The sequence below is a fragment of the Telopea speciosissima genome, chromosome 9 (assembly GCF_018873765.1).
Source record: "Telopea speciosissima isolate NSW1024214 ecotype Mountain lineage chromosome 9, Tspe_v1, whole genome shotgun sequence".
Classification (NCBI taxonomy): Eukaryota; Viridiplantae; Streptophyta; class Magnoliopsida; order Proteales; family Proteaceae; genus Telopea; species Telopea speciosissima.
This window is the reverse complement of record NC_057924.1, coordinates 3,613,501-3,732,870: the sequence shown is the minus strand read 5'-3', so window position 1 is coordinate 3,732,870 and position 119,370 is coordinate 3,613,501. Positions and strand designations below refer to the sequence as shown.

At 39.9% G+C, this 119,370-nt stretch overlaps 11 protein-coding genes and 1 pseudogene across 16 annotated transcripts; 4 read left to right on the top strand and 8 right to left on the bottom strand.

The window, feature by feature from the left end:
• The first annotated feature begins 12,369 nt into the window (after positions 1-12,369).
• LOC122640473 (protein CLMP1-like) lies at positions 12,370-15,083 on the top strand. Its single transcript, XM_043833678.1, has one exon. It carries the CDS (start codon positions 12,444-12,446, stop codon positions 14,796-14,798), a length of 2,355 nt encoding a protein of 784 aa, XP_043689613.1. The 5' UTR covers positions 12,370-12,443; the 3' UTR covers positions 14,799-15,083.
• Positions 15,084-28,141: 13,058 nt separating this feature from the next.
• On the bottom strand, positions 28,142-29,624 carry LOC122640436 (1-aminocyclopropane-1-carboxylate oxidase 3). 3 transcript variants are annotated; one of them, XM_043833632.1, is made up of 4 exons: positions 29,441-29,624; positions 29,022-29,248; positions 28,386-28,848; positions 28,142-28,346 (listed from the first exon to the last, which is right to left on the bottom strand). In XM_043833632.1, exons 1-4 carry the CDS (start codon positions 29,543-29,545, stop codon positions 28,182-28,184), a joined length of 960 nt encoding a protein of 319 aa, XP_043689567.1. In that variant the 5' UTR covers positions 29,546-29,624; the 3' UTR covers positions 28,142-28,181. The 3 variants fall into 3 exon arrangements, with proteins under 3 accessions (XP_043689567.1, XP_043689566.1, XP_043689568.1); XM_043833633.1 differs by having other exon boundaries at positions 28,259-28,339; positions 28,378-28,848; XM_043833631.1 differs by having other exon boundaries at positions 28,142-28,848.
• An 8,160-nt stretch (positions 29,625-37,784) lies between these two features.
• On the bottom strand, positions 37,785-39,915 carry LOC122641059 (L-type lectin-domain containing receptor kinase IV.1-like). The gene has a single exon (XM_043834376.1). The coding sequence runs from the start codon at positions 39,906-39,908 to the stop codon at positions 37,893-37,895; it is 2,016 nt and encodes a 671-aa protein (XP_043690311.1). The 5' UTR covers positions 39,909-39,915; the 3' UTR covers positions 37,785-37,892.
• A 3,340-nt stretch (positions 39,916-43,255) lies between these two features.
• LOC122641058 lies at positions 43,256-45,333 on the bottom strand (annotated as a pseudogene).
• Positions 45,334-46,058: 725 nt separating this feature from the next.
• LOC122640241 lies at positions 46,059-49,482 on the top strand. The gene is made up of 3 exons (XM_043833389.1): positions 46,059-46,926; positions 47,031-48,059; positions 48,143-49,482. The coding sequence occupies exons 1-3, from the start codon at positions 46,059-46,061 to the stop codon at positions 49,480-49,482; spliced, it is 3,237 nt and encodes a 1,078-aa protein (XP_043689324.1).
• A 6,794-nt stretch (positions 49,483-56,276) lies between these two features.
• On the bottom strand, positions 56,277-58,302 carry LOC122640238 (L-type lectin-domain containing receptor kinase IV.1-like). The gene has a single exon (XM_043833385.1). It carries the CDS (start codon positions 58,300-58,302, stop codon positions 56,281-56,283), a length of 2,022 nt encoding a protein of 673 aa, XP_043689320.1. The 3' UTR covers positions 56,277-56,280.
• A 10,251-nt stretch (positions 58,303-68,553) lies between these two features.
• On the bottom strand, positions 68,554-80,698 carry LOC122639685. 3 transcript variants are annotated; one of them, XM_043832578.1, is made up of 4 exons: positions 69,703-69,792; positions 69,495-69,552; positions 69,306-69,336; positions 68,554-69,273 (listed from the first exon to the last, which is right to left on the bottom strand). In XM_043832578.1, exon 4 carries the CDS (start codon positions 69,245-69,247, stop codon positions 68,570-68,572), a length of 678 nt encoding a protein of 225 aa, XP_043688513.1. In that variant the 5' UTR covers positions 69,248-69,273; positions 69,306-69,336; positions 69,495-69,552; positions 69,703-69,792; the 3' UTR covers positions 68,554-68,569. The 3 variants fall into 3 exon arrangements, with proteins under 3 accessions (XP_043688513.1, XP_043688511.1, XP_043688514.1); XM_043832576.1 differs by having other exon boundaries at positions 69,495-69,804; XM_043832579.1 differs by lacking the exons at positions 69,306-69,336; positions 69,495-69,552; positions 69,703-69,792 and adding an exon at positions 80,686-80,698.
• LOC122639684 (plastid-lipid-associated protein, chloroplastic-like) lies at positions 75,000-76,606 on the top strand. The gene is made up of 3 exons (XM_043832575.1): positions 75,000-75,540; positions 75,778-75,973; positions 76,078-76,606. The coding sequence occupies exons 1-3, from the start codon at positions 75,029-75,031 to the stop codon at positions 76,390-76,392; spliced, it is 1,023 nt and encodes a 340-aa protein (XP_043688510.1). The 5' UTR covers positions 75,000-75,028; the 3' UTR covers positions 76,393-76,606.
• On the bottom strand, positions 78,253-91,006 carry LOC122639683. The gene is made up of 12 exons (XM_043832574.1): positions 90,761-91,006; positions 90,018-90,658; positions 89,463-89,623; positions 86,755-86,815; positions 86,172-86,237; positions 85,622-85,707; positions 84,325-84,391; positions 81,682-81,894; positions 81,481-81,546; positions 81,320-81,399; positions 81,119-81,239; positions 78,253-78,459 (listed from the first exon to the last, which is right to left on the bottom strand). The coding sequence occupies exons 1-11, from the start codon at positions 90,900-90,902 to the stop codon at positions 81,125-81,127; spliced, it is 1,698 nt and encodes a 565-aa protein (XP_043688509.1). The 5' UTR covers positions 90,903-91,006; the 3' UTR covers positions 78,253-78,459; positions 81,119-81,124.
• A 5,651-nt stretch (positions 91,007-96,657) lies between these two features.
• Positions 96,658-98,934, top strand: LOC122640675 (ARM REPEAT PROTEIN INTERACTING WITH ABF2). Its single transcript, XM_043833903.1, has 2 exons — positions 96,658-98,482; positions 98,633-98,934. Exon 1 carries the CDS (start codon positions 96,739-96,741, stop codon positions 98,455-98,457), a length of 1,719 nt encoding a protein of 572 aa, XP_043689838.1. The 5' UTR covers positions 96,658-96,738; the 3' UTR covers positions 98,458-98,482; positions 98,633-98,934.
• Positions 98,935-106,362: 7,428 nt separating this feature from the next.
• LOC122639538 (clathrin coat assembly protein AP180-like) lies at positions 106,363-108,267 on the bottom strand. Its single transcript, XM_043832404.1, has one exon. The coding sequence runs from the start codon at positions 108,228-108,230 to the stop codon at positions 106,431-106,433; it is 1,800 nt and encodes a 599-aa protein (XP_043688339.1). The 5' UTR covers positions 108,231-108,267; the 3' UTR covers positions 106,363-106,430.
• Positions 108,268-114,669: 6,402 nt separating this feature from the next.
• Positions 114,670-116,730, bottom strand: LOC122641020 (glucan endo-1,3-beta-glucosidase 12-like). Of its 2 annotated transcripts, none has more exons than XM_043834332.1 (3): positions 116,617-116,724; positions 115,198-116,526; positions 114,670-114,720 (listed from the first exon to the last, which is right to left on the bottom strand). In XM_043834332.1, exons 1-3 carry the CDS (start codon positions 116,708-116,710, stop codon positions 114,683-114,685), a joined length of 1,461 nt encoding a protein of 486 aa, XP_043690267.1. In that variant the 5' UTR covers positions 116,711-116,724; the 3' UTR covers positions 114,670-114,682. The 2 variants fall into 2 exon arrangements, with proteins under 2 accessions (XP_043690267.1, XP_043690266.1); XM_043834331.1 differs by lacking the exon at positions 114,670-114,720 and adding an exon at positions 115,058-115,088 and having other exon boundaries at positions 115,138-116,526; positions 116,617-116,730.
• Positions 116,731-119,370: the final 2,640 nt, after the last annotated feature.

Genomic DNA, 119,370 nt, shown 5'->3' with positions numbered 1-119,370 from the left:
CCAGCACCAAACCCAGTCCCACTACCATAGCTAAGAAAACCTGTAAAACCATATGCTACAATACTTGCAATTCAAACTCAACCAGCAACCAGCAACCAAAGCTCACCAATACTCTCTGTTCCTTACTCCCACAATTGTCGGCCTGCTCCCTTTCCCAACCCAACCAGACCTCCCCCCAGCCTTGGGTCTCGCTCAATCACCGGTCCAACCAACATTCCCCATCCAAAACTTTCAAACATTGTGTAGAGATAATATACTACCCGCCAAAAGATTAACCACTGAGCTTCAAACCATTGAGCACAGAGCAAACATCCCCACATCTGTTACTCTGAGGGTCCTTACCCTTTCACAACCCAACACACAACCTTTACCCCAACAATCAGGCAAGGCCAAGCACAAAGTGAAGAGAGCCAAAAGGAACCACAACGAGGTTGTAGCAGAGACGAAGGCGGAAGTTAACATCCAAGATGATCTGCATTTTTTAGAACATGGACCCATGGTGGCTGGGGGAAATCAACCCCATGGGTTATCATAAAAATCTTGAGTTTGAATTGTCAAGGGTTGGGGAGACCCTTGACGATTCGATCTTTACTAAATCTCTCCAAGCAGAATAATCCAGATATTTTCTTCTTGATGGAGACGAGATGTGCCACAAATAAGTTGAATAAGATATGTAGAAAGCTCAAAGGAATCTCCCTGTTCATGGTGGATCCCATAAAAAAAAAAAGAAGAATATCTCACCTTAATTTGCCTTGGCACCAATGTCCTTAGGAATTAGGCTTAGATATACGCTCTCTCATTTGTCCGATCGAAAATTGGATTTCATTTATCATATTGTGGCTAAATCAGACCGGCAAACCTCATTTATCATATTGTGGTCAAATTAGACCAGTAAACCTTTTGCCCAAAAGTTTCGAGGGTACTTTTTTGTAGGGTACTTTTGCCTTATAAATAAGATATTGCATCTGCTCTCAAAGCCCTCTGTTATAAAGAATTCCCCCAAATCCCTATGTTATAAAGAATTCCTCAAATCTCAAAGCTCAAAGCTTGAAGCTCTACTGTTATGGCGATGACGACGTTCCACTAGAGTCTGAAGCAAGTCTTTCGATCATCGATGTGTTTACTCTGGGTCGTCGGTTCTGATATTCCAGAACTCGATCCCCGAAACCACAATTCCCGTCGATCTATGTTTCGAACGGAAAAGTGTTTGGGAGTTGTAAGCGTAGTTTTACTTTTCCCTTATTTCAATATGGTGTTATTTTAGTTTTAAGTGTAATGTTTGTTATTACAGTTGGTATCTCAGTTATAGCTGCTATTTTGGGCATAGTCGAAAGAATTACGGTCACTTGGGAGTGTCCCAGTAACGAGAATGAAGTTACCATGCAAATCTGGAATGATTAGATTACGAAGAACACTTCGGTGGCAGTTAGAGAATACGAGAACCTGATTGATGTGGATTTGGTGAACTAGATATTGTAAGTACGTTCAAAACGTTAGAATATTAATATCATATGAAAAATACAAAAAATAATGAGTATAATCTTAAAAGATTTTAATATTCTAACGTTTTGAACGTGAGAACATTTATAGTTCAAAACGTTAGAATATTAATATCATATGAAAAATACAAAAAGTAATGAGTATTAATATTATTATTCTAACATTTTAAATTATAAATGTTCTCACATTTTGAACGTACTTACAAAACGTGAGAACATTTATAGTTCAAAACGTTCAAATATTAATATCATATAAAAAATATAAAATATTCATTATTTTTTGTATTTTTTATATGATATTAATATTCTAACGTTTTGAACTATAAATGTTCTCACGTTTTGAACGTACTTACAATATATATATTTTTAAATATTGTAAGTACATTCAAAACATGAGAACATTTATAATTCAAAACGTTAGAATAATAATATTAATATCTTTTAAGATTATACTCATTATTTTTTGTATTTTTTATATGATATTAATATTCTAATGTTTTGAATTATAAATGTTCTTACGTTTTGAACGTACTCATAATTATGAGTACGTTCAAAACGTAAGAACATTTATAGTTCAAAACATTAGAATATTAATATATTTTAAGATTATACTCATTATTTTTTATATTTTTCATATGTTATTAATATTCTAATATTTTGAACTATATTGTAAGTACGTTCAAAACGTAAGAACATTTATAGTTTCAAACGTTAGAATATTAATATCATGTTGTAATTACGTTCAAAATGTGAGAACATTTATAGTTCAAAACGTTAGAATATTAATATCATATGAAAAATATAAAAAATAGTGAGTATAATCTTACAAGATATTAACCTCAGAAATTATGATTAGATATACATTCTCTCATTTGTCCGGTCGAAAATTGGATTTTGTTTATCATATTGTGGTCAAATCAGACCAACAAACCTTTTACCCAAAAGAAAATCAAATTTTTTAAGGATATTTTTTTAGAAGGTACTTTTGCCTATAAATAAGATGTTGCGTCTGCTCCTAAAGTTTTCTGTTATAAAGAACCCCCAAATCATTTTGTTATAAAGAATTCCTCAAAGCTCAAAGCTCTGCAGCTATGGTGATGATGACGTTCTACTAGAGTCTGAAGCAAGTCTTTCGATCATCAGCGCGTTTACTCCTGATCGTCGATTCTGGTATTCTAGAACTCGATCCCCGAAGCCACAGTCCCTGCCAATCTATATTCAGAACGAAAAAGTGTTTGGGAGTCGTAAGTGTAGTTCTACTTTTTCTTTATTTCCAAATGTTGTTATTTTAGTTTTAAGTGTAATGTTTGTTATTGCGGTTGGTATCCCAGTTATAACTGCTACTCCAAGTATGGTCGAAAGAATTACGGTCACTTGGGACTGTCTCAGTAATGAAAATGAAGTTACCATGCAAATCTAGAATGATGAGATCACAAAAAATACTTCGGTGACAGGTTGAGAAGACGAGAATCTGATTGATGTGGATTTGGTGAACTAAATATTATTAGTATGTTCAAAACGTGAGAATAGTTATAAACTTATAGTTCAAAACGTTAGAATATTAATATCATATGAAAAATACAAAAAATAATAATATAATCTTAAAAAATATTAATATTATAACGTTTTGAACTATAAATATTCTCAAATTTTAAACATACTTACAAAACGTGAGAACATATATAGTTCAAACGTTAGAATATTATTGTCATATGAACAATACAAAAGTAATGAGTATAATCTTAAAAGATATTAATATTAATATTCTAACATTTTGAATTATAAATGTTCCCACGTTTTGTAAGTACTTTTAATATTTAAACGTTTTGAACGTACTTGTAAAAAAATGTTGTTAGTACGTTTAAAACGTTAGAATATTAATATTTTGTAAGATTATACTCATTATTTTTTGTATTTTTCATATGATATTATATTCTAACATTTTGAACTATACATGTTCTCACGTTTTGAATATACTTACAATATTTTTTTAAACTTTACATGTTTTCAAAAATAAATTCCTCTTTTCTTTCATCTAGCTACAATACTACCTTAGTTTCTCTCCTAAATTTTACAACCCGTTTGAAGATATGTTGGGTAGAATTTTGGTTTAGATTTTCATATTTAAAAGAATAATTTAAATCTTTAAAAACACATGACATACAATATATATCAAGTAGACATAATGCTTTAACAATTTAGAATGGCAGAGAATAAAAATATGACAAACAGAACACAAAAAATATAGCATCGTTATATATCACAGAAAAAGACACTGCATTTGGAACTGATGTATACTTAGATAGTGTTAATCATGAAGAAGGATACTGAAGATCGTATGCAAAGAAGATGGGAAAAGAAGTTGCCTTGTACATGTGGTGAGAAAGAAAATCACAGCCTCACCAAGTATTTTATAGTATAGATTAATTCATGAATTTTAGAAAAAGAAAAAAAAGGCTTAGTAAAACAAACAGTAAGAGTGAAGTATGAATAATGGAAGGGCTTACCATCCATCCTTGTCAGTTTGTCCTTTGTAAGAAAATGACATAAAATCTTCATCAATCAATCAAGGATGTTGGGTCTGTTAAATATTGTAAGTAAGTTCAAAACGTGAGAATTTATAATTTAAAATGTTATAATATTTATATTAATATCTTTTAAGATTATACTCATTATGTTTTGTATTTTTCATATAAAATTAATATTCTAATGTTTGAAACTACAAATGTTTTTACGTTTTGAACGTACTTACAATATAATTCAAAATGTTAAAATATTAATATTATATTGTAAGTACATTTAAAACGTAAAAACATTTATAGTTTCAAATATTAGAATATTAATTTCATATGAAAAATACAAAACGTAATGAGTATAATCTTAAAAGATATTAATATTAATATTTTAACGTTTTGAATTATAAATGTTCTCAGGTTTTGAACGTACTTACAATATTTAATAGATCCAACATCCTTGATTGATTGATGAAGATTTTATGTATTTCCTTACAAAGGACAAACTGACAAGGATGGATGATAAGCCATTCCATTATTCATACTTTACTCTTATTATTTATTTTACCAAGCCTTTTCTTTCTTCTTTTTTTTTGTTTCTAAAATTCATGAATTAATCTATACTATAAAATACTTGGTGGGACTATTGTTTTCTTTTTTTTTGCTAGAAGATTAGCAAGTATGTATTGATGGTATTAAGAAAGGTACAAAAAGAAAAGAAATTCAGATGCTCAAACTCAAAAGCGTCATCAGTCAATTACAAACATAAAAGTTCTGGCATGATACCCTCACTACATATCAGAAGAATCGATAGTATGGTCTACCTAGAGGTTCCCAAGAAGTCGCATGGGCAATGAAGTTTGGAGAGTCGTTCCACTTCTCTAAAATTTTAAGGTTAGCTGCTCGATTTGCAAGAGCATCCGCTGGGACATTACCATCCCTGTAACAGTGGGTTTTCATTCTCACCACATGTACAAGGCAACTTCTTTTCCTATTTTCTTTGCATATGATCTTTAGTATCATTTTTCATGATTGACACTATCTAAGTATACATCAGTACCAAATGCAGTGTCTTTTTCTGTGTTATATAACGATGCTACATTTTATGTGTTCTGTTTGTCATGTTTTTATTCTTTATCATTCTAAATTGTTAAAGCATTATGTCTACTTGATATATATTGTATGTCATGTGTTTTTAAATATTTAAATTATTTTTTTAAATATGAAAATATAAACTAAAATTCTTCCTAACATATTTTTAGACGGACTGTAAGATTTAGGAGAGAAATTAAGGTGGTGTTGCAGCTAGATGAAAGAAATGAGGAATTTATCTTTGAAAACATGTAAAGTTTCAAAAATATTGTAAGTAAGTTCAAAACGTGAGAACATTTATAGTTCAAAACATTAAAATATAATATTATATGAAAATTACAAAAAGTAAAGATTATAATCTTAAAAAATATTAATATTCTAACTTTTTGAACGTACTTACAATATTTTTTTACAAGTACATTCAAAACATTTAAATATTAAAAGTACGTTCAGTGAGAACATTTATAGTTCAAAATGTTAAAAGATTAATATTAATATCTTTAAAGATTATACTCATTATTTTTTTTTATTTTTCATATGATATTAATATTCTAACGCTTTGGTGCGTTTACTCTCGGTTGTCGATTCTGATATTCCAGAACTCGATCTCCGAAGCCACAGTCCCTATTAATCTATATTCCGAACGAAAAAGTGTTTGGGAGTCATAAGTGTAATTCTACTTTTACCTTATTTCAATTTGTTGTTATTTTTGTTTTAAGTGTAATGTTTGTTATTGCAATTGGTATCCCAGTTGTAGCTGCTACTCTAAGCATGATCGGAAGAATTACAACCACTTGATAGTGTCCCAGTGACGAGAATGAAGTTACCAGACAAATCTGAAATGATGAGATCACGAAGAATACTTCGATGACAGTTAGAGAAGATGAGAACCTGATTGAATATTAATAAACGTTTATAGTTCAAAACGTTAGAATATTAATATCTTTTAAGATTATATTCATTATTTTTTATATTTTTTTTATATAATATTAATATTCTAACATTTAGACTATAAATACTCTTATGTTTTGAACGTATTTATAATATATTTCAAAATGCTAGAATATTAATATCATATTGTAAGTACGTTCAAAATATAAGAACATTTCTAGTTCAAAATGTTAAAATATTAATATCATATGAAAAATACAAAAAAGTAATGAATATAATCTTAAAAGATAATTTTTTAACGTTTTGAACTATAAATATTCTCACGTTTTGAACGTCCTTACAATAATTTAAAAAAAATATATTATAAGCATGTTTAAAACATAAGAACATTTATAGTTCAAAACGTTAGAATATTAATATCATATGAAAAATACGTTAAAAAATTATTGTAAGTACGTTCAAAACGTGAGAACATTTATAGTTCAAAATGTTAGAATATTAAAATCTTTTAAAGTTATACTCATTACTTTTTGTAATTTTTTGTGATATTAATATTCTAACATTTTAAACTGTAAATGTTCTCATGTTTTGAACATACTTACAATATTTAAGACGAGAATCTGATTGATGTGGATTTGGTGAACTACAATTACAGTAAAGTGAATGTGAACAACAACAAATTCCACGTAATAACCAAATCGGGAGAGGGCTTAATCCATCTTATGTTGAACAAGAAGGATTAACCGATTAGGTATTTGGGTGTTTAATCTCGGTAGTTGGGTTTTTGTTGTGTTCTTACTTCTTAGTTTAAGGGTTTGATCTTATTAGGTATTTTCTGCAGAGTGGTTGTTAATGGTTTCTTCTATATTCTTCGTTGTCCTACATTAGTTTCAATAGTTGGTTGTTAATAGTTTGTTCTTCGTTTTCTTATATTAATTTTAATAGATCTCATATCGATTTTGATTGCCATGGAATTACCTTTGCGAGCATTTCTTTTTTTCTTTCTGCGGGTGATGTATTGGGGCAGCAGGGCGTCGGACGGAAGCCCTGAGGAGCCCGATCCCCACCCTCCCTCTCCGAATGATCTCATATTTTGTGCATATGGACCTTGATTTTACTCGGATCGAAATCCTATCCATATTGGCTACTGTTAGAGCCATCTAGAGTGCTGCAAATTTATAGTTTCGAAGCCACAACTCGAAATGAACAAAAGCTAAAGAACCGTGTGGCTGCCGATATATCCAGTACCATCGGTGACCAAAATGGTTTTTACCATGGCCGAAAGTTGAAATATTGAATACTAAGATTTGAGCATGGAGAGAGGTAAATTTAGTTGTAAGGGAACCAGAGATTTCGAGTCGATTCTAGAGCACAGAAGATTGGCATTACATTTCACGATGTTAGTGGAATAACGCTGACAGTGAGGGCTGGTCTGGAGTCATGGGTGAGAGTTGGGAGGGTGACGGTTCAGGACATTAGAGGTCAGGCAGAGTTTTGGGTGAGATTTGGGGAAGATGAGGGCATTTTGGTCTTTCCAAAATGGAAGAGAATATCTACAAGGGCATTGTGGTAATTATGAATAAATACTACAACACATTCTTCATCCGATGATCTTAATAAAATTGATCATTATTTCTACAAAAAAAAAAAAACCCGAGTTAAAATTAAATAAACCCTTTGAAATTTTATATATAGGGCAAAGGCTAAATCTAGGCATCAACCGGGCTAGGTGGTCAAGCCCAAACCAAGGTCTAAGAGGGAAACATAATCCAAGCCCAAACCTATTTATCTACAACAAGCCAACTTCTGCAATAAGATGCAAAGTTACTTCTCTAATTAAATTTTTTTTTTAAAGCCAAAGGGGAGGGAAGATGTGAACTAGGAGGCTTGAACCCAAGACCTCCTGGTAGCAACGAGCTTTCACTAAGTAAAACTTTTACAAAGGAAGAATCAAAGAAATGGCGGATGAGGCTTAGATGTATCTAGAGCCATGGAGTCGGTTAGACGGAAAGGCAGTGATGGTGACTGGCGATTCTTCTGGTCTGTCTCTCTCTCTCTCGTCACTGCATCCCAAACTGTATATATCAATATGGTGTTAGATGTATCATTTGAATTTTGATTGGAGTACAGAAGTTCGACATTAGATCGGGTAGTGAAACTTTTGCCTACAAGTTGTTTGTTAAAATGTTTAACTAGCCTTTTGTTTGCAATTTGTACCTTCTCGATCTTATATACCATATTGAATGTATATAACACTTAGTAGTAATGGCTATTAATCCATAAAATAATATTACCACTGAGCCTGAATGATGATGAGTGTTTATCAAACCTGATTTTGAAGGAGTTGGCTTTGATTTCATGACTACAAGTCTACAACTATCTTTATTTTGGTTAGTAGGTACTTTGTTCAGTTGTTCCCTTAATGGAGGAATGCATGTTTCCCAGTTTAATTTTATATTTAAGGTGGTTACTCACCCTCTTATACTCTACATGCTGTGACGGTTTTCAATTTTTAAAAAGAGCAATCATTTGATCATATGGTAGGTATGTAAGGAGGGAGCAAGCTTGGTTTCCTAGTAAGGTTGGAACATCTGCAGAACAAAATTACTAGAGTGATCATGTCATAGCATAAGATTGCCAATGCAACCGTTCAAATTTTTATATTTTTATTTGTGATGTATTAATGTCTATGATTTTAACCGAAGGGATTTCATAAATGACGTGTGTTTGATGAAATGTTTGTGTATTGTACATTCAAGAATAATGCATTTTAAATTAACATTTATCCGAACAATGTTCTCATTCTCAGTTAACAATGCATTCTATATTATAAGAAGGGAGAATGTGCATTTTTAGCATACCAAAGACAACCTTAACCAGGAGGAGCGACAGATATTGTTCGGGGATATACTGGACAAGCTCTCATAGACAATGAAAATATTACATAAGACAAAGTTAATGATCTCACTCATGAATGAAGTTACAGTGATCTCTCAACAGTTAATCAAGAAGGTATATTTGATCCACATTAGTCAATTACCCATCTCTTAGACCATTGCTTCCCCTTCTATTAAAGATCATGCCATTTCTTGCTACCCAGATCTGTTAACATATAATGAAGCATATTCCGGTGATGTAATGGTACGGATTTTTTGAGCCCACATTAAGCGAAGTCCCCCAGCTCTTGGTCCAAATATGGAGATTTGGTTCATTCACATGGGGACCACAAATGAAACACAACTAACTTGCAAACCATACTGGGCAGGCAAATGGGTATCCAAGTAAAATTTGATAAACAGTTTCAACAAGATATTAAAATGGCAGTTCAATTGGATTTTTGTTTGTTGTAAGGCTTACCACAAACCAAACTGTTGCACTATTTTTTGCCGTAGTTTTACATTAAGATCCCATTTCCCCTTGCTGCCAGCCTTGTAGCAACAGGTGTAGCACCAAAATTTCATCCGTTAATGAGAATATGGATTGCTGATTTAACGGATAGCTAACCATTCTGATAATTGCTAGTGAAGAATTAGCCGGCGTAGAATCATCATCACGGATTTTGCCTCTTTCGGATGAATAAAGGAATCTATCAGACATTCAGACCCACGTTCCATTTTCCTATTGATTTAGCTATGAAATCCGATACCTTTTCAAGTTACAATATTAACGATGAGGTTAATGAAGTTAGAATCCAAACAATGTGGCAATCAATCTGTCGCCCCATATTTTTTCATTAATTCTAAAGTTACTATTTAATCTGCATGCACCTTCCTCCCTTCCAGCCTTCCTCCCTTCCAGTGAGCTTTGACTAGCCCAAGAGAAGAAAAGTGTCCCAACAAAGGGTTATCATGGCCTGGGTACCAATACTTGATCCCTGGTCCCCAAAGGAAAACATAGATTTGACCATGGAACAAAAACTCGATCGAAACCTATCGAAACCACCGAGTTAACTCGGATTCCCAGGTTTTCGAGACGACTTGAAGCAGGATTTTATAAAATCCCTAGATTCGATCAGGTTTCGATAGTTTCGATCATATTTTGGTGGTTTCGACACATATGCCTATCGAAATTAGGGGAAACTTGGCTCGAAACTAGGACAGACAGGTATTTATGCTAGAAACCAGGATAGACACTTAGTTATGCCTAATATCATTTAAGTAAATGTTTTTGTATTTCATTTACTTAAGATATTATTCATAAATAAGCAAATACCCCCTATTTGAATCCAATAAAAATAATTAAAAAAATCAAATTCCAAAAGAAAAAAAGTCAACCCCTTAGTTCAAGAACAAAAACTGAATTTTCTACAGTAGGTGCAATTTTCAACTTTCTAATGTTGGGGTTTTTCTCAAATCTAAAAATTCCATAAATCTTAATATGGTAAATATTACTAAAAACCAAAAGTGCAGTAAAATATTCATTTGTTTTGATGTCCAATTTTTTTTTTTTCATTCAAATCGATTTTGACAGTATTCATGCACACCAAATTAAGTTTGATCGGTACATAACTCCTTCAATATAAATCAGATTTAAGCAATCTTGGATTTATTGGAAAGCTATCAAAACAAAGCTTTCTAATAAATCCAAGATTGCTTAAATCTCATTTATATTGAAGAATTATGTTTCGGTCAAACCTTATTTGCTACCATGTCCAAGAATAACATACAGTATCAAACTTGGATCAAAACCACAAGTAATATTTTTAGTGTTCTTTATGTAAAACTAATGCATTGATTGAGTTTAAAATGTCAAAAATAGGCAGCACAACAAGAATCAGGGCAAAAAAACAATTTCTGGGCCTCAAAACCAAGGTTGGAGTCAGCTTGGAGAAAGTCTCAAGTTTTGACCGTGATATGGTCGAAATTGAGAAGAACTCGTTTTCTGATTGGTCGAAACCCGAGTTTTAGAACTTTGGATTTGACCATTGAGGCAACTAGAGGTTTCTGTAAAAAAAAGCCCATAACGTGATAGGTTGACTCCATAAGCGCCATGCTACTTTTGAAAGAAGATCGGAGTTGTGGACAGATAAATCTCTAAAGCCCAACGATAACCCTCTATGTTATAATCGACACTTTCATACCCTCTATGTTATAATCGACACTTTCATACCCCAATAGATCCTTGAATTTATTCCTCCCCCCTCCCCCACAACACACACACACACACACACACACATACAAAAATAAAAAAAAACCTTGGATGAAAGTTTTCGAATATGTGTGTATAGAGATTGGAAATGTAAAGTGAGAACTTCTGAAGTATTATGGGTGAATGTCATGGATGACCTTTTCAGTTAGATGGCTTGCTCGCACGACAATAGAACTATAGACTTCTTTTTTTTTTTAATGAAAGTGTAATCACACAAACCACACACCAATCCCAAAAGGAATAGAACTACAGACTTGATTTAAGCTTGCATCCATCATTCAAGTTAATATCATAAAATAATAAGAGGCATAGCTGCACAGTGTATGCCATCGGCTCAGAGAACCTTTTTCATTGAGTTTATAACTAAGGTTATGATTGGCTAGTTATTTTTATAATCAAGAATTATAGTGTTGCTGTTGAGATTTCCCTTCCACGATCTGATCCAATCCTGCACACAATAGAACTAAAGGGCAGAATGGGAGAGTGCCCCATAATGGGTTTCGGGGGAGGACTCTTTGATCCTAGGGTTTTAAGTTTGGCCCTATCAGCCCGAGCCTGTCTTGACCTGCCTTGAACCCGAACAAGGCTTGGACTGGTTTTTTCAACGCTGAGGGCAAGTTAAGGTTGAAATTTTCAAGCCTTGTGGTAGAGTCAGGTTGGGGCCAGGGTTGAGGCCTCGGGCTAAGCCCAGCCCAGCCCAGCCCTCTGTTAGGCTATGCTTTACAATTTTTCGTGTCAATTATTAATTTTTGCTTTTTTAAAATACACAAAAAAAAAAAGAGTCATTTGGTTGAATTGTTGTTCGTTTTCAGATCTGAGGCAACATTTCTAGGGCTTTAAGACCGATCTCGGAGATGGATTCGACCCCGATTCCGAGTTTAAAATCCGAAGCACCGATTCTAGGGTTTTGATGGTGGGGCCGTGGGGGAGAACCGGAGAAGCAGCAGACCTAGTCCCAAGTCCAAACATCTACCAGGGGTTTGGACTAAAACTGAAAGCTGCTATCTGATAACTATGTTGGGAAAGAGAAGTATCTGGAAGAACACAACACTTGGATCTGTTTGCTTTGTAGGGTTACGAACATTTGGGGGCGCCATAATATCATCGCCATTTTTGTCCAGAATTCCCTCATTAGTACCTCGCACAGTCGCACTCCTCTCTATCTTCAACGGGGCATTAATACCTATCTTTTCTCCATTCCAGTCTTGTGGAACCAGACCAATCCATAATCTATAGGTTCGTAAATTCCCACGAATCTATCGTCGATTGTTTATGGAATTATTTTCTGTTTAGGAGAGAGATGGGGAAGTCGGGAGGGAGGAAGAAGAAGGGTGGTAACGGTGGTGGGAATGGTAACACAGTCACGGGTGATCCCCCTGTATCAGCTGCTAATGGAGTGGTTGATTTGGATTCCTCAATCTTCTTGAAACGAGCCCACGAGCTCAAAGAAATAGGGAACAAACGATTCCAGGCCAAAGACTATGCGGGTGCTTTCGAACAGTACGACAACGCTATTCGCCTCACTCCCAAGTCCCACCCGGACCGTGCCGTCTTCCTCAGCAACCGTGCTGCTTGCCTGATGCAAATGAAGCCCATCGATTACGAAACTGTCATCGCCGATTGCTCTCTTGCTCTGCAGGTCCAGCCCCGATTCGGCCGAGCCCTCCTCCGTCGTGCCAGGGCTTTCGAGGGTCTTGGTAAGTACGAAATGGCGATGCAGGATGTGCAGTCCCTTTTGGCTTCTGATCCCAATCACCGAGACGCTTTGGAGATTGCCCGTCGCTTGCGGGTTGCGCTCGGGCCTCGCCAGGAAGCCCAGCAGGATCTCCAGAGCCGACCTTCTCCTGCTGCCCTCGGCGCTTCTGCTGTTCGTGGTGCTCCAATTGCCGGCCTCGGCCCTTGCTTGCCGGCCCGGCCGGCTCCTAAGAAGGCTACAGCATTGGGGGTGGGAGCGGCGACGTCGCCTGGTAACGAAGCTGAGAAGGCCCAGCTCCTCGTTGCTGAAGATGGTGCCGAGCTGAAAACTCAGCAGCCGAAATCTATTTTGAAGCCTTCGAAAGCTTCTTCCGAATCCGCTCCTGATTCGATTAAGGATAACACAAAGGTTCAGTCTTCTACTTCTTCACCATCCTCATTGTCATTGCCCGTTAATAGGCAGGCCTCAGAATCGGTTGCCATCCGATGGAGGCCATTAAAACTCGTCTATGACCATGATATCAGGCTTGCCCAGATGCCTGCCAATTGCAATTTCAGAATGTTGAGGGAGGTTGTGGGTTCACGGTTTCCGTCCTCCAAATCAGTTCTGATCAAGTACAAGGACGCTGATGGTGATTTGGTGACCATCACCTGTACTGGTGAACTTAGGTTAGCAGAGTCTTCTGTGGATATCCTTCCACCGAAGGAAAGTGAAACAGAGAAAGCCAATGGTTTGGGGATGCTGAGGTTGCATATTGTCGAGGTGAATCCTGAGCAGGAACCACAGCTCATGGAAGAAGAGGAAGAGAAGCCCGTGGAGAACGAGGTGGCCAAGGGAGATGATACTGGATCGCGTTCTTCAGCTGGTGATTCTGTGGTGGAAGTTGTGGATAATGAGATTGTAAACACTGAGCAAGAAGCTCTGAAGGAGAAGTCGGGAGTTGCGGATGATACCGAATGCAAAGAGGTTGAGATAGATGATTGGTTATTTGAGTTTGCCCAGTTGTTCCGGACCCATGTGGGTGTCGACCCCGATGCCCATGTTGACTTACATGAGCTCGGGATGGAGCTCTGTTCCGAGGCTCTTGAGGAAACAGTGACAAGCGAGGAGGCTCAAAGCCTCTTTGACATGGCTGCTTCTAAGTTCCAAGAAGTAGCTGCTCTGGCTTTCTTCAACTGGGGGAACGTTCACATGTGTGCAGCAAGAAAGCGGATACCTTTGGATGATTCAGCAGCAAAGGAGTTGATGGCCGCCCAGCTTCAATCAGCATATGACTGGGTACGTGAAAAATATTCTTTAGCTGGGCAGAAATATGAAGAGGCTCTCCGGATCAAACCAGACTTCTATGAGGGGTTACTTGCATTGGGACAACAACATTTTGAGACTGCGAAGCTTCACTGGTCCTTTGCTTTAGCAAATAAGACTGATCTTGCATGTTGGGATTCTACAGAGACAATCAAGCTATTTGATAATGCTGAAGAGAAGATGAAGGCTGCAACTGAAATGTGGGAGAAGTTAGAGGAACAGAGGGCTATTGAGCTGAAAGACCCAAGTGCCAACAAAAAGGATGACCTCTTGAAAAGAAGGAAGAAGCAAGGATCAAATGTTGATGGTGGGCCATCTGGGAATGGGGGTACTGGGGAGGTTTCTGCAGATGAAGCAGCAGAACAAGCTACTGTGATGAGATCTCAGATACATCTCTTTTGGGGCAACATGCTTTTTGAGCGGTCTCAGGTTGAGTTTAAACTTGGTTTTGATGGCTGGAAGAAGAATCTGGATACAGCTGTAGAAAGGTTTAAGCTTGCCGGGGCTTCTGAAGCTGATATTTCAGTGGTGCTAAAGAACCATGCATCTAATGCTGATGGGGTCGAAGGAGAGGACAAAAAGGTATCAAACCCAAGTACCAATGCCAGTACTGAATCAGATTGTAAGGATGGGGCCAAGCATATAGAAACATGACTTGAAATGAGGTGTGCAGCCTGCTTGATGGTTTCAAAGGATTGCCTCCATGTTTGTTCCTTAACTTACCATATTTCCATGGCTTCGAAATGGAGAAAGAAAGGGATGATCACCTTTTTGCAGTTTTTAGTTACTTGTGTTGATGGGGTTCTTATTTTAATTTCTTCTTATGAAGTAGAGGAATTGGGTGTCAACAGGACACAGGTGTGTTTTTACTCAAAAGATTTTGGACTTGAGTACTTCACAATGGATTTTAACACTTCAAGTGCTCTAAGATTTGTTTGCGATGTTGATGCTTTTTATTATTTATTTTACATTATATTTTAGTTTTTATTTCTATATTTTTCTGACCTCCATGTGCTTATGATCTGATTTAATTCCATCTTGAAGTGTAAAGATGTTTATTTATGAAGCTTCATGTCCCTTTTGTGACTTTGCACTCCTTATTGGTTTTTTTTTATTTTATAACAAGCCTTTCAATAATATGTTTCCTTTAATTGGATTGGTTCTTCAACTGTGGGAGTATCATCATCAAAACTCACTGTTTATGCATTTTATATGTTTCAACATAAGTTTTGTATGGAGCAAGTGAGCAACCCACTGGGAAAAGCAAATGCCTGGGGTACTATTATTGTAATGTAAATTAAATAGTGCTTGTAGTTTCCTCAAGAGACATGGAAACTGGTATAATGCTAACTAATCTTAGGCTGATCACAGCTTCCAAGAGAAATAAAATAAATAAATTGATGAAAGAGAAGGGGAGAACACGAGCAACAAGTATGTTAGGTTTGATTGTGAAGGACAATTAGAAAGTTTATCTCATTCCTATGTAACAAAAGGGGAAAATTTCTCTAAGTCTTTGGGATGAAAAAGTAGTTTAAATGGAGAAAGTATTGAAAGTCTTTCTGGAGAAATGCAGACCTACTTATACTTATCTTCCCCCATTGGAGGGCATCCCCTCTACTTTCTGTATATCGTTTTTTTTTTTTTTTGGGGGGGGGGGGGGAGAAGGTAAGTGAAGATTCATAGCTAAGATTAATTAACCAAACCGTAATTTAAGGATTTAATCAACGTAACTTGCTTAATCACCATATGAATCTTTCATGCCTTGATGGGATTGATTTGTCTCTACTCCATGGTCTTGGGCATGTGATGGATTAGATTTGGCTTTGATATCAATTTGGCACAAAATATAGGTGATCAATGAACCCTAGGTTAACAAGAGGTCTTAAGGGAAGTAAAAGAAAGGTCTAAATAGTTGAGATAGAAGGAGAACGTAGGTGTAAGGAATTTTAGTTGTCTAGTTTCTGAGTGTGACTCCGGAGTTTCTCCATTTCTTTAGGTTTCTATTGTTTCAAGAAACTCTTTTTACAGGAGTTGTCTCAAAAACAGAAAGGTAATTTTTGAATGACTTGTATGCATGGTTCAAAATCTCGCGATATTTCGCCGAAATATCGCTTAATTTCGTATATCTCGAGCTTACGAGATGCGAAATCAGGTCGAAATGAAAAAATACCATATTTCGTCGATATCTCGTGAGATATCGTGAGATATCGACGATATCTCGTGAGATATCGACAATATCTCGATATCTCGTGAGATATCGACGAAATATGGTATTTTGGCTTAAAGTGTCACGTGAAGGGGGCTTTAATACAATATTTCGCAAATTTCGGTCCATATTTCGACCGAGAGCTGCATTTGCTAAGGAATTTCAGTCTTTGCCTATTCTTCCACTCTTCCAAGCTCTCATCCAACACTCTAGCCATTGTTCAAGCACATTGTTGTCGGATTTTCGCGGTAAACTCATCGGAGGGTCATCTAAGCTCATCATCCAAGCTTTTTCCACTATTTAAGGTAAATTCTATTCCTCTAAAACTATTTTTTTGAAAAGACTATGTACAAATTTTGTTGGATGGTGATGATATTAATATATGTTAGACACCGGAGGCCGATCTATAGCCTCACAAGTCGAAATTTTTTTCCATATGTATTTTTTTTTTTTTTTCTGGTTTTAAAATTCATTTTCCTACAATTAAAATAGGAAATAATTAGGGGTAATATGACTTAGATGGTAATGAATTAAATATATGTTAGACACCAATGGCCGATCTACGGCTTCACGGTGTCGGATTTATTTTTCTGCTCTTAAATAATTATTTTAATTTTCGCACATACCACTCCATTGGCATCGGATTATGGTGCATCACAACCTTACGATGGATATAGATATGGATCATCATCATATGGGAGCTTTAGTGGGGTAGGGGACTATGACTACCCCCACCCCAGGGACATACTGATCATCTTTTGTAAATAACATCTTTGCATACCCTAGCGGACCTAACTACCAACCTCACCACCATACATGCGCCAATGCCATCGCCTCTGCGCCGGCGCCAACATCATATCACAAGGATCATCTTCTTCACGGATCGGATCGATTGGTAACCCTAGTTTATATCCTAGGATAGGTTACCTACAGATGTTGATGATTCCATTTACGTGACACTTGTGGATGACTACACTCGTTTCTTCTCCGATTCCATACCGTGGTCCACATATGTCCTTCAAACAGAGAGCAATGGACGTCGACTCCAATGAGGCATGAGTGGGATTGATCCAGGAGGCACAAAGAACTACTATTAGCGCTTTAGCACTTGTAATTTGTAACTTAAGTTGTGATTTCATTGATCTATGAACTTGTGAGTTGTGACTTCATGAGTTGCGAGTCTTGTGACTTACTAACTTTGACACTTAGTGTATTGCCTTTAAGGCTTTAAGCGAGTTATTGAATATTATGGAGTTTATGAGAATCATGGCACTCATCAATGTGTATTGGCTTTAACTTGATATGTGATGAAGTTAAATACTATTATTAAATATTAACCGCCTAATCTATGTGTATTTAACTATTTATACATTAGGTCGGCGACCGTATGTCAATCAAGGGTGCAAGCCCAAAACACCAATTTGAATTCACATTTTTACAATTTTATGGTTTAAATGTGTTTATTAAGCTTAAATAAGGCTGTCCATGAAGTTTCGGCCTAGATATGGCCAAAAACCCCGAGATGGACCCCGAAATATTGCAGAAAAAATGCAATATTTCGGTCATATTTCGCGATATCTCGGATATTTCGGATATCTCGGTAGGCCCGAGATACCGATATATCGCGAGATATAGTACTATGCTTGTATGTAAGAAAAACTATTTACTAAAGTGAGTGGATTTTATGTTCCTAGTTCTGCCACATGGCAAATCAGATGGGGCTGAAATTTTGTGGATAAGTAAATCCCAAGGTCCCATGCTCACTTGTCTAGTTTCAGCTCAAGCAAAGTTGGCATGTAGTAAATTAAAGCTTTGAAAGATCTAGAACAATCGAGAGAGTGCACAGTTGCACGCAAATGTTTGGACCACTGAAAGGATGCATGCAATGCATACGAGGGTATATGGGAGTCTGAAATTTGACTCACCCTCATGGTCAGAATTGCCACATCGCCCTGCCGTGTGGCACAACTGGGTGTACTGGTCCAAAGATAATACATCCATAAATCCTTTTGCTTCTATTGAAATTCAATACAAAATTTGGTAACGAATTAATTTTTGGATGCTACTTTTTTGGAAAAAGAATGGTTTTATTGCTACCCACAGAGGACATCAACCCCATCATGTGGCTAGATTCTCTTCCTCAGTCCCTCCTGTTCAAATATGATTATTTGCCATAAATGATAAAAACTTCACAAGACGACAAAGAAATACAATCCTATAAATGAAATGATGAAGAAATACAAAACTACATTTATAACCACGTGTTCATTTTCGGGGAATATTTTTTTCACGAAATAAATGGTGGTAGCCATACTGATATGGAAGATCCCCACAACAGAAACCAATTCAGTTTATGTTTGAATAACATTTAGCTGAAATTTGAAGAATTAGTTGTCATGGTGAAAGATTGTTTGGGCAAGATTCAATATTATCAAAGAGAGGAAATCAATTCAGTTCAGGTTTTAAAATATGGGTACTTGCTGCTTCTTATTCTTATTATTGTTGCCTCTTATGTGGAAGTATAATCCTTAAATCTTAACATTATAGGTTGAGGCATTCACAGTCATGTTTTCCACAAACAAAAAATCACAGAACATGAAAAGTTGGAGAACATGTACTTTATACACTTCTAAACCAATATTATCCAAAAACTTATCAAAGTAATTGAAACTTTAATAGTCACACTCCCATGCACACTAAAATCAATAAGACAAGAACAATGTGAGAGCTAAAACAAGACTTTAAGAATTATGGAAAGAAATCTAGAAGCATAAATGTATTTTTCCAGGGCTTATATATCACCCAACTAAAAAAAAAGGATTTTTATTTTTTTTTTTTTTTTTTGGGGGGGGGGGAGATCCACAAAGAAATGAATGGTTGCTACTATATAGCCATTCCCATTTACATTCCTGTGTTCCCATAACTCCAAACCCCTGACTTATTATATGGTTGTCCAAATTTCCCAACAAAAGGCCAGCCACAATATCCTGCATAGTACTTGCCTATTCTCAAATAGGCCCCTAACCTCCAAGATTGCCAAGCATTTGCACCATACTTCCTTGTGAAGTTAGAACGAAGGAGAAGGTGTTGGGCCCTTTGTCAAATGTTTGATCAACTGTAAAGGTCTTTCCATTGTTGCATTCCACAAGGATATAGTTGTGGTGCCTGAACCCTCCACAAATGGAGAATCTGAGGAGCGATTTAGAAGATAATCCGCTGTCTTTGTTTACGTTTATGTTCTTTCGTGTTATTGATTTTCTGTATTATACATCTTCTATTCTAATCAATTGTTCCACCATTCTATCTCCTAGTTGTTTAGATTTCATTTGAACTGGGATGTTCCAGTTCTTATTTCATTTTTCTGCCATTAATCTCATAGCTGTGGCTCTTTATTGCCCATTGTCAATTGTGGATGGTAAACATGATGTAGATGAGTTGGCACTTTGGCAAGTTAGATGGAGCACTCTTAATTGGGTTAATCTTTTTACCTTTTGAGAGGAATGAATGCTTAATAAATTATTTTCTCTAGTTTTGTTTTAAATTTGTTCACAGAAACATGTAATTTGCCATGTATTTTCTGGTTAAATGATTTTTAATTTTGAATTTGTTTAATATATCAGCTATGATGTATTTTGTGATAACTATTTTCTTTTCATTCTTGTTAAGTATTTCCTTTTGTCTCTGATTTCATTTCTTGTTCATACAAGTGGCATTTGAAGTGTATGTACATACATATTTATTTATCTATTTATTAGAGAAATGTTGTGTGTGATGCTCACACTCCAGCGAAGTGGAACCCCCACTGCAGCCTCACATCATTCCATATTACCTTGGGATTTAAAAACATTGGGTCAGATCCACTTTCATGTTCTCTGTTCCCTCGTTTTAGTTTTGTTGTCATTTGGATTTTTGCCTCTACCCCATACCACCTTTCCCTTATTAACCTTCCACTCCTAGCTGAATGGCATTAGTCTGGCCTGATAATTGCAATTGTTATATGGAGACCAGAATTCTACTCTCCCTATTTTGATATTCATTTAATGCTTTTACTATATCTGGATTTGCTCTCTCTAATTCACGGCTTGGCCTCAATTCTCTTACTAAGAGTTTTGAAAATGAAATACTAGTTGAACAGTACTTTAATATCTACATGTCATCTGGCATCGAAAAAATAAAGTTAAACAAGGTATGACAGACCCACCTTGAAATCATCATCAGTTACAATGCCAAATTTGTGTTTTAGGAAATTTTTCAATGGAGTTGCCTATTATTGTACTGGATACATGCCTTAATGCGCAGAAGTGTAGGAGGAGGGAACCTATGTACCCTAAGATAAGGTAGTGGAGATTAAAAGGGGAGTCCCTAAGGACATTTACTGATAATGTGGTCAAACAAGGGTTGCTAGGCCCCTAGAGAGACTTGGTGGTAGAACGATGAAGTTCAAGTAGCCATAAACACCAAGAAAGATTCTTTTAAGATATGTCAAAGGACTAAAGAAACAGAGGATAAAAAGAGGTATATTGATACCATAAACGAAGCTAGGAAGATTGTGAGGATGGCTAGAGCGAAGAAATATGAGGATTTCTATGTCAACCTAAACACAAAAGAAGGGGAAGAAGCTATATATAAGATAGTTAAGATGAGAGAAAGGAAGAGTAGAGATTTTGATCAGGTGAGGTGTATCAAGGATGATGATCGAAGAGTGTTGGTAAGAGATGAGACATTGTGAATAGATGGGATGAGTATATTTGTAACCTTACTAAATGGAGACAGGTCGAGAAGAAATGACCCGAACAATTACATTATTCAAACAAGACACCACATGTCATAAATATGTACGAAAGGTTAGTGTGGTGGAAATTAAAGAAGTTTCAAGAAAGATGAAAGCAGGCAAGACACCAGGCCCAGATGAGATTACAATAGAAGTGTGGTAAACCCTTGGAGGTTGTGGGGTATATTAATTAATCAATCTGTTTAACAGGATTATGAACACAAAGAAGATGCCAGATGAAATGGAGGAGAAGCATTGTAGTTCTGATCTACAAAAATAAAGGTGATAGCCAAGTTGTAAAAACTATAAAAACATAAAGCTAATGAGTCACATTATGAAACTTTGGGAGAAGGTTATTAAAGCTTGTTTGAGATGAGAGACTCATATCTTGGTGAACCAATTTGGCTTTATGTTAGTTAGATCCACGATAGAAGCTATCTACTTATTGAAGAGGCTCATGGAAAGCTATAGAGATAGCAAGAAGGATCTCCATATGGTCTTTATTGACTTGGAAAAAGCCTATGACTAAGTCCCTAGAGATTTAATCCGGCATGTTCTAGTGAAGAGAGAGGTGTCGAGTAACTATGTGGATGTAATTAAAGATATGTATGAGGGCATGGTGACTAGTGTGCAATCTGTGGGAGGTCAGGGCAAGGAATTCCCAATTATGATTGGGTTACATCAAGAATCAGCCTTAAGCCCTTATCTATTTGTGCTTATCATGGACGACCTAACCAAGAGTATTCAAGACGAAGTCCCATAGTGTATGCTCTTCGCCGATAATATCGTTTTGGTGGATGAGACAAAAGCAGAGATTAACGCTACGTTAAAGCTATGGAGATCAACCTTGGAAACAAGAGGCTTTAAGATTAGTAGAACGAAGACGGAGTTTATGATGTGTAATTTTAGTCATACTTTGATGGATACCGATGTTGTGCGAATTGAGGAAAGAGAGATACCGCAAAGTGACTATTTTAGATATCTGGGTTCAATCATAAATAAAAAAAGTGACAGAGAGGATGATGTTTCACAGAAAATTAAAGTGGGATGGATGAAGTGGAGATGCATCGAAGTGTTGTGTTACCAACGTATTCCTTTAAAGCTTAAATGAAAGTTCTATAAGACTGTTGTACGACTGGCTATGATGTATGGGGCTGAATGTTGGGCAGTAAAATAGTGTCATATTGAGAAGCTATGTGTAGCAGAGGCGAGGATGTTAAGATGGATGTGCGGAAAAACTAGTTAGGATAAAGTAAGAAATGATGGGATTAAGGCTGACGAGCTCCAAGAGAGTCGTTTGAGGTGGTATGGTCATGTCCAATGGAGGCCTAGGGACGCCTCAGTAAGGAGGAGTGATATGATCTCAATTGAAGGAGCTAAAAGAACTAGAGGTAGGCCTGAAATGACCATAGGAGAAGTTGTGAGGAAGGACATGCATAGTCTAGGTCTTATTCCAAGTATGACCACGTATAGAGCCTATTGGAGAGCAAGGATCCATGTAGCGAACCCCATTTAGCTGATATTCTCTTGACATGCTAGGCTGTGCTTCTTTCTTCTTACTTTCATCTTTTTTTTTAGTTTCCATCTTTCATTTGTCGTTTTCCATTTTTCATTTCTCATCTCTTTTCCCATCTCTTCATTCCCCCTTTTTGTTTAGACCTCAGTTTTCCCTACCTTGTTTTGTTTAGTTGACCCCATTAAGTTGGGATAAGGCTGAGTTTGTTGTTGTTGTTGTAGTTGCCTACCAGTGAATGGTGCCGATCCCTTTTATTAGAGTTCCTATACCAATCAGTAGAGGCGATATGGTAGTTCCCTCCAATCCACATCCATTTCTGGTTCCTAAACGTCCCTATTAATGCTTCCTATTCCTGGTTAGGCGTCATCGAAGGCTCTTGAAATGAAAATTTCAAATTGCATAGGAATAGAAGAAGAGTGTTGTTATGCATAACTGTATTAGAATGAAAATGAACATTATAACAACTCAGTAGTTCAAATCCGATGATGCTTTTCTTTTCTGTATGCTGCGGATTTGAGGCCGTAGTTCAAGTCAGTGTTAGAGGAGAGGTCGGTAAGCCTCCTAGCCAATCCGGACATCTGTTGCTCAATAAATCATCTCAAACTAAAAAAATTTGAACCTTGTTAGGCAGGAATCGGAGGATAGTCTACTAGACGCATCAGCTGCAGGAGGGGCCAAAAGTGGTCACAACCACAAAAAACAGAAAGAGACTTCACTGATTTGTTGTGGGGGAAATGCTGAGGTTTTGGCTCTTTGCAGAAGAAAGTTAGAATATCTGATTAATTGTTACCTCTTAACCTTGGCAACAGAAGAGATTCTTGCAGAGCTTGAAACAGTCCTCAAGTGTGAGAGGGTGAGGAAGAAATTGATGGATCCTCTGAATGGTTTACCTGCTGCTGAGTGCTGCAAAACCATGTTGCAAGGTTTAAACCTCAACTTAATCTGTGGATCAAAATCTTTGACCCAAAATTTGCGAATTATGTGAATCCTGAAGTGGCTAATTCAAAATATTCAATAAACTCTTTATCCTTAGTCTTTGTAATGAATGTTTGTGGCTAATGGGTTTGAGTTCATTTAATTTGATTTGGTTTCTTCATTGGATACTAATCCAAAGAATTTGCAGCAACCTAAGTGGAGAAATTGATGTGATCTAGTAAAGATCTTTCTCTGCAAATAGCTGGTGTATCAAATAATTACTTAATTTCTTTATTACCTTAAGTATGGTTCACATTTTTCATCAGCAAGGGTGAGAAATAGGATCTCATTAATTCATGTTGTTAGAATCAATTGTACATTTCCTCCAAATGTCAGTATTGATGCTCCTGAACTGACCTGTCTTTCAAATACAGCTCTGGGCACATTTTGATTTAGAGATATGCATGATTATTGAATCCTCTTGGATCCAGAGGTAAATTATTGCCTCTTTAGCCCTGAAATTAGTATTTTTAGGTGGATAAGGTCAACTGTATAAACGATGTGAAATCTGTTTCCGGAGAAGTTGTCAGGCACCCATAATAACAAGTTTCACGTGTAAGAGTACTGAATCCCATTGTACAAGTTGGGTGGGACTCATTTCTTTAATGCACTAGTAATTGATGTGGAAATTTTACTGGGCATGCACATTTATCGGTTAAATATGCAACAAGGTAACTTCTTAATACAGAATGGTCTTTTAAGTAAGAGGGGGGGGGGCAGGAATGTATTTTTAGAGGTCTTTCTGAGGGGGGGGGGGGGGTGGGGGAGTAAAACAAACAATGATTTCTGCAAGTTTTGAAGGGAATCACTTTAGAGTGGTCCAATTCAAAGTTATTTCATTCATTGGGATGATTTATTAATTTAGGAGACATTTTTTAGATGAAATTGCTGATACTAGAAAGTCTACCTAAATTCTGCTAGTTGGTCTTTCTGGAGGGATTTTTGCTCTCGTACTTGTAGACTCTTTACTGTTACAGAAACACTTTCTTTTTTTTCCTCTTTATAGTGTGTGCTGGTGATTTTAGATTGTTTTTTGTTACACAAATTGGGATGTGGTTTTGTTGGTAATGTAGTCCAGGATAAGTAACTCTCTTGTTGCATAGAATTCATGTGGATTTTTTTTTATTGGGTCTTTTCCTTCAAACAGAACAGAAGCTGTCCACTAAATGTTGACAGTAGTCAGGTGGAGCTTCCACATTCGATATCCATGCAGCCATTAGATTTGTTTTGTGAACTTTGAAGGTTTTTTTTTTTGTTGTGATCTGGTATTCTTTTTTGCTTTGCTTATTTACTTTCCTCTGGGATTCTCTGGCACTTATTTTGAGCAAGCTATCCCAGTTGTGCATCACCTGAATTTTTTTTCTTTAAATTTCCTTAATTTGACAGGATTCTGATTCCTGAGGTTTAATCCATTTATCATTTTCATGCTTTTATTGTTTATATTTACCAAATCCATATTTAGGATTATAAGATTGATTGTTTTCCTGAGCTTGTTTTGTGTTTGTAACTAGTGGATTTGTATCCAATGGATGATAGTGATTGCTGATAATGTCTGTATGATTCTTCATGCTTATAAGGTATGGTGGGGCTTTATTGTTATTGGTGTCCTGATGTTGTATTTGCCGTTGCTGATAGTGTAGTTGCTTACATCGTGGTATTTGTAATGGGAAAATCTGTTTCTAACCAAACCGGTTACATCAGACTCTTGTAACCTCTTTTTTTGTGCCTTCGTCCACATTACTTGCAATCTCTCTTTTACTGACGTTATTTGTGTAATTTTCTTGCTCTTCTGTTCCCCTACTCCCCTCTCATTTTTTGGACCCTTTGCAACTGACCTCCCCTGTTTCCAGCTATCTCTGAGCCCTCCCTCTCCAGCCGCTGCCACCCCTTCTGAGCAATGGTGCCATCCTCCAATTATAGTGGATGGATTATGAAGTGATTGAAGCCAGCTTAGCAGGGAGAAGAAGCAATTGACAGCTCGGTCGATGGTTCACAACAGCTGGTGGTGGGAGAGAGAGACTTCTCTTAGTCTTACGGTTATCCGGGGATATATTCAGTAACAGTGGATTGAGAGAGAGACTGTTCTTCTCTTAGTCTTACGGTTATCCCGGGATATATTCGGTAACAATGGATTACAAACTACAGAAGGTGACTGCGTGGGGTATCTGAAACAAATTCTGCTAGCGACCATTAGGAGCAAGAGAAAGGAAACTCATTTCTGGAACAGCGGTATCGACAGCGACCACGGCCAGCTGGCCTCCCACCATGACAATGACAAACCCCTGTCCTTTCTCCATTTTGAGTTGTTGGATTGGCTTCTTTGCTCGTACCGTGAAGAAATTTACATCGGTAAGAATGCAAAGATCATTAACGATGGTAGTTGCAGGAGAAGAGAAGGGAGAAAGGAACGGAGGGAGAAATTGAAATCACCCGAAGTCTATGTGGGAAGGAATCTGTGCCCTCATACAAGAAATATTGTATTGCTTGTAATAATTTAGAAAAGGAATTATGTGTGGGATATGCAGCAGACAGAGTGATGGCCTTAGACTGAGATTTAGTGTTGGCTTTGGCCCCAATGGACTCTGCATATGAAGCAGAAACAGAGCAAAACAGAAACCATTCCAAGATTGCAAAACAGAAGTTGCAGAGTAGAGTTCAGTTCTGTTCCCCTGCCATTGATCCTCCCGACGAAAACTGGTCTGCCACTGGTCTGTTAATAATGAACAAGAGTAACGTTCAGTTCTGCTCTGCTGCTGCAATGAGGACGATGAGCATCACCTCCCTCGTCTAGGTCTGTCCCTACTTAGTCTTCCCCTTTTTTCCTGAATCGCCCTACATGACCACAAAGAAGACAACGAGATTGGCTTGGGGTTATAAATTTTAATTGGGAAATTACATTGGCTTAACCAAATGGTGCCATATGCAATTCCAATGGTTTTGACTCTTTTTTCAGGATTTCAGGGCCCTCGCCTCCTCCATGGCCTTTGTATCCCTTACCTGATTCATCACCTCGTGCTCTTCCAACACCTCTCTTAGGCTCTGGTTACTCCTCGAGCTCCTGCTCACCAGAAACAGGTGAGACACGATTGATTTCTTCTGCTGCCCTGTTAGATGGATGTGATATCCGTCTCCAGTATAAAATAGCTAGAAACAACATAAAATTAAGTTCAGAGTTGGAGATGGCATCTTTTAGTGTACCACACCCCCCGGGCGGAATGCCTCTTTGATCTCAACGGCCAATTCTGCAGAGATAACCATTCCACTATTCGACCAGGAAGAAGCAGTAAAACCCAAGGAGAAGGGCCATGTCATTGTATGGAGGGCAAAAAAGTTCAGTTACAAATTCTGTTTTGTAACCTGCATTGCATGGTTACAAAAGAACCTTTTTTTTATTTTATAAAGTATGGTAATGTTTTTCTTTTTTCGGGAGTGAAACTGTCTGGTAATGTTTAAATATTGATTATTTAAGGAGCGGTATCTCACATTAATCACTATGAGGATTCAATGGATATTGTTTGCGAGTGGTATCTCAGATTAATGGCTATGAAGGTTCAATGGATTTTGTTTGTGAGTGATGAGAATGGATTGTGCCTATGAAGGGTTATCAGCTCTTTCGGGTTGAGCGGGCTTGGGATGGCTTGAGAACCAGGGTTTCAAGAATTTGGGATCGGAATTGGCTTAGGCAGATCTCGATTCTGGCTGATCCGAGTCACTTGATCCAAGTATAGAAAAACCATAAAAAGGGCATCAAAACACCGTTTCCGAGGTCGATCCAAACCGATCCAAGTCAGATTCTGATCTAATACTGGAGACCGGGTTCGGATCCCAATTCCATGTTTTTAAACTCTGTTGAGAGCTTCTCATTGCCGAGTACCCTTTTAAGTCCAACACAAAATTCATGTTCACATGGGTCATGTTACAATTGGGTATGGAGATAAACACCCAAACTTGGTCATCGTTTGATGGATTTCAAGCCAAATATCGTTTTTACCTTTTTGTGGGTCTACTCTACACCCAAGTAGAAACCCATGAAAAGCTCTCTACCAAAAGAAGAAAGAAAAGAAGAGATCAAAGCAAGAAAAAGATCTTAACAAAACGAAGCATGATTTCTGTAATTATTTTTCTTCTTAATAATCTTTAACTACAAGTATAAGGGGTATTGCAAAGACTAAACACATGAAGAATAGTAAATACGTCCATGAAGTAGACGACCACAACGAGAGAGAAAGAGAAAAACTCATACGAATTTTTATCACCTGTGGTTCCCCTACCCGGTACGGTTCCCTAGTGCCTCTAATAAAAAGGGGGTGGATCCCACCCGAACAGTGTGTTCGATCAGGGGGTGAAATGGTCATGTCAGGCCCCTATGAGAGGAACTGCACAACCGTACTGATCAACGAACCTCAGGGGATACACAACAGTACAACACAATTAACAAATCCACTAAAACTTAGGTTTAGACTATTATAGACTTGAACAAACACCTAACTTCAATTCCATATATTTTTTTTTTTAAAGTGTAGTCTCTGTAAGTAAAAATCATGAATGCATTTGGCAGTAGCAGTGTTCTTAAACGGTGGCAATGGCATCCCCCAAGCTGATGGTTGGTGGCATGGTCTTCATAGCCTCAAACCTGGGTTCCTTGGCCTGGAATTTGAGCCCTGCGTAAAGCTTCATGTAGTCCTCGAACACGAACTTGGGGTACTCAACCTGACTTTGTTGTTCCTCTGCATCTGCATTCACTGCTGCCTGATCTTCCTTACGCTTGGTCACCAATGAAGGTGCTGGGTATATCACAGCATCACTCCCTGGGTTGTAGAACGATGCGATCGACATCCTATTGCCATCCGTTTGAGCAATCACTCTGTGCAGCACACTCTTGTATTTCCCATTCGTAATTACCTCGAGCTGGTCACCGAGGTTGACAACAATGGAATGGCGCATTGGAGGGACATCAATCCATTGGCCGTCCTTGAGAAGCTGGAGGCCACTGACCTTGTCGTCCTGGAAGAGCAGAATGATGCCGCCAGCATCTGTGTGGGCTCGCAGGCCCTTAATTAGCTCTGGCTTAGGGCAGGGCGGGTAGTTGCTGACCTTGGTCCCAAAACTTGGGCCCTTGGATCCATAGAAGGCTTTCTTCAAATACCCTTTCTCCAATCCCAGGTTCTCACATAGAAGGTCTAGCAGTTGCTCTGCCATTTTCTCCAATCCCACCACAAATTCCTTCATCGTCTTCCTGCAAATCAATTCAATTCAGTATTTACTAACAAATTCAATTTGTCTTCTTCAAGAACTGATACTGACATGAACCGTCCGCAACTTGTACAGTGTGTGAAGTGTGACCCCTGTTTTTGAGGAATGAGATGAACAAAAGGAATCTGTATGAGGGTTTTTGTCTTTATAAAGTACCTGTAATCGTCATCAAGATCGGGGATTTCGGATATGTTGGAGGTAGGGAGGTGGCGCACGTAGAAGGTGCTCTCCCAGTCCATGTCGTTAATCTCTGAGTCCACACCTTGGAGGGCCTTGCTTGCCACCAACTCCTTGAACCTCTGCTCCATACACTTCTTGTAATGCTCCTTCGTCATCTTCTCTATCTTGTCCATCAGCTCATGTGTTATCCCATGATTCATCAGCTACATTTACAAATGAATTCACACAAACACACACACACACATCAGACCTCATTAGATACAGAATGAGATTGTATGAGAAAATATACTAAAATAGTGAGAATTTGTGAGAGTCATATGGTTATGGGTCTGGCTATCTTGTACAGTATAAAGTCATGTTAAACCATGAAAGAGAGGACTGAGCAATTCACATACCTCAAAGAAGCCCCAGTTCTCACAAGCATCCTTAATAGACTCCATTGTAGCTCCTCTCTCCTCACCATTCAGCTTCTCCATGTTAATAACCGGAAACGATTCCATCTCTCTCTGTCTTTCTCTGTCTCTCTGCCTCTGCTTCTTTCTCTGTTTTTCTCCTTACAAACTCTTTCTTTCTTTATTTGCGAATGCCTAGGAAGGGCCATTTGGTTGCAATTTATAGGCATTTTTCTACGTTCAATAGTGAGAAAGTTTAGGGGGCTGGGGAGAAGTGGGGTCACCAGTCACCCACCAGTCACCAGTGATTAGTCTCCATTTTTTTACCAATCACATCCGTCCAAAGAAACGTAAAAAATAATAGGAAAAAGAGACTAGTGGAGCACGTATTTGGCCAACGGGGCTGGCGGGCTCTGGACCATCTTCACTTTTCACACACACAATAGAGAGACTCAAAGAGATGGTCTGGTGACTCTGGAGTCTGGTTCATCTCTCTTAATTAGAGTCTTTGGGTCTCTAGCGAGGTGTGGGGCCTGGGCTGGACCATCTTGATGGGTGGAGTCTTCCTTGCTTTTTTGACGAGAAACCAGTCATCACTCATCGTCTGTGTGGCTGCTTCATTCAACCTTTTAAAAGTCTTATCTTTCAAAGCTTTGAGATTTATAAGTTATAACGCAACACCCACGAAGCTACCTCCAACTATAGCAATAGAATATTATTTTGTCTTCATCACTTCTCCGGCTGTACAGTAAGTTAGATGAGATCATTTTCAACTCTTCTGATTTTACTCAATTTGAAAATCTTGGACCACAAGGAGAAACTCGTAACCCAGTTGGAATAAGTTTAACAAAATCCAATCTCTTAATAGTAACAACAAGAAAAAGTCCACTGTCCACAGGCGCCTCTTTAGAACGAAGTGTCCAAGAATCTCCCTCGCTGGACTCTAGTGGATCAATCTGGGTTTTATTAAACCGGATCAGATCAACTGATTCTGGCCGATTCGATTGGAATCGTCTGAGGCCGATCCCAATTTCTTCTGATTAGACTCAGGCTAATTCAGGCTGATTCCAATCTGATGGATTCCTGGTTTTTAACAATTTTGTTTGAATTATTGACTCCGCAATTATAGGGTCATTGAGTGTTTTTTTATTGGCCTTGTTTCTGGTATAGGATAGGTGGCCGACTAGAATGGTTAGGATTGAAGGCAACTATGCAAGGGGGTCATTATAAGGGCCTGTTTGTTTGGCCGAAAAAATTGGGATGGGAAAAAAGGGGTCATCACATGGGCAATTTTTGGGTTCTTTTTGAAGATTATGTTTTGGGAAAAGAGTGAGTTGAAGCAGCACTACCATGGTTTTAAGTATCGGTATCATATCGCTCGTATTGAGCAATACATATCGGTTTTGCTAGTCACCGATATTGATACTGCATTGGTAGTACGGTATGGACAAGGGGTAAATTGGTCAGAAAACTTATTTTTTAAGAAATTTTAAAGGTAATTTTGTCCGATTACAACTGATCCAGGCCGATATGATATCGATATCGTATCGATTTTACGTGCTGCTGATACCCGTTCCAATACCGTGCACTAAAATCATGAGCGCTACCCCTCACAACCTTGAAATTCAAATGCTTTTGTGGGACTATAAAAAGTAATGATGTGAGAATCAAATTGAAACCATTTATTAAAATTGAATCAGATAATTTAAATAGGAATCGATTCTAGTTTAAAAAATGAAATCATTTAGGTTCATAAAATGATTTGGTTGAATTTTGAAGCGACAAATCGACTGTTTCAAGCCGCATAAAAATTGTTAAATTGAGTATTTTGTGAACCAAATGTTCTCGTTTAAAACTGAACCAAACCATTTAATAAACCATTAAGGACTGTTTATGAACTTATTATATCTTCCTCTCATCTTTGTCTTGTGTCTTCGAGTTCTAGAGTCACAAAATAATATTAAAACCATTTACTGAAACTTAAATCATTATCGAAAAACTAAAAGCGTTTGATAAATGGTTTCGGTTTGTCAAATTAGAACCGTTTAATAACAATTCAATTTCAGTTTCTACCTACTACACTTTGAAGCGAATTGAACCGACATGTTTAAACCGAAACCATACCGTTTAACACCCTTAACAAAAAGGATGGATTGAAGGGGTTTTTTCTTAACCATCTTGCATTGGATAGGAAAGGAAATTATACAGTACTGGAATTGGTATTGAGGTTGAAATCGGTTTAAAATGACCTGCCCTGAAAAAACCCGAATCGAATCACCCTTTGCCCATCAGATCCCAATTCCTTAAACCGTGGCGAAAACAAAGGCAAAAGTTCTTATGCTTACAAAGCGAATTTTGATCCTTTGGCCCCTTTAGAGTTTGGCCCTTCCCCTTTAGGTAAAGGGAGACACTTGACCCTTCAATCCTTCCCTTTCTTAGATTTTTGACTGTTTAGAATCACATGCAATGTCTCGAAATAAAGGTTAGACAATAGTCTCTGTGAGCCTTCTTTAGTAATGATTTCTCCCAAGTCACAGATAAAAAATGATCTTGGTAGTCAAAAACAGGTCTGAGAATTAATTTATTAACCGTTTCTTTGTCATGGTTTCGTTTGAGGTTTAAAATGATATATTGTTAGGGAGAAGTGTCTATTAACTAGTGTTGTAGTCTATGCCTATTCACATATTTTTTTTGGGTGTGAAAAAGATGGTATGGTCCCAGCACCAATGTGAGGGCCAATGAGGGAACGCGTAGAGGCATTGAAGAGGGGATTTCATTTTATCTATTTGATTACATGATCCCAACATGAGTGCGGGAGCCAATGAGGGGATGCGTAGGGGATTTCATTTTGTCTGCTTGATCACATGGTCCCAACACTAATGAGGGGACAGGTAGGGGAATTGAATAGAAGATTTCATTTTGTAGGGTGGGGTTGGTCATTATTTCAAGGAAGGCTGTGTTTGGCTGCAAATTGGACGCAACCAGATAATGTTCTTTTTTCTTTTTATTTATTTATTTTTTTTTTTGAAGAGAAAAAAAAAAAAGTTTTATTTTTCTGTGAGACGACGTAGACTATCTCGCTTGCTCAGAGAATTAGAGAACCTTCTCCCTATTGTTGAATTCATGTCGGAATGGAGGAGGGTCAGGAAGGTAGCAAAGTTGGACTCAAAGTAGGCTGCTAGAAATGTATAGTTATCAATTATTAATATTGTCAAATGAAAGATAAATAAAAGTTGAATATTTTGGAGGGAACCTAAACGACAATCAAAATAAAGAAAATATGGAGAAGCCATCATAAGAAAAAAAAATGGTAATCAAATAATGGTAAATTAAAATGATTTCTAATAAGAGTTGGTGGAGAAGATTTATATCATCTCTCATAATTAAATCATATGCTTAAACGTGTATAATATAGGAAAACAAGCAGCCAATGAGGAAAGTGGGGGAGCTTATATCCTTGAAGAAGAATTGTTTTAGTTAGTTTTCATGTGAAAAATGTCTTCATCACAAGTCTGTTCATCAAGAAGAAGAAGAAGAATCATTTATGTCATGGAATTAATTTCTTCTAACCTGATTATACACAAATAAGGAGAGGTAGGTTTAACATTAATATTGGGTTATGGATATTATTAATTAATTTGTGTCTCTAAATTTTTTTTGGGTTGAAATTTGTGTCTCTAAATGAGTGGATGTAATGGGGATGTGGGTACTAGCTAGGAAGAAAAACCCATGTTCTAAATGGAAAACCCATTTCATATATATCTGGACCTACATCCCATGTGACTTTGAACCAAAAACTTGTGGAGGTCATGGATCCCATCCCTCTCTCTCTCATCTTCTAAACGAAAACGCCATTTCATGATATCTGAGGAACATATGCCAGGTACTGTGAACAAGAAACTTGTGGAGCTTATGGATCCCATATCTTTTGCTCTTTCTCTCTCTCTCTCTCTCTCTCTTTCTGTGTGTGTGTATAACAATTAGGGCTGCAATCGGGTCGGGCTGACCCTAATTGGCCCTGATCATGGGAAGGGTGAAGAAAATGCATGAGCTGGAATGGGCCGAGAAGAAAATTATATATCAATTTTACGTAAAATGACGCTATAATAAAATATATTATATCAATTATTATCTTCATATATAATATATTATATAATAAAATGTCGATGACGTTTAAAGTATAATTTAAAACAGGGTTGGGTCGGACCGGGCCAGGCTTAGCCCGAGGCCTTAATCCTAGCCCAACCCGACCCTAACTCAGAGCTAGAAATTTCCAGCCCTGACCCGCTCTCAGGGCCAAAAATCTCAGTTCGGACCCTGTTCAGGCTCAGGATGGGCTAGGGCGGGTTCGGGCCGATAGGGCCAAACTTGCACCCAATAAAGCTTGAAAATTATACGATATGGTATTGACGTATTGTGTATTTGAAATACTTAAGAAAGCTTTAAGTCCAATGTCTGAGCTGGCTTCTTAGATAGAGAAATACGTGGAAGTTACAGGTTCATATAAAACCCCTCGTGGTCTGGTACTAATATGGTCCACTGGTCCAATTCTATAGGTTTTGTAATAACTTCAGTCACAGTCTTCTGTGAATCATTCTCTATTTTCTCGAAAAGTTTGTGACCGATTTTTGAAAATGAGCAACGAAAAGAGATTGATTGACGTGAGAGTGAATAATAATCAATAGTTCTTAAGCAAGAAGAGATCGATACCAAATTGCATTGAAAGAGTAGTACGTACTTGTGTTTGGTGGCCCTAAAGATCATCGGATGAACAGTAAATTGTGAAAATGGAAACAGAGAAAAGTATAATAGGTGAGAGACCTGTACATGGAATCTCAAAGGCTATTTGGGAAGAGGGGGAGCATATGACCCCTACTCGTGCGTGGGGCTAATGAGAACTAATGTGGAAGCATTTTGGGGGATAGGATTTTCGTTTTTCATAGGGATGGGACAGTCATTTCACCCCCACTGTCTTTGAGCGTGAGTAGTACACTCCACCATAGAGAACTTTTGTCCTTTAGAAAATATTAAAACCTAAGGGGTATTTGTGAACCCAAAGGGGAAGAGGATTACTCCAAGTTGACGGCTGCAATTGGGGGCAGTAGAAACAATTCTGCAACCTAAGTTGTAGCAAAAAATTTTTCCATCCTGCACAACTGAGTGCACTGTAGTTATATTGAGTCTTAATCATGGTTTCAAATTTCAGTATCGATTGTATCAACCGGTTTTACTTTCAATTTTAACAAATTTACCTTTACTAAGAACCGTTACACCAATATAGGATCAACCAGGTCTTCACCAATATCAATACGATCAATCCGATACCAATATTTAAAACCATGATCTTAATAGGGATCACAAATATTGCTTCTGATTAATGTCATACAAAGGGATTGGGATTAAACTGAACAATACAACAAGGACAATATTTATTTTTCCCCAGAGTATGGTTGCTTGTTGTAATTAAACTTTTTATAGCTCATTTATTAGTTAGTAATGCTTGTATTAAAATAGTTCAAGATTTGGCAGAATCAGAAATAATAAAGAAGGACGCATCTTGTCATAACCTAAGCGGTTAAACTATTCTCTGATTGACCCATTGTCTCATACCCAAAAGTTCATTAAGTCAGAAAGAAAAACGGTTTTTAAATAACTTAGAGAGTGACTTCTCAAGAGCTAACATTGCCATATACTTTTTTTTTAGATGCAAAGTTTTATACGTTTTTTCAAGTACACATGAAATAAAAGAAAGGATAAAAGTTGTGTACAACACCAACTCAAAAATGAAATTATACATCGCCTCATATATCATTGTTCATGTGAGAGAGTTAATATATATATATATATGTCATAGATGCATTTTCCCTTATTATCATATTCCAAATTAGATTCCTATTCGTCTGAAACTGCACTTGGGCAGTGTAGAGAACCCTCTCCCTAAAAGGATTTAGTCTTCTTTGACGGAAGAAGTGTGTTATATTATTGGGCAAAAAAAAAAAAAAAAATTGTTACAAAATTTTTTTAATCAACTTTGTTCGTAACAAGATTTTCTCAACAAAAAAAGTGAAATTAAATTAAGGGGGAGCGGTCTTTATGGGAGAATGCAAGTATCACGTATGCTTAGCAACCAATGAGAACACACACTGGCATCTCAGGGGTGAAATTTCTGCCTTTCTTGGGGGTTGGAGGGAAATTTCACCCCCAACCCCACCCCACCCCACCCCACCCCAAACCCAAAACCCAAAGGAACATTTTCCCTTTAAATTAATTGTCAAAAGCCCAAAGTTAGGTTTGTTCTTGCAAACCTTTCCACGCCATTCCATTATGGGTTTGATTTCACAACTTGGTATGTATCGAAGAACACCTAAATTTCAAGTTCTTATTTTCTTCAAGAGAAACACGGCTTCAGGACTTCAGTTTTTATTGTATGATGCATCCCCCCACTCCCACTCGAGATTTTAAGGGTCCGAGTCCGAAGAGATCTTTTTATGTCATGCCTATCTTTTATGGTACGTAGCCTGCTAAAATTAGTTGCAAGGGTCGTGTCTGAGGAGGACATGAGCTTGCACCTCAGTTGACTGTAAACTTAAAAGGGAATGTCGTTGACTTTGAAATGGAAAACTATATATATCATTGCCTTGTCAAGATTTGCTTTCTCTTGCCTCCTTTCTCTTCTCCTCATGGGCTGCTGCTCTTCTTCTTGTTCGTCCATTCACACATCTTGTCAATCCCATCTGATTCCTTAAATTATGAAAGATGTGAGGTCTTCTTTCTGAGTTCGGATTTGCTACCCACATGAGACGGGTGATGACAGATCTGAACACTCCATGGGATGTGGGTCTCACACTCCCCACCCATCCCCTTGTTTCTCTTCAGGTTGAGCATCTTAATTTCATTTAGGAGATCATGTCGTAATTGCTGATCTAACGCTCAAAACCATCCATCTTTAGTTGATTTTTCTTTGGTTCTGAAATAATTAGTTAGGTGGCTTAACAATGCTTGTGTACATTTTTCCTTGTATTGTTGGAATATTACTATTCTTTCGGGACAGGTTTAATTTCCTTCAGTCATCCCTTGATCGAGGCATACAGATGGTATCCATAGGGTATCGGGGAACAATAAAAGGGCATTATCGATCCTGTACAATACAGAGTAGACATTTATAACCCTAGATGGGCATACTTTTCAGTGCAAGAAAACTTTCCCCTAAGTCTTTTATATATAATTACCAATACCCTTTCTCAGATGCCTTACCATGACTTAGATATAAATCCTTCTTAATTAATTAAGACTCGAAATGCAGAAATTTCTTTTGAAGGCTCTTCCACAGAGCAGTGTGTGTTGATGCTCTCAAAATTCTCCTCCCTCAGAGAGTGTTTTCTTTTGCTAATGTAAATGTTTCTTGATTGAGGCTTGAAAATATCAAAGATGGTTCAATTTGTGAGATGAAAATCCAGCCCAGGCCCTGTTAGGCTCAGGATGGCTTGGGCTGGTTCAGGAATGGAAATTCTTTCATATGTGAGAACGGATTTTTATCCTCTCAGGTGTGGTGCACTGCCGAGTTCACCTCACTTAAGCATCCAACCGTCTACCTAACACTTGAGAGGACAAAAAGACGTCATTGCCCATGTTTTTATGGTTGGATACTTAAGTGAGGTGCACTGGGTAGTGCATCATACTTGAGAGGATAAAAATCCATGTGAGAACTGCAATAAGCTGTATCATATAGTACAGTTGTTGAACATTTTTTAATGTATGTTGATGGAAATTTATCCTGTCAAGTTCACACTTAAGAATCCAACCGTCCACCCAACACTTGGAAGGATAAAAAGATGCCACTGCCCATGTTTTTACTGTTGGATTCTATGTTGATATGTAATCCAGAGCCCATAATCCACTATGGGTATATATAATATCATATCTCAGCTGGTAAAGCCGATTGACGTGTTTTGTTTGGATCAAGGTATTAGTTTTGTATCCGCCATATTAATATCATGTATATATTGCTCATGCAATAAGCTGTATCATTCGTTTCCAACACATACCTAGTGTTAAATTCCTCGTGTCGTGTGTGTGATTATTGGCTTGTTTCTTCAACACATACCAACATCACAATCCATCTTTCTTGAGGAAGTGAAGCAAGTGTTACAGAAAGGGTGTACCTAGTGCACCAGGCTCCCGCCGCCTGGGAGGGTTATAATGTAAGCAACCTTAACCTCTGTTTTCTCAAAGCAGCTGTTTCCATATTCAAACTGTGACCACTTGATCACAATGGAGCAACCTCACCGGTGCACCAAAGCTTGCTCTCAAAGAAGCAACTGTTACTAATTGATCCTTATGTTCTTGATGGTTCTATAAGATAAACATTATTGGAAGAGGATCAGAACCAAAGCGGGGCTGGTATTTACAGTTAAAAAAAATTGACTACATCAAAACCCAATAGGGTAGGCGAGAATCAACGTCCTCCAGAGAGTGTCCATTCTGAAACAGACGATGATGGAGTCACCAAAAAATCATCAAAGCTTCGGCCATCTACAAATTTTAAACCACTATCACTCAGAGTAAGAGATGAAAGATCTGTTAGAGGAAGTTCTCCCTCCAAATACTGCACGACTTGTCGCATTGTTGGCCTTGCTGTAGGAACCCCATTAGAGCAAAGCAATCCAAGCTTCAACACCAGTTCCATTTCCCCCTCTACATAATTTATTCCCAATTTTGGATCCACTGTGTCAAGAATTGCCCCTTTGCTCCAGCATGAAAATACCCAATCCACCAACACCACATCCTGATCTGCTGATGCTCTTGGATTTATTGGCCTCCTTCCACAAGCAACTTCCAACATAAAAGCCCCGAATGCAAACACGTCTGTGCTCGTGTTGGGCTTGCCGGTTCTTGAAAATTCTGGTGCAAGATAACCCAAAGTTCCAACTACATGTGTTGTTTGAGGTTCAGTTCCATGGTCATACAATCTCGCAAGTCCAAAATCTCCTAATCTTCCATTGAATTCCCTGTCCAATAGAACATTACTGGACTTGACATCTCTGTGAACCACAACCTGCTCCCAACCTTCGTGTAGATAAAACAGAGCAGATGCTACACCTCGAATAATTTGAAACCTCTGACTCCAATTCAGCACCGGCATAGATGGATTGAATAGGAACTTGTCTAGACTTCCGTTGGGCATGCATTCATAAACCAAAAGGAATTCTCCTTTACGCCGGCAATAACCCAAGAGCGTTACTAGGTTTCGATGCCGTAGTTGACCGACGGTAACGATCTCAGCAACAAATTCCCTCATCCCTTGTGTCGATTCATGAGAGATTTTCTTCACTGCAACTTCGATTTTGGAAGTGGGTAATACCCCTCTATACACCCTACCAAAGCCACCAATACCCAGCAGCTCCTTGTGTTTAAACCCCTTAGTGGCCACGTATAAATCTTTATACTTGAACCTATGAGGCCCAAAATCGAGTTCCCATTCTTCATGCACTTCTGCAAAATTTCTCTTCCTTTTAATTATAATTTGGATACCAAAGATGGTCGCCAACACTAAAGCAGCAGCAATTATTGGAAGTACTATGATCAGAATAGGAAGTTTCTGGTTGGTTCGACGTTGTCCTTGTCGAGGAAGCTTGGGAAGTTGGTCGAGATTGAGTTCTTCTGTTTGCCCGTTCAGCTTGAAGCTCCACCCCAACACATAGTGAGATGAGGAAACGTGTCCAGTACAGGATGAGAAACCGAGGAACATGGAGTCCTTCATGACCGGAGAAAGATCGAGAGAAATAGACAAGAGGGGAAGAGCCGGTTTAGAAACATGGATTGGAGCTAATGTGACGTTGAGATGCTTGTGTACACCATCGTAATCAATCCAGACTTGCATGGATTCGCCACTGATGAGGCTTAGGTTCTTGGATTGACCGTCTTTATGGAAATAGGAGGGCGGAGCAGAAGCAACAGATACCAATCCATTGATATCGATACCAACGTGGTTGTCGTTTATATCATTGAACACCAAACTCTGTGCGGTGTCGAGCTCGACTGCGAATATATGATTTTCTGATTTGTTAAGGTTGGAGTCAGAGAAGAGGCCAAGATATTGGCTTGCTTGAACATCAGATGGGAGACCTCTTGTGGGTCCGATGAAAAAGGCCATTCCGTGACCGCCCAATGGGGTGAACTCGGGTACTATGTCAAAGACAAAAGTGGTAGAGAAGGAGAGAGCAACCGCGCCATCTGGTGAGGATGGGTCGAGGAAGTGAATCGGATTAACGTAGAAGGCATGGCCCTGCTGCTGTCGCGTATTGACCTTGGTCAGCATGAGGAGGCCATTAGATGTGATATTGGCTGTACCGTCCAACTGCAAGTCTGCACCTCCAAAACCATTGTAGATGAAACCAACTTCTTCTCCTTGCGAGGCTACCCCAATTCTTGCGAGGAGGAACAAAACCGTAAGCTTGAAAACAGAAAACATGGTATCCGGAATATGGAACTCCCTAATTTCTAAACCCCCCCTTAATTCAAACCTTTTCACATCTGCCTCCTTAACATTGCCTCTTCGAGGTCCTTTAAAATAGTAGTTGCATGAAGCACCATGGTCTCAAGTCAACCTTGGAACAAAGTTGGTGACCCGGTCTACCACTAAACCCACGCTCACGCTCACATAAATGACTGGTCTTGGCCTTTAAGGTACCAATACTTGATCATCCCTGGTGCCAAAACGAGAAAATCTAGATTTTGACAATTAAGGAAAGGTAAAGTGAAATGACTGGTCAGCCATGGAAACCACAACTAATTACATTAAGAAGAAGTGACAGCATTCAGTGGACGTGCAATCAATCAAATAGGTCTTTGACACGAGTCCGATGCGTAGAATCAGTGACGATACAACTACTATGAGGAAGCTACAGGTCCATATATGATTCCTCCGGTTCATGGTCTACTAAAAAAATATAGTCCACTGGTCCAATTCTTATTCGTAACTTCAGTTAGTCTTCTGTAAAGGGGTCATCACTCCTTATTCCATACGTTCTCGCAAAATTTGAGACCGATTTCTGAAAACGAGTGACAAGGAATATATTGCCGTGCGCCACTTTGGTAAACGAGTGACAACAAATATATTGCCGTGCGCCACTTTGGTCTGACTTTTAATAGACAAGGGAAAGCTGGTAGAACAAAAGAAACTAAGGTGACCTGGGGGTTGGTGGGACTGGGAACAAGAAAGGAGAGATTTCTTAAGAAAGAAGGGAGATTACTTGGTGGGCCTACCATGGTTCTAAGGAAAAGTTTCAACTTTGTATTTTTTTCCACAAAGACATACCACATATAACTATGATGGAACCCAAGCCCATCTCAGTTTAATATCTCAAGCCTTATTGTAGCCCAAAATCAAGTGGATGTAAGACTCCAGGACTTACCGGCAAAGATTTGGCCTGGAAAAGGCCGGTTTAGTTTGTCCCACCCTCAGGTCCTGCCCTTGTTTGCTGGGCTCCGGCTTACTTTCTCCAACCCATACTCGTTGGCTAGAAAATCAAAGGCCCATACTATTTATCATGTATATAGATGTGATTAAAAAAATAAAAACCCATTTATCCGAACTAACAAGTAAAACTATAAGAGTGTAATTGGTGATCTATTTCAATCACATCGTCCACTATGTATAAGTTTTCTATTGATTGTTCAATAGATCATTCTCCCAACTTTTGATAGTTTGGCATTTTTTATTGAGTTCATGTTTTGTTTATTTTTTCACTAGCAATTCAAACTTATTTTAGAATTGGGCATCATACCCTTCTCTTTTAAAATTTTATGAGTATGCCAAACTAGGTGACGGCCTGGAGACTAAACTGAACTACAATGATAGAAAAAACATGTCTAATGGAGAGAGTTCCAGATTCAAGCATGACAAAACATAAAAAAGGTAAGTCCTTCCATTAAAATAGCTCATTTGGGATCTCTGTTTCTGTTTATAATACTCCCCTAATAAACACTAAGATTGGTTTTTTCTTCATCCGTTACCGTCTCTTGGGAGCCAAAATTATCACAAAAACTAATTCTCTTAAGGAATAAAACAGCAAGAATTAGAGAGATTGAGAATCGCATAGATAGAAAGAGAAAAGAGTTCTTAAGGAATAAAACAGCAAAAATTAGAGAGATTGAGAATCGCATAGATAGAAAGAGAAAAGAGGAAATCTCAAACCTGATTTCTAGCAGAACCGCCGGCTATGGGGAAGGTTGGTTTCTGCAGGACCAGTCAAGTTCACCGTTGCAAACTTGTAAGAGAAATGTGTGAGTCAAACTTATACAATGTTGGATTGTGATAGACCCATCAAACCAAATGATTCTGCTTCCTAGGTGTTTCCCCCAAATTTTTTCGGTTTGGAAACCGTTGCTGGATGAGGAAACTATTCCATAAAGTGAATTGAATCAAAGCGTGGGTTCTACCAGTACCTTGGTAATCCAAGGACTTTTCAAAATGCATAGATTGCAATGCCAAAAAGAAGAAGATGAAATCAAATTACTTACTTCATAGAACACATTTGTTGAAGTCATTACAATTCTGTCAAATCTGAAACTGATGAGGCTTACAACTTGGAATTTACACTACCACTATTCTACGACCAAATTGCGAACAACATAGAAACAAATTTGTTGAAGTTTTCATAACTCTCCCAGCCATGAACTGTTGAAGCTTGCAACTTGATGATAATGGATGTCTTTTGAAGCAAGCCAAAAAACATGTTGATGGGTGGAAATCTACATTACACTACTCCTAAGATAAAAGAAACTAACTGATAAAAGAAAAGACTTGTTTGATTTGATTTGTGGATCCCTTCTTTTGTTTTGATTTTTTCCTTTTATAGGCATCCTCAGGTGGTTTCTGTAGTTACCAGGTAGTTTCATAATTACCCACTTCTTTGAGAGGTAGTTTCACAACTACCCACTTCTTTGAGAGCTTTTTGTAACCACTTTGCTGATCGTTTATCCGTCATTAATCGTTTTTTGACCGTTTCTGACCGAACTGACCGTTTTCGATCATTGACTGTTTTTCTAATTGTTTTTGGTCATTGACCGTTTCTGACCGTTTTCGATCATTGACCATTTTCTGTTTGACTGCTTCTGACTGTTTTCAGTCACTGACCGTTTTTCGATCACTTACTAACAAGTCAGTCTTGACATAAGTAGATTTCGGTCTATTTGTCTATTGATCGAAATAGTCTGAAAATAGGGTGTAAAAACTAGGGTAATTGCTTATTTCGTTTTAACTTCAGAATCTGATGTGAAAGGCATATCTAAAGCTGCAATAATTTACAATATCATGAGTTTGGGTAGATGCTCTCTCTCCCCTCTCTCTCTCTCTCTCTCTCACTCTCTCTCTCGCTCCTCTTCCTTTTAGAAGCTTTCTGGTCGAGTTGCATAAGTCGTAAGCAAAGATGGAGAGGTCGAGTTGCAAAGGTCGTCGTTCTTGCTAAGATGAGTTGAGAAGATGAGACAGCCTTTGTGATTTAGGGCTACTCTTACACATTTTATGTTTCAGAGGGCAAATTCCATTATTGCCCCTCGTTAACTTAAGTCGAAAGCTGTTTATCTGAAAATTGGTAGAAATGTTTCTACCAAGTGAGAAACACCAATTTGGTGTTTTGCAAATGTGTACTAAAAGTGTGCCAAGTGCCCGGTTTATTTCAAAAAAAAAAAAAAAAATTAAACCTAACATACCATACAGATTTAGGGCTACTCCTACATATTCTGTTAAAAACAAAAGAAAACCCGGAAAAACACTAAAAACGCTTAAAATGAACGTTACCATACAGAGCCTTGGTGACTACAATAAAATACAATAGGGTTAGAATCAACGTCCTCCGGAGAGTATCCATTCTGAAACAGACGGTGATGGACGCACCACAAACTCATCAAAGCCTTCCCCGTCCACAAGTGTTACACCATTAGCACTCAGACTAAGAGATGATGACAGATCTGGTAGAGGAAGTTCTCCCTCCAAATACTGCATAACTTGTCGCATTGTTGGCCTTTCTGTTGGAACCCAATTGGAGCAAAGCAATCCAAGCCTCAACACCACCTTCATTTCCTTCTCTTCATAATTCATTCTCAATTTTGGATCCACAACCTCAAGAATTGCCCCTCTGCTCCAGCTAGAGAACACCCAATCCACCAACACCACATCCTGATCTGCTGATGCTCTTGGATTTATTGGCCTCCTTCCACAAGCAACCTCTAACATAAAAGTCCCGAATGCAAACACATCTGTGCTAGTGTTGGCTTTGCCGGTTCTTGAAAGTTCAGGTGCAAGATAACCCAGGTGTCCCAGCCACATGTGTTGTTTGAGGTTCAGCTCCATGGCCATACAATCTCGCAAGTCCAAAATCTCCTAATCTTGCATTGAATTCTCCATCCAATAGAATATTACTGGACTTGACATCTCTGTGAACCACTACCTGCTCCCATTCTTCGTGCAGATAAAACAGAGCAGATGCTACTCCTCGAATAATTTGAAACCTCCGACTCCAATTCAGCACCAGCATTGATGGATCGAAGAGGTATTTGTCTAGACTTCCGTTGGGCATGCATTCATAAACCAAAAGTAGTTCTCCTTTACGCCGGCAATACCCCAAAAGCGTTACTAAGTTCCGATGCCGTAGTTGACCCACGGTAACGATCTCAGCAACAAATGCCCTCATCCCCTGTCTTGATTCATTTGAGATTTTCTTCACTGCAACTTCGATTTTGGAGGTGGGTAATACCCCTCTATACACCCTACCAAAGCCGCCAATACCCAGGAGGTCCTTGTGCTTAAAACCCTTAGTGGCCATGTACAGATCTTTATAGTTGAACCTATGAGGCCCATAATCGAGTTCCCATTCTTCAAGCAATTCTGCAAATTTTCTCTTCCTATTTAACATAATAAGGATGCCAAAGATCGTCGCCAACACTAAAGCAGCACCAATTACAGGAAGCCCGATAAATAGAATAAGCGTTTTCTGGTGAAACTGATTGGGTCCTTGTTGGGGGAGCGTGGGAAGTTGGGTAAGATTGAGTTTTTCTGCTGACCCATTCAGCTTGAAGCTCCATCCCAACACATAGTGGGATGCAGAAAGGAGACCAGTCGAGGATGAGAAACCGACGAACATGGGATCCTTCATGACCGGAGTAAGATCGGTAGAAAGAGACAAGAGAGGAAGAGCCGGTTTAGAAACACTGATCGGAGCTAATGTGACATTGAGCTGCTTGTGTATACCATCGTAATCAACCCAGACTTGCATGTAGTCGCCACTGATGAGGCTTAGGTTCTTGCACCGACCGTCCTTGTCGAAATAGGAAGCCGGAGCGGAAGCAACAGACACCAATCCATTGATATCAATACCAACGTGGTTGTCATTGATATCATTGAACAGAAAGTTCTGGAAGATGTCAAGCTCGATTGCCAATATATGATTGTTTGAATTGCTACGGTTGTTGTACTCGGCGAAGAGGCCAAGAAATATTGGAAGAACATCAGATGGGAGACATCTTGTGGGTGCGATGACAAAGGCCATTCCATGGCCGCTGAATTTGAGGTACTCAGGGACTATGGCAAAGACAAAAGTGGTAGAGAAGGAGAGAGCAGCAGCAGCAGCGCCACCTGATGAGGAGGATGAGTCGAGGAAGTGAATCGGGCTACGGTTGAAGAGATGGCCCTTCTGTCGCTTGGTGGCTGCATTGGTAAGCATGAGGATGCCATTGGATGTGATTTTGGCTATGCCGTCCAGCTGCACGTCAGCACCTCCGAATCCATTATAGGTGAAACTAACTTCTCCTCCTCCTCCTGAGGCTGCTGTCCCAATTCTTGTTAAGAAGAACAAAATCGTTAGCTTGATAACGAAAAACATGGCATCCGGATTCTAGAAATCTAATTCCCCCCACCCCCAAACCCCCCACTCCCAACTAATGAAAAAAATTGTCGCTTCTCATTGCGTCTTTCTTGATCCTTTTGAGTTGCAGTAAACCTCCCGCACACAGAATGACTGACCAGCCATGGCGCGCAACCATTCATTCCCTCGTCAAATTAAGAGAGATGTCAGGATAATTGGAAATTACGAGGAAGTGACAGAAATCAATGGTCAGTCAATCAAGCGGCAGTCAAAGTGATGCAGCAACGACTATAGAGGACCAGGTGGAGGCACGCCAGAGCCACCCCAAGCAGCTTCGGCGCTCCAAGAAGGTCCAAGTGAGGCTGTCCAAGCGTTGACACACTGGTGGAGCAGCAGCTCGTCAGCCTTGGATTTCTATTTTATAAAGATATCACCACTTATTATATTCTCCATTATGCTATATTATACTTTCCATTATCTAGACTTTCCATTATCTTATTTCCTAAATTAGTGGATTGCAATCCCCTGGACTCAATGCTATGTAATTCGTCAACTTTGAGATGGAATGGAATTATTGAATTGATTATTGGATTGAAGACCTTGTCTCTCTCATGGAGATAATCTCCATTAACGAACCTTGAAGAGTTCTTATCAAGCCTAGAAGAGCTTACCCCGGTGATCTAGAAGAATCACCCACCTTCTTCTCTGTCGATCCTGCATTATTTGGTATCAAAGCTGACGAGAAGCAAGGTTATTTCATGGCACCGAAGAATCGTGGTGGTCGCACAGCTTGGGTGGAAGATGTACAAGCGCGAGACGACGATGCCCGGGTAGAGGCAGCGTTGCTTCGGTGCCAAGTAACAGAGTTGACCTGCGAGTTGGAGCGATTGCGCACCGCGTCTCAACGCACCAACAACGTCGAGGAGTTCGGCAACGACGTCGAAGAGGCTGATGGCGTTCACTCATCTTCATTTGAAGATCTTCGCCATGTGAGTGGTAGGGGCCGGGGTCCCCGAGCACGATCCTTGCGGCCTTTGCAGCCCCAACCCGAGCGGGAACCGGACTGGAATCGCAAGTTGAAGGGTGATATACTAGATTTCACGGGTAAGGAAACACCTGACGAAGTGGTGGATTGGTTATCTCTCGTCAACGAAGTATTTGAACATTGCGAAGTTCCAGAGAACAAGCGCGTAGGCCTTATAGTGATGCGATTGCGTGGTAAGGCCATTGCGTGGTGGCACCGAGAAAAGCAGACCCGCCACAGTGAAGGGAAGGCTCCTATTACCCAATGGCGTCGATTAGAGGAGAAACTTCGCAAACATTTTCTCCATAATCACTACAAGAGAGAGTTGTATCAGCGATACCAGAACTTACGTCAAGACAACCGCACTGTGGACGAGTATACCAGCGAGTTCAATGAGCTGTTGACTCACAACAACACTGGGGAGTCGGAAGACATGCTGGTTAGTAAATATCTGGGTGGTCTGCAACCCCAAATTCAGAAGGTTCTAGAGGTTCTTGACATCTGGGATCTGGGTGATGCACATCAGCGTGCAACCAAGGTTGAGAAATCGCAACAAAGGAAGCAGCCCTCCACCGCATCCAACCCATGTTTTGCAACCAAGGGTGTGGGTGCCTACAACCCTTTGTTTCGCTCCACAGCAGCGGCCCAAGCCATGTCCAAAACGCCCCAACCTGCTTCAACACCAATGGCTATATAGCCTACTCAGGCAGCACCCCCTCTCTCCCTGCGCAACAACCGTCGTCTACTACCCGGTGCTACGCATGTGGTGAGTTGGGTCACCATGCTACTAACTACCGCGCAGTCAAAAATCGGCTGGCTGGAAAGGGGTTGCTACTGGAGATTGACCCTGATGACTATGGCGATGGCAATGTTGGCGACCATTTTGAGGACCTGCTTTATGACAGCTCAAGGGTTCTCGAAGGGGAGGAAGTGCTCCACGCAGATGTTGGTGAATTCCTAATGATGAGGAAGATTTTTCTCACTCCACGACATGACCAAGGCGATCACTGGCTTCACAACAATATTTTTCATTCGGCTTGCACGGTCGCAGGCAAGGTGTGTCAGTTAATAATTGACTCAGGGTGTTGTGAGAATGTGATTTCAGAGGCAGCAGTCAAGAAGTTGCAGCTAGAGCAGCAAGATCATCCTCACCCCTACAAAATGACATGGCTGAAAAAGGGTATAGAGGTAATAGTATCGAAATGCTGCCTTGTGACGCTTTCCATTGCTTCTACCTATTTTGATAAGATTTGGTGTGACGTTCTCCCTATGGATGCTAGCCATATTATTCTTGGTCGCCCTTGGCAGTTTGACAGTAAGACCTTGCATGATGGTTACAAGAATACTTATTCTTTTATTTATAATGGCAAGAAGATGGTGTTAGCCCCATCCAAGGACCCAATCAAGACTTCAATGGCTGATTTGGGTTCGGCAAATTTACTTACACTGAGAGACCTGCGCAGTGCTATAACTGATGTGGATGTAGTATATGTTTTATTGCATAAATCAGCAGAAGGGAACACTCCCACTATTCCTGACAGGGTGAAACCTCTACTAGCTGAGTTTCATGATGTTTTTCCTACTGACCTACTTATCGGTCTTCCCCCCATGCGGGACATCCAACATCAGATCGATTTGATCCCTGGTGCACCAGTGTCGAATTTACCTCATTACCGGATGAGCTCGGCTGAGCATGCGGAGTTGCACCGCCAGGTACCTGAGTTGATGAGTCGAGGTTTCATTCGTGAAAGCCTTAGCCCGTGTGCGGTGCCTGCCCTGTTAGTGCCTAAAAAAATGGCACTTGGAGAATGTGTGTAGATAGCAGGGCAATCAATAAAATCACTGTCAAGTACCGTTTCCCTATCCCCCGCCTTGACGATCTCCTGGACCAACTCACAGGTGCTACCATTTTTTCGAAGTTGGCTTTAAAGAGTGGGTATCACCAGATCCGGATTCATCTTGGGGATGAGTGGAAGACTGCGTTTAAGACGCGTGATGGTTTATTTGAATGGCTGGTTATGCCCTTCGGGCTATCCAATGCCCCTTCTACATTTATGAGATTTATGACCCAAATCTTGAAGCCATTTTTGGGGCATTTTGCGGTGGTTTATTTTGACGACATACTAATTTTTAGTAAGACAATTGAGCAGCATATGCAGCACCTGACGGCCATTTTATTTGTCTTACGAAAGGAGTGTTTATTTGCAGCAGCCGAGAAGTGTTATTTTATGGTACCCAAAATTTTATTTTTGGGATTTGTTATTTCTGGTGAAGGTATTATGGTAGATGATGCAAAAATTCAGGTGATCAAGGACTGGCCTACGCCCACTTCTATTTTTTATGTTCATAGTTTCCATGGGCTTGAATCTTTTTATCGCCGCTTTATTGCTCATTTTAGTTCTATTGCTGCCCCATTGACTGCTTGCATGAAAAAGGGGGTGTTTGAGTGGACCGATGTAGCCCAACAGAGTTTTGATCTCTTGAAGGAAAAGCTTACTGCAGCCCCATTACTTGCCCTACCGAATTTTGATCTTGTGTTTGAAGTTCATTATGATGCTTCAGGTACAGGTATCGGTGCAGTTCTTAGTCAAGGTGGGCGTCCTGTTGCATTTCTTAGTGAAAAACTCAGTGGTGCTAAGTTGCGCTACAGTACTTATGATCTGGAATTCTATGTTCTTGTGCGCACTCTTGAGCATTGGCGTTCCTACCTGTTGCATCGAGAATTTGTTCTCTACACTGATCACGAAGCATTGAAGCACCTTGCAGGCCAGCACAAGCTCAATTCTAGGCGTGCTAAGTGGGCTGAGTTCCTACAAGAGTTCACCTTCCACATCAAACACAAGGCTGGTTCTCAAAACCAAGTAGCGGAAGCCCTTAGTCGGAAACGCAGCCTCCTTTCCACAATGTGCACGACCACTTTGGGGTTCGATTCTTTTCACGAACTTTATAAAGATGACCTCTATTTCTCCAGATTTGTGGATGAGGCACAGGTTACAGGTGGTACGGTCTATAATTTTGTGGATGGATTTTTATTCAAGGGTACTCGGTTGTGCATACCGGACTGCTCCCTCCGCTTGAACATCATTGCAAATGCTCATAATGAAGGACATTTTGGCCGTGACAAGACCTTGCAGTTGGTGGCGTCACGATATTTTTGACCTAATATGACAAGAGATGTGCAGCGTTTTGTGCAGTGATGCCAGGTGTGCCAGACTTCGAAGGGGCAAGCAACCAATGCCGGTTTGTATTTGCCGTTGCCGATTCCCAAGGCCCCTTGGGAGGACATCTCTATGGATTTTGTGCTTGGTTTACCTCGTTCTCAGCGGGGCATGGATTCGGTGTTTGTTGTGGTTGACCGATTCTCGAAAATGGCCCATTTTATTCCTTGTCGGAAAACAATGGATGCCTCTCGTATTGCAGATCTTTTCTTTCAAGAAGTTTATAAGATTCATGGTTTACCACGCACCATCACATCTGACCGGGATACTAAATTCCTCAGCCATTTCTGGCGGCAATTGTGGAAGCTTATTGGAACATCTCTGCAGTTTAATTCAGTGTTCCACCCCCAAACCCACGGGCAAACGGAGGTTGTTAACCGTTCTTTGGGGAATATCTTGCGTAGTTTGATTGAAGATAATCCACGCTCATGGGAGCATCATTTATCACTGGGCGAATTTACGTTCAACTGTTCTGTCAACCGGTCCACTGAGCTTAGTCCTTTCATGATCGTGTACAGGCGCCAACCTATCACAACATTGGATTTGGTGCCTATTCCATTTCCAGCCAAGCCCCTTGTACAGGTCGAAGAAATAGCGGACCAGCTGCGTCGTATCCATGAAGAAGTGCACCACAAGCTGGAGTCCAACACCGCCGCCTACAAGCAGCATGTTGATATGCGGAGTCGAGAAGTGATCTTCCATCCCGGTGACTATGTATGGGCTTTCCTCCCTCCTGAGCGGCAACCCACAGGCAGCTATGGGAAGCTTAATGATCGCAAGATTGGGCCTTTGGAGGTGCTGGAACGCCTCAACGACAACGCCTACCGCCTGAAGCTTCCATCACATATGGGCACCTACCGTGTTCAATGTGCGCCACTTGACACCCTACTTGGGCGACTCTTCTGATGATGGATCCCCGAATTCGAGGGTGAATTCTTTTCAACCTGGGGGGAATGACGCAGCAACGACTATAGAGGACCAGGTGGAGGCAAGCCAGAGCCACCCCAAGCAGCTTCGGCGCTCCAAGAGGTCCAAGTGAGGCTGTCCAAGCGTTGACACACTAGTGGAGCAGCAGCTCGTCAGCCTTGGTTTCCTATTTTATAAAGATATTACCACTTATTATATTCTCCATTATGCTATATTATACTTTCCATTATAGCTATTACTATATTATACTTTCCATTATCTAGACTTTCCATTATCTTATTTCCTAAATTAGTGGATTGCAATCCCGTGGATTCAATGCTATGTAATTCGTCAACTTTGAGATGGAATGGAATTATGGAACTAGCCAGTTCGAGTTTGGGTAGTACAAAAATAACCAAAACAGTACCCCCACCCTTATTCGGTTGCCGTGGGCGATTCCAAGGATCGACGGTGATGAAGACTCATTCGAATCTTCAGTCTCCATGAAATCCTTTGTCCCCAATTTTGTCCCTGTTCTCTCTCTCTCTTTCTCTCTCTCCATCCCAGTAGAGCTTCTCCCACTCCCTCCGGCAATGGCTGACTCTGGTTCAGGTGTCGGTGCATGTGGAGATTTTGGTGGATCAGATTCAGGTGAAGCAATCTCAAGCACAACCTATTTGTGAGGATCGACAATGAGAGGCAGGGCAGCAGTGGGCGTGCAACAATAAATCCCCATGTTTCTCTTTCTTAAAAGGTGAGGATTTCGTTGGGCAGTGGTGGCATTTGAAGCATTTCGTACCCAAAAGCGCAATGCAGATTGATTTGTTTCTCGGACAATCGAACTGGGGGAGGGACATTGAGAACTCTCAAATAGTTTCTCTCTCCATTTCCATCTTTGCTGAAAACTTAGGTTGGCATCTAGGTTTATTTGTCCGCATAAGTAGCCGATTTTGATTCCAGAACCTGCTAATATTCAGTTTTGTATTTACTTACGTTTCTGGTTTCTCTGTTTCTCACTTTTGGGTTCTCTTTCCTTCTCCTCTTCCCCCTTTACCACTGTTCATATACTTGGTTTTTTGTTCTCATAGACAAAACTCAAATAACCATTTACTTTATATCCGAGGATTCTGGTTATTTCCTGAATCTTCTACATCTAGATTCTTCATTTTCATTTTTATGCATCTGGGTCATCTATTTTCCTTTTTCATTCTTCTATCTTATCGCTATTGGTGTTTGGGTAACCAACTTTGAAGCTCCCAAGTTTTTGAGATTTCCTCGGGTTTGGTCTCTCACGACAGGCATGAAGGGTTCCTTCTACATTTTAACGGACAAAGAAATATTGTAAGAATAGACAAACGATATCGAGTTGACCGGAAAAGAGAGGCAAGAGAAGCAAAGAGGGTTGGACTGAGAATGCGGTTATGAAGACCGACTATTACAATGAGTCTTCATCGTCGTCGATCAATGGAATCACCCACCGGCAACCGGATAACGGTGGGATACTGTTTTGGTTATTTTTGTAATACCCAAACTCCAACGAACTAGTTAGTTCCATTAACATAAACATTGGGTGGTTAAATTTGTAAACCAAAACCCAATGTTAGCTAATCTGGTATGAAAAGTACTCCCGTGGCCTGGCATAAGCTCACCAGCTACACAGGAATCAGAATTGGGTCAAATTGTTCTTTCAGAATTGAACATTGATACGTTAATTACAACATACATGTCACTGATTTTCCACTCAATCAGGATTCATATTTAAGGTTGTGTTTGGTTGAATAGAAATGGATAGAAAATAAATGAAAAGAAGAAAAAAAATCTTTCATAAAAAAGATAAGAAAAGAAAATAACAATTTCGCGTTGTTTGTTTCTTGCCTATTGGTTCTCGCTTCTAACTTTTATCTTTCCGGCTGATTTCAGAATTGGGTCAAATTGTTCTTTCAGAATTGAACATTGATACGTTAATTACAACATACATGTCACTGATTTTCCATTCAATCAGGATTCATATTTAAGGTTGTGTTTGGTTGAATGAAAATGGATAGAAAATAAATGAAAAGAAGAAAAAAATCTTTCATAAAAAAAATAAGAAAAGAAAATAACAATTTTGCGTTGTTTGTTTCTTGCCTATTGGATCTCGCTTCTTTCTTTTATCTTTCCGGCTGATTTCAAATTGGGAAAAATCGCTCTCAACCTAACTTTCCATCCTAAAAGCTACCAAGTAGGGCTTCGCGAATGAAGTTAGAAATATAATATAATGGTCATAGCGTTGGTTTTTGCTCAGACCGACCCGAGGCCGAGTATTTCTATTCTCTCTTCTCGTTCTCTTCCTGTCTGATCTGCTGCCCTCAATATCTCTTCAGGTGCCCATTCCATCAGCCGCGTTCTTATGCTTCTCGCACCGCACTAGCAGTACGGGCATGTTGTTGGGCGGCTTTTTTTATAGGGAGAACTTGAGCTTCTCGTCGGTGATGCCGCCAAGGAGAGCTGCAAACTCCAATTGTAGGATCGAGGTTTCCCTATAAAATAACTCCACCAAATGTATTAGGCATTTGACCACATAGATTATGTAAGATGTGAGAGAGATGGCTTGAACCCAAGACCTTTTGATAGTAAATGATTTTTATATAACACAAACTGCCAAATGTACTATGCATTTATTTATAAATTAATAAAAAAAATTTAAATTAAATACGTCTAGTTGCACTGCACTAAACTCCACAAGGAGTCAAGTCAACTTCGGATACCAATCACTAAACCAACCCCACCCCCACACGCTGGAGAATTGGAAATTACTAAAAGAAAAATTACTAAATCCTCAGTCAATCAAAGCGGTCGTATAAGTCAACATATATGTCTCTTAGTGGACCCATTTCTAATCTCCACAATCAGAATGAGAGAGATAGATAGATTGTTATCACCACCCCTCAGTCCATGCATGACAGGTTTGACATCATCGTGGGGTGAGCCTCTAACTCAAAACAGAATCAATTAATTTAGGGAACAAATGGTTTCACATTTTTAAACCAAAACTGAAACGTTTGGTTAACAAGTTATTGTTTCATGAATGTTTATCCTCTTAGATTTTCTGTCTGGTCAGGTGCTCAGGTTCCTCTCACGGAGAGGTTGAAAAGACGACCTAATGCTATCAAGGTAGTGTGTTCGGACAGGGGATGAGGTCATCATTTCCACCCCTCTTATAAGAGGAACCTGAACACTTGGCCGGACAAGGAACCTGAGAGGAGAACGATTGTCCGGTTCACAATTGACTCCCTTAAGTGTAAGTTAATAGATACATAGACCATCTGGTTCTACCTAAAAAAATTTAATAATAAGAACATATATAGGTTAAAATTAAGTTGCACTTCTCTTATTATTGGAAGAGGATCACAATTCTACCAAAACAAAAAAAAAAGGAAAAAGGAAGAGGATCACAATTAACAACTAAGGGGTATATGAAACGAACTTCTCCTCCTTGCGAGGCTGCTTCAAATCTAGCGAAGAGGAGCAAAACCCGAAGCTTGAAAACGGAAAACATGGGATACGGATCCTGATATCCAAACATAACTCCTCCCTTAAAACTCTCGGTTGCTCCTCCTTTAGTTATCGTCTTCTTTTCCTTTATTTTGCCAGTTACTTGAACTAAACCATTACCACACCCAATTCATCTCACAGCGTCATGGGGAATTGGGGATGTGGAGACTACCTTTAGGTTATGGGGATCACAACCATGGATGGTGTGAGATGGGTTGGGAGTACTTACCTGCAGGGGAGAGGAACCTGATTCAAAGCCCAGGGCTCCAGTCAACGTAGGTAATGAATTGGAGAATCGATTGACCATTCAATCATTAAATCCCACACGCAAAGAAATGACTGGTCAATCAATCAAGGCACCAAAGAATTATGATGAATTTGGGGGCGGCGAGACTAAGCAGACTTAGTCGATGATTTCTCACACTAATCGTCGATTCATTTCACATTGAAAGCGGAGACTTCAATTCGATCCTCCCTCTATCATACAAAGTTTACAAGTTCCCATTATTACCTTGGGAGTGTAACTGATAAGGTCAGAGAGAGAAACTTGTCTTCAAAAGATTGTTTTTTTTTTTTTTTTTTCCATGATAAGAAAAGAAAACATAAAGCAAAGAGGGTTAGACAGCCAACAGTTCAGACCCTGAGCAAGCGTTTCTAGCCATATTTTTAGCTAAAGTTAGACACACCCCATCACCACACATAGGATAAATTACATCTTGAATTCGAGTAGAAATATAAAGGAAGTCTTTAAACAGAAACCATGGTCATGCGCATTTGGTTGGAGATGGAAGAGCATGCGCAATCAGTTTGTGATCAACCTAGACTGCTTTAATCTTCAACCCAATACAGGCAGCACGATCATAACCTCTCCGAAGAGCAAAAAGGGTAGCCACCAATTGTGATGATTGTGGAATAGTTCCTGTAAAAAAAAACTTTAGTGTACCATCAATCAAAAAGAAAAAGGACCATCCAGCTATCTAACCCTCTTCATAAGACTTTTGTTGTTCCATCGTCGATCATTACTCATGGAATTGTGCCATCGGACGTTGGTTAATCGTTTGTCTTCTTCCCACTATTATTTATGGTTTAAGAATATGATAGGAAAAATAATGTTTGCGTATAGGGAATTTTATTCTCACATCCCAACCTGTCCAATCTTTAGATAGGAGGGTATTTAAGACATTTCACTATCTTGCAAAGTAAATTTTTTTGGGGAAATTTTCATGTACCTCCCCTAAGGTATCACCTAATTATGAAAACATCCCTCAATTTTGGGAAATTTTGCATTCCCCCTTAGGTTCTTAAAAGTTAACACATGCCCTTATTCCGTTAGTTCAGGACTAACATTGTTAATATCAAGCGGTAAAGTGACAAAAATGCCCTTTCCAAAAAAAAAAAATGCAACTCATCTTCCTCAAATCATTTTCCCATATTTTTTTTCTATAACTTTCTAATTTTTTACTAATTTTTACATATTTATTACATTAAAAAATAAGAAAAAAACATGATTCGCTTTGAAAAAGTTTGACAAGGCTTAATCATCGAGTTTTCTAAAAGACGAGTTCAGTCTAAAAATCTGGTTTTCCAACTATGTTATACTTGTAAAATGATAAATAAATTATGTATTATAATAAAAATGTGAAAAAGCAAAGGGGGTAAAGAACGTGAAAATGTGTCAGGGGACGCACTGGGGTCGCAGGCTACACGTGATGCTCTCTATTGTCATGGAATGATGAAACAGTTTTGTATTGTATATTGAATATCTTTAATTAAGGAGAGTTTATATAGAGAAATTTTCAACCAAAAATATAGAAAAATTACAATGAGATATCGCTAGTAAAGAGATTGTGATTGTGTGTGCTTAATAGCTTATACAGTTATACGTGTGATACAGATTCCTCTTATAGAGTAGAAACATTACAATTTTTTTTTTTCTGTGATAAATGAACACAAACATTACATGTGATATGGTTGAGAGAAACTGAATATATATAGGTGGACAACCAACCAAATATGGAGCCTCTTGTGAATCACAACTAATGGGTTATGGTATTTAGTGAACATACAATTAATGACTTCAACAAAACCCAATAGGGTGAGTCGCCTCCAATGCCTCACTTGGGGCAGAAATGACCACCCTATCACCTGTCCGAAAACACTGCTCAAGGTGAGGTACACTCTCCAATATTAGAGGAATTGGAGGAATTAGAGGTGCCCGTGAATTGGAGGTGATAATTATTCCCAATTGGGCTTCTACCAAACCAAAAAAAAAAAAACCCCAATAGGGCAGGGCAAGAATCAACGTCCTCCAGAGGGTATCCATTCTGAAACGGACGGTGATAGAGGGATTACAAAATCATCAAAACCTTCGGCAACCACAGGTGTTACGCCATTAGCACTGAGACTAAGAGATGATGAAAGATTTGGTAGAGGAAGTTCTCCCTCCAAATACTGCATAACTTGTCGCATTGTTGGTCTTGCTGTGGGTACCCAATTAGAGCAAAGCAATCCAAGACTCAACACCACCTTCATTTCCTTCTCTTCGTAGTTCAATCCCAATTTTGAATCCACTGCGTCAAGAATTGCCCCTCTGCTCCAGCAATTGAACACCCAATCCACCAACACCACATCCTCATCTGCTGATGCTCTTGGATTTATTGGCCTCCGTCCACAACCAACTTCTAACATAAAAGTCCCGAATGCAAACACGTCTGTGCTCGTGTTGGCCTTGCCGGTTCTTGAAAGTTCGGGTGCAAGAAAACCTAGCGTCCCAGCCACATGTGTTGTTTGAGGTTCAGCTCCATGGCCATACAATCTCGCAAGTCCAAAATCTCCTAATCTTGCATTGAATTCCCCATCCAATAGAACATTACTGGACTTGACGTCTCTGTGAACCACAACCTGTTCCCATTCTTCGTGTAGATAAAACAGAGCAGATGCTACACCTCGAATGATTCGAAACCTCTGACTCCAATTCAGCACCGGCATAGATGGATCGAATAGGAACTTGTCTAGACTTCCGTTTGTCATGCATTCATAAACCAAAAGGAGTTCTCCTTTACGCCACCGGCAATACCCCAAGAGCGTTACTAGATTCCGATGCCGTAGTTTACCGATGCTAACGATCTCAGCAACAAATTCCCTAATCCCCTGTCTGGACTCATGGGAGATTTTCTTGACTGCAACTTCGATTTTGGAGGTGGGTAATACGCCTCTATACACCCTACCAAAGCCGCCAGTTCCCAGCAGCTCCTCTTGCTTAAACCCCTTGGTGGCCACGTAGAGATCTTTATAATTGAACCTATGAGGCCCATAACCAAGTTCCCATTCTTCAAGCACATAAGCAAATTTTCTCTTTCTTTTCACAATAATCAGGATGCCAAAGATTGTAGCCAACAATACTAAAGCAGCGGCAACTACAGGAAGCCCGATAATCAGAATAGACGGTTGTTTCGAGTTAATATGGTAGGATACTTGTCGGCCGGGTAGCGTGGGAAGTTGGTTGAGATTGAGTTCTTCAGCTCGCCCGTTCAGCTTGAAGCTCCATCCCAACACATAGTGGGATGTATTAACGGAACCAGTAGAGGATGACAAACCGACGAACATGGAGTCATTTATGACCGGAGAAAGATCGAGAGACAGAGACAAGAGGGGAAGATCCGGTTTAGAAACGTTGAATGGAGCTAATGTGACGTTGAGATGCTTGTGTACACCATCGTAATCAACCCAGACTTGCATGGATTCGCCACTGATGAGGCTTAGATTTACAAATCGACCGTTAATCTTATCGAAATAGGACGCCGGAGCGGAAGCAACAGATTCCAATCCATTGATATCGATACCAACATGGTTGTCGTTGATATCATTGAATTCTGGGTTCTGTATGGTGTCGAGCTCGACTGCGAATATATGATTGTTTGAATTGCCAACGTTGTTTTCGTTGAAGAGGCCCAAATATTGGCTTGGAAGATTAGTAGATGGGAGGCCACTTGTGGGTGCGATGAAAAAGGCGATCCCGTGACCGCTCAAATCGGACAACTGGGGGATGATGGCAAAGACAAAAGTGGTAGAGAAGGAGAGAGCCTCCGCAGTGGAGCCACCTGATGATGAGGAGGAGGATGGATCGAGGAATTGAATCGGGCTAACATAGAAGGCACGGCCCTGCTGCTGTCTCTGGCCATTGGCCAAGATGAGGAGGCCATTGGAATTGATCTCGGCTATGCCGTTCAGCCCCACGTCAACATGGCTGAATCCATTATAGGTGAAACCAACTTCTCCTCCTCCCGAGGCTGCTTCAATTCTCACAAAGACAAGCAGCATCGTATGCTTGAAGTAAAACAGAAACCCCAGGGCTCCAGTCAACATAGGTACCGAATCAAGGAATTCAGTCGAACAATCAATCACTAAATTATATGCACACAGAAATGACTGGCCAACCACGGCACCAAGAATTAAGATGAATTTTGGGGCCGACGAGTCTTAGCTCAAGTCAACTTATAGGCATCCGAGTCGGAGCCGTTGAGTTGATCTCTAAACCCAACGCACACAGAAAAGAGTGGCAAAATCATTCCGACGTCAGGAAAATTGGAAATTTTTTTTTTTTTTTTCTTGGGATAGAAATTGGAAATTACTGGGAAATGACAGAAATTAATGGTTAGTCCTTTTTTATTATTTATTTGGTAAATAAATTAATGGTTAGTCTCCCATCCTCGTAAGCGTCGAAGTTGGATCATCTACACGTACCAACGGGAGAATGTACATGCGAGAATCAATCATATATTAATTTTGTTTTCATAAAAACCCCTCCTCTTTTTATAAATAGTAAAAATAAGACAAGTGATTGGTTCTCTCATGTGCGTTTACCTCTTGTTACATGCAGAAGAATTGAACTCATAAGCGTCAAGGGGCGGTCGGGTGCAAGGTGCAAGGTGCAAGGTGCGGCGGAGGTAGATGCATTCCAAGCATCAAGATGCACATAGAACGGCTTTCACCGCGAGATTTGAATTCTTTTAAAAAAAATTGTGAATCTTTCACATGATAATTGATTTGAAAGGTATAATATAGACATTTCTCTTAATGGGCCTACTTAAATTTCCTATATAAATAACAATCAGTCATCATTCCCTATCTTCTGAATGAGAGAGGGAGAGATAACCACCACCATCCGCTCAGTCCACGAGAGGGGCAAAAAATTCCTCAGTCAACAAGTAGTGCATGTGACAAGAGATAAAAACTGCCCCACACTTCCTAAAATCAGAAATTTTATGTGGTGCATATATGCACAAGGTCTGGCATCGGGTGAAGCTCTAATTCGTCGCAATGCTCTGGTTGATTCGATATGTCAACGTTGTGGGATACAACTAGATACCAACCATCACATTTTTCTTGGTTGCCCCTTTTGACAGAGTCGTTTGATTTGACAATAATCTTTCTTATATTGCTCCCCAGGATGAAGAACCAAAGGTACACCTATGGATCATCAACAGCAGGGATTCAATTCTATATGAAAATAAGCTTTGAGACAGAGAGACAATGGGGCTATGCTTTTCCTCCGAGAAATGATCAAATATTTAATCAAAAGCAATAATGGACTCCTATCAAAGTGATCTGTGTTGCACAAAGAGCTCATCAGGAATTCTATCAGACTACTACCGTTCCACAATCGTCTCATGTTAAAGCTTTGTGTGCTTCGCATGGATGCTAGACTCCCTCTGTACGTAGCTGGCTTTGTCAAGGTGAACTGCAACGCTGCTCTGATTTCTAAATCATCTAAAGGAGGTATTGGTTTCATTTTTCGGGATCAAACAGGGGCATGCAGCTTGACCATTTCTAAACCAGTGAATTTTCAAAATCCCATTGTAAGAGAGGCTATTGCTATGCGCTCAGCTCTCCTTCATGCTATTTCAAATTGCTTGGACAGAGTGATGATTGAATCCAACAAGGAGCTGATTTCTCTATTGAGCAAACCCTCACAAGATGGCTCCCATTGCCGTCTCCCCTATTGTAGATGATATTAATCTTCTGCTATCCCACTTTGTAGAGCGCCCTTGTCCTTGTTTTCCTAGCACAATACTGCTGACTCTCTAGCCCCAGAAGGTGTTGTACGTTATTAACGTGTAAGACACCATGATCCAATTCCACTCCGTGGTTCCAAAATTTTATTTTACATAATCTACAATAAAATTTCTCTTTACTAAAAAAATAAAAAAAAAAGAGAGAAAACAATCTAAATTTTAATTTTTTCCCTTACAAGGCATTGTGTTTTTTGATAATTTCTCTTTTTTTTTAACTGGTTTTTCGATATTTTTTCTCTAACTATCTAATTTTTTCTAATTTACACATATTTATTGTATTAAAAAATAAGAAAAAACCTGACTCACCTTGACAAGGCTGAGTCACTAGGTTTTCTAAAAGACAAGTCCAATAAAAAAAAACCTGATTTTCCAACTATGGTATACATGTGAATTGATAATATTTATCCTTATTAAAAAAATTGTGAATTATAATAAAAGTGTGAAAAAGCAAAGGGGATAAAGAACGGATTTTAATCCTCTCCGATTCCTAAAGCCATGCAGTACAGTAGTGTTAGGTGGAGATGTCGACACCTGGCATCTCGGACATCCAACGGTCCGAGCTCAACATAAGTCAATGAGCTCGGACCGTTAGATGTCTGAGCTGTCACGTGTCGATATCTCCACCTAGCACTGCCGCACTGCACGTACAACTTTAAGGAATTGGAGAGGATTATTTTCCAAAGAGAACGTGAAAATCCCTAAGGACGCACAGGGGTTGCATGTTGGAAAATAATCATCTCCAATTCCTTAAAGTGTGACAGTGCAGCAGTGCTAAGTGGAGATGTCAACACCTGGCACCTGCCGCATCCAACACTCCATATCAATGAGTTCGGACCGTTGGATGCGACAACTGCCAGGTATCAACATTTCCACCAAGCATTGTCGCAATGCCACACTTTACGAATTGGAGAGGATTGAAATCCACGCTTGTAGTCAATTGTTAGTTCCGTAAATACAAGAAACCTTTGATTGTGATCCTCTTCTAATAATGAGAGGATAAGTTTAATAAATGGCTGCAACTTACTTTTAACATATGATCTGTGGATTAGTGGACATAAGGGTGTCAATTGCAAATGAAACCGTACGTTAAACAGGAATTAATAAATTGTTTACTAACCGGTTCAGTTTTGGTTTGTGAGAGTAAAACCATTTGTTAATTAAACTATTTGATTCGGTTTTGAATTGATAATCCTTCGCTTTAGAACCTATTAAAATCAAAATCCATTAGAATTGGTATACTATTGAGCCAAATATATAATACTAAATCGATTAAAAACACGATTAGTGTTAAGCAAATGAAATCAAAGATATTTGGCTGAAATGGCTTGTCTTGCAGTATATTGAGTATGGCAATACATAAGAATTACAATGGAAAGAAAAGAATGGAAAGGAATATTACAGAGAAGATTACAAGGCTGCTGTCTACACTAAATTAGCTCATATGATTCTGTTATAGATATACACTATAAGATCTATCCTAATCTGGTGAAGATATATATGGTAAGACTCCCCCTCAAGGTGAAGCGTGAAGGTTACAAACGCCCAACTAGGAAGATAGAAAATGAAATTATTCTCGGCCAAGAGACTTAGTGAATAAGTTAGCAATCTGATTTGTACTTGCAATCTTGGTCGACTGTAACAGGCCTTGGTGGAGCTTCTCACGAACAACATGGCAATCGATCTCGGTATGTTTAGTACGTTCATGGAAGACTAGATTGGAGGCAATGTGAAGAGCGGCCTGGTTGTCACAATATAATGGAGTAGGTGTAACAGGGGCGATTCCTAGATTACGCAAGAGGTAGGTGATCCAAGTGAGTTCGCAAGTAGCAGTCGCCATGGTCCTATATTCAGCTTCGACAGAAGAATGAGACACCGTGGTTTGTTTCTTGGTCTTCCAAGAAATTGGACTAGAGCCTAGAAAAATGCAGTAGCCAGTCATGGAGCGACAAGTCATGGGACAAGTTGCCCAATTCGAGTCACAATATGCCGTCAATTGGAGTGGCGTGGTAGATGATAGAAAAATGCCTTGCCCTGGTGTAGCTTTTAGGTAACGTAACAAATGATGACTGACATCTAAATGAGGCTGACGAGGTTGGTGCATGAACTGGATGAGGATATTGACAGTGTGAACAATATCAAGGCGGGTGACAGTAAAGTAAATTAGATTACCAACAAGCCGACGATAAACAGATGGATCATGTAATAAGTCGCCATGAGTGTCGGTGAGACGCAGATTTTGTTCCATCGGTGTATCAGCGGGACGAGTCCTGGTTAAACCACAATCTGTCAATATGTCAAGAACATACTTGCGCTGAGATAAATATAAACCTTTGGAGGAGCGAGCGACCTCAATGCCTAAAAAATATTTCAAGGGGCCAAGATCCTTGATGCGAAAGTGCTGACTCAGAAATGTTTTGACTTCAGTAATCAAAGTTGCATTGTAGCCTGTGATGATGATATCGTTTACATAGAGGACGATAAACACATAATCAGTCCGTCATTGGAGTATAAATAAAGAATGATCAGCCTGAGACTGAGAGAAGCCGAAGTCCAGAAGTACAGTGGAGAACTTAGAAAACTACTGGTGAGAGGCCTGTTTGAGACCATAGAGTGACTTATGAAGCTTACAAACAAGGTTCTCCCCCTTACGACGATATCCAGGGGGTGGAGTCATGTAGACATCCTGATGAGCACATTTATGTGTGAAATCTTAGGGCATAAAGCATATATTTTACCACATTGGACAGAGTTACTCGGTGCTTTCTTGTGCTTTTCAGGATTTAGGTGAATTCTTATGAAATGGAGGAGATGATGCTAAGGAAATGTTTTTAAGTTATTTAGAGGTGTTAATGGCTTGGATGCGTAGCCCATTGAGTCAGCTTCGCAACGGTTCAAACGGCACTTGATTCCGAGTTGAAACGAAGAAGTTATGGCCGTTTTCGTAACGACGCGCGAAAATGGTTTGCAGGGGTTTGTTTATAATTATTGACAGTCGGATGGAGACAAAGTGAAGCGGAAGTTCGGATCCCAGGGGCTTTAATGCAATTATCAGAAGTTACTTTACTGTACCCGAAAGATTCCATTTGGAAGGCTCTGGACAATCCAACTTCAACTTGAGATATCTTGGGCTCCCCAACTCCGAATTGGACGAAATTTGGAGTCTTTATTTTGGATGATTTTTTTAAGCGAGAACACAATGGTGAGGCTATATAAGCCCCCATGCTCCACGTTTTCTGAAGGACATAATAGATATTTTATTTATTTTTGAAGGAATCCTAGTCATCACCCTTACTCTCTCTCTCCTCCAACTTCTCAAGGGCACTTCTGGAATTCTACTTAGGATAGATTTATATTTTCTCATCTATGGAAGGTTGAAAAATCAAAGATGCTTTGATTTTATTACTTGGAGAAGATATCTACAAAAAGGAAAGACATTTAATTGGAAGTTTACTTTTCAGAAATAGAAGGTACCATGTAAGCAATCTCCTCTTTTTCTTTCTATTTTTTTCTTTTTCTTAGGATTCAAGGCATTGTAAAGAGGAAAGAGAAGAGAATATTCTCTTTTCTTAGGGAATATTTCTCCTACACTTCCATCTTCTCTTTTCTCCTCTCTTCCACCTATAAATACCCCCTACCTCTCTTGTAAAAATTGCTCATTCACTTAGTGAAATTTCTTCTCTTCTTCTCCTTCTAATTTGTGATTTTTGGCTTTTTTAAGTTCTAGTTTGCTTTTTTGATTTTCATTTAATGGTTATAATAGGTTTAGTTTATGCTTTAGTTATGCGTTGAAGAGACCAAGATATTTACCTGGAAGAACACCAAGGAGGCCTGCCGTGGGTGCGATGACGAAGGCGATTCCGTGACCTCTCGAATCGTTTTGAAACTCGACGTCTATGCCCAATACAAAAGTGGTAGAGAAGGAGAGAGCAATAGCTGCGGCGGTACCTGATCCAGAAGAAGAAGATTGGTTAAGGAAGTGAATGGGGCTAAAGTTGAAGGCATGACCCCGATGTTGCTCGCCCCCGCCAGTCAGCATGAGGTAGCCATTGTTTGTGAAATCGGCTACGCCGTCCAACTCAATGTAATTGATGTCGGCCGTTTCAAATCCATTATAAATGAAACTTACTGCTTCTCCTCCCGAGGTTACCCCATTAAATCTCGCGAACAGGAGGAACAAAACCATAAGCTTGAAAACGGAAAACATGGCATCCCGAATCGATTCCCTCTAAAGACTGAAAAAAATGACTCTCCACCGCTAGCTCCTCCTTCACATTCCGTCTTTTTGGTCTTTTGGAACTCCCTTAAAGGGGCGCTGTTGTTCTCGCCTGTGCCCCACACACCGGGTGGGCGTAATGATCATCCCCTATTCCTGCGGATCTTTATCACCTCCAGTTGGCTGCCTGGCCCAGTTCCCCAGTTCCTCTAACAAAGGGGGGCTGAAATGACCTCTCTACCTATGCCCAAACACTCTACCCGGGTGGGGTCCACCATCCCCCTATTAGAGGAACTGGGGAACTGGGCCGGTCAGCAAACTGGAGGTGATAATTTTCCTACTCCTGCACACGCTACCCATGCACCTGGCCGGCACAGAATGCGCTGCGGCACAAAAAACATTCTCCTTTAAATTATTAATCATAGATAGTAGTGACAGAAAACCCTCAGGTCAATCATCTAATCGATTATAAACCCCACGCGTACAAAAATGACTGGCCATTTAAGTCAAATTGTCAACCATCCCCCCCGTTTCAATTTTTGTTTTTTCAAGGTAGAAAGTATATTTATTCAGACCGTGTCAAGCACGTAGTTGACATGGTGGCCTTGAGCAATATTGAATTCCCATGTCACATGTGCAAAATGTGGATTCAGATCCTTTACTGTCGAGTTGCCTGGTAGGACAATGCTGCCAAGACACGGTGAGGCGTGCAATGTCCACCTTACATCTGCCAGAGCACCTTACCCAAGTGGGGATAAGGTGGATATTGCACGCCTTACCATGTCTAGGCAGCACAGTCCTACCGGGCAGCTCGACAGTAGAGGGTTCAAATTGGGCCTGCTCGCACAAGGGAGACTAGGAAAATTCGGGTGATAGTGTAGGAGTCCATCAATCATTCCCGCATCCCTTCTTCAACTCTATTCCATGTTTATCTTATTAAGTGATTTCATATGGCAGAGATTCTAGTTCGCATAATATCAAAATCTCTAGTCTTTGAGATTGTGTAAATCTTCCATTTATTTTATTTTTCTTTTTTCCTTATTTCAATGGGATTCAGTCCCTTCTCTATATTTTGCTATAAAACAGTCTCACATGTGATAATAAAAATAGTTCTATTCAGTCTCTCAATTCTGGATTTATTATATCTTCTGCCCCTTCTTCCCTGCAACCCCGCTCCACCCCTATCCGACAGTCCAACCCCCATTATACATACTCCATCCACACCCCTTTTCCCCTCCTCCAAGTACTCCCCTCACCCTTTGAATACACACACAAAACTGACCCCCTCTGTGTGTCAGCCTTCCTTCCTTCTGTGTCGAACAAAATTTGACTTCTTCTCTTCCTTCTCGACGTCACTCGAATCACACAAACTCTCGAAAGAAACTGTAACTCTGGAGATGAGTTCATTCTTCTCCTCAAACGCCACTTGTTATACCTCCAATCCGTCTACGGCCAAAATCATCTCTTGCTTCCTCTGCAGCTCCGATTATTTCTTATTCGATGACCACATTCCCTCCCGCCTTAGACCTGAGCATGGACCAAACTAAACCTGCCCTTTCCACTTTCCAGGCCAAAGTCCTGGAATCGTACATCCACTTGATTTGGGCTACAATATTTGGGCTGATAGATAAAAGTTTATTTGGAGAAGAAAACTATAAACTGCTTTGAACACGTACTCGCTGTCTTAAAGAAGATATTTGCCCCCACACAGTTGAAGCAAATTCACCTTCAGGATTCAACAAAGCACAGAAGAATTAACTTAGAATTCTAGAGAAATTCTGGTTGCAAAGAGAGAGAGAGAGCTCAAAAAACGTTGTGTAGAATGGCTGAATTGCCTTGGTTTATATAGACCCATTGGCACCCATTCATTGAAAACCCAGTCAATGAAACCCTTTCAAAAAAACCCATTCAATGGAACCCATTTATTGGAACCCTTTCAATGGAACCCATTCATTGGAAACCATTCACTGGAATGGTCATGACTATTCCGGGAATAGTCTTGACCATTCAATATCTCTTCTTAATGGGTTTAAAACCCCTTATTACAATCTATCTAACATGGGCTTGTTGGGCCCAACCATTAAGCACGAAAGCGATGGGGGCAGTATTGAAAAGTTAAAATAAGATGTGCCTTGGTTCCATCTTATAGTTACAGACTTACAGGTGGTGTGTCATTTGTCAAATACTCGAAAATTACAAAGGTGACTTTCCAATCATTTCAATCACGGGTTTAAATTTGGCCCTGTTCTCCCCTGAGCTGGATTTATCAACCTGAGGGGCTGGTCAGGGATAGAATTTTTAGGTCTGGGATTAGGATCGGACTGGGCCAAGGTTGAGGTCTCAAGTTGGGCACGGCTCAGCCTGACCCAACGTTAGGTTATGCTTTACAATTTAGTGTATAAATATTACAATTTTTGTTTAGTATCTAATTATCTATTGGTTTACTAAAAAAAATATAATATCTATTGAAGGAAAGTATTTAAAATTTTAAGATTGGACTAAGTTTTTATATCCAAAGAAAAGTCTAATAGTCAATTGAGTATGAAACAAACCAATACTCAATCACATGTTTCTGATTTTTTTTAATGCATAGGATGACAAAATGGAAAAAAGAAAAAAAAAAAAGAGAGGTCAATTAGGATCTCAAAAATAGGATCAGTCAAGGCCAAGCCGGCCCTTGACAAAAATCAGGCCCAACTTGGCCTAGCCCAGCCCAATCAGGGTCAATCAAAACTGGATTAGGCTGAGCTAGGCCTGGCAAGGTTGGGCCTGGGCTGAGATATAACGACATGAGAAGTGAAATTCGATGTTTCCATTTGAACAGTGAATAGGAATCTCAGTAGTCTTTGAAAGATTTGTGAGAAATTTCAAATGTCGCCTAAGTAGGTGATAGCTTTCACGTAGAAATGGGCCTCATGGGCATGAAAAATTGGATGGGTTTACTGAGGTATGGATTCTTAGAATAGATTATGGATTCAGAAAGCATTCTGAAGCTTAGTTCTTCTCTATTCTTCCAATTGATCCAGTTTGTATTAGATGTTGTGTGAAGAGAGAAACTATGGATCACATGTTATTTGAATGCTCCTTTTCAAGGGCAATCGGGTTTGGAAGTTCTCTAACATACTCACCTTCCTCTATCTCAGTTCCGACATTAAAGGATTGGCCAAGTAGTTGGGATGCTTTGTTTCGCAAAGATAAATGTCTGGCCCATGAATCATTGTCTAGAGCCTCCTTCATATCCTGGTATATTTGGCGGGCTAGAAATGACCTGATTTCCAAAACCAAGTCTTGGACGCCTATAGAAGGCATCTCAGTAGCAAAAAAGGCTTATTGTGAATACAACTCAGCATTGGATGTGCCAACAAGGTCTCAAATTGCTTCAACCACATCTCAACCAACATCTAGCCAGGTGTGTTGGGTACCCCCTCCTGTAGTCACATTGAAGGCCAATTGTGAGGCAGCACTAGCAAAAGAGAACTCCAAAGGAGGTTTAGGGGTTGTTCTCAGAGATCATGGAGGTGTTCAGGTGAAAGCTCTGTCAATCCCCCATCATCTCAGTTCTACTCTACAAGAAGAAGCATTGGCGGTACGGTTTGCTCTTACCCAGGCGCTTGAAGATGAACACCTCCGTTCGCAGGTGGAAATGGATAGCAAGGAGCTTCATACCTTCATTCAAGACCCTAACCGTGTGCCCCTCTTTGAAGCTGCAATCACGATTGCCGATGTGAGGCGTATGGCCTCCTCTTTTGAGTCTATTTCTTTTCTTTGTATTCCAAGGGATCTAAACTCTGTTATAGATACCCTGACCCGAAAAGCCCTGTCTATCATGTGTAGGACAGTTTGGCCGCTTACCATTTCATAACTTCATGACTTTTGTCTGAGTAAAACCACTAATTGTACACATGCGTATTATCAGTAATTTCAATCTTTACAAGAAAAAAAAAATGTTTTATAAACCCAGAATCTATTTTGAAAATGCATACCAAACACATACGTAGTTCTGGTTTGCCATTGACACCCTTGATCCAGTCATGCACACATCATTAAGTTAAAGAATTAGTTGCAGCCATTCTTTAACACATTCTTCTTCCAACTGGTAATGGCAATAGAAATTCCTTTATGAGGTTTTGACCAACTAACCACTATTAAATTTGGAATTATTGGATAAGATAATTGAGAGAGAATCAGAGGTAGCAAATGATTTAAAAAATCCTCTCCAATTAGAGTTTATATGTAACACAGCTCATATCCACCAATCATCAAGAAATACAGAATCTTAACATGGAAAGAGAAGAAAGAACTAGAAAATGTCGAGAATCTCGAGAATAGAACGATTACAGAGGGGACAAGAGCCTCGATTCAACCAGAGCTCCCTTGAACAGACTCTGCAAAATGTGTGTCCACATGGGATGAAAGCTGCACCTTTACGCCTCCCCATGCAGACGCAACACATTCCATCAGCTCCCCCTCCTCCTCCTTCTCCTCCTTTCTCGCCTTCTCTCTCTCCGTTGCCTGCAACTCCATCCACACCGTCCCCTTCTTCTTCAAGCAGTCTCATCAGAGAAACCCTCAAGGTCAAGGGTGTACCAGGGACAGTTGTAGTAATATCCGTAATCGCCGGGGGAATCTCCGGAGCAGAGTCGGAAGTGGTCGGCCCTACGTTCCCTCCTTCCAAATCCTGGGCCGCTCGGAGGTGACGCTCTGCTGCCAACGCCGTCGCTAAGTTCATCCCCGACGTCGCCGGCGGATCCTGATCCATGCAACCCGGATCCGGAATCTCTGTTTCCTCCTCCATTTCCATCTCTTGCGCTTGGTCTTGATCTTCCCCTTCTCCCTCCACCTCCTCGTCGTCGCTCTCTCTCACTGCCATATCCGACGCCTTGAAGCTCCACGAGGCCCCACAGCATCCCATCCCCTTAAATCCCAGCCGTTCTCTCAGACTCCTCCATCTGCTCCCACCGCTCTGTACTCCTTCCATCCCTCAGATTCTGACCCACCACTTCCCTCTGTTCGTTGAGTCCTTTTCTGCCTTCTTCTTCTTTTTCTTCTCTTCCCCGTCACTGATACCTGCAAACGCAGAACCATCACTTCACCGATTAAGCTCATTCTTCGTCCTTGGAGACCACCCATGTCTCTCTCAAAAACGAAATAAAATCATAAATAACAAAAGAATAATAAAAGGAGACATTGAAAGCGAAGACAAATTGGATGCCAGGAGGACGTACATGACGGGCTTGGCAATCGAATTGAATGGTGATCGTTCAAGAACAGCAACTCCACAACCTTTTAATTCAAAGAACACAACAAAGAAAAGAAGAAGAAACCCCAAAGTTAAACAGAAGCAGAATCAAACAAACAGAAACCCAAGAAAAATTAAAAATTTCTTGCAAAAGCATAAAGATAGGGTTGAGAGGGAAATGGGTTTTCTCTTACTTTGGAAAGAAAGCCGATTTTATATTCCGATCCCCTTCCCAGCTCCTGTCATTGAGAGTTCAATTGAATGAAACTTTGAAGAAAGAACAAAACAGAGGAAGAAGAAGAAGAAGACGACAGAGGAGGAGAAGGAAGAAAGAAAAAAAAAGGAGAATTTTAAAGAAGGAAAGTGTTTCCTTGAAATCAGAAGCAGTATAAATTCTTTAATTATTTTGTTTTTATTTTTATTTTTTTAAAGTTGAATTGTCTTCTACACTTTTTTTTTTCCTTCTACTGGCTTGTTGAGTTGATTCTCTTCTCTTCGCCAGCCAGAACAAGAAGTCAAAAGTCATCGAGGCCTGGGGCGCGCAACCCAACGTTGAGCCAGTCGCATTAGTGAGAATGTGAGATGATGACACAATGAAAGTTTCCCTGAATGTCAAAAGTACCCTTTCTCCAAAAAGATAATTATCCCAAACTAGAGTGTGGATCGGTTCGGTTCCGATTTTTCACCTTGTTCAGAACCTGGGATCGAAATTGAACTGAATTGGTTCGATTTTATACGATTAGTAGATGATCTCGATAATTTAAATTAAGTGAAAATAATCTGTCGAAACAAATGAAGGTAGAAAGAAAATTACGATCACATAAAGATAGACTCCCACAATATCAAATTTGATACATTTTAACTCATCTTTGCACAACTTAACAAAGAAACCTAAAAGTAAGTAATTTCACACAACTCACAAATAGATACATAATTGTAGGGTTTAGTATAGTTTAAGGTTTGATTAATACGATTTACATTTGTTTGGTTCATTTCTAATCGACTATTTTTTTACTTAAACTGAATCAAATAAAATTTCAACTTTAAAATCAAATTCGAATCTTTTCAATTCAATTCAATTTTGTTTTAAATGGCCATTTTCGATTTTGGTTTTCAATTCCGGATTTGAATTGACACCCTTACCCTGACTATGCCTTGTGAACCGACTCCAGCAAAGGATTTGTGTATGTACCTCTCAGCATGGTTTAAGGTATCAAAAATGATTGGCATCGGTCTCAACTGATATCAATCTGGACCACTTGAATTGGTCTATATCGGATGGAATTGTACATGCTTTTTAATATAAATCGACTTTTATTATTTTTTCACCTTTGGATCGTACCAATAGCTAATATCAATTCGATCAAAATGAATTGATCAATCGATCTCGAGATTACGAACCGATGCCTCTGAGGCAAAGACGAACAACACTTGATTTCCATAAATTTGTCCACGTACGAGTCTAATTAGACTCTTTAATTAGCTAATTTTTTTTTGGCAAAATTTTTCTTCACCTATAGAGAGTTTTTCTACACACGGTGTGAATCCTTTACCCACGAATCTATGGTCATAATAACCTGCCACATGTATGTTAAAGGTACAAAATGTTCTTCATTCTCATCCAAGCGCAACAATGACTATTGGTTGAAGAGATTCTTCTTTTTCACGGGAGAAAGAAAAATCTATTTGAAAAAAAGGTTACAAATTTAATTAGGGCAAAGTTTTTTTCCTTCACCCATTGGTCTTGATGGAATTTTTTGTGTGATGACCTACCATGTGATTTCATCATTACCTCCCCTATTGTCAAAGATTCCAAATACCATTTTTATGTACCATCCAACCATTAGAACTATGGATGAAGGAAAACTTGGTCCATTAATCACCATACCTCACACGAAAAGCCAAAAAAAAAGGGAGAATTTGCACAACTCACCCCATGTGGATGCTGCTATTGCTTCTCTTTCCATTTCTTTTTCTTCTTTTTTCTTTCCTAATGTAAAAGAGCAGAGATTATGTGTTGAAACTAAGGTTCTAAAACTCGGGTTTTGACTAGGTTTCGATCAATTAGAAATCGAGTTCGTCTCAAATTTGATCATATCTCGGTCGAAATCTGAAACTTTCTTTTGGCTAATTCGAACCTTGGTTTCGAAGCCCATAAGTTATTTTTTTGCCCTGATTCTTGTTGTGGTACCTATTTTTCACATTTTCAATCTAATCTATGCATTAGTTTCACATAGAGAACACTAAAAATAATACTTGTGGTTTTGATCCAAGTTTGATATTGTATATTATTCTTGGACATGGTATCAAATAAGGTTTGACCGGAACATTACACCGTCAATATAAATCAGATGTAAGCAATCTTGGATTTATTAGAAAGCTTTGTTTTGACAGTTTTCCAACAAGTCCAAGATTGCTTAAATCTAGTTTATATTAAAGGAGTTATATACCGGTCAAACTTAATTTGGTGTGCGCAAATATTATCAAAATCGCTCTGAATGAAAATATTTTTTTGAACATCAAAACAAATGAATATTTTACCGCACTTTTGGGTTTTAACGATATTTTACCATATTAAGATTTATGAAATTTTTAGATTTTAGAAAAAAACCCAACATTAGAAAATTAAAAATTGCACTTATTGTCGAAAATCCAATATTTGTTCTTGAACTGGGGGTTGACTTTTTGTCTTTTTGGAATTTGAATTTTTAACTATTTTTATTAGATTCAAATAGGGGGTATTTGCTTATTTATGAATAATATCTTAAGTAAATAAAATATAAATACAAAAACATTTACTTAAATGGTATTAGGCATAAATAAGTGTCTGTCCCTTCTGACTTAGTTACTGGCATGCTTAAGTATTTATACTGGTTTTGAGCCAGATTTTTCCCAAGTTTTGATAGGCATAAGTGTCTAAACTTGTGAAATTACCAACATCTTGGTCGAAACTGGTCGAAAGCATTGAATTTCGATCGAAACCTTGAATTTTTTAAAATCACCCTTCAATTCGTCTCGAAAAGCTATGAAATCAAGTTAACTCTGTGGTTTCGACAAGTTTCGATCGAGTTCTTCTTCCATAGTTGAAACAACGAGATATTTACTTAGAATCAATGTTTTAATACCTTAACCCTAGTTTGTGTATAAGAATCAAATGAACCGGCTTAATCATAGTTGGGATTAGTCTTTATCGATTCCAATCCAATCACCATTGTTAAAACCAAAGGGAAGAACAGTTGAACTCTGGACCTTCCACGGACTTACGCTAGACCCAACTGACTAACCGCTTACCACTGAGCTACAAGCTCATCCCCTGGTCAACTCATGATTGAAGCATTGATTCTTGGACTTCACACATCTAGACTGGCAGTGTAAAGAGAAAAAAACACATAACGGAGCCAAATTATACTTACCACATATATAAACCCACGCCATCATTTAGCTCTGCTTATGTACAGACAATAATCAGATTATAGATAGACTGAAAATTATGACAACTTCAATGCAGAAGACATCATTTCTGGAATGTTATTCTCTTCGGGAGAATTATCAATCTCTCAATCAATTTTCAAAGTTATACGCCGTGACTCCCGGATCTTGAATTCGATCCTCCAGCTTCAAATGATCATCATTTTACCCCCCCCTCTCTCTCTCTCTCTCTCCTTAGGGTGGTTGTCCAAGAAGACTTCCCACATACAAACCTAACTTTTTAAATAAAAAAATCTATACGGAAATTTAACTCTCTCATTTGAATGGGTATTATATGGATCTAGATCCTCTATTGCCGAGCTGCCCGATAAGACTGTACTGCCCAGACATGATGAGATGCGTAATGATCGCCTTACCTCCATTCAGGCAAGACGTTCGGGCAGGAGTGAGGCGGTCATTGGGCGCCTTATCGTGTCTCGGTAGTACGATCCTATCGGGCAGCTCAACAATAGAGGATCCAAATTGATATTATATGCATGGTCACCTTGTTAGTAGTGTTCATCCATATCTCTAATTTCTACTTATAAGTTTGAGACTCAAACCATTTTGTAGATCGATAGGAGTTGAGAGAAAAAGGTGAGGAAAAAAATTCTCTTCCCATGTACTAACCTAATGCTAACCTCACAGATTCTGTGATGACATAGTTCAATCATATGCCAGTAAAATATTTGTATCTTCTATCTCTCTTATTTTATGGGTTTCCCATGCCTGGGATTCCTTGTGTTAAGATAGGACAATGAGCAAACCTACAAGTCAATCCCTTGCCTTACCATCAGATGGAGACCTCAATTACCACAAATCCACTCCAAGAGTGGCAGGAGAAGAAAAGGGTAATAGTTTTGTATTCGTGATCTTTCACTATTGTTTTTATAAAATAAATAATAAAAAAATAACCTTGAAAGACAACGCGGTCCTACACCTAGACATGGAGGCCGGAACACAAAATGATCATCCCACCCACCATAAAAGATGGAAATCTCGCTCCTATCAACGTTATTGCATGTTTCACGCTTCTATTGATCTCACGCCACCTTTGAAGTTTGAACTCTCTCCCATAAATAAAATATTGTAAGATTGTTTCTTGGGTTAGGCCTAGATTCTGAATTATCTATGGATACATCAACACTTCACATACGATTTAAGGACGATACATGTTTGTTGTTTATATATATATCCTTTTGTCAGCCCGCTAGACCTATAAATTTGTTAAATGGAAGCATTTGGATTCTCTACGGTCTGGGTTGAACAGTTACCGTGTTGCCACTCAATTTACAATCGTCATGTAGATTTCATGTCAATCCAATGATTGATAAATTGTAGCCTGACATTTTTGAATTTTGAGCAAAATTGAGATCACCTACCAACTATTGAATTGATATAAAATCTACATGACAGCTTAGGAGTTGAGCGCAACACGATGACCGTCAACCCCAAGCCGCAGAGAATCCAAATAATGGGATCCAAATAATGAAAGGCCGTGAGGAATGCCTGTATTTCCAAATCGTCACAACTCATAAGAAAAACGTACAAGGAACCTTCTAGATTTTATGTAGAAAGTGAATGATCACATCAGCCGCGGGTGATTGACAATTTTATCCGATCAATTTCATAGGCAAAGAAGGTATCCCAAGGGGTATTTCAGTAATACAGTAATCCATATCACCATATAATTTGACAGGATGAGCTTCGTGATGATCATCTCATCCGCTGATGATGTAGACACTTGATTAGGATAATAAGTGGCCGTCACCGACCTTATAAGTATCTGCTTCTCCATTCCCTCCACGTGTCACAATACCAGTCGTGGAAGAGATTTTGGCCCTTCCCCACACCAGATTCATGAATCCAATAGTTTTTAGAGTCACGTTATCGGTTTGATGGGGAATTTATTGATCAGTTTCAAGAATATTTCCATCTCCCACAAATTCTTTCTCAAATCTGTAAGCCCTTTCTCTTCTATTTTGCTCACCAATTGCTGCCTTTGGGTGATAAAACCTCCACGAAAGCATTAAAAATTCACAATTCAGAGAAATGGCAGGAGTTTCATCTTTCAATCCCTTCCTTTGCAAGACCCTTTCTTTGTCTGCTTACCCAAAACAGGGTCATCTATGGTTCGGGAAGAAGAATTTGCCCTCCACAGTTACAGTTCATTCTGTAGGGATCCCGTCAGGGAAGGGAATGGAGGTTGAAGGGTCGAGGTTTTCGATCGGCTGGACGAGTCGTGGGTTGAGACCGTTTCTGAGGATTCGGGCGGCGGAGAACGACGACGAGTGGGGTCCTGAAAACGAGGAATGGACTGGGGAAGGGGTTGCAACGGCGTTGGGAGAGGAGGAGGAGGAAGAAGAGAAGCCCAAGGAACCCAGCGAGGTGGATAAGTTGAAGAAGGCTTTGGTGGACTCATTCTATGGCACAGGACGAGGGCTGAGTGCCTCCAGTGAGACGAGGGCCGAGATTGTCGAGCTCATCACGCAGCTTGAGGCCCTCAACCCAACCCCTGCTCCCACCGAAGCTTTGACACTTCTCAATGGCAAATGGATTCTTGCGTAAGTTTATCTCTTTGCCTCTCTCTGTCATGATCCAATCACTCTCACCTGTTTGATTTTAACATTCTTACCAAAGCTTTGACCCTTCTCAATGGCAAATGGATTCTTGCGCAAGTCTATCTCTCTGCTTCTCTCTGTCACGATCCAATCACTCTCATCTGTTTGATTTTAACATTACCAAAGCTTTGACCCTTCTCAATGGCAAATGTTTTTCTTTTTTTCATGGCGGTTGTGCAGGTACACTTCGTTCTCGGGGTTGTTTCCATTGTTCTCGAGAGGAACCCTACCATTAGTGAAGGTAGAGGAAATATCTCAAACCATTGACTCAGATAACTTCACAGTCCAGAACTCAGTCCAGTTCAGTGGACCTTTGGCCACCACTTCTTTCATCACCAATGCCAAATTCGAAATCCGAAGTCCTAAGCGCGTTCAGGTTGGTAATGGTGGCAGTAAAGAACTACTAGATTACACTCTGAAACTAAGACCTCAAATGGGCAATGGGAAAGATTTTTATGTGTCAAAACTTGTGTGTTGCAGATCAAGTTCGAAGAAGGCATCATTGGAACACCCCAGTTAACAGACTCCATTGAGACACCAGAAAGCGTGGATGTTCTGGGGCAGAAGATTGACCTCACCCCCTTTAAAGGCCTGATCACTTCACTTCAAGACACTGCTTCATCTGTGGCGAAGACCATCTCCAGCCAACCACCCTTGAAGATTCCCATCACCAACGACAATGCCCAGTCATGGTTACTCACCACATACCTTGATGATGAACTGCGCATCTCCAGGGGTGATGGTGGAAGTGTGTTTGTACTCATCAAGGAAGGCAGCTCCCTCTTGACCGCCTAAATAAGGGTATTGCTGATTGTAAATTTCTACACTCTCCAGCCTTGTTGGGGGGATTTTCATACCAGTTGTGGATGTGCTTGTGGTATGAAGTAGTATAGTGGAAAAGTGAATAATGCTGGTTCCAAAATACAAGCTTGTAACTATACAAAACCTTTACATTGCTTTTGAATATTGGGTTTAGATCTATACAATCTTGTTGCTGAGTATGACCATGTGGATCCATCTCAGTAGTTCCACAGAAACTAAGAACATTCAATGCTGACGGCAGAAAATGTCTTCACCCTCTACAGAAAAGCAACTGGGAGATGTCCTTAAGATACTCAAGTAAGCCTCTAAAATGGAGGAATGAGCTAGGAGCAGGGGGGTCAAACAGATTTGAACCTTAAAACACAAACAAGAGGACTTCAGGTGACACCCAGTCACCCACCCCCCAGTTTTTCTTTTTTTTTCCTCCCTCAGGGGAAGGTCCAAACGGATGGAAAGGCTCTACATGAAGGGGAAGAGCATGAATGAGCACTTTCATATTGTCAAGTAAACACAGCAAGCTTAATCAAAAACTGAAGAAGAAAATAAATTAAAATAAAGAATATGCTAGCCAAGAAAATACACCACCAGGCAAAATTACAAAGAAGTAAAAACACTCGTTCATCTAAGTTTTGTATAGCATTCATTACAAGCTTCATCCTGTGTACAGAGTACAGCCATCCTCTCAATACATGAAGACATTGAACCCTGTTGAGCCGATAAGAGGTACCATTCAGACCAGCAGTCATTAAAAGTGCCTTCCTATCAACCTTGTTCTTCGATGTTTGGCTTTGGTCAGCTATCAGAAACATTAAACTTTTCTTCCATCTTTGGAAGTAAGATCATTAATTGATTAAGTCCACAATTGAACTCACCTTATTTCACCAAGTGAAAAGTCATTTTAAGTCTGCCAGAATTTGTAGGCAAAAGTTTTGGTAACCTTTTCCTTCCATCTTTGGTGAGTGAAATCCTTCACTAATTAACGAAGTCCATGGCTGAACTCTTGTTATTGCACCAAGTGAATAATCATTTGTCAGTCAATCAGTCAGAGTGGTATGCAAAAATTTCAGGTCTTTCAACATACATGAGAAACTAATGCCAGTACTTGCTACAACACGACCTGCAAATAGAAAGCAAGAAACCATTAGGCTTCACTTACAGCTGAAACTAGAGATTCGATATGCATATGAAGAAATGTTGGCCGCAGACAAGGTGACTCATCATAAATTTCACACTGTTTCTTAAAGATGATTTCCAATCATACTTAGATTTATATCTTCAAATGTTTAAACCCTAATAGACATTAAAGCACCTTAAAAAAACCATTATTAAACACTAGAAACCAATTGCTAGAAGTGTCACAAAATCAACTTCCCAATAATAGTCGGCAAACAGTTTGCAAGAGAGTGATGTTGTAATCATTTCTCACTAGAGGAAAGAAGAATTTAGAATTCCATATGAAAGCCCATTTTACTCCATCCACATCAAAGTCCGTTTTCATACTTTGCTTACAAACTATATTCATTTCCAGGAGGATTTTCAACACCCCAGATATGAACTGTGAACTGAAGTCAAGCAAATTTTAGAGACATATTCAAGTACAGTGGTAGCAGAGAAAATAGCCCCATATCATGTAGAGAAGTCATCTCTTAGTCTAGCACAGATAAGAGTCATCTCCCTCTTTAGCTTAACTTGAATTTAATACAATAAACTGCTCAACCTAGGACTCCGAAATCTTAGATCCTCTACCATGAACAACTGGGTAAGAATAAAACTAACAAGTGATACACACTCTCCTAAACCAGAAATTGGTGGAAGACTGAAATAATCATCAGCTTTTACCAGCAGGAAGTCACTGCTTTCCTAACATTTCTAGCATTAGGTGGGTTCAATAAGATAGTGACAGGATTTTCCTCCAGTTCACTTGCAACTAGACATGATCACAAGCAAAACACAAAATGAATGAGAAATACAACTGGGAAAGATTGTACCTCACAAGAATCCCTTGAATCCCTTACAACAGATTCAACCAATGATTGTTGCCTGATGATGCGAATGAAAAAGAAAGTTCAGAAACTAGGTCCAAATGCCATTACAACAGGAAGCAAAGAATACATCAAAGTTAAAATTGAAACATAAGCATTAAAACATATGTTCAAGCCGAAGTGGAAAATGATCTGATATATGAGTTCCCATAGATACTGTAATGTTCCATCATTATGTATAATGATACATTCTACATTCTTTATCAGTATATGGCAAATGACTTAAGCCCAGGGAAGAATAAAGAGAAAAATGCTAAAACCCAAGAACATGCAGAAAAACTTTTGATGAGGATTCTAGAGGCATAAATGGTAGAAAATCAAAGCAGCAGTCAGTGAACATCTTATGTGGCTACTTACTTCTATTCAATTTAAGTATTCAGCTAGTGGGTAGCACAATAGGTCTGGTTTTCATGTTGCTTGTCGTATCTAGTTAACGGTAGGTCATGGCAGAAGTAAATTAAAAAGACTTAACAGCTGAAGTAGTAATTTAATTTCTCCTTCATTATTTAACAGCAGGTATTTTCAGCGTGGGTGTATTTAGGATATATATTATATTATCTGTATGCTACACGGCCAGCCAGTTTTATGTAATTCAGTATGGTAGATGGATTTCTCTAAAGTCTCAACACTAGGTGAATTCTGGTTTTTCTTCTTCTCTCCTCTTCACTTCTACCTTTACTTGCAGGCGAGTTAAAACCAAATAGACAACAAGACATTTCAGCCACTCAATCTCATTTCATCGAACAACATCTGATCTTTTAAGTGGATCTTGTTCCCAACATAACTACCTGGCTGACAGCCCATCCATCCATAAAACCCTATGCAGTAGCATTTCTTTCTTTAAAATTCTGACATATAGTTGCAGCATAAAAAAAATAAGATTAATTCATCTTCTCTTGACAAGTACATATAGATTTCCCTTTTGTTTGTTTCTTTCAGAGATCAAAATTTACGAAATCCTGATGTCTCATTTTTCTTGAATTTCTTTGCTAAAATCCAAACCTTCAATTAAAAACCAATCATTACCCTCTAGGTAATGTAGTCCTAGATGGAGGACAGATCCACTAGGAGCCAAATATCCAGGACCTGCTGAATGGCTAACTCGATGGGGGCAAATTTGACGTAAAGTAGGGAAATTCTAGGGTTATAATTAGGGGAATGGGGTAACTCTTATTTGATAATAATAGGCAGGCTTTAAGGAGTTTAATAAGCTAGGTTTGGTTAGGTTTAGGTAAGGATTTGACATTTCAGAATTTTAGGGTTAGGGTTTCGGGTTTTAGAATTTAGGCTGAAATTAGGGTTTCTAATGGGAATTTAGGGCAGGGCTTTAGGTCGAGTATAGGGGATAGTGGGAGGGAAGTTCGACACAAGTTTGGGCTGGATTTGATGGTTAGATCAGGCTATGGGAATTTTAGGGCTTGTGGAGCTTTAATGGAGGTGAGGGAATTTAGGATTTTGAAGACTGAATGGACCTGCAGTGAAGGTCGAGTGGAGGGAAGGCTGTGAAGGAGTTATGTTTGAAATTTAAAAGGATTTGGCTGGTGGAAATAGTCTGGACAGAAATTAGATCACTTAGGGTTTTGTAGATCGATTGACAATAATGGAGGGAATGGTATGGCAGATCGGCTGGATTGGGTTAGAGGATGAGAAGAAGGGGATGAAGGAAACTAATTAAATAACCTACTGGTTGAAAAAGGTCTTCAATGGAGGCAGCAGCTCTGTGATACAAGGATAGAACCACCTTCCAGCTGTAGAGGATCCTCCCAGCCGTCACGGCGTAAGGAGTCGATCAGATTCCACCAATCCCTTTCCACCTTGATAGAACCACAAGGATGCACACTCTCAAGGAACAAAGGAGCAGCAATAATGGCAGCCAACAATTCTGTTTTTTTCAAATATTCAACTGTGGGGGAGCCTCCCACGATTTAACTTTATTTATAATAAAGCCAATGGCCAAATCCTAGTACAAATTAAATCCTTCCTTCATAAATCGTGGAAGGGAAAGGCTATAATTAAAAGCTAATAACTTAAAATACTGAAAAGACCTAATTGACCCAACTAACTTAAATTAAAAGATAGCTAAATCACTTAAATTGAACCAATTGGATGCAACCAATTTGAACCGGTTCAATTAAATAACAGAAAAATAAACGAAGTATGGAATGAAAAATACTAGAATGCAAACCTAAACTATGGCTCCCAAACTAAGCCCTAGTGTCAGGACTTCTTCTTCTTCTTCTTCCTACGGATTTGGGCACTGGGTGCTGCATCACTAGGATACCTTTAGCCTCATTGAATGGATATTAGGATAACTTGTCAGGCATGATAACCTAATTGACCTTGTGGGGCCACATATCAACATCATCCTTCAATGAAAATAAGGAACCACAAACTAACATTTGAGATGTTAGATATCCTCAAGAAATACTTACATGTGAACCTCCGGGAGTACAAGAGACATGCTGTCAATATTAATGAGTATACCTTCGCCAAGCTAACCTGAGAGAGAATCCATAAATTCTTGTAAACCACAAATTGGAAAAGAATAGTTCTTTCTTTTCAATTCTCAAGCAACCATTCCTTGAGTTGGTTCATAAGCAACTAAAAATGAAACTGACGTCAAGCCAAACAAAACAATAAAGAAACCTGGTACATACTTCAGACTACTTATATCCTGCTTCCTTCATCAAATGGCGATAACTGCGACCACGTACTATTCTCTGCCACAGGTACTTTCGTAACTGCTGAAAGGACATATTCATCCTTTCCTGGACAAGCCTGCACTCCAGCAAAGTCGAATTTGAACATGGACCATATTAGTTACAGGCCACTTTGGACTAATGTTCAAAATCGCTTACCATCTGACAAGACACCTCTGGATACCTCGAGATACAGGACGAATGAAGGATGGATCTCGCTGTGCATAGAGTAAACCAACCTGAAAGGAGGTTAATTTCAGAAAACATCACATAATCAAGAATCAAGAAAGCAAGCATCATGGATGGAACTAGAGAAGTACCTCCATCATTGCGACTACAGAAGGATCATCCAGGATTTCTAGGCTACAATCAGCCAGATAATTAACCTTCACAAAGGCAAACAGGCAACAAGTGAAACGCACATAAAGTCAACCCCGTATGAACTTTGATTAGGTATTTGAGTTAAAATAAAGACATGAACCTAAGATAAGTTCCATATATTTCTGCCAAAAATAAATTACCCCAAAATCAGCATTCACAAGAGATTGTATGAAATCAGTTAGTTGAATCTTGGCCCACTCTAAACAAAGTGCAGGATTGTCTGTGCGTGGGGGATGTCTCCATGGTGCACCAAAACGCAATCGATCTTTCGAGATCCTTCCATTGTACGCATCAACAGCAAACTTTTGCAGACTAGACAATGCTGATTCCATGGCAGGATTCACCAGAGTCACCTAAATCAGAATGTGAAAGGTTCAGGAAAAGTATTTGTAGTGATTTGAGTGCAAAGATTTACTAGAAAGAAAAGAAAAAGTAAATCAACCCCAGGAACAAAGACAAATACAAGACAAAACCAAAGATGCAGCACTGCATATCCGGATTAGGAAGTAAAATCAGAACATATAGAATACAATACAAGTTCTAACGTAAACATCTCGTTGTATATGATACATGCTAAGCTAATTTCACAATAAAGTATAAAATCCTCGTTAAAGGGACATGGGAGGATCATGATGCATCTGTTCTCATCTCTTAACTCATGGATTCGATCTAGTGGAAGAGTTAACATTCAGGCAAAACAATGCTGTTGAAACATGGTGCAAGAGCACACCAGAAATATGGATGAGAAGCAGGGAGTTAAGTTCCTGGTAATTAGTTTTCATCATTTTTTTAGTAGATACAATATTTACTACTTTCTCTGGGCATGACGGTTACTGTTTTAGTGAACAGTAACTATAGTTTGCAATAAGTCCTACTTTCACTGTTCATAGTAATTTTAAAAATAAATTTACCAATTAATAAAGCATGATTTCACTATTTTAGTAAGTGTGGATTCTTTGAATTAAGAGCTCTCTTTTCAATTTATTTGAACTTTGAGCGATGGCTCCATATGGTATGCAGGAACACATAGCCGACCAAACTCAAAATAATAAGTCATTAAGCAAGAATTGAAGAAAACAGACTGCAGTTCATAATGGAAAATTTCTACCTCATCGTATTTCTCAACATTCCTAACTATAGCTGAAACCTACAACTACTTGCATCCTCCAGACTCTATTGAGAATAGCTATATCATATAGCCAGTCACATCCCAAAAACCCTTTCTTGTAGGTTTCCAAAAAATCAACTACTTGCTCAGGATTTTGAGACCCTATCACACCCCCCCCCCAAAAAAATCAGTTTATTAGCTTCTTTTGATGTTCTTTCACCAATTCACTCCCCTAATCCATACAAAAAAAAAAAAAAAAAAAAAACTGGGGGAGGGGGGGATTACCTTTGCAGTATCCCTGTAGGTTATGGTTGACTCTGCACAAACATAGAGTTTTCCAATGGAAAATGCTACAGAAGGAGAGTTTTCTAATGAAACACTGATAATTTTCACTTGTTTTCCAGCAGAAAACTCTATATTTCTTGACAACCAAACATAGCCATGTTTCCGATCTTGTCTCTGTGATCCCTCCACGTGTAGGTATTGTTCCGATCCGCCTACACATGAGGAGGAGTATTAGAATCCCACATCGGTTCGGAGTGGGATTTCCGTCTCTTTCATATACCTGTGACTCTGTGAGTCCCTCCACCTAAAAGACTAGTCTTTTGGGTTGGACTCTGACAAGCCAAAGGTTATAAACAACCCTACCCCCTCTCGGTGGATAGTGCAGGTGTGAGGTGTTGTTTGGTTGCGTCTCTACATGGTTAGTTGGCGGTGTTGCCTTGATTTTTGACCCTCTAAAACAAGATGTGAGGTGTTGTTTGATTGCATCTCTAAACAGTTAGTTGCATCAGATCTGAGCATAGTTGGCACGGCGGCTAGGCGACCCAAGGCATTGGAGAGGGTCCAAAATCAAGGCGACACCAACTAGGCGACCAAGGCCTCCGCCTAGATGTCCAAAACGCCCCAGTCGACCAAGGCGCTTGGACGCCTAGGCGACTGAATAAATGGTGATGTTAATTACTAAAGGATCTGTAAAGAGGTTGAAATGGCGAATTATTTGCCCTGAGAAAACCCCCCCCCCTCCCCCCCCCTCAAAAAAAAAAAACTCTGTTCAAATTGTTGATAGAAAGCCATTCTCATAGCACTAGATTCAGGGACAGGTCCCATACCCTCCTAAGTAGAGAAAGTAATTCATGGAAAGAGTGTACTGTTGAATCTCCAAATTCAAGCTGTTTAGAGGCAATCATCTACTTAAACACAACCATTTTGTGATGGTCAAACCATAATTTAGGTCAACAGCTCAAAACAGATACGATTCACATCATGCACCACTCCACATTAGTCAACTTAAATATTTAAGGCGAGTTGCTATATAACATATATGACGAGGAATAGAAAATGTCAATCAGAATCTACATCTAAAAAGTAAACTCAAGTAAGAAAATAGAATCAACTATAGACATGGATATGCAAAAAGTCAATCTCTAAGGTGTTCTTAGCTACCACTACCCACTCCATATTAATTGTATTAGGATACATGCATCATTGATTTTCAACTCAATCATTTATATATCTCCAATGCATGCACATCTATTGAAGTGGACACTCAAAATATTAACCATGCAGAAACTCATCAAAGCTACATTTTCAAATAGGTAAGTGATTTCTCAAAAAAAAAAAAAAAACTGCATAAAAGTGATTCCAAAATGAATAAGTTTCAAAGAAGATTTACTTGCAAATATGCAAGGTATGCATCTAGAATATCCTCAAACGTACTCCTGTCGCTATCCTCCATGACCCTGCAAGTAGGAAAAACAAAAGGCTTGAATCTTACAGTATGTACCTTCAAATGTATGTGAAACAGCTTGACTAATAAAAAGATAAACAGCAACTATACATTTCACCCAACACCTTCTATCCCAACAATTCTTCATATTTATAGTTTTAATCTCATTTACTAATAATAAACGGCTACATCTTTTGGGATGGGTGAATGTTGATGATACAAAACAAACCATTGTGGTAGTTTTGGGAAATAGAAATGGACCAGTTTGATCCCTCATAAATTTTAATCCATCAACATCTAAATTTCTGGTGCAAATTATATACAATTAGAACTGGACCTTAGATAAGTAGGAACACATTTAGGTCAGTCATCTGACAAACATCGGGCACCAATTTCCTGCACTTTTTGAAATTCTACTTTGACACCCACCCCCGGTGTTACCCGGTGAGTTCAAATTATGAGCTGCATACATGTATGACACTTTATATAAGCAAATGAGAATGCAAGAAATGAAATCTTTATCACACACAAGTTATAACCTCTGCCATGTACTGGTAAGTGGTAACATAGCCCAACATAAACCCAAAACCTACGACTTCCATCAAAATCCTTCTAACTCTTCTTTTCTTTCTTTCCTTTTTTTTTTGGGGTCAGAACTTGTCCCAAAGATTGATTCCCTAGTAACTTCCAACATGACTAAGCCATCTGCCTCCAAGCGGGCTGGTTTAGAACCATGAGAATGAGATATTAGTAAGGAAGCCATTAGATGCTCATTCCCAATTAGATAAGACTACCGTCAAGGAGGGCAACTCCAACAATATCCAACCAATTAACATGAGATTCTATTCAACTCTTTTAGAATGAGAATTACAAATCAACAAGATTACCACCCTTTATCCCAAATCTGTAGCAAGCTTACTGACTTAAGCACCCATAAACTCTTGGGGAAAAAAAAAGTAAAAACAATGCCAAACAAAGCGGTTAAGGTTCAAGCTATGGAGGTTATGCTTGGTTTTCTTGAACAGGAACTTCACTATAATATCAAGATTGGAAGTTTATACAAACTAAACCTAAATGCATATGGTTGGAAAATGACTATCAATTAATTTCGAACAAAAAGCGCTAGGTATATAACTCGACTTCAGTCTTAATGTTTTCTGTAAGCTAAGATGTCAATATATGAGGATTCTTGCGACTACTACAGTAGAAGCTAATTGCTAGACAAAGGAGGAATACTACTTACTTCTCGTTATAACTGCTCTGTTTGAGCGCATAAAGTTCAGAGAGATGCCGTGGATTAGGTCCAAGTACCTCGGTAATCAGCCGCCACTACAAAATTCAACAAACACAATATCAAAACTTTAAAATTTTTAAGTAAAATGCACAAAACCTATGATCCGTAGGACAATTCCCCCCTTCATAGATTTATCATCTGTCCACAGCTCACAGTGTTGTCTCAGAGAAGTATGCCAACACATGTGCCAACATGAACTTGGGATTGTTTTATTTTAGAATATATTCAGATATATCTCAAGTGCAAATCATCAATGAATGAATGATTGCACCCTCTCTTTTTTTTCTCTTTTTTCCCCCTGGGGAAGAGAGGAGGGAGATTCTCTGTGTTTGATGCTCCACATCAACACATGAAAAAAAAAATGACACTCGTTTCATGTCCACTGATCATAGTAAAGAGAATGTTGGGGACTCCAAACAGAAGCAAATTGAAGGCTAAAAACATATCATTTTGCATACTTCTTAAGAAAGGAATTTACAGAAGCAGAAAAGAACCGCACCTCATATTCAGTGAAGAAATCAGTAACCATATGCATTTTAGCTTCTTGAGGAGTCCAGCCAAAAGTCTTCAGATCAAATTTATAACGAAAGTTAGATGTACGTAGCCATTAAGCAACGGCATGCATTCCAACTGATGACTGTATAAAATTAAGTCATAACTGACAACAGAAACACACAACTACATGCAGAGATAAATATTTAGCAGGCTTTTACCATTTATGAATGCTAAAATTTGGACACAACAACAGGAAGCAGCCACTTTTTTCTATAAAAAGAGCATGCATCAAGTGGCAGAATGGAGGGTCCCAAATAGATATCTCAAATGCCATCAAAGTGCATATGAAACCATCCTTGTCACACAATCTACTATTGATAATGTCAAAAAAGGAGTATAAATCAAATTGACCCACTCAACAAAACTCATGGCATTTAAAGATCTCTGATTTGGAAGCCTGCACCACAGTCCCGGATTGGTGTCAAAGGTCTGTCGGACAGGTTGACATCTCAAATTCTGTCCTAGATATTGTTCTTTATCATCTGAGTAGAAAGCACAGAGAAATTCAAATAATTTAACTAGGATACCTCGCGGGAGATGAATATGTCTGGATACCCAAAATCCATAAAGGCTCGGTATGAATAGTAGCTGGGAAACATGAACAGGTATTAGAGCCAACAGATAATAAAACAGCTTTAGAGCAACAATAGAAAATAAAAGGACTTCTAGAGGTAAGAGTTTTAGGAATTGGTAAAAAAATGGGACGATACACAGGTGGGGGCTATCATCATGAAGCAGTGAATCTTATCAATTGAGTCCTGAAAATGTTCACAAAGGTTAGTGTACGAATTCGCAACTTTTTATGCCCCTAATTTAAATGCATCGGATAATTCAAATGAGTAATTTTTCCTCAAACTTACTTTTCCCATTCAACATTACTATCCAATCCTTAGATGGACAAAATTATAAGTAACATTAGAACAGAACGGCAACAGCAAGGGGGAAACCCCTCATTCGCAACGACTAACAACCTCCGGTGGTGATCATCCCTTCATCCTCAAATATTCACAATGAAGTTGCAGTTTCAGTGTTATTTGATCTTTGAAATCCATCTTATATTTTATATAAAGTTCACATAACAAGGATTACGAGGGACACTGCATTCTCAACAACAAACAGAAACAGAAATATCACATACACTACCACACTTGTCGTCTTTGGGGGTAAAACAACTGCAGCACTTGAGTCATAAAAAATAAAATAAAATAAAAAAAGAGCATCTGTATGATTGCAGCCCCAAAAAAACTGAAACAGATAAAGCTATGCGGACATCATCCTCATCAAATTTTTGTTCAGTCTAAAGAAACCTAAACTGAAGTCTTCAAAATAGCGATCATGGAAATCTGGTTTTGCCTATGCCCAGAAATACATCATCGAACAAAATATTATGGATCCTCTGGAGAAAGAAAAAAAAAACATGTTTTCTCCTCAAAACCTCCTTAAATTCTGTCCCATTAATATTGTGCTATGTCCCAGCAACAGTTGTTAAAAACAGCAGGAGTTGGGGAAGTTCCATCGGCTCGAGTATGGCCATTAGTGCCAGCATTAAGCAACGTTGGGGGGTCTCTCAGGGAAGGAACAACAGCTACCCAATAGCAAAGTTGCAGACCATAACCGGCTCCTCAGTGAAGGGCAAACCCTAGAGGCTTCAGTGCTCTGTGTTGGTTTCAGGGAGAAAAGACCATCCAAAACCCTCCCACTGTATTGGAGGGAAAATGAAATATTTCAAACTGCTTTGGGACTCAAGTGTGAAAAGACAACAAATGCCATCATTTATTGTACAAATCCATAGAACAATGGGGGTGTGATTGACCAACGAACTAACAAAAGCCATCTGCTGGTTGTGAACATAAACCTTTCCCTTATCAATTAATTACACATAAATGCAAAGATGAACAGATCAACCCAAATACACAAGCATCTGCCATTTGATATTCCAAAAGTATGTCACATATAAGGAGAAAGTTTTCCTTCACCCATTGTGAAGGAAATCAAAGGTCATAATTATCCCCCCGCTATTGTATGAAGTCCTCCTTGCCCCTAGGAGCCCCATCCAACGATAAAGAAGGTAGGGAATCTCTTCACCATGGTTGTAGAGAAATTCGGTCCCAAATATAAAAAGAAAAACTGAATTTCGCCTAAGGTCTGAAGGTTTCATGTGCATTTTCAACATTTATCCACTTTCTGCCAGTATAACGCTAAGATACCATCCTCAAGGAAGTACCTAAAGGAACAAATAAGTTCAATTAAGCACCAGCACCATTACAGCCTCATCCCAAATCCTGGCCCAAAATGAACTTTGGTACAGAGGGATTTTGAGCAAAATTGATCCTGGAAAGCCAAGATAACCAGAAACTTGCAGAATAAAAAACATATATGGCTGAAGGATGGATGAATAAAAGGAGACGTCTATTGGGAGGTGAATATACCATAAATCAGAAAAGACTATAAGGAAACGGGAGGATAATGGACTGGGTCAGACAGCCCAGAACTGAACCCCAAGCCTCTTTATTCATGATAGTTCTGTAAGCAATAAAATGTTACTCTGAAATGATTTATTTCAAAGCAATAAAATATGACAGCATGTTTGTATTTTTATATAATTTCTCAAAGGTCAACTGAATATAGTTGATTTAATCAAAGAATACGATTTTAACAACCTATCTATTGGTTTCAATATCAATGTAATTCAAAGAAATGTATGATGTTAGAGTTAGCATTCTCAATGTTTAGAAATTCATACGAACTCTTAGCTTATTAAGAGTGCTTCTATAAATTCATTAGGTGTCCAGAAGATTGCGCCAAGTTGGCTATCACTAAAGGAGTTGCCTTGGTTTCTCCCCTCCCCCCCCCCCCCCCAACCCCTCTTCCAAACAAACTCTTGGAGGGGTGTGATTTGCTCATATGAGCAGCTAATCTGACTCGTTAAAGCCAGGCCAATTGACAGAAACTTGCCAGTTTTAGTATTGATAGAAATGCATAATGAAAGTTAAGCCACTGAACTTCAAAGCCAAATGAATTTCCACTAATCCAGGTGTCTTATTGTGTAGCATTGCCTTCACTTAAAATACACGCTTTCCATTTAAATGTGAACAGCGAGTCAAATTGACCACTGCTTTATTTGGGGATGAAAAAACCACAAATGCTACAACAACTACCAAATAATAAAATATCGACTGTCACATGAACTGGGAGGATCAAATGACCAGAAATACAAATGTCAGACTACACTTACCCATCCGATGTTAAAAGTATGACTGGCAAGCACCTTTCATTCACACCCAATGCTATTAATCTCCAAAGAAGACTGTCATGATACATTGATGCAGACACTGTTGAATCATCAGTTAGGACAGCATTCCGGAGAACATCGATATTGTTTATGACCAGCTTCGGCTGCTCAATATGGTAAGCGTACATTCTATCAGTCAAATGAGCATTATAAACACCAGTATCATGAGCAAGACCAGAGAAGTATAGTCAGTATAATTTAAATGAGCATTAGAATCGCCAACCAAATTAAACTCTTATTGTTTGCTATGGTTTATGTTCCTGGTTTAGTTTCTCTGACGTTGATGCTGATATGTACAGGGGCTGTGTGATTTAGGATGCTGAGTTTGAGTAGCTTTTGTATTCAGGAGTATCCTGTGCTGTATACTGTTTCTGATCATTGCTAATGAAAGTTTTGTTTCCTATCTTCCAAAGAAAAGGGTGGTTCCCGACACTTGGAACTGGTTGAAATAATTGCAAACCAACGTAGCACCATTAAATTTCCAAATTACTTATTTACCTGGAAGTAATCAACCTCAGCAGCGGCGGAGAGGAGTTCCAACAACAAATATGGCCAATCAGTGGAAGAATTGGCCAGAGACCTCGAGAACCCACCAGTACGATTCAAGTGGGCGACTGCATTTGCTCTCCAGCTCTGATGAATTTGAATAACCTCCTTGGCAAGTCGAAGCGACAGCAGAGCTTCTCTGAAATATGAGCTCTCTTCGAGCGTCAAAGCCTTACCCTTCTCATCCAACCCAAGGACCGCATCAATCTCATTGGCTTTTGATCGAGCAGATAGCGCGAATAATGCCCTGGACCATAATACCGATGTAGGAACCTTGTCGTCGATGGTAAGGGAGCCATGAGTGTGGTTTTGGAGAATGCGGCGGAGGGCAGAATTGAGGCTGTGCCATTTATTGAGAGTAGAGAAGACTTGCTGAGAGCCAATGGTACCGAGGCGAACACCCCTTTGGACCATTGATTCCAGGCAGCATTCGAGCTGCGAACGAAGAGAAGGGAGGGTGGGCGGCAGAAAATTGGACCAAGAGGCCCATGGTGAGGATTGATTGCTGTATAGATGATAATGATCTCCTACGGAGGGACCAAAGTCGACGTAGCCGGTGATATGGGGGCCTTTGTTCCAGTCGTCCAGAAGACCTGAAAGAACAAAGTGGATATTTATTCCATAGGTTAAGTTAAGAAGATACAGATATAAAGATGGAAAGATGAACACAAAGAGACTGAAAAAGGAGAGATTACGGTTGAGGATGAGAGTAGTTTTCCCGACGCCTCGAGGGCCGTGAAGAATGAGAGGTTGAGAGACACGGTGGTGCTGGACATGATTGTTCAGCACCGTCTCTAACAACGGCCGCGGGATGATCTTCCATGCCTTCTTAGCCATTATTCTCTTTCTCTTCCGCCGCTCATCAACTTCTCCTTCTTGTCGTCTCGCTGCCTCTGCTTCAATCAATTTTGAACCAGCCAGTAACCACTAACCTCCACTCTCTTCTCACCACCCTAAACCCTGTGCCGGCCATGGAGGCGTGGACACACACTCCGCTCAGATTGTTCTAGGGTGAAACTTGGCCCGGAAATCCAAACCCGAACATAGCCCGCCCGATTGATTTCCCTGGCTTTGGTTGTGAGTTGTGACTTGGCAATTGGGATTGTCACTTATTAGCCCACGGATTGGGGTAGGATTGAGAAATCCCAGCTCCAACCATGTTTCGACCAGGCTGGGCTAGGGTAAAGACTTAAGACCTCAGGTTCAGCCCCGCCTGATCCTACGTTGATTTAATTTTTATTTTTTTTTTCAGTTTTTTTGGGTTGTGACTTGTAGGAAATCTTACCAAAAAAAAAAAAAAAAACTGCGGTGTCACACTTAAGAATCCAACTGTCCACCCAACACTTGAGAGGATAAAAAAGCGCCACTGCCCATGTTTTTGTGGTTGAATTCTTAAGTGTGGTGCACTGCCCAGTGCCGCACTTGAGAGGATGAAAATTCGTGACTTGTAAGTTTTTTTTTTTTTTTTTTTTGGCTGGGGGAGGGGGGGTGTATGTTTAAAGTTGGAAGCCTAATTTAAATTGAGTGTATTTGTTGTATACATGATGATATTAGAAATGCACTTAAGGAGCATGCTCAAAAAGGTGGAATTTCTTGAGAGTGCAACAGTCATTTCGCATGTCCCTATGTTTGCGTTTAGGGACTTCGGGGCAGCACATCACATGCGTCTAGGTAGAGGAACTCTTTCCCATAAGAATATTCTCAACAATGTTATTAGTTAGTTTGAGAAGAAATTATTGGTTAGATCAACAAACTACATTGGAAACACGAGGTGTATGCAAGCCACTATATGTCCTCCCTTTCCCTTGAATGATAAAAGAAGTACTTTGCTTCTCTTATATAAATGTGTCGTAATTCTATTCTTCTAAATGATAATTTTCTATCTTCATTTGCAAGAATACTCATGTGCAACATCTTCCGGGCATGGAAATAAAAATAAAAATTCTAAAAAAAAATGTCAAGTAATAAATAAATAAACAGAAACTATACTTCATGGATCTTTAAATTTCTCTAAGCTCCTCCTATTATGTATAATATAATTCATTCTTACAATAATATTGTCGTATACCAATCGACTAGAATGAGGCAACCAAGATCAAATATAGTAACCCCAATCAGAAGAATATTTTCGTTGTCGTCAATGATAATGTAGGTTCAAACTTCATGTAATAACACAAAAAAACTCATATGATTAATCCATTAGTTTCCCATAAAATCTTTTTTTTTTGGGGTAGAGTATTTCCCTTAAAATCAACTCAAGAGAGAAATGCTTTTAATGCCAAATTGGACTCTACAAGCATTTTAGTATCCTATATGAAATATTAACTTGAAATATCATTAGAAATAAAGAAATTTGAAAGCTAAAACAAGCATAAAATGTTAGTGACTGGTCCCGTGCCATTAAGTGTTGGTTGAGGTATATATTGTATGAGAGAGGAATCGATATGACACCGAAGTGTAGTTTCCCACAACGAGGAAGTGGGAAATCAAACTGTTCAGTAGGGATCAACTGTGGGATGTGAAAGGGTGTGTATAAGAATATGTACACGTTTGTCGTGGCACACTTTTTCTCATATTGTGTACTTTGATATTTCTAAATCTCTATTCAACTTCGGTCGAATACATCTACTTGCCAGGTGGTTCGAACCTTGGACCTAGAGTAGAAGTAAACTACAAGGTCACGTGTTTGATTCTCCCTACTTCTCCCTACTCCCCCCCCCCCCTCAATCTAAGCGTAGCCATCGATTTGGTTTCGATTATTCAAGTTAGGTTCAGTTTGATTCAAGATACACAATGTTAAATCAAAACCGAACCAAGAATAAAAACTTTTTCAAAACTAAAACAAAATCTATTCGATTTGATTCGCTTTCGGTTTCATATTCGGTTTAGGTCCTTTCACCTAACACAATGCACAATCCACCAAAAAATAAATAGAAAGTTCTAGTTTATTGTTTTGGAAAGAATCATGAAAATTATAGTCCAAAGTTTGTTTGTTTTTTTGGTAAAAAATATAGTTCAAAATTAAAGGTGTATACTTAACCACTTGGATTCGTAAGGATGAATATTCCACAAATGTCCCAAATTCATTTGTGAGTTAATGAAGCTTTATGCTTTTATCTTTGAAAACTCAATTGATTATTTGCTTCATCGTATCTGAATAAGTTGTAAGTAGGATTGTTCTACATAACACTTTTGTTTGTGCACCAATGGTTTCGGAATCCTTTTGGTGGCAGTCCACTAGCCCTAACTTTAAACTGCTAATTCAGTGAAGAGTAAATTGAGATTGATTCTAATCAAACAGTTTTACCTTTGAAATCGAAACTGAACCGAACCAAAAAATATTCCTCACTTTAAAACTAAAAGTGAACCAATTCTTCTTCAATTCAGAACGATGGATTTCAATTTTGATTTTGATTCCAATTTGACACCCTTACACCAATTTTTTTTTAATAGTTATAGTCAAAGTTTCATGTGGCACTTACAAGATACAACCTCGACAACTATCTATGACTTTAAATTTTTATTGGCATGAAAGTGGGTCCAGCCACAGCAACGGTTTAGATTCAATATGGGTTCTGGTAAAACCAAAGCTGAACCATACATTAAGGGTGTAACTACTAACTAAAAGGAAAACTATGTAAAGAGAAATATAAAGAAATTCTATTCTAAAAGGAAATGCAGTCAAGATCCTCATAGAATAGCAAAAGAAATCAAAGGTATATGATTGAAAATGCTCTTTGTTGGGCCCACTTTTGTCTTCTGTGTGTGAGAGAGAGACGCCTGACTGAATCTGAAGCTATTGAACACAAATAAAAGATTTGAAGGTTCAAGGAATCTGTTTCATTGTTGAATAGCAATTAGCAACAACAATAATAAATCTAGTAAGTCTATATTCAATAAAAAATCCAGTAAGTCTATTGGCCCATAATGGTGGCTGTCTTAGTTGGGCACGGATGGAAGAGGCCCAGTTTACAGCCCAATGTCGTATTGGTCATGGGCTTTGGTGGCTTTATTTGATCCAATTTGGGTTTTACCTTGGTTGGCTGCCCCTCTATGGCCGAGTAGCATGGTTCGTGATCTCGGTATCGGCTGGATTGGATTGGCCGATATGGATTGGGATCGCCCAAACTCGGGCAAATATGATACTTTTGTCCCTGTTTTCTTAAAAAAAAAACTAATTTTTTTACATTTTCACTTCTGTTCGTACAGTTGGATCGGATTGGTATTGAGATTGGTCTCGTCGGATACCGATCCAATCCAGCCAAAATCGGCCGATCTGATCCGATACCTCAAACCATGCCGAGTATAATCAATTCAAGGTAGAAAAGTAGGCAATATCTCAGAGTTTTTGGGGGGCTTCATTGCTCTTTCTTTTGATGGGATATTGGGCTGCACACTATGGAGTAAGATTGATATGTGGACCAACCAATGCAATAGGGTTGGCCTATGCCAGGCCTATTCAAAATTTTGTGCATGCTATCTCACTTTTCTTTTGTTCTTTTACGTAGGCTCAATTTGGTTGTAAGGGAAATTGAAAGGAATAAAAGTAGAAATTTTCTCAAGTCTAAAATGAAATTTTTTGTTCAATATTTACGCAGCATTATAATTGTATAAGATGCTTAAATTTCTTACTAAATTCAGTAATGATACTTTTAAGATAGAATTTTTATTTTACTTTTCAAATAAAAGGGATTTAAACGCATAATAAAGTGAAATTTAATAACCATATAGAGAATGACTTGGAGTTAGTAAATAGTGACATAACCATTTGCGGGTAATGATAACAAAAGTTTCTTTATTATGCTATGTTTGTATGCAAATTAAAGAAAAGAAAAAACTCAAAAAATAAAAGGTATTTGAAGAGAAAGATAGACACATAAATCAATTATTATATTACCATGAATTGTGATCACACAATGTGGGATTGAGACAATATAGAGTGGAAATAACCAAAAACCCCTCCCTTATTGGACAGATGGTTCTTTCTCTCATATTCGATCGTTCATGAATCCCTTCCCCTTATTTTTTCTTTTATTGACATCCAAATGTAGCCTTAGGTTTGAGAACGTCTCTCCTATCTCAAGACTAGATTCAATAATGTCAGTCAGTCATGACCATGGTTTCAAAAATTGTAAATTGATTGATTTGGATTGAAATCGACAAAAATTGATTCGATTGATTCCAGTCGATTCTACTCTGTTTTCGATTGGACACAAACTTATAATTGCCAATTCGATCCACGATTCCACTTTGTAAAACCTTGGTCATAGTCTCAATCTCAGCGGAGGTCTAAGTAAATGAGAATTGAGAATCACAGATTGCATCTAAATTTTAGAGTGATACAAGTAGGGACTCAAAAAATGGGAATCGATTTTGCCGATTTAGATTGTTGCGGAGCAGGTGATTCATGGAGGTTTTATAGGGTTTACCGTTTAAGGCTGGACTTGATTCAGATCCAAAATGGAATAGAAACAGATCCGTATCGGCTGGACTTAATTTAGATTCGATTTCATATGTTATAAGACCTTAGTCCTTAGATACAGGGGCATCTCTATGTTTATCTCATTTCGGCTCACATGAAATGACATTACTATCCTTCTATTTATGATACTGTTTTATCACAATTCCCCTCTTTTATGCCGACAAGGAAGCACCCCTTCAAAGCCTCTTGGTATAATTAATGGAGGACAGGAAGGTCATTACAGAAAAGACGGATAGCGCGTAACGAACTCGATTATGATGGGCATACTTAATCATCTTCGTCATCATGCAATGACTTCAATGTATGAAGATCCATCATCCATCGTACTACTGTACTACCCTATTGTAAACATCTTTCTACATATGGGACATGTCGCATTTCTTTCTCCCGCATAGGAGTACATTCCTCATGTTATGTGCATATATGGACATATCAACCATATGGCATGACAGTTTGGGGAAACTAATCTCAAACGCCAAATTCGCATTTTGGATATTTCCAGCAACACTTTCGTCGGATCCACAGTTACGGAAAGCTTCTGCCTCTTTAACCGTCGAATAGAGTATGAAAGTCAATTTATTCCGATCTGACGTTGAATATAATGTCTCACTGTCTCCATTGAATCGAATAACTAATTGTCAAATCAAAATTTTATCGTCAACCCCTCTAGGGAAGAACGGAAAAGAAAACATTTAAAAAAAAGAAGGGAAGTGATTGTGGATTGTAGATTCACGTGCTTAGCTACATATCCAATCCAATCCCGCCCTTTGGATCAACCGGATTAGGCGATATTCCTTCAACAACAAATTCAAGTATCCAACACTCTTACTACTCTTATTATTACTCATTTCTTTCTTCCCTTTTTACGCTTCTCATTCCTCTCTTTCCCTTTCTGCTTCTTCCCGCTCTGTCCCAACTCCTAACTCCCTCGGTTAGCTTTACTTCAAGCTTCAAGGAAGAAGACGAAGGATTGTCTCCCTCATTCCCTCTCTGTACCAACACCAGAAACGCTACTCTGTTTTTCTTTCCAACCACGCATCTCACGCAGTGATACACCAAACCCTCCTCTTCTTCCATCTCTGTCTCTCACATAAAAAAACACACACTTCAACGATGGATATGTATCGAACACTTGAGAGCCGCTGAGCAAAATCCAGATTTATCCCGGTACTAGGCCGGGATCCGGCATAAATGCATCCCGCCGCCGATTCAGCGCGGTCGCAGTCACCAACTCAAGTCCTGGAACTAATTAACCATCTTCTTCCTCTCCTCCTACTCTCTTCTCTCACCGTCAAGTCTTTCTTTGGTCGATGGCAGGTTATTCGGACCAAGCTCACCTCTCTCCGTTCCTCCGTTTCTGATATCTCGGATTGCCCCCACTGGTCGGAGAATCCACTCCTCCATGACCTCCTCCCTAACCTCCTGTCAACTCTCCACAAGACAAAGTCCCTCTCCGACCTTTGCCATGACCCTTCCTCCTACACCGGCGGCAAGCTTCTCTTGCAGAGCGACCTAGATATGGCATCCGCTTCCCTCTCTTCCATCCTTCACGACCTCGACTTGCTCCTCAAATCCGGTGTCCTCCGCCAATCGAATGCCATCGTTCTCTCTCAACCCGGTCCCGGCTCCGGCAAAGAGGAGCTAGGTTTTTTCATCCGCGACCTCTTCTCTCGCTTGCAGATCGGAGGCATCGAGTTCAAGAAAAAGGCCCTGGATTCGCTGCTCCAGCTCCTCAGAGAAGATGACAAGGCAACTGTTCTGGTCCCAAAAGAGGGCGATGTTGGTTTCTTGGTCCATTTGCTCGACTCCAGCAATCCATCTCCCTCAGTTCGAGAGCAGGCGGCGCTGGCTGTTTCTCTCCTTGCCACCGCCAGCGATTCATCCAGGAATTGCGTCTTCGAAGAAGGGGGTTTGGGCCCTCTGCTTCGTCTTCTCGAGACGGGGTCTTCGGGTTTGAAGGAGAAGTCCGCGATGGCGGTCGAGGCGATCACCGCCGACCCGGAAAACGCGTGGGCCATCTCTGCATATGGTGGCGTCCCTGTGTTGGTGGAGGCGTGTCGATCGGGATCGCCTGTCACGCAGACGCACGCCGCCGGCGCGATAAAGAATGTTGCCACCGTCGAAGATATTAGGTTAGCGCTGGCGGAGGAAGGCGTGGTGCCGGTTCTGGTCCAGTTATTGGTTTCAGGCACCGGCTCCGCCCAAGAGAAAGCGGCCAATTGCCTTTGGATCCTAGCCTCATCGGGCGAAGATTTTAGGGTTTCCATACTAGATGAAGGAGGACTACAGAGGCTTCTTCAGTTGTTACAGGAATCATCGAGTTCGGATACAATAGAACAAGTCCTGAGAGCGATTTACGCACTCTCGGCTTCGGCTTCGGCTTCAACGGCGAGGATCCTATCATCGTCTTCCCCATTCCTAATGCATCTCTTCGAGCTGATCAAGAACGGAAACCTAATGGTCCAGCAGATATCGGCATCTCTACTGGCTAACTTATCAATAAGCGATGGAAGCAAGCGGGCCATGGCAGGGTGCATGGGTTCACTCGTGAAAATGGTGGAGTTTTCGAAGCCGGCAGGGTTGCAGGATGTAGCGGCACAAGCGCTTGTCTCTTTGCTAACCGTTCGATCCAATCGGAAGGAACTGGCGAGGGACGAGAAGAGTGTGCTGAGGTTGGTTCAGATGTTGGATCCTCAGAACGAATTAGTCTGCAAGAAACTTCCGGTATCGGTAATATCAGCGATCTTGGCCGGCAGCGGCAAGGGAAGCCGGAAGAGGATTGCGGCTGCGGGAGCTTTTCCGTATTTGCAGAAGCTCGCCGACATTGACGTCGCCGGCGCAAGAAAGGCGTTGCAGAGACTCTCCGGTAACCGACTCAAGAACATTTTCATCAGGACTTGGAGGGAATAATGAATAAAGATACTAACCTACAAAGGTAAGCTAAAAGTTTACTTTTCCTGTGATTATCTTAACCGTCCGATCTGTTAAGATACAATTTAAAAGATTGGATGATTAGGTAGGACTGTTTGTAGTTAGGTTTATGATTTTTTTTGTTTGTTTGTTTCTGTGTGGTAATTTTCTACAGGGACTCGTTTGGATTGGATTTCTAACCGTCGAGAAATCTACTTCTCCCAGACAAGAAAGTGAGAAACAAAAACACATTTCGAATACTCCAAGATTTTTAACATTAATTTATTGTCGTCTAGGAAACAAGAACTAAAAAAAAAAAAAGGAAGAAAAAGAATGTCTCCAGTCTTTTTTCATAGGGAGAAGAGAATAAGGGTTTCTAGTTGTTAGTATTTTCTCTATGGTATATAAAAGTGACAAAATAGAAGCATGGATGCGGTTTTTTAAGGAGTATCCTCTTTCTTAACTTCTATATATATATATAGAAATATATATTTTTTTATAAGAAATTTATTGTTTGACTTGTGAGGATGAAGGTGCAAGAACTTGAATTTTTTTTTTTAATTTAAGGTTTGTTTGATGATGTACATGGGTGAGGAATCTCTACATTATCTGTAACTGTAAGGAGATATTTCTCTTTTTTTTTTTCTTTTTTTTTAAAATTTGTTGCTGATTGATTTTGTGAATGAGAGTTGAGAGTTTTTATGTGTTTTCTATCAATTTGGTGTGATACTTCGATGTATAAACAAAAATCTAGTGGATCTCCATTCTCTGGTTCTTTAATTTTATTCTCTTTTGTTTCTTGGTAATGAAATTATGGAGAGTGGCACTAATCACTATTAAGAATTAAGAAAAGGAAATGTGATGATTGAAGAGTGACATTATAATTTTTTGATGTGAAAGTTACTGAATCAATCTTCAATGGAACCAATAATAAGGAATGGGTGATGTACCACATAACCCACACCACCACATAGATACTTCATACTTAGGCTCCAAGTTATAGTTGAAGGAGAAAAGCTCTTAAGTTTCTTATGCCTTTTTCTGGCTTACTCCAAAGATGGAGTGATGGGCACACTGAGTTCTCTTGTTTATATTGTTTGTTCCTTGGGCACTAACATCTTCTGAAAAAGAAGTTAGAGAGCTGAAGTCCACCCTTTCAAGAATCTGGCTGGATTCAGCTCAGCCGATTCTTGTATGGAAACTAGGGTTAGGGTCATGGTTTTAGGTATCGGTATTGGATTGGCCTTATTAGCCAGTCCATATCGGTACTGGCCATTTGGCCGTAACCAATACCAATTTTTTGATTAGGATCCCGATTCAATGTGTTTAAAACCTGGGTTTAGCTGGGCATTAAAATTGTAAATATAAAGGGAATGTGTTCGCTAGCTTGGGGGCCAGTCGGAGATCGTGCAAAAGCATAAGCAGAGGTGGAGTTTCCACCTTTCATAGGGGCAGGATGGTCATTTTGCCACATCACGTTTCTGTATACAGAATCCATGTAAGTAGTTGATGACTGTAAAATCAAACATTAGTTCCTACTACAAATAAACCTGATGGGTTAGTGCTTCGATTACAAACTGTAGGTAGGTGATGACTCTCTCAGCAGGAAACTTTGGTAGACATTAGAATGACATCCTTTTTCTTTGTCTGAAGGTATTATTAAACTGGGCAAGCTTCTAGGGACGAAAGCCAAAAGCTTAGTCCTTTCCTTATTAGAGTGTATTTGCTGGAATCAGGGCATATAATCGTGCTCTCTCGTGATGGGTTGGGCCCATATTGATCTGGTTGGAATGGAAAAAGAACGAAAAAGAAACCAAGGAAAAATGATGCAGTCTTTCTTCCTTTTCTCTCAAATTCATTTTCTAAGAAGTAATAATGGGGGGGGGGGGGGGGGTCATTCAGAAAACTTGGCCCAGTTCTTATTCTGGGGTCGATAGGGTCGATTTCTTGGCCGCCTTCTTCTGGGTCAATAAGATCATCAAAGTCGGGAGAGATCTCTGATGATGCTTTTGCGATGTTTATTTATCAGCTGAAGAACGGGCCTGAGCCATGGATGTAGTTCACTGTATCAGCACTGGTATCGATCGTCGTCAATCTGAACCCGGTACCTAAAACCAAGGTCAAACATAGCCCACTCCAATCCATAGGTCTCCTATTTGACCGTTCTTTTTCTTCTTACTCTTTATTAGGAGAAAATAATATTATATGTCTGATTATAGACATGATCATGACAGAATTATTATTACTAGTATTGTTATTGCTGTTGTTGACATGGATTCAAGAATCAGAATTGAATCGCATCAGACACGTTCTGCTCTCTGTAGGCTATGCTTGCTATACTTGAATGGTATACTACATTAGTTTTTAATTTCTGGGGGAAGAAGCGAGGGTGGTAGTTGAGGGCGAGTGGGAGTAAATTTACTGAAAGAAATCAAGAATGAGGAGGAAGCATCGGCGCAGTTGCAGGAAGACTGAGGAGGAAGAAGTGATTAAAGTAAGGGAGTTGGGTTGGAGGAGGGGTCAGGACTGAGAGAGAGAGAGACGGAACCAAACAGCGACATCACATGGGAAAGTGTAATATAGTGTTGGGGTGAAGAAACTAAGAGTTAGATACGGTGGTAGTGGTGGTGGGGTCTGACTATTATCTTTTGTGGTCCATTCCTCATCAGTCTTCACATGTCTCCGGTCTCCCCCCCCTCTCTCTCTCTCTCTCTCTGTCTCTCAAAGAAAAGTGCGCTACTTGGCTTTTCTGGCTTTTCTGGCTATATTTCCTGCGAAAACCTTCAGGAACCTGCACAAACAAGCTGTAAAGCGCTCTCTCTCTCTCAGATGTTTCCATTATTACCTTCATGGCTTCAATATCATTTTTTTTTTTTCACAACTTAACAGAGTTAGAATGACAGTTACGGCACGGAGTCATAGACTCATGGCTGCTTTTCTCCGTGTCTGACTGTTCCTGCGGCAATTAATGCCATTACTGAGTTTCAGAGGGAAGCATTCAATATTTCACTTGCAATTAAAGAAGTTGATTTCGTTCTTGTTTTAATCAGTGTTCTTTTGTTCCAACTGTGACAAGCAATAGGGATTGTGACATAGTAAGATTAGGTTATGTAATCCTACATTCCTGTTTCTCAACTCTCCATGGATCATGGTATGGGTATTGTAGGAAAATTATCCTCTTCAATTCCCTAAACCTGGCAGTGCGGCAATGTTAGGTGGAGATGCCGTCATGTGGCAACTTAGACATCCAATGGTCCAACTTCATTGTTTATGTTGAGCTATCCACCTGGCACTGCCGACCTGCGAAGCTTTAGGGAATTGGAGAAGATAATAATTCGGGTATAGTTTCGGTCATATCAGTAGCATCGATATATGATGTTGATACGATACTAATGTAGATCCGTCTATTGGCCAAAAAGTGGTGCCTTTTTAATTTACACCCAATATGGCTAGATATAAACCAAGATGGTCTGATCCATATCGTGCCAATATCAATATCTTGGGATGTCAATTGGTTGGTTTCGATCGGGTCTAATCAGTCCCCACTAATTTAAGGTCATGTACATTAACCACGTCATTTAGTCAATCGGTCCTCATAGGCTACATGGACATGTTTACTTTTGTTTGATTGGTTACTGGTTTGTAATTAGGCTCAAGTTAGTCGGGGCTTGAGAAGTTAATTGAATTATAATCGGTCATTAAATGGACCAATTGGATTATAAGTAGGCTTTAGACAGCCAATAAATCAAGCTGATCAAGCTATAAATGGGCTAATCAGGTTATAAATAGGCTATACAGGGTTGGTCTTGGTAAGTTACCGGTGCTGGTAGGTCGTGATTGGGGTCCCATTGGACTACAATCAAGCACTATGAATGTTCGAATAATAATTGGTCTAGGCCATCACTGAAACGTTTACTTACCGATTGATCAAGTTTTGAGCTTTAACTACTCGGTTCTAATAAGGCATACCGGTGCCGCTTGCGGAACAACTTTTAACATTCCCTATAATAGTATTGGTGGGCTGACTGATACCATCGCCGATACCGATATCTATAACCTTGGTTACCAGTTATGATAAAGTTTTGGTCGCATGCTTTGGATGAATCCCCAACTCCTCTTAATAAACCAACTACTCCAAAAATTAATATCTTGAAAATCTGCCTTTGGATTATTATTTTTCCTTAAGAATTTGTAAAAACACTTGAACAGATTGGTTGGGATTCAATAGGAGCCCAGTGTCAAAGGTGGAGTCATGAATGAATAGACAAGTCATAGGAGTTAGGACTGTTATACTCACTGCATCATAAAGGGCCGGTTCTGCAAATTCATGGTCATTGGATCATGTGCTGATTCAATGACCAAGTAATTAAGCCAAAAACCATGTGCTGATGTTATTGAAGAGGGACCCAGGGTTCAAAAACCTGGAATGGATCCGGTTCAAATGCTATTCACCACCCCCAAAACAAAAAAAAACAAAAAAAAACAAAAAAAAAAAAACAAACAAACAGATACCACTTGTTTGGAATATTTGCCCAATGTAAAACAATTTTTTAGATGTTTAATAGTCAAATTGCCACCTCATCATTCTCTATAGCACAAATAGATGTGTGAAGCAATTAACATTTTCTACTTTGTATAGAGTAGAAAACCTTTTGCCTTTATGTTATATATATATTTTTTTGGGATAATAGTGTCCCCATTAAACCAAGGGTCCATAATCGATCATGGCAGGTGGATGGAGTTAATATTCATTCCATTCCATTGGATTTTCATATTTAATTGCATAAGAAGTGAAATAATTAACGGATAGGAGAAGATTTTGTGGATCGAAATGCAATAATAAGGTTGTTCCATTGTGACCTAGGGGTTGTGGATTTGAGTTGGAAAAAAAAGCTTTTCCATGAAATTGAGGTAATTTTACATACATTATGATCTTCCTTAAACCTCGCAATGGCCAGAGTCTTCTACACACAAGATTTTGTACAATTGAGAAAGAAAATGATAGTCCATTGATCCTCCTCACCGATGGTGAACAAGGACAAACTTTTTTCTAAAGCAAAAGATGGAAAAAAAAAGGCAGTTACGTGACTGCCCTGAGGAGAACTCCAGTTGCACCATTTTGTCTTATAGGTCTATTTTCTCGTACTTGACTCAATGGTTGAATCGTTTTTGTATAGCAAGAGTCATTGGCTTAATCCTAAAGTATGTAAAATCGGCCAAAACCCTTACTTTTGCCAACAGGACAAAAATATGGACCCTCAGCAAGGAGTGAACTGAATCTCTCTCTCTCTCTCTCTCTCTCTCTCTCTGTTGTTGGTCCCTTGTATATGAATTGATATCCATCGAAATCATGATTCTAATATTGTATCGGTGTAATCTGCGATACATATCACTATTGTCGATACATTTGATATGGCCTGATCCGTTTCGTATCAATATTGATATTAACGATGATCGATACAACCATCACTACCGATACGTATAATCATGATTGAAATTACTCTTCTCCGTTTCGTATCAATATTGGTATTGACGACAACCATCACTACCGATACAAATAACCATGATTGAAATTACTCTTCTCCTTGAAACGTGTATGATACGGATATAAGGGATCCGTTCCCTTTAAAAGATTTTAAAAGATTTAAAGAAAAAAAAGAAGTCACAGTGTCACAACCTCACAGAGTCAGTCACGCTCACAAAGTCTGACCCACAAATGACAAAACAGATACCGGAAGGAAGGCTGGAGAGTGGAGAGTGGAGAGTGGTCTCTTGATTTGATGCAGTTTTTGAGTTAAAATATTTATTAGTTACCTCTTGAAGGGTCCTTTTCTCTCGAATGTGGAGAAGTCAAACCTTACGGGTGCTGCAGTTCAACAAGGGAAGGGAACTTTTTTCGGCTTTTCAGCGATGTGTCTGCTACCATTTGGTGGGTGGGTATTCTCGCTTTCACAAAGTCACAGCATCAACTCAAAAACCCAAAACTGGTTCCTAATTTACACTTGGAATATTGTGTAATCTATGTATGCATGGGATCTGATCTTTCAATTTTAGATTTTAATTCTTTCCTTGGGAAGTTGGACCCAACTTCGCAGTTCCAACTTCAAACTCAAAACAAAAGAAGGATCAACAAACAAAACTAAACACGGCAAAAGCCTGGATTTTCTTGCATGATATCTTCTAGTTAAGTGTTGCTCTTTAACCTAACACCTCCCACATAACAAATTAACATCTCTCTCTCTCTCTCTCTCTCTCTCTCTCATTTTCTGACCTGATATCTTCTAATTAAGTGGTGCTTCACCTAATACTTCCCACATAACAAATTAACAGCTCTCTCTCTCTCTAAACTTTCTCTTGCTGGGCAAGTCTACAAATTAGATGGATAGGCACACCTAATTGTATCATGTGGAAGGGTGATTCAACCATTTTAACCGTTGGATATAGAATGAATGGTTTGGATTGTCCACGTATAGAATTCTAGTTTTCAATTCAAATATTTATCGTCCCGTGTATGCCTGAAGCCTCCTTCAGTTAATGGATGAGCCTCTCTAATAGTCTCAAGGAACTATAACAAAAGAAAAAGAAATCAAAATTAATACAAAACAGCAAAATGTCATCTACAACAACCTTGGAAGCCCAATCGAGAGTAATAGTCGAGCCATGCAAAGCCATTGTAATAGGCAAGCAATCCGAAAAAACGAAGAGGCAAGGGAGTTGTAACCCATGGGCCAGCAAGATAACCCGAAGGTGACCTTGGAGTTTATCTATCCACAAATTAAATTTCAGCCCCATTCAACTTACCACTATGTTTGTTTAGTTGTGTTTGTCAATAGAAACTTGGCCCCAAGTCTTAAAGAGTTAGTCAAGTGATCACTCATGAGAACTTGGATTTTGAATGGGCAATGATCCATACCAATGAGTGGGTCACCAAGGAGTAAAGGTTTTTTCTTAGGGCCTAATTAAGGTTCATCTCTACATGGGCTGGATATATAATAGAAATCTGCTTTGAATGCGAGCCCACCACATCTAAGGTTTAGCTTGTTTGAAATGAACTGAGCTTGGCCATAATAATACTTCACTAAGGGAGCATCTCTTACAACCAAGGAGTTCTTATAGAAGACAGACATTCAACTTCAAAAAGGAGCTCCTAGGAAGTGTTTTTCAACCTTGGAATACTAATCCCTCCGTCTGCTCCTGAGCTTTGTCCATACTCACATCCTCATGAGTAGAGTTGTACATTGGGCTGGGCCAACAAATCACAACACTGTCAAGCCAGACCTTTGGTTCTTTGGGCCAAAGAGTGAACAGGATGTGCTTGGGCTTGGCCCTCGCCCAGGCGTAAGCGGGAACAAAGCCCCCTGCAAATGAAAATCATAACCCATATACGCACACTAATGCATCAGTTAGTGAGTTGGGTCTCATGGATTTTCATCCTCAAGTGCGGTGCATTGCCCAGTGTATCAGATGGTGATCACTGCACTTGGGAGGATAAAAATCCAGTGCACAAGTGAGGTGTACTGTCTAATGCGCTTTAAAGGTGCATAGGTAGTGCACCGCACTTGAGAGGATAAAATTGCATGATCTGTCTTTAAACGAGATAATCCGGCTATAAACAAACTATAAAGTATAAATGGGTGGTCCCAATTGGTTTTCTGTGTTGGTCGGAAAACACACGAATAATCATCGGTCTTGTCCTGGCACCGAACCATTTATTAACCGATGAGTCCGACTTTGCTTGAACCGGTTCGAATTGGGCCTACCAGTGTGGGCCAGCTTTTGATACCGCTAAGCCTAATGTATATCAAATTTATGCCCAAATTCCTCATTTATCATGGGCTGGCCTGAGTTGCTGGTCTTGGTGAAAATCAGCTAATGTGAGCTAATTTATAATCAAGTAAAGGCTAAAGAATTTCCATTTTCTTTTTCTGAATTCTGTAAAAAATATGAATTAATATTGGGGTTCTGGGATTCAATCAAGTTATATTTACATGCCTAGCTATAATTTCGTTTTGGTTTTGCAACCACAACTGCTGTTCACGTAGCAGTTGCTGTTGTTGATTGGTGGAAGTATCCAAGATTTGATCCGTTTGAGAAGGAAATGGTGCGAAAGGATCATCTTCTACGTTCCAGTTTGATGCCATGAGGTCTTCGGATTTCTGCGCACTGAATTTTGGGGTTGCCTGAAACGTTGGGAGGGAAGAAAATGTATCGGAGACGACGACGACGGGAACAATTGCTGTTTGTGCAGAGGCAATGGTGGATGTCTCATCAATCCCACTAGTGTCCTGGAGGAATGGGTTGTAGGTGGGTTGTTGGAGCTGGACTACTGGGGCCTGATTGCTGTAAAGGCTATCCAGAAACGAGGGTTCGAAGCCAGAATCTGCTTGGGAAGACGATGGCATGGACATGTCACTCGCAGTCTCCGCCAGCACGAGCTCCCACCCTTCTCTTCCTCCGCCGCCGTGGCCTGCAGTTTCTACAGACACCGGTGTCTGCTGATCATCATCATCGTCGAAGAATAATAGGTCCATCTCCATTGAAGCCGTCCCAGTTTGATTCGGATTCACATTCAAATTCGTCAAATCTTCAATTTGGGAAAATTTCTCAAATTGGTGTTGACCCATGGAGATGGATGGGCTTGTTACTGCGTCAGTCACGCAGATCAGGTCCTCTAGCGAGGCGCGTCGGTTGTGAGTCTCGGATCCTTCATCGGATTGTTGGTCAACATTTTCGAGCCGTCCAGAAGTCGATGCAGAGCAGTCAGGTGGTGGTGGTGAAGGCGAAGGGAGAAGCAAGTAGGCGGCAGGCTGGAGCGGTGGCCTCGGAGCCCCAGTAGGGAAAGATGCTTGATCTTTGAGGAATTCTTTAAGCGTGTCTATGAGCTCATCGGAGATCTTCTGGACGCTCGGATACTCCGACGAGCGTCCCACACCGATATTCTTGCACAAGGTGTAAAACCCACACAATTCGTCGAATTGCTTCGAGGCCTTAACGCAGGACTGAAACGCGTCGGAACAGGATTGATATTGGAGGTGAAAGAAGCTATCGAGGAGAAGAGCGAGGCCGTCGGAGATGTCACGGTAGAGATCGAAGCTCTCCCTGACAATGGAGTAGAGAGAGATCTGCACAAGACGGTTGCATTTGGCGGCACCGGTTGGCCTGGTAGCGATTGCCCGATCGAGCAAGCACTGCCAGTGGTTGATACGATCCAGCAAAACAGGGGGCTTCATGTCGCACACGGACTCGTTCCTGCGATGGTTTCTGTGTTTATTGTTCTGTTCCTTATAGACAGCCCTGCGCTGGAGCTTGCCCGTAAGGAAGCCCTCGAGACGTTTATCCAGATAGAGTGCGAAGGTGCGAACGAAGGCGGTGAAGTCCCAAGGGCTTGAGTTAGAATCGTCACGGAAGCTGGAGAGGTTTAGGATCTTGGCACCTCGTTTCATGGCAAGGAGGACTTCGCGTGGGAAGTGAGGGTCTCCGTCTTGGAAGATGCGGAGGACGAGCATTAGGGATTTGAGTGCCACTATCCATTTGCGCGTGCGGCCAATGCGCTTAGCGATGGCCTGCGCACAAGCAGCTGCGTAGTGCTTGGAAGAGGAGATGTAGAGGAGAATCTCGTTCACATACTTCTCTTCGATTGGCACGGCGTCATGAGTTGTGGCCTTGAGAATTGCGATTTCCAGATTCGAGGAGTTGTTTTTGGCTACCAGGGCAAGTCCGATGCTCGTCTGATCCTTCACTGCTCCTATTGCCTTCCTCAGCTTGCTTGACATTGTTATTACTGTTAATCAATTCCTCGTCTTCTCGCTTCCGTCCTCTCTGTTTTCCAATCTCTCAGGTACCAACAAAACTTGCAGAGACAGATTAAATTAACGAACAAGATTTTAATGGAAACTGATAAGTAGAGAAAGCGGAGAGGAAGAAAGTGGCAAGAGTTTCAGACCCACTTACGCCACCACCTCTTCTCCTTCCTTCCTTGTTGCGCAAAGAGGAATTCAAGCTTTAATTAACCCTTTAACCCCAGGGTCTTCTCCTTCCTTCCTTGGCTTTTGAGTCTGAGAGAAACCTTTCGAGTCCTATTGATATGGGTTAAGCAAGCGAAATGGGAGGAAGAGGAGGTTAGAGGTTTAGAGTTGGGAATGGAGAGAAGGAAGAAGGAGCACCTCCTTCGTGAAATTTTGATTTCAAGCCCTTCATTGAAGCTCTGAAAGAGAGTGGTTTTCGAATGGGTGGCAGAGATAGACGTTGAGAGTTTACCTTTAAAAAAACCCCAAAAACAAAAAACCAGAGATAGACATGACTCTCTCCAGTACAATGGACGTGACGAGGACTCACAAATCTGTTGACCTCTTCTTATTTCCTTATTTTGGAATCGTCAACGGTTCAGCAGTTGATGTGGGCCACATATTTCGCACCTAACTTTTCATTCGTCAACGTGTTAGAATTTCCATGACCCTGTACATGAAATCGTGCCAATTAGGGTCGTGGCCCGGTTCAGGTTTAACTCCAAGTTGTTCCAGTACCACGAATTTTAGTGAGGGGTAGAGGTGTCAATCCGTTGGTTTGGTCCAAATTTCGATTGGGATGACCAGTTTTGGCTAGAACCAATCATTTTTCAATCAGTTCGATTGGTTCAGGTTGGAAGGAGATATTAAATACAGGTCCTATTTTGAATGGAGTTTACCGTATGAACCCGAATTCTTGATCACTCATCAAACTGGTTCAACTCCCCGTGGCAGCAATCAGAAATTCAGAATCAGATGGATAAGAGGACCCGGCCCAAATCTTTAAGATTCCAGGTTGGCCAAGAATATGAACCATTCTTAATTCATTAGAGGTTAGAGCTGAGGAGAGAAACGTGCAACCAATGATAGAAAAACTTTTCTAACACGCACGAATTGTGGAAACCGAAATGTGGGTGTTTTTGTCCCCCGCCAAATTTTGTTTCAAATACGTGATTCCATTACTTTTTTTTTGGTAAAATGATTCCATTACTTGGAAAAGGTAAAATAGATGTACAAAGGGGTAAGGGCCAATGACCTGGCATAGGAGGAAAAAGCCCAAGAACCCAAAAGCCCAAGAACCCAAGACCAAGAAGCACTCTTGAACCAATACCTCATAACAAATAACAGGTGACAACGGAAAGCAAAGGCCAAAAAGTCCGACAGGTGTTGTGCGCTAACATGTGAGTTTGAAGACAATGACAAAAAGGCCACTGTTCCACAATGCGAAGCCCAGACCTTTATCCTCTGAGGTTCGTTGATCGATACGATTGTGTGGTTCCTCTCATAGGGGGGCTGAAATGATCATTCCACCCCCTGACCGAATACATTGCCTGGGTGGGATCCACTCCCCTTTTATTAGAGGCACTAGGGAACCGTACCGGGCATGGGAACCGTTGGTGATAAAAATTCCTCCCTCAGGCATCCATCTCAAGCATGGCTTGAATGTCAGGAAAAGTCTTGTCTCCCCGCCTGCCCGCCCCCCCTCCCCCCCAAAAAAAAATAGTTTCAAAAAATTAGCGCTACAACAGGGTCGGATTGGGCTAGGCTTTTTAAACCCTAATCCAATTCTGAGTCTCATTAGTTGGGCTCTAGCCCAGGTCCGGCCCTAACTCAGATCTGAAAAATCCAACCCTTACCCGCCCTGAGTCTGCACATGGCTGAAAATTTCTAATCTTGAGTCATAACCAGGCTGGGCCAAGGATGAGGCCTTGGGCTGAGCCCGAACCAACCCAGTCCAACCCTATCTTCTTCTTTTCGGCCTGACCTAGTCCCTACATCTCCCTCAAGGCCATGGTATCTTTTAGCCTAGGCAATGTTTAGGCTCAGGGCAGGCTCAAGTCGAGTGGGCCAAACTTGCACCCCTATTGCAAAGTAAATTCAAAAAAGCTTTCTTGACTCATACAACCAATCCATATGGATATCCATCTCCAGCTGACATGTGTCGAATAATACAATGCTGGTACCTTGAACCATTTTATGAAGAGAGCATGTCACCTAATTGGTTGGGTTCTCTATATTTTAACCTAGGGTATACCCTCCTCCGACTATTAAAGAGCAAGAAAGTATTGAACAAGGTCTAAACACTAAGAAATAAGTATAATCATCCTAGAAACGATTGAAATTGGTCTGGAATTGATCGGATTCGGCCAAAATAAGCTCAATTCCAGTTCCAGATGATCCATGTTTATAGGGTTGAATTTGATATACATTTTAGATCGATTTCGTATTCTCAGACAATAGAAACAACTATTTTTTATCATTTGAGAATGCAAAATCGACTTAGAATTGATGGATCCAAATCAGCTGGATTTGAGTTTAATAACATTGGCCCAAGCAAATGAAGCAATGTGTGTGTCCTAGAGCATGCTCTTAGATTCAAATAAGGTTGTTTATAAGTAAGAAAATCCCAATAATAGAAGTAAAGCGGACTACATTCCATGTGACCAGCACCCATCTTTCTCTATGTAAGAGCTGAATCTGAACGAGGCAGGCAAGAAGAATCTTTGCAGCAAAAGAGAGAGAGATATAGAATCTCCGACATTTAAGGTCCCTCTCCCCCCCCCCCCCTCCCTCCCTCCTTCCTTCCTTCAGTCCACTTCCTTCTTTTCTTAAAATTTTGGGGTTTACTTTATGGTGGTGATCTTAAATTTTTAAAAGTGTTTTCAACATAGGAGCAGATCTAATAAAGTTGGAAGATTCAAGAAAGAAAAGGAGAATCTTGTTTAATTAATAATATCCATTCTGTACAGCTCGAGAATGTTTTGCCTTCCTGAATGGTACAACTATGATCCTCGCACATGAGAAACAGTGGAAGGGTTTCCAAGTTGCAGCAGCTCTTTCCTTTTTTTATTTGCATTCTTAATTTTATCTTAGAAAGAGGGAAACACCATAGATGATGATCCTTGTTTGCTTCAGAATAGAAAAATGGGTAAAGGATCTAAACTTGGCATGTAATGGCATTTCTCACGCTAGGTCAGTGGACCCACGAAAGGGTACCACAAGATTCGAGTAAATAGAAATTCACATGCTCAAGAAAGAGAGATTGAGAGTGCACAAACAGGGTGTGATTACATGAGTGGATGGCCTTCAGTGGAAAGAAGAAAGGCTGAGGAGAGAGGACTAAAATGGAGGGGGGTGAATGTTCACGTACGTGAATGACTCACAGCCGTTCAGATGGAACATTAATATTTCCACAGAATAGATTCCATCTGAATGGCTGTGAGTTGTTCACGTACGTGAACATTCCCTGCACTCACTAAAATGAGCAATCTGTGACTGTTGGATTCGTGGATTTTAAGTTTTAACATTGTTGGTTGATACGTCATAAAACCAGCACCCAATAGGGTTCTGACATGTGTAACCCCATGTGAACGAGAAAGGTGCATGCTCGCGATCAGGTTGTCCGACCGAGGACGCGGCGAGGAAGAACCGACTTGGAGTAGATAGCAACCCGATCTTGAGAGTAGTCGATCACTGAGGACGAGGTGATGAAAAATCGACTTGGAGAAGATAGCGACCTGATCCTAAGAGGGGCCGACCTCACCCCGACGTCAAATCCGAGTAAGGCGATGGAATCATGCCCCAAAAATAGCGCAAAATGGCCCTAACGGCCCTAAACCAGCACACTAATCTAGCCTGACGTGGCATGATGAGTTGGAAAGCTTATCCCTAGCCCTGAAAAGGCTTCTAATCGCCTAAACTCATGCCGGGAGGATTCCTTTTCCTATTAAGTCACGTCACTACCTGCAGGACTCTCAATCACCTATAAATAACTGGGTAACCTCCTTCTATGATCATCTGATTTCAATTACTATCATCTGTTGCTAGAGAGTTTTGACTTAGGCATTGGAACGACCAAACCGATTCGGCCCGATCTTTTATTGTTGTCTTCTTCTTTGCAAGAACAACATGCTCCCCCCAATTCTTGACGCAATATTGGTATTGGGGGATTTGTATCGGTCTAGGTTGATATCGAAACTGACACGTATCAATTATATCGGATAATTTTACCTCATTGGTGTCACCCGCTAGTTTACTATACACGGGTGGTGTGCCTATTCCTCTCCCAGGTATTAAAACCATGACTGGATTGACACTCCCATGATTTATGGTATTAGAGACGAATTGGATTGGAATTAGAGTCGAATTGGATTAACACTTCCATGATTTAAGTGTAAGTTAACAACTTAACACTATTTTGCCACTTTAGCTAATCATAGGGGAGATTTTATTTCATGTGAAATTAATGATGATAGGGGGATCCATTTGCTTAGATAACAATAATAAAAGAGAGTGTTAAAGTGTTAATTTACAACTCATACAAGTGTTGTGGTGGCGTAGGTTTGCATTAGAGGTCCTATATTATTACATGGTTTAGTGGTTTGAAAGGTAAAGAGACCCTATTTTAACTTTAAGATTCCAGTTTGGACCTTTGTGGACCAAACCCTTGATTGGATAAATTGTCTCTTTTTTTCTGAAAAAAAAAATGTATCCAAATGAGACGTTTCATCACGATCATCAATTTCACTATCAATAAGCTGCACTTTGCGCTTTAGTTAGTAAGAATCTAATAAAATTGGGCCAAATTATAGTGGTCATCACAGATGGAGTTTTAATTCCTTACAGCTTTCAGCTTTCAGCTTTCAGCTTTCGGCTCAACGGAATCCAAGAAGAAACAAAAACCACCATCACCATCTCAACCTCTCTACCTACCTATTTCAGGTAGAAAATATTTGAACTGAAGCCTTTGTAATTAATAGATGGGTGAACATATTTGAGAGAAAAAAAAAAAAAACTTTGTCCAGGAATATGGCCTACACTAGTAATTTCGTGAGTTTTTCTTGGTTCATATGAAAAGACATTTTTGCCCCCCTTACTCCCGATTGAAATTGATTTTGTTCCAAAATCTAGATTTGTAAAAATGAAAACATCATTATCTATTGACACCACCCCAACCCATCTCACACCGTCCATGGGGTATAGGGATGGCAGGGTTGGATTCTTATCATTGTTTCAGAAACTTCCCTTTGCACATGGAACTTCATTCTTTGGCATAATGGCACTTGCACCTCCATTCATAACGGTATTTGCAACTAGGTTTATAAGTTTGTTTTAAGAAATCAGGCTGCGTGGCCTGCATCGAGGGTCATTAAGAGAACGTGTGGGAGCATCTATTAGGAGTGAGATTTTTCATCAACATGTGCCTTCTTTTTCCCTAATACTACATTCTTTCCTCTCGAATTCAAACGGGGCTACTATGTGGTGTGATAAGGCGTCCAATACACATTAGATGGCCCATCCAATGACTGTGTGTTGGGTTGCGTGCCCAAACCTGTTGCACCACAAAGGATCAGAGTCCCCGGAGTCCACCCACTCTCCCAAAAAAACCCAAAAAAAAATGAAGTATGTTAAGTGCTAATTTGCAATTAATACAAGTATTGTGTTCAAGGATTAAAAAGTAAAAACCCGGTATTGAGATCCCCGAATCAGTCGATCCCTTTTTAAGACACTAGATTCGTTGGTTTCAAAGACAAAGAGAGCATATTTTACTTGAAAATTCAAGTTTGGGCCTTCGCCCCCTTTGGGGACCAAATCATGGATTGTATGTATACTAGTCTTTTTTTAATTTAGGATACTTGAAATTAAGTTTGTTTAATTGCCCTTACTACAATTTAAGACGTCTAATCAATTTCATTATCATTAAGCTGCACTTTGCAGTTTGCAGTTTATTAGTTAGAAAATAATAGAAATGGGCCAAAATATTTAGGGGGGTGGGGGGTTATGGGTCGTTTGTCCCAACTTCCAACTCCCAAGTCGGTAGGTAGACACAGGAGTTTTAATGGTTAGCAACACTTTTGGCTCAACGAAATCCAACAAGAAATAACAACCCCCCCCCCCCCCCACCATCCCCATTTCAGCGAAAACTTCTCTTTCTCACCTCAATAAAGACATAAATACATTAATGAAATAGACACAAATTAATTGATAATCTATGACGAGTAAATAAGAGTTTTTTTTTTAATTACAAAAGAAGGAATTTGGAAAGGAATACAGTAGTGTAACTATTAAGACTACAAATGCAGTCAAATAAAATGTTTTAAGTAATTTATCTCCTACCAATAAATAAAACAAAGGTATCCCCAATTCTGCAAAAAAACAAACATTACAGGAAAAGAACTCATCTTCTCCCTCCATCTGCCTTCCTCCCTCCATCGTTCCTTTTAGTTACTCGTAGTGGTGAACTCGCATTTCCCAAACTCTGCAAGAAAAATTAAAATAAATTATCATCTAGTTGCAGGTGAAAGTTATGTAAAAACCCAATCCATAAAATAAGTGTGAAAACAAAACTCAAATCCTCGGAATTCGGAACTAGACTGGAAAACCCTTTTGCTTGGTTCAAGGTTTGAATGTTATCTCCCCCTACCCAGTCTTCTCCCACTGTGACAAGACACCACTTTGAGAAACAATGTCTGTCTCCCACGCTAATCTCACTGTGAAAGTGAAAAGTGGAAAGTGAAAAAAGAGGGAAAGTGGGAAACCCTGCCCAGTCCCCATCGCGGCCGCCTGCAACTAATCTCTTTGCTCTGGGTCACACTCATCAGTCATCATCACTGATCAATGTTCATGAACGAAGGTCGAGCAAAACCAGAATCCTACTACCAGGGCCTAACATGTGCACAGTGGGTTGTGTTTGTTAAGGATAAATAAAATGAATGAGAAGGGGAAGAAGACGCACTGGGAGGTTGGGTAACGACATAAGCGGCTCCTTGGAAATCACAGGTTCCCATTCGTCTCCCATTCTTCTGATAGTAGCTGTTGAATGCGAACGATGCGTGTGCCTCCACTGTATTGGGATCGTAACAAAGCCCACTCGGCTGTATCTGGCTACAATCCGCCCCTCCTTCACCGCACGCATAATCCAACGCCGCCTGCAACCTCTGATTCCCTGCTTTCCCATTCGCCACACACCACGTCTGCCCCGACGAGCTAGTCGATACGGTGCCGCCGCTTCCTCCACTGCCCTTCACGGGGTTGGTCACTTGGCTCTTCCCTCCGCCGCTAACCGGACCCTGCTGTGTCACCTCCGCCATCGTCAATGGTATGTCGTACACCTTTTCTTCGGTTGGGTAGAAAAGCCCGTAGTTCCTCTCGGAGGTCGGACCGGGTTTGTTGTTCTCATTGAACAGCGCAAACAAGAACACCTCTATCTCCGCCTTGGGTCTCAACGGAGTTCCTCCCCCTGTGAGTATCCTCCGCACGAGGTTGCCGTTGTAGGCAGCTGCATTTTCCTCGCCCGCACCCGTTTCTGTCTCGTCTCCCTTGGACGGCCATCCGGTCTCCGTCACCGTTAACTCGATATTGTCGTACTTCAAAGCCGACATTGCCGCAAACACCGCATCGATTTGTGCGTCAAAGAGACTGTAATAACGTAATCCATTGCCGGAGTCAACTACGCCGGAGTTATTCCTGAAAAGAGCGTAATCCAGGGAGATAACGTCGGCGTTGGCCGAGTAAGCGAAGAAAGGGTAAGCATTCACCATAAGGTACGACCCGGTCTCCCGCAGAAATTCCAGCATGGGTTTGATTACGGGTTCGATTAGCTCCTGTTTGAAGGATCCCGCAGAAGACGGGTATGAGTTCTGTAGAGCACTGAGGGCTATGGGTGACGACACCTTAATCGAAGAATCGAGTTTGAATTTGACGAGCGCGGCCTGGATGTTGCGCATGGCTGGGACAAGGTAATTGGTTGTGTTGTTGGGGTCAACAAACACTTCGTTGCCGACGGCAATGGCATAGATTTGGGTGGATGGATGGTAAGCAACGATGTTCTTCTGGACCCAATTGTTGGCGAAGGATGAAGTCTTCGAGGCCAAGTAGAGCTGCTCGTTTGGTAAGTCGACGACAACCTTGATGCCTGAACCAGCAAGAGCCTTGAGTACGGTAGGGTCAGTATCGTAGAGCTTGACCTTCTCCAGACCTTGAGACTTGAGGAGCTGAACCACCTTTGGCGCTGGAGGAAGGTTGTTCGCTATTCGGCCGTAGTTAACTCCGATGGAACCCGCATCTGTAAATTTAAACGTTAAAAACAAACAGAAACATTACAAAGAGAGAGAGAGAGAGAGTATTAAAGGAAAATGAAGAAGAGCTTGCTTACCTGCAGCAAATGCGAAGATGAAGAGAAGTAAGAGGAAACAAGGAAAGGTAAGACGTTCCATGCTCTGATTGTGAGAGAAACAGAGAGTGAGCATGAGAAGGAGAATATGGAAAACGGAAGCTTTCTTTCTTCTGTAATTACTGATATTTATAGACTGCTTCCTTCCCCTTTGAGATGAGAAGTTTGTGGGGGAACTGGCAAACAGAGATTCGGACTCCTCAACGTGGACGTGGGGAGAGTGGAGAGAGAGTATGGCACACGGAGTAGGATAAATTTCCGGGATAGAGGGGTCTAAAAAAAAGCGGAGCTCGAGTGGAGAACAAATATGACAGATGTACGGGATCCGTTATAACCGTTGATAACACCGTCATGACATTTTATTTTATTTTATTTTTGAGACATAAAAAATTGAGAAACCAATTTTATTGACGACCGTTATAACAGTGACTGACATGGGTGGTGGGGGCCGTGGGGCTAAGCCTAATCCCTTTCTTTTTTAGTCATTTTGAACGTTGCGGCCGAAAAAACAAACAAAAAATGTTGCGGCCACCACCAACTTGACCGTTTTAATACTCCTTACGTACAAATCATGTCTGCTTCATATTTTAGCTCAATATTAGGAATCCTACCCGTACACGTGTCATGCCCAACCAAAGATTCCTTTGGGGGGTGGGGTTGGTTGTGTTAAGGGAGTCTTAGAAAAAAAAGCTCAAAATAGGTTATCAAACCTAAGACAAGTTAATAACCAAAGATCATGAATTCTTTGTTTTTTTTTTTTGGGGTTTTGGTAGAAACCAAGGATCATGAATTCATATCCTAAGTGGTGACAACACGTATACGATGATTTATAATAGAAAGTGGATGGACGGAGGAGATGGATCTGCGTGTTATTACTTTAAATAAATACTTCGTTTGCATTTTAGTCGTAAGTATTGGTAAATTAGTGGGTGAGGTTCGGTGAAAATGTGTACCCATATCTCAAATGTCTATAACGTTGAAGAGCTATTATGTGTTTGTCTTTTTTTCCACAAGCAAATGTGTAACGTAGAAGAGCAATAAGTAAGTGACAGCTGTCTTTTGTGGTTTTATGACAATTGTAGGGTTCCTAATGCGGCTTCTATTTCTTGTGAAAAGAATTTGGATTTGGATTTTGGCATCGGGTATGGTATCTTTAACCCATTTCTGCAGTTTTGTTTGAAGATCCGGATCCTCTCCGACTCTTTGGGCATTCAATTCCTCTTCAACTACCCATCCAACGATTGAAAAAATTTGAACACACTTCCTAACACCTGCAAACATAAAAGGATGCGTGTTTAAATCTTGGCGAAATTGCCTAGATCTACCAAGTAAAAGTAAAATTTACAAAAATGGTGGTTATCAATTATGTTTTACATTTACAAGTAAGATTTTGAAAAGATTTACTAAATCTCCATACGAGTAAAAAACACTTAAGGAATAACCTAAAATACCCCTAACATCATTCTCTCCTTCTATCTTCTTCTTCTTCGTCTTCTTCGAGGGAATGCCTTCGCAACCACTCCCTTCTCCTTCAAGCATATGCTGGCAACGTTTGTCATCTCTCTCTCTCTCTCTCTCTCTCTCTCTCTCTCTCTCTCTCTCTCTCTCTTTCACACACACACACACACACTCTCTCTCTCTCTCTCTTTCACACACACACACACACACACGAGAGGTTTCTCTTTAGAAACGGAAGAGAGCCTATCCGGTCCCAGTAAATTTATTGTTAGTTTTGGTGCGGACTGAATGCTCTCTGTTGCTACTGGTTTTGTCTGGATCTATTCGACTAGCTACTTCTGCATCCTGGATAAATGTGGGAATGGTAGAAAGATCTCTTTGACTCTCTCTTTCTGTGTGATTCTCTTCCATGGTCCATTATAAGTTAGGTTCCAACGAAGAGGCTTCGGCTTGATAGTTTAAAACTCAGTAGCACCATGACCTTGTCCGTTTGAAATCAAATCTCATGGTGGATAACTATAATTGTAGAGGTGGCGAATGTATTATCTTCAATCCACATACAATTCTCTAAATGATATCCGAAGCATGTTTCAACTGCTGCCCTTTCGCTGATTTGTCAGTGTCAGGTCCTGGGCATGAAGAACATATAAAGCAAGTATAACCTAACCCACCAGATTTCTCTTTCAGATCAAGCTATCCTCAAAACCAGAGCTAATATCTCTTTGATTCACAAGTAATTTGAACAAAGAGTAGGAGATGGAAACACAGGTTTAATCACACTGAATGAATGGGGTGGTTTCATATTAGCCGGAGATTGCAGCGACATTGCAGATTATGTCTAATAAATTGAGGCCTTCTCAGTCTAAGGTGCTTGAGAAAAGAAATAGCAATGCAACTCGGTGGAGGACGCAGAAGGTGTAGTGCCGCTACTCAATGAGCCGGAGTCTTCCACCTCCTATGACGCAACGTAAAGTTGCCCATAAGTTTTCTTTTTTTACTTCAAACTTTTCAATCTGAAGCCCATGGTCCAGCTACCTGAACAAGACAACTGGGTTTTGGTTTTAGGGCTTTGGCAGGGCAGGAGGAGGGAGAAAAGAAGGGAGTGGATGCAGAGATGTTCCTTCGATGGAGGAAGAAAGAAGAGAAAATACAGTTGGGGGTATTTTAGGTATTCAATTGACCTTTCTTTACTTACATGAGATTTTTGTAAATCTTTTCAAAATCTTACCTTCTAAATGTAAAACATAATGGATAACTACCAGTTCTGTAATTTTTTTT

What these genes read in the sequence shown, in the direction of transcription:
- LOC122639538 (XM_043832404.1), bottom strand. Translation starts at nt 108,230, where the DNA reads ATGTCAAGCAAGCTGAGGAAGGCAATAGGAGCAGTGAAGGATCAGACG.
- LOC122639683 (XM_043832574.1), bottom strand. Translation starts at nt 90,902, where the DNA reads ATGGCTAAGAAGGCATGGAAGATCATCCCGCGGCCGTTGTTAGAGACG. An exon ending in TTGTGAATGCTGATTTTGGG is followed by an intron (nt 81,547 to 81,681) that starts GTAATTTATTTT and finishes GCCTTTGTGAAG; the next exon opens with GTTAATTATCTGGCTGATTG. An exon ending in CAGAGGTGTCTTGTCAGATG is followed by an intron (nt 81,240 to 81,319) that starts GTAAGCGATTTT and finishes GCTGGAGTGCAG; the next exon opens with GCTTGTCCAGGAAAGGATGA.
- LOC122641059 (XM_043834376.1), bottom strand. Translation starts at nt 39,908, where the DNA reads ATGTTTTCTGTTTTCAAGCTTACGGTTTTGTTCCTCCTCGCAAGAATT.
- LOC122639684 (XM_043832575.1), top strand. Translation starts at nt 75,029, where the DNA reads ATGGCAGGAGTTTCATCTTTCAATCCCTTCCTTTGCAAGACCCTTTCT. An exon ending in AATGGCAAATGGATTCTTGC is followed by an intron (nt 75,541 to 75,777) that starts GTAAGTTTATCT and finishes GCGGTTGTGCAG; the next exon opens with GTACACTTCGTTCTCGGGGT. An exon ending in GAAGTCCTAAGCGCGTTCAG is followed by an intron (nt 75,974 to 76,077) that starts GTTGGTAATGGT and finishes TGTGTGTTGCAG; the next exon opens with ATCAAGTTCGAAGAAGGCAT.
- LOC122639685 (XM_043832579.1), bottom strand. Translation starts at nt 69,247, where the DNA reads ATGGAAGGAGTACAGAGCGGTGGGAGCAGATGGAGGAGTCTGAGAGAA.
- LOC122640238 (XM_043833385.1), bottom strand. Translation starts at nt 58,302, where the DNA reads ATGCTGCTTGTCTTTGTGAGAATTGAAGCAGCCTCGGGAGGAGGAGAA.
- LOC122641020 (XM_043834331.1), bottom strand. Translation starts at nt 116,710, where the DNA reads ATGCTCACTCTCTGTTTCTCTCACAATCAGAGCATGGAACGTCTTACC. An exon ending in CATCTTCGCATTTGCTGCAG is followed by an intron (nt 116,527 to 116,616) that starts GTAAGCAAGCTC and finishes TTAAATTTACAG; the next exon opens with ATGCGGGTTCCATCGGAGTT.
- LOC122640436 (XM_043833631.1), bottom strand. Translation starts at nt 29,545, where the DNA reads ATGGAATCGTTTCCGGTTATTAACATGGAGAAGCTGAATGGTGAGGAG. An exon ending in AGAACTGGGGCTTCTTTGAG is followed by an intron (nt 29,249 to 29,440) that starts GTATGTGAATTG and finishes TTGTAAATGTAG; the next exon opens with CTGATGAATCATGGGATAAC. An exon ending in GATCTTGATGACGATTACAG is followed by an intron (nt 28,849 to 29,021) that starts GTACTTTATAAA and finishes ATTGATTTGCAG; the next exon opens with GAAGACGATGAAGGAATTTG.
- LOC122640675 (XM_043833903.1), top strand. Translation starts at nt 96,739, where the DNA reads ATGCATCCCGCCGCCGATTCAGCGCGGTCGCAGTCACCAACTCAAGTC.
- LOC122640241 (XM_043833389.1), top strand. Translation starts at nt 46,059, where the DNA reads ATGGCACCGAAGAATCGTGGTGGTCGCACAGCTTGGGTGGAAGATGTA. An exon ending in CCCATGTTTTGCAACCAAGG is followed by an intron (nt 46,927 to 47,030) that starts GTGTGGGTGCCT and finishes TAGCCTACTCAG; the next exon opens with GCAGCACCCCCTCTCTCCCT. An exon ending in ACCTGAGTTGATGAGTCGAG is followed by an intron (nt 48,060 to 48,142) that starts GTTTCATTCGTG and finishes GAATGTGTGTAG; the next exon opens with ATAGCAGGGCAATCAATAAA.
- LOC122640473 (XM_043833678.1), top strand. Translation starts at nt 12,444, where the DNA reads ATGGGGAAGTCGGGAGGGAGGAAGAAGAAGGGTGGTAACGGTGGTGGG.